Source organism: Coenobita brevimanus, chromosome 46 (genome assembly GCF_032717465.1).
Source record: "Coenobita brevimanus isolate Jiangsu-jjx chromosome 46, ASM3271746v2, whole genome shotgun sequence".
Classification (NCBI taxonomy): domain Eukaryota; kingdom Metazoa; phylum Arthropoda; class Malacostraca; order Decapoda; family Coenobitidae; genus Coenobita; species Coenobita brevimanus.
Window position 1 is genome coordinate 53,420,255 of NC_136999.1, and position 144,179 is coordinate 53,564,433.

Here is a 144,179-nt window from a genome sequence, read left to right on the forward strand (position 1 = left end):
AGGAGGGAGAGAAGCGTGGGGGGAGGAGGGAGATAGGGAGAAAGGGAGATAGGGAGAAGGATTTACGTAACTTCAGCTCAGTATGGTACGACCGAATCACTCCAATTATCTTTTTATTTGTTATTGTTATTATTATTTTTTTGCTCCTTGATGTCAGGGAGAAAAACACAGGCAGGGGAGGGAAAGGGGGGAGGAGGAGGGGGGAGGGATGAAAGGAAGGAATAATGCAGTGAAGGCGGGGCGTATGAATAATGCTTATATGGAGAGAGAGAGAGAGAGAGAGAGGTGCGGGAAAAATAATAAGATATATCGAGAAAAGAGGGAAGGTGGGAGGGAGGGAAGAGAGAGGAAGGAGGAAGGAAGAGAGAGGGAGGGGGAGGGAAAGAGGAAAGAGAGAAGGAAGAGGAGGGAGGTCTAGGAGTGAATGAGAGACTGAGAGGGAGAGAGAGGGAGATCAGGGCGTGAAGACGGAGGGAGAGGGAGGCTTGGGAGATGCGAGAGGAAGACGATGGAGATAGAGAGAGAGGGAATTACGTGGAAAAAAAAAAATCGAAGGAGATAAGGTAGAGAACAGGGGGGGGGGACTACAGAAATGATGAGGTAGAGACGGGGAGAGAGATTTCGGAAAGGGGGACGGACGAAGAGGATAAAGAAAATATAAGCAAGACCCGAATTCTTTGGCACCGTTCTCTCCCGCAGACCGAAGATAAAAATTCTATATCTCATATCTCCTTCATTTCCCCTTCTTGCCTGCGTTGTTTTCCTTGATTCATTCTTGTTTTTTATTATTATTACTTGTTTTTTCCCTTCCCTCTTCTGTTTTCCTTTATCTTTCATTTTCTTGTGTATTTTCTTGTTTTAATTAGTATGTCTTTTTGGCTCACCTGTTTCTTTGCTTCCCTCATTTTTTGTATTTGCTTCCTTTTCTTGTTTCATTCTTCATTTCTCTTTCATTTTCTTTCTTGTCTCCTTAACGATAGTCCTCTCATTGATCTTTCATGTGCAATTTTGATTCTCTCACATTCAAATACCTTCCTTTTCTCCTTTTCTATCAACACTAAACTTTACATTGAAATACCTTCTTTTTCTCATTTTCTTTTCGCTATAAACTCTAAACTTTCAATTTTTTAATAGTAAAGTATATGTTATGCGTCAACTTACCCTTATACCTGCCATCATAACAAAATATAACCAAATTTATGTTTTTTTCAATAGTCCTATGCTATTTTATCCTCATTTTTTCTCGCTTGTTATTACCATTCACAAAAAAATCTCGCCTTTTCCCTAAATCTTTGCGGATGATCAGACTACTGTTTAACTCGGCTTTGTGTCTGTCTCAGTTATTCAGTAATGATTTGCCTTATAATTGGCCTTTTCTTCTATCTGTTAGGCCTATTGCAGTGCCAACCTACTTCTACCTCACTACAGCACTTTAAGGGATTCTAACTGGCTTCTAGATTGGGTCAAGGTCATCGAACGAGAGAGAGAGAGAGAGAGAGAGAGAGAGAGAGAGAGAGAGAGAGATGAGTCACTAGATAAGCATTGGACGGATGAGACACGTGAGGGGAGGCACAGACCATCATACTCCCATATTCCAGGTGACACACAGGCTTTTTATATTTCCTTGAAGGCGTACAGGTATTTCTATATATCGTAAGTAACATCCACGAGAATGAATCCATTATTATATCGAAAGTAAGCAATGTCTATGTATATCCTCGAAAATATATAGTCACTGTCTAGATAGCTATATGGTGTATTATCCAAGCCGCCTCGTCTATATCTATATCCTCAGAGGCCTTCACACTCTCTGCATATATATTTTCCGAACCACACAGTGTATATCTTCGAGGGAATCCGGTATGTATATTTCATCGAAGGCAACTTAAAAATGCACAACTTCTTTCCACTTAACAATGCACAACTTCTTTCCACTTAAAAATGCACATCTTTTTTCCACAGCAGACACACTGAAGACACAGCCACTGAATCTCACACACACGTGCACACACTACACCTGGCCTCGCTGCTGAAGGAAATACCTGCGATATTGTCATGCACTTTCTTCGTCTCAGTTTGTGCTTTTGATCGGTGATACATATTTGTTTTCTTCACTTGTACACTTATCAAGCGCTTTACAACCAAACCTGAGTGAATAATTGAAAAACACGGCTATAAAGATGGATTTCTGATACTAATTCACTTCGTACAGGAAATTCTAATAAGTATTTGTTAAGATCTTTTATGATTACGGCCACTGGAGCTTAGCCTCAGTGGTGGCGGTGGTGTGAGAGGATAAGAGAATGGCGATAGGGGTGACACTTTAAGATAAGGACCAAGGACGGTGCTGTGTGACGTTACGGGGGTGGAAGGTGACGTTGTGTGACGCTGTACAGGTGAAGGATGCAGGTGTGACGCCGCAAAGGTGAACTACCAGGGAGGCAAGGGTGAAAAACGGCGCTGTGTGGCACTCCAGGGGTGTGTGGCGATGGCTGCCTTGGGAGATGAATCAAGGCTGAAGTGATGTACCTGTAAGAAGGAATAAATTTAGCTATCAGTTAATGACAAAATTATGTACATCCTATAAGGGAGAAAAAAAAACCTGTCAGTTAATATAGAAATGCGTGAAGTGGAGAGGTTGTATCAGTTTGTAGTCAATATGTCAGTCGTTTATATGGGTCAAAGAGTCAGAACCAGCAGACTGACTAGATGATCTGTCTGTAACTCTCACACCAATGCCGGTACCGTAGCAAGTCTATTTAACCTCTCTCAGTGCAAAGACGAATTTTCCGTTTCATTTTAACAACAACCATAGGATTTTAATCAGTTTAGGACAGACATTCTCCACTAAAGAAGTAAATGATGACTTTCTCTAACCCCTCCAAGTCTCAAACTCTCTCCTGAGCTGAATAAACCGTGTAGAGTTGGGAGGAAAGAATGTGTAGAGAAAAATAAGTTTCTTTCCACGGTTTGACGAATACATAGCGGAAAAGTCGAACCATTTGAAACACACACTAGTAGAGACTGGGTTTTCGTTGTATTTCGCCAGTTGTACATTTTCTTCACACGGAACTGGGAAGATAGTTATTACTCTCTCTGTACGTCAGGGTATTGAAGATCTTATTTCATGCATCGTCACAGTTCAACTTACGCCAATTTTTTTACGGTGTACGATAGGAGAAAAAAGTTCGATTAATATTTCACTTCTTCCGCTTCCCACGTCCCTCTGCTGGCTAATATTCCTAAGCTGAGAGAAGCTAGGCATGTTTCACTGGCCAAGTTGATTCTCTCTGCCACGATGCGTCAGGGAGGAAAGTGACAGCCGCGTTCTAAGCAAATGTAGTGGAATTGTAGGCCAACTTTTGTCCTTGATTGTACAGCCCACTTCACTTGAGATAATTCCTCCAAGTTTCAGTTTCTCCTTCTAATTCAGGTTCCTACCCTTGCTTCGTTGTGTGGAAGACTGATGCTAGATGATGATGATGATGATGATGGTGAGGAAGAGGAAGATGATGGTGATGACGATGGTAGTGGTGGTGAGGGTAATGATGGTGATGACGATGATAGTGGTGGTGAGGGTAATGATGGTGATGATGATGATGATGATGATGATGAGTACAGAAGGATAAGTTTGACTCCACTGGCTGAAAGTACTCCTTACCTGTGTATCAAAAACGTCAGGTTGATTGCGCTTGACGTGGAGGAAGGGTTATCGACCGCAGAACACACAGAGAAAACATACAGTATGCGTGCAAAAACAAACACCCGTTGCCACACACACACACACACACACACACACACACACAGAGGGTGACCGAAGTTTTCCATAATGTTTCAAGCAACCCCCAGCATAATAAACAGCCAAGGCGCCTTTTTCGCCCGCGTGTCATATTCTTTCGTACATACTCCGCCCATTCTATTTGCATATCGTGTGTTCTCCCCTTTGGGGCTAAGATGCGAATGAATGTGTTTGAATGGATGAGTAAATGGAGAGTGAGTCATCCTGTCTCGGCTACCTCCCTTTCCTTGGGGGAAGCAGCCTAGGTATATAGATAGATAGAGATAGATAGTGTTCACAAATAGATTAACAAGTGAACACAACGGACACTCATAACCACACAACCCTTTCAACCCGATGACGTGTTCTCTTGGTTTATTCCTATATATCCAGATGATTTTATTCATTTTCCTTTTTTTTCCTTAGAGCGAAAGAGTCAGTCAGAGCAACATCTACGCTAACCCCTTATTTTGACCACTACCGTCTATCCTGAGCTGAGTAAAATCGTCTGGTGGATGAAAGACTAAAAGCTGAAAGACGTCCCGGGCCTGATAGAGTTAATAATACACTTACGAAGAAATGAATGGGAGAATAGGAATGCTGAAACTGAAGAAAGAAAATCCAATGAGTTCATCTGACTTAGAATTGTTTAGGTGAACTGACGTGAACTTTTGCTGTATTGGGTGATTTTGTTTTTCTCTTGACGTGGCCAGTGTGTCGTATCTTTTTCACTAATCTTTGTTAGAGTTGTCAGGGTTTGTCGACTGGATGGTTATTGCCTTATTTATTGGTAATTCATGTTGTTTTATTCGCAAAGTAATTTGTTACCTTTTGATATATTTTCCTTCACTGCCTTAAAACAGTAACTAAAGCGGTGATCTTATACCATGCGTCTTATGACGATAAGAAAATTAATCAAGCTGGTAGGTCGGGGTGCCCACCATCCACTCACTTGATGCAGTGCTGCTTTCAGGTGCTTGTACTCCGAGCTAGAAGCCAAACGGGTTCCTGTAACCAAGGAAATATCCAATACGCTGGATGGTAACCATATAACCAACGAGTTTCCTTGCAATTAATCCGGGTTAATGCACTCCAACCGCATGGCAACTGTAAAGATTTAAATTCAAAGTGGGGGCTGGGGCTTACTACTCACTGAAGGCCACTTATGGGGAGACCAGACTGGCCATCCTTGCCTTAAATGCCCAGACTGAGTGGCCCTACGTTCCTGACGATGCAGTAAAAGCCTGGGTTATATATATATATATATATATATATATATATAGAGAGAGAGAGAGAGAGAGAGAGAGAGAGAGAGAGAGAGAGAGAGAGAGAGAGAGAGAGAGAGAGAGAGATAAACAACACCTTATTAAAATGTGTTTCATATTTATTAAATAAATGAAACAAATCGGAACTGATGTATTTCTGTTTTGTCGGAAATGGATTTGAATTGGAAATGGTAAAATGGAAATGGCCTCAAGTCCTCTTCGGACAAACTGTTCGAGCTGAAGAGGTTACATATGGCCTTCAGTAACCCATCCACACGAGAAATCTTTCCCAACGTGAATATAATCTAGAGGTAGGAAGATTAAACCAATAAATGACGTCACCGGAATGAAGCAGTTAAATAAACAATACGTCATGGCAGTGAAGCAATTAATACCGCCTGGCTAATACCAAAAATACCAGCCGTCATCCACACTAAGGGGTCTGGGCGGTCCTTAACTAAATAAATCCCTTGGTTGTGTAGGATTAGCTAAGATTTAAGTGGCGTAGTAGTTGTGATGGCGGTAACAGACTTATTTTCACTTTTTTATTCATATGATGTGTTTTTGGTGTGTGTGTGTGTGTGTGTGTGTGTGTGTGTGTGTGTGTGTGTGTGTGTGTGTGTGTGTGTGTGTGTGTGTGTGCTTAATTCTAGCTCCCTTCACCACGAGATCTTTCCATAACAAAATTGTCTGGATGCAGGTAAAAAGAAAAAAAAAATAGTCATGTTTTCCACCCTAACTAGCCATAAGATTGCTATGCCTCCATCTTTACTCTTCAACTACAACAAATGGCAACCTAAAATATGATACTAGTCACGAAGAAGTGGTATGGAAAATTTGTAGGGGCGTCATACTGTCTTATTTTGCCCTGGATCAACGGTAAATACGCTGGAAAAAATCCTTGCCAAGTTAAGATGATTGGACTATATAAATACCTCATCTGACTCGTATTCTCTTAAGGAGCTCCCTGACACCTCTTCCTTAACGATTTATTTTTGGACATGGTTGGTTATTATCCTTTTGTACAGAACGTTATTAATGCAAATTATGATGATATTAGAAGCATTGGTAAAGCACAGAAGAGGAGAGTAAGATGTAATAAACAAAATAAATCGCTTAGGAAAAGGTGTTAGGATTTCTCAGGACTGTACACAATCGTCTGGTGTATTGAATTCTTAGTAGTGCTGGTGTATTGAATTCTTAGACTGCTGGAAAATATCTCAAGAGAACAAAATCTTGTGGTGTCTCTCTGAATACAATACCCAAACTGCACCAATCACAGCCAGCGCGATAATCCCCTCTCTTAATGCCAGCGTCAGGCCCAGAGATAAGGTGCAAACGGGCCTGCAAACAGGGACGTATTTCGAGTATCGCTTTGGAGATTTCCTAGCACTTCTTCTTCAGCTATTTATCCCGCACACTACACCTTAGTATCCCAAACGTTAATAATATCAGGCATACTAAGTCACTAAATAAAAGACACTACGAAGCCTCCTGTTCCCCCCAGGTCAAGTCCCATACTAATAAAACCAGCCCCACACTTGCCACATGTACGTTGCTAAGACCGTCATAGAGTAACGTTGATATCTCACTACACCCCATAACCCTGACAGTAGCAGTATTTATGCAGCCACCAGGTACCGCCTCACACCGCATTTCCTTACACCCGTCCCACTGCTGCCATTTAGCTCAGCTGGTTAGTGGCGAATTGGAGATGCAGTGAGGTGAGGCGAGACTGCATTGCCCACTTCCACATATGCACAAAATTATATATATATATATATATATATATATATATATATATATATATTTATATATATATATATATATATATCAATCTATCTATAGATATATATATAGATAGATAGATAGATAGATAGACAGATAGATAGATAGATAGATAGATAGATAGACATATAGATAGATATATATATGTGTGTGTGTGTGTGTGTGTGTGTGTGTGTGTGTGTGTGTGTGTGATTGTTCTTCCCATTGCTAGGATTTATATTAAGTGAAATAAAGCAACTTCGCGTACGGTATAAGAACATAGGCACCCAGAATATCGAAAGGCTTAAGGAATTCCACTGACTTTGGCGACGGTCTAAAAGCAGAAAAAAATGTCATTCATGCCCTGCCTCATCCCTCTCACAAAAAATACCTAATTACACTAAATCTGACATTCAGCATTAACAACTCACATTATTTTTTAATGTAAGAAATGCACAATAAGCGTTTACACCGACCACATCACAAACTTTCCTTTCCCTGATGACTTACAGAAATAATTTGTATTCTGGCAGGCACACCAAGTGATTGCACCGTAGCCAGGGAACTCCGCAACTCCACACAGTTTGGCTTACACTACCATACTGTGTTTGTACCATTATATAACTAAATTCTGAGCTGGCGTTGGCTACATAATCGTACCATGGGTTTGTATAGGTCTTCCCAGTATTTACACCCTCGCCGCACAATATGTAAAATACAGAATCTTGGCAGCCATTTCTAACATTATATCTATCTGTGTGAGGTGGACGGTACAAGCGTGTTAATGGTGATTTTGCTTTTCAGAGGTACGGTAGCAACCAGAGCTTCAAAAGTGAGGCTCAAGACACGCCATTCCTAAACATTTCTTATTATTTCTAGACATTTCTCATGATCTTATTATATTATTTATTATTATCGTGGGGAAGGGGGTACATATTTCTGGAACTTGTCTGTTATATTTCTTACCTCTCCCAGGAACAGACAAATCATGACAAATGCCTAGCGCCACCTTATCGACCTGAGTAAAAAGCAACTGATAAAACATGACAAATACTTAAGCACACCCCGTCACCTCAAGTAACAAAGGAACCGGGAAAAACTGCTCTGCTTTCACCCCCACCGATCATTACTTTTGCCAGCGTAGCAGCCAAGAGAAAGGAAGGCATCACTCACCTAGATCACGTCGACTGCTGTGGAAACAATGACAACCAAAAAGGTATTACGCTACTCAGGATGCTGGCCTTACAGCGATAGATGAATTAAATAGCAACACCCATGGACGATGTTCACTATACACAAAACCACCTTCTGTACGGTACCTACTGTCAGCACGTACCCGACGATGACAATAAAAACTGTTTCCTATTTTAATTTATTAATTCATTTATAGTCGGTATGAGACTATTTCCATTATGCTATCTATTTCGCAAATGATACAATATGTCAGTAAGAGAAACCAGCCTATACTAAGTTTCCTCAAGGATAATTGAATATCCATTTGAGACGAACACTTGTTTACGTTATGATATCCCACCACTGCCTCACCAGCGATACACCTCCCCATCATGACCTTTGCAAGCGAGCGGGCGGTCACTGAAGCCATCATGAAAATTACATCAGAAGGCTAACGGCCAGTTCACACGCGACCATGATGGCTGCTAGGGTAGAGGGAATGCAACCCTGACAAAAGCTTCTGTACACTCTGTAACCCTGCGTTATAAAGTCCTCCATCTACTGCATATAATTTATGAGCGAACGGAAAGACGACAGGAGCTAAATTGCTAAAACGCTAACCACATATAGGCAACTGTTGCTGTCAGCGAGACTAACACACACACACACACACACACACACACACACACACACACACACACACACACACAGCGCATGGGTGGAATAAAAATTACCCCCTCATAATGAAGGCATTGAATTAGCACGGTGGGCGATATTATTTTCACTGACGGGGTTGGAGGAGATCTTTGTAACTCCAGGATGGAGTTCTTATATATATATTCCCTACCCTAACTTCATTTCTATTTTTTTTAGTAAGAACAAAGGACATGCTAAGATTCTGCTCTCTCCCTTCCTCGTCGTTCCTTAAAAAAAGAAAAAAAATTATATAACGTGGTGGCTTTCCCCGCGTACCTAAGATTATTTTATGCAGGCAGAACAAGACGTGGGGAGACTCTGAATGCTCCTTGACCTTCCTCCAAATATAAACAACAGTAATGGCAAGGAACTCAGCCAAAATGTGTGTATCCGTGCCCAGATGTAAGGTACGCAATCGAAAATGTATAAACGAAACATATCACATTTTGTAAACATTATGGATCTCTATAGCCTCAAGGTACGGTGCCAACTTAACAAGGGAAGTGTTTATTACCTATTTAAGTTTATGAGGAAAAACACTAACTAAACATCTCAAGTTATCATTAGGCCTGTGGAATCTCTCGTTTTGGTTTGTATGTTTATGCTGACTTATATAACGGGTGTATATTCTTGAGTGCAGCCCTGGCATGTGTATTTCTTTACAAAGCTCACCTGTTCAGTTGAATTTATTACTATACTACCTCAGCCCCGAAAAGCATGCTTCAATCCACCTCAGCCCCTAAAAGCATGCATCAATCCAGTATCAACTCAGTATTGCCCCATCAGAAGTCTAAGGTTTTTATTGAGACATTTGCAAATTATATCAAGCAAGGTTTTATTTCCCAGTTCATAGTTGCTAATAAGGAGATGGGAGAGGAAAAAACACTCATATCAAAACTAATTTTATAAGGCCATGGAATTCTAAACACTTTCTCTCTGGTTAATCAAGCTTTCATTCTTGCCGCCCTCCTATTTTCAGCATGTAAGAGGGTAATAAGCTATAAACATTGACAAAAAGTATGGACTTCATGTTCAAAGGATCTGCGTGGTTCTTTATTATATCTATTAGTCTTTATTAATTCCTTTCATATGCTTAAACATCTAGCTGTTTTTAAAATATCTAGTAAATTATTATCATTATTTCAACGCACGGATCTCTTTCAAAATACGAACCAGGGGATAAATATGTTCACGTTTCAATTCTAATCCCTCTTCCTTATTTTCCCATGACGTAGAGGCAATTTTACGCCATGCACTCCTTTCAGAGGGACTAAGTCATGGCCTTTATTCTGGAAACTTTTGTTGGAGTTCAGACCACAAGTAACAAGCTGTAAAGGTCGCCACACCCCTGCTCCTATCACTTCCAGTCGCCTTTGCTATTTTATTCAGTACCAGTAGATTTCCACACTACTGGGGACATTGTGAGGCAGTGTGAAGGGGAAACTTAGAGGCAGACGAGGTAATTTTGAAGCACAGTTTTGAAAAGTAGTGTTCACGTTCAAAACCATGGCTATCTATCTATCTATCCATCTATCTATTGCCAGACGCCTTAATCCCAAAGCGGGTGGCCACAAACAAATCGCCTCCATGTCGTCCTGACAAAACCGAATATTTAAACATCCTCTCAGCAACGTAACACCTGCCTGTCTAGTTACCTGCATACTAATTACTATCATCCAACTCCTTTACTGCCATATCAGGAGCTTTGGGGCTCGGAGTAGGCTGCTTAGTACTGGTATTCATGGCCAGTGACTAGTCGCACATCCCTGAGCGGTATTATGTTAGCAATAAATCATAACCAACCCTACCATGTAAACCTTTATCGGCTACATCCGGTTGAGGCGCCCAAATCCACACATCACATGGCGTCCATATGACTGTACAGTATATTCATCACCAATGAAGTAAATAGTTTCCTGGACTATAAGAAACTACTTGGCTTGTTACTCAGCTTAGAGTCAATGATAGCATTAAATAAGATGAATGGATGATAAGCACCTCGACTATCCACCTGCCACATACTACTACTACTTCTACTACTACTACTACTTCTACTACTACTACTACTACTATACTACTACTACTACTACTACTACTACTACTACTAATAATAATAATAATAATACTGAGATAAACACTACTCAGACAACCGATTGTTTTAAAGCTATCAGAATCCGAATTAATGCTCTCCGATCCTTCCAGACGCTGCCGTAAGCTACACACAAGACAAGCCGAGGTGCTGTGGGGTAGTGCTGGATGGAACTGGCTAAGGCGGGATATTGCGCAATGTTCTAACTTCATACGCTTTTAGTCGCTATGGGCTGCCGTCTTTGGGAAGCCCGGAGATGGGGCGAGAGGAAGGGGCAGGCCGAGGATGAGATGGCGAGATGAAATTCGGAGACTCCCTGGCACTGGACCGAACTGGTTAACCTTCAATTAGTTAACATGAAAAATGATGAGAGAGGCCCCTGTCTTGCACTGGACTAACGTAGGCTAATGATGCTGATGATAAGATGATGATGATGATGTTGCTTGTTGCTTTCATATGTACCGTAGATATATTTATGTGTATCTTACGTACTTACTCACGTTTATGTTACGTTTTTACCTTACATAATCGTATTTTTATTGCAAGACTGAGTAAGGTTCGTACAGTCCCGAATTCTGTACATAAAATTTTTAGATTGATTTTGGCACATACAGTTTCGTGTGTGTGTGTGTGTGTGTGTGTGAGAGAGAGAGAGAGAGAGAGAGAGAGAGAGAGAGAGAGAGAGACCGCGTGCACCATGGCGGGAGTAATGATGTACGACAAGATACATCGTTGTTTTGTGTCTGGCAAGGTATAAATAGCAAGAGGGGATTTCCAGGCCTTTCTCCTGCCCACACAGCCTTATCACGTACTCTCAGCCGTATCATCATCACCACACGCTAAGTTTCTCCTCGTAAAACCATTGCTCCTCCTTTACATACCTCTAACTTTAATCTAACCAAACCCTAACAGAATCCTAACCTAACCAATCCCTAACACACTAGGCTAACTAGCACCTGATACACTGACCCAGCCTACCCTAACCCTCACACTAACGTAACCTAATCTAACTAATACTTAACACACCGACGTAATAGACTTAACGAAACCCCGACAGACTAAGGTAACGAAAGTAAATTGACCTAATGGAATTGAAACCTTCCTAGAGAGAGAGAGAGAGAGAGAGAGAGAGAGAAGTTTGACAGTTCCCAGGCAGTGATGTATAACTGCAACTCTAAACTCTATTAATAAGACAAAAATGAATAAAAGCTGGGAGCAGGGCAATGAAATGGCGGGGGACGGGACGACATAGAGGCGATTTGTTTGCGGCCAACCCTTGCGAGATTGAGGCGTCTGGTAATAAATAGATAGATATAGACCTACGAACGCACCAAGGACAACAGGCTGCCCTAGCTAAGCTGGTCAGAACTAGAAGTAATCGGTTAGACCTGACGTTACGAGGCTGACGGTAGGTCTATCTATCTATCCATTGCCAGACGCCATAATCCCGTAAGGGGTGGCCATTTGACTGAGTTATTTGTTTTACAGGGAGGGGCACTAACCCTCCACCAACCCACTTGTTGACACGAAGGGAGCACGTATGGTTTGGTTATATGGTTACAACCCAGCGTTGTAAATGGTTTCTTGGCTTACAGGAAACCATTTGGCTTGTCACTCAATGTAAAGCCACCTGTAAAGGAAAGAAAAGCAATAAGAAGTTACAGGAAAGATGGGAGATACAGGAAGAGAGGAGGACAGGCACAGAAAAAGAATGATAAAGGCTAAGGAAGAAGTAGGCAGCACTGCATCAAGTGAGTGGAAGATGGTCGCCACCAATTTTATGTCTATCTATTGTCAGACGCTTTAATCCCGTATAGGGTGACCACAGACAACTCGCCTCCACGTCACCCATCCCGTCATTTGGTTACCCTCCCTCCAACTCACATACCCCTCTCTCATGTCTCCACTCCATCCCTCCATCTCATCCTTGGTCTCCCCCTCCGCCTTACTTCCACACATTCGTCTAGTCAGTCTCCCATTTTTCATCCATTCCACATGACCAAACCATCTCTATGTCTTTCTCTTAACACTTTCAATCTCATCCATAACAGTACCACAACCCTCCTTCAGTTACTCATTTGTCTGTCTGTCTCTCTACCTCCACACGCTCCTCTAAAATAGCTCATTTCCACTGCTCTTCATATAATTTACTTATATACTGATAATAACTTGAAGCACAGATTTATATATTAAAGCATCCACTTTCTATCTGTCGACCCCTTCAATATGAAAAACGGATGGGAAGATAAAAATGGTTGTCCGCCACATTTCAGTGGTTTTATATAATGTTCTTGTTACCACCTGACTAGTATACGAAATGACAGTAATGCCTAAAAGAATGGGCCTAAAGTAAAAAAAGAAGAAAAAAAAAAAAAGCCTCCTCGCGATCGCATCTGTCAAACCCTTCGAAATACACAAATAAGTAAATAGGCTTGGCAACTCAGGCTAATACGAAGACCTTGATACGAAGCGGCGACGTTTGACTACCAGGCTTGTGGAAGAAAGTTGAGTTCCGTGAAATTTTAGTAAACACACGTATCTCAAAAACCGCTCAAGAACAAAAGTGAGGGACGTCAACTCCCTTGCCCCTTCCAGAATTAGCCAATCAGACCCTCCTTTTCACACTCCCAGGTTTAAACACAAAAATCGTAATATTCCAAACCTCATCTAACCTCATGGCAGAATGAGTCTCGTGATATGACAACGTGGGTTGGTGTGTGGTGACAAAAACACTAGACTGGCTATAAGTATAATTTAATGGTTCCTCAGTAACAACGCAACTCAGCCACTCAGTGACACGGGAGTTTCTAGGCAAAGCTGTTGGGGGGGGGGGTCTAGCAGCAATGCATCGTCTTAGTGAAAGGAAAATTTTGTGAGGTGTTAAATATACTGTGATGGTGCAGTGCCGGCCCCTTCAGCTTACTGGTTCTACTAGTTCTATTCACACAAACCGGTGGAAACTAGTCAAGGTACAGTGTGGCATGAAATAGCTGGCTCTACCCGTGTGTGTGTGTGTGTGTGTGTGTGTGTGTGTGTGTGTGTGTGTGTGTGTGTAGAGGGGTGGGTACGAACACCTGCACATAGGGGTTGAGGTGCAGCCACAAAAATACTCAAAGGGGTGAAGGCATTAGATTCACTACGCAACCTAGCCTAACCATTCTGAACTTAACCCCTGCAGTTCAAGGACGTATTATGAAATCGCTATATACATATCTACCTGCAAATAATTATAGTCAATTTAGAGAACATTTTTTTTTAAATTAGAGGGGTTAGACAGAGCCTCATTAGCCCTATCAGTGCAAGAGGACATTCCAAAGTTGGATAATCTCGTCTTAGGTCGCAAAAATAAACTAAAAATTACGTCACTGGACTGAAAGGCTTAACTACTTACATATAAACATACTCATGGGGAAGAATGCATATCTCACCTGTGCAACCTGACCTAATCTTTCTTAATTACATATATGTCAAATCTCTCTCTCTCTCTCTCTCTCTCTCTCTCTCTCTCTCACACACACACACACACACACATACACGGATTTGCCAACATGTAAGGCTGAAAGAGTACATAAGGCTTCAGCTCATGGGTACACACACAGTCAGAGGATCGTAAAAAGTAGCAAAGCCAGCTAGAGACAATATAAGTGTGTAGTAGCTTATAACTCAAGCCAATAGTGACCTTGAATATCCCCTAGCACCTATGACTAAGCGATTTATTTTGCGCATTATATTTCATCATCCACTTTTACGAGTAGAGGTGCAGACAGTGTCGATATTAAAACGGCATAACTTACGACAGGATGTTCAGGTGTAATGGAAAAATAAGTCGCTATGAAAAGCGGGTTGCGAAATCACTGTAAGCCACTTAGAATACGACCCTTAACCCCTACAAAAAGCCACTCTTAAGCTGAATAAAATCGTCTGGTGGCGGAAAGAATAATATGCGAAAATGCATCATCGGGCTGAAGCGACTACCTGGATCTAGCCTACCTGCTAGAATCTCCACTACCACGAACTGCCAACCACTAGAATCAGCACTACCACTAACTACCATCACTGCCAACTACTAGAATCACCACTACTACTATAATCTTCCCTCAGCCGAGCCTATTCAAGCTGGTCTCTCTACTACTGTACAGTCGCGGTCAATAATATCATTTTACTGTTTCTAAATCCGCATCTAAAGAGGCGATCTCGGCATAAGAACACACACACACACACACACACACACACACACACACACACACACACACACACACACCACACAACCTTGTCTTAGAACACGACAAATAGTACACACACACACACACACACACACACACACACACACACACACACACACACCACAACCTTGTCTTAGAACACAACAAAAAGTAAACACACACACACACACACACACACACACACACACACACACACACCACAACCTTGTCTTAGAACACAACAAAAAGTAAACACACACACACACACACACACACACACACACACACACACACACACACACACACCACACAACCTTGTCTTAGAACACGACAAATAGTACACACACACACACACACACACACACACACACACACACACACACACACACACACACACACACCACAACCTTGTCTTAGAACACAACAAAAAGTAAACACACACACACACACACACACACACACACACACACACACACACCTCTTGCATCAGACCTCAACAAAAAATAAATATATAAAAAATAACACCAATTGTAGTCAAGGATCAGGGACAAGCTTCTTAAATCACCTCTCCACTCCCACCCCTGACCCCTACCTCACTCCCCCTCCCAGTCAAGGTATTCACTTCAGTGCCTTTCGTGGCTCAGCATAAGGTGTACCTCATCTCACAAGCCAGGTGGGCAAAGAAGAACAGTTAACGGGTCAGAGGAAGTGTTACAATCAAGGACGTAAGTTAGGCAACAAATTAACAGCGTCTACTTTACCTTTAATAACATAACTTTCCTTCTTCTTGCGTCGTATCAGAGAGAGTCAGCTATGGGCAAAGGAGCATACCAAGCCTCTCTCAGCGTTGGATTAATAGTCAGGAAAGGAAGATGGGAAGTACAAGACAGGTAATAATAGGTGAACTTGAAGACTATCACCTAAGGGCAGGCAAACACACCAAGCCTCTCTCAGCTTTGGATGAATGGTCAGTAAAGGAAAATTGAGAAGTACAAGACGTGGAATAATAGGTGAACTTTTTTCCCCGACTGTACAAGGTTAACCCTTTGATTGCCAATACTGATTTTTTTTTTTTTTTTTTTTTTGAAGCTACATTTTTTTTTCTTTTAGCTGGAGGTGACTTTGGCAGGTAGAGAATTACAAAACATACTGACTAACCTTTTCAGTGAGACTCATGTTGGTATTTCATCCAGGCTAACACCAGATTATTTCAATTAGTGGAGGGTAGACGTCACAGTTAGAGGATCAACGCAATGAACACTACTAGCGACAGGAGAACTGACGGAACTTACGCAGTGAATGTAATGCAATGTATAATGCAGACTACAAGGAAAACAGGCACGAAGGCAAAAGAAACGTTGAATGTGTGTGTGTGTAATTCACCGAGTCGGTCACCGGGTCGGTCAGGATCAACTGATGGTCGTGATGGTCAGCTTTTACCCTCCCGGAAGGGAGCTGAGAGCTCATATAGTCCGATCTAAGGGCAAGGCTGTGACCTTCACACACGCACACACCCGTCCCCTTGCTCAAGGGGGACAGTAACCACCCACTTCGTCAGTGAAACTTTTCGCAACCTGAGCGAGGCGCGAACTCCCGTCCACCAGTTGGCAAGCGGGAACGTTACCACTGCACCAGCGAGCGGTGTGCGTGTGTGTGTGTGTGTGTGTGTGTGTGTGAGAGAGAGGAGGTTGTATGACGCAGTTAGGATAGCGTAGGTACTGCCACGCCCGATAAATTGTGTGTTTCGTGCGTTGCCTGCATAATGACTCGTTGGCAAGAAAGCAAAAAGGGAGAATTATGCGTAGAATACATCCACGTGGTGTTTGGCCAGACGAGAGCTTTATAATACTTTTCTTTCCTATAAAATATTCTAACCAGTTCACAGGATAAAGTCTCCATAACATCAGCGATACATCACAGATTACTTTTTCTCATTTTTTTTTTTGCATTCTTCTTCTCTTTAATTTAATTGCGAAATACTTGGTAGCTGTACGAGAGTAGCAGTAGTAGTAGCAGTAGTAGTAGTAGTAGTAGTAGCAGTAGTAGCCCCAGAGTCATCTGAAATGCGAACCTAGTGTACTGCAGTCTGAAGCAATACACCATCCACCTTTCGGGGGATGGGGAGGAAGATGAGAGACGTTTGTATAACCGGGAAGAGGAGCAGCTCGGTTATGTAGGTGCCACCACGTGAAGGCGTCTCTTTCCAGCACCAGTATGAGTGAGGGCCAACGTATATACAAACAATCTTAAACACAACTTAACCTCAGGAGAGTTTGTAAATACGACTTATCTGTGTTCAGTCCTGTGTTAGATTCAATAAACCTGGATCATTCAATAGGCGATAAACATGGTATTAAGCTAGTACACCAAGTTCGGACCGTCTGACAAAGCACTCCACTTACAAAGAATGAGAGAAGGAGGCTGAGGATTCGTGATTCTTATCGACTGCCATTAACCTCTTGAATCCAGGTGAAGTCCTCATTAGTTTAGTTTTACGTCTAATAATACCGATCAACTTGAGAAAGGCCTGGTATACTAACCCCACCAGGCAGGAAAGTCTAACCAAAGCTGAATAAAATCGTCCAGATGTGGTAAGAATAATAACAGAAAGAAACCCCCCGGGACCAAGAAAGACATCAGCGCGGCCAGTGAGTTAAGAGATACAGTTAATATCCCCGTCACACTTTCCTCCTAAAACACGATCTGCATCTGTGTTACATCCAGGTTCACGTGTATTACTGGGTGAACAGGGACAGAGGAAAAACAAACTTCGTCCAACAGTCTGACCAACCCGGGGAATCAAAGTAGCGTTCTTCCAGCTGCAGGTAGGATGTAGCCTGCTAATCTATGCATCACCGCCTCGTGGGGAAGGGGTCTGGGGGGGTTGTCTTATCTCCCGGGCCTTCAGGATGCCGGGCTTACGCAGATTGGCTAATGGCTTGACACTAAATGGTAACTTGAGATAACGTTATCAGTTAGAGTGTGGAGTTAACTGATTACTAAGTTTTGTGCTAATTTTACCTCATAAAACTATGCAGCTAAATCAATTCTGACAAAATTATACCCAAGTCTAACATGAATCATAAGTTATAGGTAGTTAAGTTGTAACACTTGAAGACTTGTTGATTAACGTATTTAACTACGGCATAATTATACCATGCACCTTAATTATACTGGGAATATGCACTTCTAACATATATCTAAATTTCTGCGGATGCCTGTAAATCTTGAAACTCTAATAGGCAGATGATATATGGCAGCACGTGCGAGTGACTCAAAATCAACAGGGGTGAATTTTGATGACAGTTGATCTAGTATATTGCCATTGGAATCGCAGACAAGAAGACTACAGCCGCAATCTAGGTGACGTGTTTTCATTCTTACACCTTACTTTTTATGGTGCGTTTGTAGAGTTGCTTAACATCATTATTATTTACATCAGTGATATTCAAGAGGATTATTAAGGTGTGATGTGCGCCATACGAGTCTAGATCCACCTTTTTGGAAGAGGAAATGAGGGGGCAGTTCTGCCAAAAATAATGGGGGCATACCCTCCCCCCATCTGTCTCCCACAAATCGCTGATGACGAGGCATTACGGAATCTCCAAAGCCAACTTGAAATACGACCCTCAGTGCAGTGAAGTCTGCTTTCTGTTGCCACTACAACTGACGACCTAGTGCTTTCTCTCATCGCAGAGAAGCGGGGGCCAGTGTTCAGATGTTTTACCCACCGAGGCCGGGAACGTCTTTTTCACTTTATTCTTGCCATCTCCTCACAGTTTTACTCAGCTTAGGATTGACTTTCCGACCTAGTGGGGTTAGATACAGCCTTAATCAACCCTTCAGTACGGGAGACACCGATACAGTATAACCAAATGCCCCTCAACTCCTTCCTTTTCACCCGAATGAAGTGCAACTCAGGATTTGGTCCACCAGGTTCGCGTTTAGAGAAGCCTTCCAACCCAGCATCTAAATATCGTCTTGTAGGCTACTGATAAGCACAACAAACCTATGCAGCCCACCACACAGTAGCATACTCTAGGCAACATGAGTGGACAATGTGAATAACACCAGTGTTAGCCTTAAAACATCTGTAACTCTCCTCGTTGCGAAGACAACACATTCTCTTAGAACCTACTCCTCCACCTGGAGCAATGGTGCCTCCTGTCCACCCCCAGTGAGTTGTGAAATGGGAAAAATATAAAAAACACAGAGAAGAATATGGAGGAATACGATGCACAAGAAATCGGTAGGAAAGAGCCACTAAGAAGTCTTCCTTGCCACTGAGAACACAACCCTAAAACCTCTGCGAACGTAGGACAGTAGCTGCTTCACAGGGATTAAAGAGAAGGTTAAGTCCTCCTCCTTTGTGGCCTATTGTACAGTAAACAAGAGGGTAATGACAACCTTTTTAATTCTCAACAGCCAACATACAAATGGGAATCAAAACCATAACATGTAAAAGTTGATATATACTATAGCGCTTTTTTCTCTAAACTGACAATGATCCCTAACTCCTGATGGCCATATGTAGTCAGATTGGAGCATTGATGTGACTAGTAACCAAGGAGACTCGTTTCTCCCTCAGAGGTGAATAAGGCTCATTGAACGTCATCCAACCACTACTTGGTATTTAAGTTGTGCAAGTAAACCAGGTAAGAGCAAACAGACTAGTAAAACTCCTGCGTCTGATACTGTATCCTGCCAAATCTTGCCGGGATGTGATTTTTTTTCCAGCCATCTTGTGCAAATTTATCCAACAATGACCCATTCGACGAGATTCTGAAACTGAGGCATAAAATAATGATAAGGTTGTCTTGTCACCAGAGTAATTTGTCAAGTAATTTTCTTCTCTCACTCTCTCTCTCTCTCTCTCTCTCTCTCTCTCTCTCTCTCTCTCTCTCTCTCTCTCTCTCTCTCTCTCTCTTACAGTTAGAATTCTGGAAATATTAATAATCTCTTTCCCAACGCTCATTAGTATGAGACCCAATTCGAACTCTTTTGTGGTTGAAAGAGGACGTTAAATGAATTTGTACTATTGCATGTGTGTGTGTGTGTGTGTGTGTGTGTGTGTGTGTGTGTGTGTGAGAGAGAGAGAGAGAGAGAGAGAGAGAGAGAGAGAGAAAAGGAAGACAAATGACGGTAGAGGAAGAATGGGTGTGGGAGGATAGTGCGAAAAAAATGGAAAGAAGAAAATATTGAGAAAGAAGGAATGGAAGAAAAAAACAGGAAAGAGGAGGAGGAGGAGGAGGAATTAAAGAGGTGAAAGATGGAGAGACAGCACTGAGGGAGGAAAATTGGCAGAAGAATGGAAGGATGAAATGAGTAAGAGGAAATGGAAGAGGAACTGGAATTGCATAAGAGAGTAAGGGAATGAATATACTAAAAGAGCCAAGCTGTTTGTTGCCAGACCCTATAGGAAGAGTCTAACCTAAATTTATATTAACCAGAAAGACAGAACATCCGAGTAAAAGGGAAAGCGATGAAACTGCAGGAAAATCTACCCGCGTTTCACAAGGCTCTTGAACCAAAAAGGGCAAAAAAGGACCTACCAGACTGCAAGTGGCCCTAAGCAAGGCAGAAAGGTCCCTGTAACTGTCCTAGAGGCTCTGGGGGGCTGGAAAGGGCTTAGTTCGAATCAGTCCCTCTGTAAGTCTGTGAAATCTGTGTTCCTAGGCCGGCCCGTGGGACAATCTGGCAACGAAGGGAGTATCTCTGTCAGTCTACATTTTGATTCTTCCACAGTAGAACCGACCCTTGTCTCGGAGGGAGAGTGATGGTCAGAATTATCCATGCTCATTCTGGTGAAGGACGGGTCTGTAGTGAGAGCAGTGAGTCACGGAAGTGGGAAAAGCGAGGAAGGGAGAAGGGAAGGATGAGTATGAAATATGAAGGTTAGGAAGGGAGAAGATGATAAGGATGAGTATAAAAAATGTCCGGTTGGTAATGGCAGCTGGGAGGAAAGGAATCGACGAGCACTCCTGACTGTCTGTATTTCCTACTTCCTATGATCTCCAGTCTTTCAAACGCAGTGTGTCCAGGCATCTCGAAATGAACGGATCTTGAATTTGGCTCTCTTTTGTATTGTTTTTGTTTTTTTCTTGGAAGGAACAATTTGCGGGCTCCTGGCCTTTGGTTCCTTCTTCCTTGCATTTAAAAAATGCATGGAATTTTGCAAAGTTTGCTTCTTATATGTAATTACTTGTATTCATTTATTTTTGAAACTCATATAAAATTAGCCACAGAACAAAGAAGGTAAGGGGCGCGTCCGAATCAAGCTCTCTCCATACCGTAACGATGTTCAGGGTTGAATTGAACACGTACATTTACTGGGATGGTTGTTTGGGCATCTGATGGTTCTGTTTCGGTTTTATGGAGGTTCCGCGCCATTCTTTTTACACTTTTTGGGCTGTGAAATCATCTTGGCCTAAGCCTAAATAAAACCTGTGGAATACGTGTCTCGAAATGGCACAGAAAATCTTAGGTCAAGTTGCCTAGAAATGTAGTCTTAGGGCCTTGGTAACGAGCACTGGTAAAAATATCAAGAAGAAAACGAGAAGACTAGGACATTTTCCCCTGAGAAATGTTAAAAAAGAAACTAAAAAGCTCGTGAAAACCAACCTATATGGATCGAAGAGTGACAAAAGCACACAGAGAATCCAATCACACCACACCGAACAAACCGTGCGTTACGTCCACCGCCAGACACAATAAAACACTCTAGTTATTGGGCCACATAATCTCTCCTGGTACATTCCGCTCACGAGACAGAGCATTCCGATTTAGAAAACTTACGAAGGGAATGAAAGGTGCGTGTCTTAGGCTCTGGAATCGTAATATTTCTGGTGGCTTGGTGTTCTAGTGGTAAGAGTGACCCATGTAGAGTGACGATCTTCCGCGGGTTCGATCCCTAAGAGGTTAAAGGACGTTTCATGATCCTTAAAATATCATCAAGGGAAGTAAGGTGGTTGTCTACCCTAATATATACAGGACTACAGTAGGCTATCCTGGAACAACTACATCTGGAGGGAAGGGTTTTTTTTTCTTTACCTAATTTCACGCTGGTATAAGTATGGTATTGGATCGTATGAAGGTAGTGTTGAGTTGACGAAGTGTGTACTTAACGGAGAAGCATGCATGAGGGTCTGCCATTCTCTCTCTCTCTCTCTCTCTCCTCGATAGTGAGAATAATCAATTTTTGGCCAATGACTCTCTTTCTTTTAGGCGACTTCATATAGCCTCGCTTCCTCAAATTTTATTCCGTTTAATACAAATTAATATCTTCCTACATGTGGTGAAAAATATCGATAAAATTCTCGTTGGTTTATATCTATATAACTGGGATATAATCATAGTATCTATCTATCTACCTATATTCGTCTATCTATCTATCAGCCCTTAGGTATCTGTCTATCTATCTGCCCTTAAGTATATGTCTATCTATCTGTCTATCTGTACGTTATTATTATTATTATTATTATTATTATTATTATTATTATTATTATTTCTTGCCTCTGAGGAGAGAGAGAGAGAGAGAGAGAGAGAGAGACTCAACACCGTCGCCACAAACCCTCTCTCGCCGGGGACAACTCTAGCTTTCTGTTCCAGGTTATATCAGAGGATTTTATTCAGCTGAGAGTTTGGCCCGTACCGGTATTCTAGTAAGTTCGAGATGCTCCCTAACACCTCTACCTTAGCTATTTATTTTTGGATACGGCCGATTTATTTAATTTGTGTGTTGTTTATGAAGAGTGTGGTGTTATTAGAATGACTGAAATAACACAGAAGAGGACAGTAAGGTGTAATTAGCAAAATAAACCGCTTAGGAAAAGGTGTTAGGGAGCTTCCATTACCGACTAGAATACCAGTCTCAGTGATAATTCTCGTCGATTAAAGAAGCTCCCTAACACCTCTTCCTTAGCGATTTATTTTTGGATATTCCTGGTTAATACCTTTTTGCAAGTTATTTATGCAGTGGATGGCACCATTGGAAGGATTTATGCTACACAGAAGAGGATAGTTAGGAGTAATATGCAAAATAAATCTCTTAAGAAGAGGTATTACGGACTAAAGGGAAGAAGGAAAGCTATAAAGGGGAAATTAGAAGACAAACTTATAGTTTCCTGGATTTATGGAATGCAGAAGAGGATAATAAGTAGTATTAAGCAAAATAAATCGCTTAGGAAGAGGTGTTACGGGCCAAAGGGAAGGAGGAAAGCTATAAAAGGGAAACTTAAAAGACAGACTTAAAATATCCTTTAAAGATAACTCAGGATGACGATGGCGTGTCCTATCCTGTAAGGGGTGGCCACAAACAAATCGCCTCCATGTCACCCTGTCCCCCGCCATTTCACTGCCCTGCTCCCAGCTCACACACCCCTCTCTCAAATACCTCTCCACTCCATCCCTCCATCTCATCCTTGGCCTCCCCCTCCCTCTCCCCCCAAAGTTTCGCCAGATGAAATAAAAGCTCTTACCTCTAAATGATGTGTTAATTGACCATGAAAAATGTTGTTGTTGCTGTGGCCCTAGATTAATCTGGACGTGAACTCGGTGGACTGCAGGCTGAAGCGAATGAGAATTTGGATAGTGACAAGTGTAGTGAAGTCATTCTGAAGAGGTCACCCCTCACAAGATGCAGCGTCAGAAAAATGATGGACAGATTTTTACCATGCGCTTCTAGGAATAATCTATACTCTTACCACTTTAACTTGGCCTAAAATTGCCTCCTCTCTTAAATGCTCAGTTGGAACAATAGATTTAGACTGGAATATGATGCTAGTCACGAAGAGGTGCTCTGAAAAGGAGGTAGTACCGTAGCACTGCCTTTTTTTTTTTTTGCCACTGAGATAAGCTGCACGACGACGAAAATCTTGGCCAAGTTAAAGTGAAAGTAGTGGATGTTACCCTGTATCAGCGTGACCTGGAACAGAAACCTATATATTCGTGCGTCATATATAACACCGGGTCAGTTTGGGCAGCCTGTTCGTTTGTCTCACTCACCAACACACTTTGTAAACATTGCCTGGCACACGTCACCACTGTAGTATTTTTACGTGTGTCCGTACATTCTGTTCCCTTCCACTTAGCCTAATCCAGGGTCATAATATTTCAACTGGGAGTAACTACGATGGTCATGACGTTAACGATGATGATGATGAAGATTATGAACTAGAACCCTCGAAAATTTGACACATATACAGTATATAAATTCATCCGTGCATTATCAACCCTGTTTTGTCCCATTAGGGACGTAGGTGCCCAGGGCTAGGCTATTTAATCCAAACATATATGGCAGGGGCGACCACTCCCTCTGCCTCGAGTGGTGCTATGTGAGAAGTAAACCCCAACTATTCCTTGGGTGTGAATACTTTATACATCACATCCGTCTGGAGTGCCGTGACTCACTAAATCAACAGGCGTCATTATATATATTTTTTAAAGCAAGACGAAAGAAAGGTTAAAACCCCGTGAGGTTGTTCATTCCAAGAAAAAAGTAAAGCAAACCAAATGCAAGATGCCTTCAAGATGTCTGAACACAATACGTTTAAAGGACTGGGAGTCATAGGCAGAGGGATATATCGACAGAGAAAGACAGTTCGAGAGCTGACCTGAGAGTACTGATTACCTCTTGCATTAGGGAACTGGACAGAAAAGGGGAGGGAAGGAATAGGAGAAAAATGTTTGAATGGTTTTTGGCAACATGTCAGGAGTGGGAAGAATCTGGGTTGGAGGCTTCAGAACATCTGGAAGGACAAAAATAGATTTTGTTAACAAGAAGAACCGACTTAGCACGGTTCAGGGAAGAAGCGTAAAGAGACAGAGATTTAGCGGAAAGTTGGCACTTGTACCTCTTGTGAGCCAAGAGCTTGTTCTGGTCAGTATTAGAACAAGAGAGATTATACCATTTTTTTTTTTTTTTTTTTTGAAGTTCGAAGGTAAGACAAAGGTATGTATGCCTTCATACCCAAGAGGATAACTTCCGTAATGTGCAACTCACACCCAGCTGAATCTCGTCCATGGAAGTAGTAGTTATTCCAGGGAAAATAAAGTTCCGGTAAGTAGGCTACTGCCTGAGGGTCTCACAAACTGCTGCACCGAAATTCGACAGACGTCTTACTGGAGCGATAAGACAGGCATGTGAGATAGGACTGTGATTGGAGGAGTCAAATGGAGACAAAAGACAGAGTGAGCAGAAAAATTAGTTGTAAGATGTAGGTCAAATACAGTGTGTTGGCACTCTTCCCACGGCGGTCAGGGATACGGGTAGAGCGCTGCACATGTTGCTCTAGGACATTAATGAGAGGAAGGATGCAGACTTGATCACCACTTGTGTTAAACAATGGAGAGGAGAGCTAAAGGTCATGGTGAACATTGAAATAACCTAAAATGAAGGTTTCAGAAAAGGGAGAAGTGAAAAGAATGTGTTCCATCTTAGAAGTAAAATAGTCGAAGAATTTAGTACAATCAGATGAGTTAGGTGATAAGTAAACAGCACAGATATAGTTAGCCAGAGAATGACAGCTCAGCCGAAGCCAGAGCGAAGAGGATTCTGAAGATTCAGGACTGAAAAACAAAACAAATTAACGAATTGCTTAGAACAACCACATTTGTCTTTACAATGAATATAGAGAAAGTAAGAGGATACGCAGGAAACACTGCCATCAGCTGCCTCACAACTGAGTTTAAGTGTGGAAAAAAGGGTGAGGTTACGAGGAGAAGTGATATTTAACAGAAAGGAATGTAGAGGAAAGACCGCGAATGATACGGAAATGGACAGAGGGAATGTCAGACAAAACCTAAGCACATATAATTTGGTCGTATCCAGGAGAAGGACGGATGGTGGAGGCATTTATGGTTCCCCCCCCTTCCCCCATGGGGGGACTCTGAGCATGGCTGTTGTAACGCCATTATTTTCTTCTAAATTGTCTACATTTGAAACAGGACGAGTGGTGTATAATGTGCATTTAGTTTGGTGTAGACAGTTAGAGGAAAATATTTAGGAGTATGTGCTGGCCCATTTCACATGTTACTGAAACTGAAAAAAATGATAAGAAAAGGAGGATTGTCAGAAGCTAATCCTGTTCGACTGGTACTTAAATCTACCTCCTACATGTATTGGATGTATACTTGAATGTTTCAGGACACCATCTGGCTTGTAACTCAGTGTGTGTACAGTCTAACGAAGATAGCACTACCTCTAATGAACGCCCTATGGAAGCACTCACGCTCATAAATGCATGATTGTGTTACACGGGATAAACAGAGTAATAGTATTATGATGCTTTAATATTACAGGTCACTTACACAGGATTTCTCTCTCTCTCTCTCTCTCTCTCTCTCTCTCTCTCTGCCATGTGAAGCTTGCATCTCATGTAATTCCTCCCTCCCATTCACTCCACTCACCTCCACCGTTCCTTCCCATTTTTCCTTTTCCCCTAACGCTTTCCCTCACCTGTCTTCCTCCTTCTTCCCCTCTTCTCTCTTCCTCTCCCCTTGCCTCCCTTTCTTCCATCCGTCCCCCCTCTTCACCTCTCTCTCACCCCTCTCCCTCCCTTCTTTCTCTCCCTCCTCCTCAGCAGTGCAGAGATCACTGGGTCAGCGGAGGTGAGGCGAAGGGACTGATAACTAATTTCCTGAGAAAGAGAGAGAGAGAGAGAGAGAGAGAGAGAGAGAGAGAGAGAGAGAGAGAGAGAGAGAGAGAGAGAGAGAGAGAGAGAGAGAGAAGATGGGTCTTTATGCATTTTCATGAAACTATCATCTCATTCACTAGATTCGTAAAAAAAAAAAAAAAAGTAGCATTTTTCGTGTAATACCAGTGTATTTCACGTAACCGGAAGAAGAAGGACAGATTTAAACTGATAAGTATGATTTGGAATACAAAAAATTCATAGTACAGGAAGTTAAAGCACCAGAACATCTATATTATTAAAATTCAATTGCAAACCGTATCAGGAAGGAGCACTCAGCAGGTGCAACAACTGTGCCCCAGTCTGAGATCAAACCTTTTGCCCTACTTTGTGACCTTGAAATTCGACCTTGAAATTCGAACAATGTTTCTCAAACTCGAACTGCTTCATCTTTCCCTGACCCTCAGCTCATCCCCCAGGTTTGGTCAAAAGTTAATATAAATGTTAATGTTGACTTTGGCCTTTGAAGTATTCTTTTCAAAAGAGAAGCACATTATTCTTGGCTGACTTTAAACACTACCGCCAAGCTCGATCCAAATAAAATAAAAGCTACTTGTGATAAAGTGCCAAGTGTTTGACCTTGCTCTGTGACCTTTACCTCACAACAATTGTCCTCAGACTGACTCAGTCCATCTTTCCCTGATCTACAGCCATTCCACCAAGTTTGGTCAAAATCGGATCAAAACGACCTTCCCCTTGTTCTGTTAACTATGACCTATATCAGCCGAAATTTAATCACTTGTTCTTCTGAAACTTTTTACTCATTATTCCTAATATGACGCAGTTTCATTCCATAGGTTATTCCAAATTCTTGCCAACAGACAGACAAACTAAGCCAAACACACAGTCCCCCCTGAGCTACGCGAGCTGATGTAATTAAACCATATTTTAGCCCACAGAAATAAAATAACATAATCAAACAAGACTTATAACACACAGTATCAAGGTACAGTAGGTTCCATAATGTAAGTTGCTACAAACTCACAAGCATATTTACATGAGATTAATTTGGGTGTTCCTTCTTACCTGATGATATTTGCGCTATCCGAGTGATTTTTAACACTTAACACTCAAATGAAGATAACATTTTTACAAACGGCACACAAACTGAACCAATTCGACACCAGGTACCAGTATTTACGTGTGGTCAGGTGGGTGTTGGGGGTGGTACTGACAGTCGCTGGGTAAACAATTTGTGTGGTGGTGAAACAACCTGTATGGTGACTGGACAAGCTGTGTACTAGAGCTGTGAATCATGTTGTATTGTAGCTAGTTAATAGCTGATGGTTTAAATATCAGTTCTTCCCCTGCCAAGTACATGAAATTAGCACAGAGAATTTACTGATTCCATGAAAAATGCATTAATGTACGTCACTTTTTTCATTAAATCAGTGAATGAAATTATTGCTTCATGAAAAAGGTAGAATGCTGTGCATTTCATAAGATGAACACTTGCTCAGATCAAGCGTCACACACACACACACACACACACACACATATATATATATATATATATATATATATATATATATACAAACAAACTATCCACCTATCTGTCTGTGTACAGGTATCTACCTATTCTCCATAGAACATTTATTGCTGCTCAATGCCCACTTTCAATTTTATTTTTTGTCCACTTTTCTGAACTTATGAGATAGATAGATATATATATATATATATATATATATATATATATATATAGAGAGAGAGAGAGAGAGAGAGAGAGAGAGAGAGAGAGAGAGAGAGAGAGAGAGAGACAGACAGACAGACAGACAGACAGACAGACAGACACACAGACAGACAGACAGACAGAGACAGACAGACAGACAGACAGACAGACAGAGACAGAGACAGAGAAAAACTACTTGTGAAATCCGACGAGTCAGTAATAAATAATCCAGTTGGTGCTGTAGGCCTAATCCAAAAGTTAATCCAGGACGGTGGCGAGAAAATGATTCCAAGACTCTCTCTCTCTCTCTCTCTCTCTCTCTCTCTCACACACACACACACACACACACACACACAAACACCCACTGCTCCGGGGGCCAGACTGTCCTATTTCTCTCCGTGGCACGATCGCTTATTTTTTCCTGATCACGTCCACCTTATCACCCAAGCTTCGGGTCACTAGCTCTCAGTCACTACACTCATTTCACTTTAACCTGGCCCAAGGCTGCCACCTCTTCATAATTGAACGCTGGTAGGTCATGCTAGTCACGAAGAAGTGCGCTATACAAGGAATGTAGGGCTATAGCATTAACTTATCCTACCACTGAACTGCGCAATCTGCAAAGAGACGAAAAATCTCAGCCAAGTTAAGATGAAAGGAGTATAGTTCTCAGTTACCAAGGCCGTATTTTAAATGATTTGGGATATTCCGTAACACCTCTCCCTTAGTGATTTATTCTATGAGGGTTTGGGGATTTTGTAACACCTCTTTCTCAGCGATTTTGTCTGTACATTATACCTCAGTCTCTTGTATATTACTGATGCAAATTATGTAGATGCTAAAAATAAAAACAAATAATATAGGATAGGATGCTGATGTGTGATATGCAGACTAAATAGCTAAGGAAGAGGTTGTACGAAGCCCTCTACTCCACCAAAAAATACGAGTCACGCTAACAAAGCCACACAGCTCTGTACTTCATTTCTGCTTACGTCAGAAGGTCTTATTCTGATAAAAATAGAAACCAGACAGCACTCCGAGAGCGCATACCTCCACCAACGCCTATACGTGTACCAGACAAGTCACAGCACCACTAAAATTGATTCATCTCTTCCTTCTCCCATGACCCACATATCCACAAAATTTCATTGCAGTCTACCACTAACTCTTTCAGATATCTTGAGGACAGACAGACAACTAGGTGTGAATGCATGATCTCTTCCAACTTTCGTTGGCGGAGGTCAAAAAAAGAAAGAAAGAAAGAAAGAAAGGTTGAAGATTATTGCTATGAACGTGTTCGCGGAGAATTTACCCCTTCAGTGAGATGACATCATAAGTAAGGAGTGGTCCATGATATATCTATCCATCTATCTATCTATGTCTGTCTATAAATAAATAAATATATACTGTATATACATCCATCCATCATCCAATCCTACACACACACACACACACACACACACACACATATATATATATATATATATATATATATATATATATATTTTTTTTTTTTTTTTCGCGTGTTGCGGGTACGGCTCAGTGTGCTGCTGTGAAGATCGCGGAAGTGTTGTGCTTTGTGAAGTTACTGACCAATCTTGCAATCACTGGACGTAAAAAGCTGTAACTAAAATGAAGGGGGGAGGGATATGGTAAGTAGGGTAAACATTAGTAACGCTGACAGAGCCGTCCCTGGGCAACACAAGAGGATTGGGTTGCTTATCATATAGACCGCCCTCTACTTTACCTTCGCTGTTTTTTTCAGGTATTGTTCAGCACATCTCAGTACTGGATAACAGCGGGCCACTCCAGTGCCCTGATATACAAGCGTCCCATTGTTCCCTCCCTATTACCTGAAAGGAAGATGGTACACTTCAGGATAGGGGCACCTTCCAGCACTCCACTTACGACATTTAGGTGAACCGCGGGCTACCACCACCACCACAACAACAACAACAACTACCACCATCATTACCACCACCACCACCACCACAACAACAACAACAACAGCAACAACTACCACCACCATCACCACCATAATCACCACCATCATCACCACAACTACTATTACTACTACTACTACTGCTACTGCTACTACTACTACTACCATCACCAAGTATCTGCCCTAATCTGTGTAAAATTATCCAGATAAGCAATAATAAAATGAAAACAACTTTCTAGTAATAAAAGAATTAATATGCATTCCAACACTGCATTTAAAGATCATATAACATATTTAACAACACTAATTAACAAGCACTTTATCAGGCAATTCAACAAGTACTTTAATAATCCAATACTGCATTTAATAATCGAATAACTCATTTAACAGCAGTAATAAATAAGTATTTTTAACATTTAGATACCTAATTTAACATGTACGCTGACAGCTACAGTATTCAACAAACACTGTGGCAATTTAGCTCAGCATCCAAGGTGGTCGGGAGGAGGAGAGGGACACCAAGAACGAGATGGGGATGCGGCACTACGAGTATGTAAGGGATGGTCGTGGGAGGAGTTGTCGTTAATGAGTAGGGACGAGGAGCATGGAGGTCCTAGCTTTGTCCAATCACCTCACAGGATGCGGCGTCAGACAGAGACACAGACAGATAGATAAACAGACAGATTCAAGCATATCAAATCACCCGCATCGCAAAACCACTCCATTTATGCTTCCAACTCACGTGGCTCTTATCGTATCGTTTTCTTGCAGGCGGCTTCCCGGAGCTCTATGGCAGATTAAGACACTAACTTCGGCTGTACATCATTCCATAGCACTTCTTCGTGACTAGTGCGTTGTTCTCGTGTTGGTCTTTAGCTACAGCCAGCATTTCAGATGGAGGAATGTCAAGTTTAGGCCAAGGTAAAGTTAGAAGTGTAGTTACCCTTCAGTACAAAACTAGGCAAGAGCGCTGCCACACACACCCTTTCCCTACGGCGGCACGAGCCAGACTGAGCAATTACAAGAAGCGAGACAACGAGGGTTCTGAGAGAGTATAATATGAGCTCTCTCTCCCTTTATCCCTCTCTGGCATAGGACAGGGTGACAGGAAGGCGATTTGTTGTGGCCACCCCTTACGGGAATAACGCGTCTGGCTATAGATAGGTAGATGGTTTGCTATCACCGAGCGGCAATGATAGTCACGCTATCATTACCATACGGATAAGAGAAGCCATTATCTTTGCTTTATCATAGTAATAATTATTTTCATTGCTTACTAATAAGAGTTCTCATAAAGTGGTCACTGTGTGGTCTCTCTCTCTCTCTCTCTCTCTCTCTCTCTCTTGCGGGGTGCCACTTGTTGCCATAAAATACCTGTTACCGACACCACTACCACCATAGCTACATACTCTAAATGGGGTTGGAGGCTTCGTTGCACCTCCCCATTAGTGGTTTATTTTACACATTACACCTTAACATTCTAGTGCATGCCATTTACATCACATTAATATCTATGATGTTTGCATTAAGAACATACAAGAGGATAGTGAATTTTCAATCATTTCCTGTGGCACCCTCGGGGATGCATAGGGCCTCGATGAACTCACACCACCACATCCTATCTTGTGCTAACTCCTCAAGATCTCCCCAACACTCATCTCCAGCTTCCCGTCTCATTGTCCTCACCCACGTCTCTTTAGGCCTTCCTCTACCTCTCCTACCAAGTGCCACCCACCCTGGTGTACCTCGTACTATTCCCTGTCTCCTATACACATGTCCTAGCCACTTCCATCGTGAGAACCTAACATATTCATCGACCGGCTGCACTCCCGTTATTTCTCTAATTCTACTATTTGATATCCTTTCCCACCACTTAACTCCTAATATTCTTCTAAGTGCTTTGTTTTCAAACACCAAGAATTTATTTTCCATAGTCACTGTGCTGTACCAAGACTCGTGTCCATAAATTAAGATACTCCTAACCATTAATTTATAAAGTTTGATTTTTGTATGCACAGAAAAATTGTTATTATTCCAAAAATTTTTAAGCATTTCCATTACCTGATTAGCCTTCTTTAACCTTTCCTCGATTTCAAAGTTCAAAGAACCATCCTTGGCTAAATAAGTACCTAAATATTTAAACCTATCAACTTGCTTTACAACCATACCTCCAATTACACATTCCTGCGCATTTTCCATATTCATATTGATTATTTCAGTTTTTCCACAATTAATAACCAAACCCACCTTGTGACCTTCACTCACCAAACAGTCCAACACTCTCTGCATCTCTTCTGGCCCATCACAAATCAAAACTATATCATCTGCATAATCTAAATCCAAAAGTTTCCTGTTCTCTCCCCAAAGTATACCTGCACCGGTTTCTGTTCCAACGCTTTTCATAATGTAATCAATGACCAATATAAATAGTAAAGGCGATAGAACACCACCTTGAATTACTCCGGACTTGACTTCAAACGAATCACTCAGACAACCATCAACCATCACTTTACAAAATGTGTCCTCATGCATGTTCATAATAACCCTCACAAACTCCTCTGGTATTCCATAATGTCTCATGATCTTCCTCATAGTCTCTCTCGAAACACTATCAAAAGCCTTTTCAAAATCAACAAAACAAAGACTTAACGGTACTCTCATTTCATTAACTTGCTGCATCAAATGCCTAACTATAAAGATCTGATCATTGCAACCACGTCCCTTTCTAAAACCAGCCTGTTCATCCCTCAGAATACCCTCAACCACCGGCTCCAACCTATTTAACAACACTCTACTGAAAATTTTCAAAGCTGTCGGTGACAAAGAGATTCCCCTCCAATTACCACATTCACTCAGGTCTCCCTTCTTCGGAACTTTAACAATTACACCATTCTTCCAAACTGATGGTAGTAACCCCGTCACCCATATCTTATTGAATAGCTTGGTCAAGATCATTATTAATCTATCCCCCTCCACTTTAAACATTTCCGGAAATAAACCATCCTCCCCTGGTGCTTTATTATTCTTTAACTGTTTTACTGCTTTCTCCACTTCTGCAAGCCTCAACTCTCCTGTTTCTATATTTAAATCTTCCTGAGCAGACGGTATATCCTCTTCTGGTGGTATTGGTCTATTTAGAACTGTCTCAAAATGCTCTTTCCATCTATTTTTAATATCTCCATCTTTGGTCAATAAATTTCCTTCCCTGTCTCTAACTGGTATTTCCTTGCGTTTACCTGCATTACCACTCAGTTCTCTAATCGATTCATATGCTATTCTTTGACTCTGTCCATCATTTTTGTTTATTAAGATTTCAGTCTCTGCAACCTTTTCATCCACAAGTAAAAGGTGTTAGGAAATCTTCAAAACCAGATAAATACACCCCAAGACATACTTCATTCGCAAGTAAAACTAGAAAACACTTAATAGTATGGAGAGGAGGGTATAGGACGTGATTCCCCACCCACGCCTCTGTGATGGAGTAGCCACCTGTTGCTCTAAACTCTAAAGGACTCTGCCAACACCACTGCCGCTGCTGACTCATCACACACATCATCGCTATCACTGTTACTCTTTCACCTTTACTTCCCCTTTAATTGCCATCTCTCCATCCTGAAAGTCGAGTTGTAATAATAGATAACACTAGAGGTTGGTGCTAGTCACGAAGACGTACTATGGAATGGATGTAGAGCCTTAGTACTGTCTTCTGCCATTGAGCTTTATGAAATAGTTGCAAAAGAACGAAAATCAAGTTAAAATGAAAGAACCATAGGTTGAATTGTGTTGCACCATCAAAGCCAACTGAGATTCAACTTCACATTTTACAGAGTAATGATTATCACTGTGTGTTGAAAACAACGTTACTGCTGTTAGCACCGTTCGGTGGTGATCCGGTTGTCTTTATGATCATCACATGGTGACCATACTGTTTTCTTCATTATCAATCGATGGTACCAAACTTCCCTAACAAAAAAAAAAATAAATAAATAAATAAATAAATAAAAAAAATGAGTAGACTCTGTCGCCTCTCGCCTCAGGTAGACGCTTTCTTAAAAGCTATTGGTAGGCCTTGGTATAGTTCATCTGTATTGAGGAAGCCAGTCACCGTGTGGTGGCAACCTTGTTTGACAGGCAGTTCGTGTCCGAAGATAATGAAGGAGGATCATTGTTTTTTCTGTCAGCACACCCGGCCAGGCCAACACAGCGTCAGACATGGACACTAATGCACGTACTTGCACTAACCTCAGGTAAGGCAACATGGACGTTTAAGTAGACACTTTCAAATTTTCACCGACTGAGTTCGGGCAGTACAGCATGTAGCCAGACTCTTTAACCTGTACAGATACAGTACAGCATGTATTTCAGGGAAGTTTCATCAAAGGCAAGTTCGACTCAACTGAAGAACTTGTTGCCTTACTGAAGAAAAAAAATGTATAAAAACGACGTGTGTTTAAAGTTTTTCAGCTCTGTTACATGAGAAAGCAAGCGTCACCAGCAGCAGATCTCCGAGATGAAGTATGGCTCTCTTTTGTGTGAATGTTTCTTACTGTATACAGATAGGCAGATTAACAAGCATGGAGGAGGAAGTATAGGACGCTGTGAACTGAACCCTGACAATAAGCAACTAAAAAGCTTTCTGTAGGGAAAATACCACAAGGCAGTCACCATGTAAGACGAACTCAACTTGAAGACATAAGTAAAAACTGGAGATGGGCTGTCAGGCACGGAGGATTTAAAGGAGAAAGTGGAAGAAATAATGGCTACTGCAAGAGGTAAAGTACATATAACAGTTTAATAATGAAATGTGCTCTTATTACACCACAACAAATAACAAAAAGTCGTTGCATTACATTATCATTTAGCTGACAAAATCTGTTTATCAGTTAGGCAGACAGATTAGCCGACTTAATAGCTAACAGTGACCAGCCCATGAGCGCTATTAGTACTGAGCAGTGAAAATGATTATTACCACGATATGGTAAATATCATGGTTACTCTTCTCACCGTACGGTAATAATAGCGAGACTACTATTATTTATACTAGGTGTTGATAAGTGTTGACGTAGCATAGAAGTATACAGAGCAACCAAATGACATATCTTGATTCATTTAGCACATTGGAGTGTTGGCTAATGAATTGGGACGGTGGGGTATTGTACGGAGTTGCCCTAGTAAAGTAATATCTCAATACATCCTCAATTAGCACTTCACTCCCATTTTATTATTACTATTATTATTATTATTATTATTATTATTATTTTGGATAGAGGAGCGACTCAGTGTAGGGATTAATGAAGGCTAAATCTGACCTTACCAGGTTGAAAGCGATCCTTCTGGACTGAATAAAATCGTCTGGGGATGCCAAGAATTCATTAAACACCGTGGTAATCAAGGAGTTAATTGGGCTGCTTGACTTGCAGGTGTGGCTGAATGTACAATCACGGGAAAAAGATCGCATCTTGTTCTACTGCGTCACACTTGGGGCACGTCTGTCAGTTTGCTTCTTGCCACATCATACCCAAGAGCACCAACTTTGGCCAGAGAAACACACCAAACCTCTAGGAATATCAGCCAGCAAGGAAAGTGACGAGTAGAAGAGGTAAAGTTGTAGGTGAACTTCATGGGCAGGGAAGAATAAGAAGTCTCTCTCAGCTAGGGAAGCCAGCAAGGAAAGTGACGAGTAGAAGAGGCGAAATAGTAGGTGAACTTTTGTGATTAAAGGCGGGAAAACTTACCAAGCCTCTCTCATCTTAGGAATATCAGCCATGGAAGAAAAGTAACAGAGAGAAAAGGTGAAATATTGAGCGAATCCTCCCACCCCGACGGCAGTATTTTTTTAAGAGATATGGTTGGGTGAGGAAAGTGTTATTACCATAGATATTTTAAGTATGTTAGGACACCCCCTCATAGTCAAAGGGTTACTGAAGGCTATTTCTAACCCTTCCACTTTTAAAAGTCTCCCCTAAACTGGATAAAATCAAACAAAAATATCAAAAACTCAGAAAAACGTCCTTCAGTTGCAGGCGTCAACCACTTCAGTTCAATGATGTGCGTTTCATTTTGCTCTTGCCGCCTCCAGACGATTTTATTCAGCTAACGAGGGACTTTTCTACCTGGAGGGGTTAGCTATGCCCTTCATCGACTTCTTCTTCTATACTACAAATGAGGAAAATCGCTTGACAAAATCGCCTGAGTGTGAGTAAAATGAAAAGAGGTCACAGTATCAAATGGCTTAATAATTGACAGTTTTTCATCCTGCCTCTATAGGACTACATAATAGATAGATAGATAAATAGATAGATAGAGAGACAGATAGAAGCAGGAAGTCAAATGATGAGAAGGTGTTGTGTTTGCGAGAAGCGAGCAGCGCTAAACGCTTACACGGGGGAAAGCTGACGACAGCGGCCAGTAAGGAGATGATTCAGTTAGCTGTCAGCAGTCCTCTCGTGAGAAAGTTCTGTTGCCATGAGGAAGATACGTGACACACACACCCTACTACACGAGATTTTAGGAAAGAGAGTTTAGAAGGAGACAAGCGACCCTAGAGAGAGGTCGAGACGGAGATTAGCCTTAGAACAGAGAGAGAGAGAGAGATAGCGAGACAGGGAGGTAGCTACCCAGGACTTATACTATTATACCTGTTTAATATTTCCAAGACAAATAAAAATAGTCCCATACTATTCTTTACCTCTCCCGTCACTACATGACATCTGGTGGGGAAACTACTACAAGATATAAAAGCCGCTCGACCACAAGTCTAAAATATCCTGCCTCTACAAGCAAATACAAAGTCGCTGCTTTATGATACAAAGTCTTTATGACACCTCCCCCACTCCCCATTTTAATAACTTGATAATCGCCGGACTGACTCTAACAGGTAATGGCGGCTGATATACAAGATGATCTAAGTCTTCATCTAATGGAGAAAATAAAAAACAAGTAATTTTTTAACAAGTTGTATCTTGTTCATAAAACACACTCTACATGGGTGCCATTACGTTGAAAAAATCTACGGATGTTTCTCTACTATTATGGCGAACGCGAGTTAACACATCTGACATTCTATAAGGGTAACTGAAAAAAGATCATTATTCCTATGCATACTGTTGAGCCACCCTGTACATTGATGCCTACCGACTGCACGTAGGCCATCAAGACAGGTAACCACAATGGATTTAAGATTTGGGAAGGGAAAAACGCAGCAACCTCGACCTCCCTTCTAATGGTCAGGTAGGGGTGTAATTTTTCTCCCTCCTGGGGCACAATCAGCAAGGTCTGGTGGTGACGATATTGGACCAGTATTTATAAACTCTCCCAAGCCTTCGTTTTGCTTAAGGCTGCTTGTACATACACTTCAGTCACACAGCCACCAAACACTTTACAAGCAAATCAGAGTAAGTATCTAAGTAACATTACGGAAAATAAAAATAAGCTGTGATAATACTGTAGCTGTTATGTAAAAATATGGTTAGGATCTTTTTATAACTAAGACCCTTGGGACTTGGTGGGCAAAAGTGTGGCCGCCCCTCACACTTCCTATTAATCTCTACAGTGTGCTCACCGTCCCACTTATTGGCTTTTATAACTCCCTATCATGAGCATTTGCAGGGGTCATGTAGCCCTATGATGGTGGTGTAGCGTGTCAGCTGAGTGATGTGTTGTGTGCATCAGTTCAAATACCCAAGAGAATAGTATATATTTTTTACTATCCAATATCACCATGGAAAAGACAAGCTATTAATTCTCGAAATGTTGTGGAGCTCAGTAGTATAGCTTCGAGTCCGTACATTCCAAAGGGGGTGATTTGGGACTGGCTGTTACCCTCATTTTATGTCATTTAGGTAAGTTTTCCTGAGACACAGTTGCAACCCAAACTGCTTGCTTTTGTCCACGTCCCCTTGCCTTTCCTATGAACGAAACCACTGGGAGACAAAATAAGGCCCATTTCAGTTTATTCCCCTCCTGCATAATACATCACTCCTCTAACAGTTGTAATAACATGAGATTCCTCGCTGCTTACTCAAGTGCTCATCACAGCCACGAACATGTACTGCTATACCGCGAACCTCTCCTTTCTTTTAATATAATGATACGCATCTTTTAGTGCAATGCCACCACCACTTCGCCCCGTCATCACCCAAAGCCAAAATTTTTTAATGTTTAGTCACCACAACTTCCTCTCCGAAACGTTTACTAGTAAAGCATAGATTCTACTCATTGTCTATCCCTGTCCTTAAGTTACAGGTCACAGCCACAGTATCACACAAAACCTACTTGTGCTAGATGAAAACTTTTATAGACAGCACAAGTAGCCACTGAGAACTCTTCTCATGAACTCTGGTAAAAACTCAAACTACTACCTTCGCTCAGTGTGAAACCGTGGCTACACCTCCAGCTAGAGACAGGACTGGAGAGTGAGCATAAACTATGACTCTCGAGTGAACACCCCTGCTATACGAGTAATGTGGTTGGTCTTGCATACATACAGTGATGCCACCACAGTTGTTTCACACCAACTGCTCGTCTTCTCACACCTACACCACACATCCCACATCACGTTATTTTATTCATTTGTGATTGTTCGGATGCTGAAGAGGAGAGCCAGCACACGGGGACATCAATATAACCAAGTAGCAGTTATACAAAAATACATAAGTGTCCCTCAACTCTCATCCTATCCCTCGAAAGGAGGATGGTGGACGGCAAGAAAAGAGAAACTTCAACCTGAAATCGTACTGGTTTACTTCCAGATGAAACTCTGGTGGCAGCAGCAACAACAGCTGCAACAACAACAGCAACGTGCTTGTCCTACACGTACACTGTCTCCATCCTTTCTTCTTGCACTCTGCTGAACAACCTCACACTCATCTCCAAGGATCACCTGCCCCTGACATGAGCCGTCCATCTGCTATCAAAACAGTTAACCTGAGAGACAGGGATGGAGTGGAGCTTCTTCAGGGCTCAACAAGCAAGTCGAAGGATCCCCTACCTCCTCAGTGGTCTCCCTGAGATATCGCTCATTGTACCTTCTCAATAAAGCTCCAGCCCGGCGAAACAAAAGTCTATGCTGATCCCAGTACCTGGACTACTAAAGTCTAGTGTCGATCCCCTGTACTCTGAAGGGGGTGATATGGTTCTAATAAACGATGTCTTTATACAGTAGTGGAACGTTTAATGAAGATAATTTGTAGCCTATTCACTACTTGAGGACTTCCATACAGAATTAAGCAGACCAGATGTATGGTAGGCAGAATAAACTGTGAGGGATGAAGATGGGTCGTATTTATACTTTTTACTTTGAAGACATCAGATTACCATGATGCAGCTTCCGTCTACGAAAATAGGTAGTGTACCCTGTAACTTCCTTCTCTGTAAGTGCGTTCACAAAGAAAATGTAAAATAACGGGTGGGCTGAGTTGTGTTCACTCTTTTTATCGCAGCTTCGTTAGCAGGGAAGGGAGGGGGTGGGGGGAGAGAACTTTCCTATCGTGGGATGCTAGCGACACGATGGCTACAAGGGTTAGCACTGACGTCAACTTGAATCCTCCATCATTACTCAGGGAGAGCAGCATAAACTCTGAACTGAAAGTATATAGAATCTCGCAAACAAATTCAGTTTCTACAATGTCTGGAATCCCCAACACATGGAAAAGTCGATCCAGAGCCCCTGCTGTGGACAAGGATTACTCTAAACAAAAAGAGAAGGATCGCTACGCTGATTAAAAATAGGCTACTAACTAGTAAAGATCCGTACGCAATGGCCAAAATTTCCAGTGAGTAGGACGTGCTGCCTGGAATAACTTACCACCATAGTGTTAATAATTTGATATTCTCACCGAAGCCATACACAGCCGACGATCTCAAAAGTTATGCAAGTCCTGAAGCTTACAAGAGATGGTTTGTATCCTGGGGAGGTGGTGGTACTAGACTTGCTGTTTAAGAGCGATGTGTGGACTTGATCCAAAACTTCACATGGGGGAGGAGGGGGCAGTTGGAAGGCCAAGGGTCTGAAGGGGGGGGGGCTCGGACTCCCTAAGACCCCTCCATAGCCAAGTTAGGTCGCAGTTGGCCCTACCATGGACTCCCATTTTTGTAGACCAGGCTATTGTACAGTAAGGCCCCTCCATCTCAAGTGTGCCACCATGCAGTCCTTCAGATAAATGTCCGTGGAACACTCCAGGAAACGAGAAAAAATAACACGTTTACTTACCCGGGACAAAATGAACTGCATGGATCCAGATTAACAGCAAAATTCAGGCGAGCAAACCATTGGCGTCTCCTCTCACTTCATTCGGTTTTTAAGAGTTTTCTCCCTGATTTCGGAATATCCTCGGTTACCTGTAGTACTACAAGTGTTTCTCTTAGCCCTTACTATCATGACAGCCATGGACGCTGCCAGAACACACCATTTTGCATGCAGAGAGTGAAAGACGGAGAGCTTCATTTGCTGTTTACTCCCTGTGAAATGGCGGATATCTTGTTTGACGACCTCGAGTGAACGTTCTGTACAGGTGGGTAGCATATTAGCGAAATGTCTCTGAGTATGGAACTTGTTTCTTATACAATAACTCCAGAATTGCTATCCTGGAAATTGCAGTATCGAAGGAGTCCTCGTGTCACTTTTAGAACTTCAGAAATTCACGTTTACCTCATTGATTGCTTGATTGGTTGATTGAGTGAGTGAGTGAGTGATTGAGTGTAATGTTTATTGTTGTAAATGTAGTCAGTCATCAACCGCAAGCAAGGGTTGGATAGTGAAGGCAGAGAGGGGTGGAGTAGGGTGTCAAATTCTCTCTCTAGCGCACATGATAAGCTTAAATGCTACCGCATGGCAACTAAACTGCATGGTGTGTCCTGAAAATAGACTGGATTGCTTCGACTTACACAATGCCATTATAAAACCTATGTGTTGCTCATTTTGTGATTGATTGAAAGGTTTGGAAAGGTTGCAAGGTTTATTTGAGCTCAGGCGACTGTAAGAGGGCTTTTGGAGTACATAGTATTTTGCAGTGTAGTTCAGTTGCAGTACTTTTGAGTTATATAAATAAGTATTTAAAAGTACATCCTATTTATTTACCAGCGGAACTATTATTAAGCTGTAATACATCCTAGTAGCTATCAAATTAACTCTGATCGCCGACATGAAACAGGAAAGTTCCTTCCTGAACCCATGGCTAAAACGGTTCTTCTTTGAGATATCCAGAATTTATTTCCTTATAACCCTTTTTGCCAAGAATCAATATCTAGACGATTTAATCCCCCAGGAGAATCAGCTATGTATTGCTAATCATATTGAGATCGTAACTCGAAGAATCCGGGTTCGATTCCTGAGCCGGTCAAGCTGTTGGACAAAGTTTGTTTTGCCTGTTTAGTCAGCTGTGTAACTGGAGGCCTAGATGATAAAGTCGATACGAGTCCTATTCTAATGAAGCTTAACAAGGTCTTTATTAGTCTTTATTAGTCTGTGTTATTACTGACTCTCGTGCACTCGACAGGCTTCAACTTCAGGCTTTTTATCCTTCCCCAAATCATAACACAATCAGGAAAACACCCAATTTCAGGCTTTGTGTTGCTGGAATCGTAAGAACACAAAATACGGGCGAAAGCGTGTGCGTCTGCTGATGGTGATGGTAGTGTAGGTTTGTGATGTGAGAGAGAGAGAGAGAGAGAGAGAGAGAGAGAGAGAGAGAGAGAGAGAGAGAGAGAGAGAGAGAGGTGAAGGAGCTGAGAACCAATGTCTTAAACAGCTATTAATATGACTAAATTACTGATCAGCGCTGCCACCAATGCTCGGTGAATCATCTCATAAATCTAACCAGCTGTAGATCTTCTCCAAAAGTTCATTAGGATGGCTTTGGTTTCTCTTAAAGACGATTTTTTAGCAACTCGACGAAAAGACTCCCAGCCGTGTTATGACTTATGAGGCTACGACACTTACCATGGATTTCGTAGCAACTGTACCAATAATGTTCGTGTTAATTGTTCGTGCATTCACCAACATCACTGCCAGAAGTTAATGCGGAAAAGGAAATTGAAGAGTGAAAGTAAATTGAAGAGTGAAAGTTTGGTTGCCTAGTGTCTTTGTGAAATATAGTAACTGTGGAAGCGGTGTTCTATCTTCCACACACACACACACACACACACACACACACACACACACACACACACACACACGCACACACACACTAAATTATACAGAGATCCTTGCGTAGTCTGTTTAGTATGCCTCGCTGAGTTCATTATAGTCTCTCCTGTCGTGCATGATTAGCTACATGTTTATTTTACAGTTCCTTCACCTTTACTTTGGGGAGAGTTTTGTCCTTCTGCAGCTTATTTCCTTCTTTCCTTAGCTCAGAAATGGAATAGCATGTTGTAGCTCCGCCTCCTCTCCATTACACTTTTGCAGATTTTTTCCTATACTTCATCGATAGAATAGGGCATAAATACGGCTCTACATCCTTTCCATAGCACTTTTAGAGCTTATTTCCCGTAGTTCAATAGCAGACTAAGGCAATAGCTCTACCTTCTCTTCATAGCACTTTTTCTAAACTAACACCACATTCTAACGTCAAGTTCTTGCTTTAGATCAAAAACAGCATAAAACAACACTGCGGCACTGTTCCCTAAGCACTTCTTCTTGACTAGTATCATATTCCAGAGTTTATCACTTTGCCACACCTCAGCTTTCAAGGTGGAGAGATGGCAACTTTAGGCCAGGTAAAAGTGAACAGAGCAGTTGCCTTGTTACCTATGAGATCGTTCTGTATCACATTCTGTTGATATTTTTGGTATTAATTCAAGTTAAAACTAAGTGACATTTTTCACCTAAGATTATTAATGCCGTAAAAGGGGAGAGGATGTGGGGGAGATACAGGGCGAGATGAAGGAATGGTGGGGAGATATATGAGAGAAGAGGGTGTGAGGTGGAGGAAGGGGAAGCAAAGGATGAGGTGGAGGGATGAAGTGGAGAGAGATATATAAGGAAAAGGGGTATGAGTTGGAGGCAGGGGTGGCAAAGGATGAGATGGAGGGATGGATTGGAGAGAGATATATGAGAGAAGGGGGTAAAAGTTGTAGGAGAGGGAGAGAGAGGATAAGATGGAGGATTGGAGTAGAGAGATAGATGAGAGAAAGGGGTGTGGGTTGAAGCGAGGGCAGCCAGATAGCAGAGGACAAGGAGCTGTGGAGGCGATTTATTTGTGGTCGCCTCTTACATGATTAAGGAGTTTGATGATGGATAGATTGTGATAGATAGAAAGACTTGGAAACATTCTTGAGTAACCCTTTCTCAGTTCCAGATGACAGGGGGTTAATAGGTCCGGTGGTGGCAGGGGTTTTGTGCTTGTGTAGAGATCCTGGGTTCGATTCTCGCTGCTGCAGGGCATCACACTGTTCCTTCCCCAAACTTCTTCCTGCCTCTTCCGACTGCCTCCAGACACACTGTCCTTGTTGCTGTCAAAAGAAAAAAGATTAGCTATACCACCATCCTCCTCCTCCTCCTCCTCATCATCATCATCATCATCATCATCATCCTCATCCTCATCGTTACCCACAACAGTCGATTTCCCATAACATGAAGGAAAAGTGGTGTTCTGACAGACAGTGTTAAATCCTGGTTACATTAAATTCGATGACCCTTCGATAAGAATTACAAGTGAGTCTCCTTGATTATTAGTCATATCTCCTCTTCAGTCTGGCTACACTTGACCATTAACTGAGCTGAATGAGGGTAGGAATATTTCTCAAGTGTGCCCTCCCCCCGCAAAAAAAATAAATAAGTGAAAAATAAAATAAAATAAAATAAAATAAAAAAATAAAAAAACGCATTATAATATATGTAAGGGGTAGGTAGGATCCAGAAGCAGAACTAGGAAAAATAAAGCAGAAGTAGCAGCAGGAGCAGGAGTACCCAGTCAAATGGGCCACACATCCACTCACTCATCATTCAAGCCCATGGAATTCTTGGCGGAGGAGTTTTGTATGACACAGAGATATGACACAGGGATATGACACAGCGATATGACACAGCGATATGACACAGGGATATGATACTGCGATATGACACAGGGATATGACACAGGGGTAAGCCACAGCGATATGACACAAGGATATGACACAGGGATATGACACAGGGATATGACACAGCGATATGACACAGGGATATGACACAGGGATATGACACAGGGATATGACACAGGGATATGACACAAAGATAAAATACAAGATGTCTCGCGAGATATTTTGAAAGCTTTAGGAAGTTATTCTAGCATTAATTTTGGGTGATTTTTTTTTTTTTTTTTTAATACCATCATGGGTCCAGGGTTCGTTCGTATTTTCGTCTGTAAATAATAAGACTCCGTAGCACCTCTTCCTCAGCGATTTATTTTTCGATTCTGCTGGTTAATATAATTTTGTACAGTATTTATGCATGTATGGCGATATTATATTAGTTCAAGCAACACAAAAGACGATAACAACGTATAATAAGCAAAATCAATCGCTATGGAAGAGGTGTTAGGGAGCTTCCTTAACTGGTGAGAATGCGGACTCCGTCTCAACTACTCAATCAATCAATCAATCAATCATTTCCTGTGGCACTCCACGGGATGCATAGGGCCTCAATGAACTCTCTCCACCAATATTTGTCTCTTGCCACCTCCTTCAGGTCCCACCAACACTCCTCTCCTGCTTCTTTTTTCATTGTCCTCAACCAGGTTTCCCCTCGGCCTACCTCTACCTCTTCTTCCTCTAGCAATCCACTCTGGCACATCCTGCATTAAACAACCTTCATTTCTGTATATGTGCCCCAGCCACTTCCAGCGAGACAGTCTCACATATTCATTAACTGGTTCCTCAACTACTACGGAGGTCTAATTACCCAAGACCTTAAGGAAGTAAATGGTCTATCTATCTATCTATCTATTGCCAGACGCCTTAATCCCGTAAGGGATGGCCACAAACAAATCGCCTCCATGTCACCTTGTCCCCCGCCATTTCACTGCCCTGTTCCCAGCTCACACCTCTCTCTTTCATTTACCTCTCCACTCCATCCCTCCATCTCATCCTTGGCCTCCCCCTCCATCACCCCCCCTCCACCTCACCCACATACACTCTCCTCAACAGTCTCTCACTCTCCATAATTAACTCACCTTTTATTCATAATCGGCCCTTCAATAACCGCCTGAAGCGTCTTTAAAAAATTTTGGAGGAAACCAGTGTATGGAATGTGACAATGCATAGAAGTATTGTGGAAAAAAGAAATGCTGAAACGGAGGGAGGTGAGAAAGGAAATGTAGGAAGCTGGAGGAGATGTGGAAGAGAAGAAGGAAGAGATAATTCGTGAAAATAAAGAAGAATTATTAAAAGAAAGGAAGGCAATAGTGAGAGAAGACTGGGACAAGACGGGAGACTAAAGGAATGGACATAAAGGAAATCTGAGAGAGGGAAATACAGTATATATGCGGAGGAGGAGGGATGGAAAGCAAGAAAAAGAGAGGAGTAGAGGAGAAAGAACACCGCGAGAGAGAGAGAACAGGAAGGAAGTAAGGCAAAGAAAATAAGGAAGAGGAAAACGATGAAATGGGAGAAGGGGAAATGGAAAAATTAGAGTTGGAGAATTGGCAGAAAGGAAATAGAAAGTAGATGAAGAAGAGGAAATATCAAAAGGAAAGGAAAATATAGAAAAGGGGGGAAGAATGTGTGTGAAAAATCAGTCACATGGAGTTACTATGACAAGTAGTACATCAAAAGGACCTACGACCCCTAGCGAGGAGGTAGTGTACGCTGGTTCTCTAACAGTGAGAGTAAAATATAGAACAAGATGAAGGCTCTCCCCACTCAAAGACGGAGAAGACTGTGAGAAAGAGGGCAGTAAAGGAAAGAGGAGAGGGTTAAGGGAAAATATGTGGAAGGAAGAAGCACAGAAGGAGAGAGATGCAAAACAGAGGAGGGATGAATGGGTAAAAAGCAAGGGGACGATGACAGGAGTAAGAGTTAATGGCAGTGGAGCGGTATTTGTGAGAGGTGTGAAGAGAGGAGAGAGAGAGAGAGAAGCGAGAGAAGGGGAATTAAAAACAGAGAGAGAGAGAGAGAGAGAAAGCGAGAGAGAGAGAGAGAGAGAGAGAGAGAGAGAGAGAGAGTACGATAGTAGGGAAGATAAGCTCCTAGGATGAGGGCGCTCAGGCGGAATGAGCCACGGATGCTGTTGACGATGGCGGTGGTGGTGGTGATGGTGGTGATGATGGTAGTGGTAGTGGTGGTGGTGGTGGTGGTGGTGGTAGTGGTTGTGGTGGTGGTGGTAGTGCTAGTGGTGGCGGTGGTGGTAGTGCTAGTGGTGGTGGTGATAATGGTAAAAGTAAGCCTGGTCGTGGAGGTGGTAGTGGTGGTGGTGGTGGTGGAGGTGGTGAATGATAGTGCTAGTGGTGGTGGTGATAATGGTGAAAGTAAGCCTGGTCGTGATGGTGATATGTCGGTAGTGATGGTAGTGGTAGTGATGGTTTCGCTGGTAGTGGTGCTGTGATAGTAGTAGCAGAGAAGGAGAGAGGGAGGGGAGAGTTGAGATGTTGGGAATTATGATAGTGATGATCTAGTAGTACAGTGCTATAGCCACCTTGTTATCATCTGACGGAACTAGGCTACTCCTACAACATAAGGACTAACTTGTGATTGCCTGAAAGTTGATAATCATTAACTTTGAATTAGGAATGAGTCTCCTTGGTTACTAGTCAAATTTGCCCTCCACTTTGACTACAGCTACTTGTCCATCAACTGAGCTGTAGTGGCAAGGATTACAGAAGTAGTTAGATATAAGTAATTGTAGTAATAATAGTACTAGGAGCTCAAAGTTCATCTGAATGCTAAAACCCCGTGGACTTCAGGCTGAAATTCCCCTATTCATGAACTTCAGCATTCTTCTTCTGTGGGATAGAGAGGGAACTGAGGGACGTTTGCATAACCAGGCAGCTCCATCGCCCGGTTATATCAGTGCCACCACATGAAGGCTTCCCTCTCCGGCCTCTATCACCCAACTGGCTACGAGACGACACTTGAATGGAAACCGTAAACTAAGCGACGTGTGTGTGTGTGTGTGTGTGGGTGGGTGGGTGGGTGTGTGTGTGTGTGTGTGGTGAGGACAGAGTGTATTGTGGCGGCATATCAGGAATTAAGGTGCTCTAAATCCGAAGACTAACAGCGAGGAAGGCCAGAGATTAACCAACATGAATTTACCCATTAACCCGTTGCTACAGGGGGACGCCTTCACGTGGTGGCACCGATTTGACTGGCCGGCTGAACTTCCTGGCCATACAAGCGTCTCAGCCACTTCCCTATCCCCTGAAAGGAAGTTGGTGGACTGGTGGTCTAGTGGGGTAAGGTGCTGCAACCGGCTGTGGCTCTTAAGGAATTACATCCAAGGGATCAAGGGAGGGTTGAGGTGTAATAAGCAAAATAAATCGCTAAAGAAGAGATGCAACGAAGCCTCCAATGACTGGCTGTAAGGTCTGTGTTCTAGGAGGCAGAGGAAGTGCCGTGTCATCTCTTCTTTAGTGACTTATTTTGCACATTGCACCTTCATTTTCACATAGTATGCTGTCTATATCCTCTTATCATCGACAATCTCTCTCTCTCTTCGCCGCACTGTAGCATCGTTATTTCTGTACTGCCGATCTTTAAATGGCCCCTGCACTTCTTAACTACCTGTATCCACTCCTCTTTATTTTACGGCAGGAACGTAGCACCCGTCTAACAGTGCCGTCTCGCCCCCTTTTTCTGTCAATCTCTCCAGTGCAAGAATTAACAGATGCTTTCAGCCCCTCATCTTTGCAGCAGGTCAACTCTGGAACTGTCCTTTCAATCTGTTTTTCCCCCTGTCTATGTGTCCAGGTATCTCGATATAAAGAAATGTTGAATTCGGCTTTTTGCTCATTTTTTCATTTTCTTTACATTCTTAATTATGATTTTTTGCAGAATTCTGGCGTTTAATTATTTTCCTTCTGAATAAGAAAATGTACAAATTAATCGCTATGAAAGAGGTGATACGAAGACCCTTATGCCACGTAGAATTCGTCTATTAACACGCTACTCACCTGAGAAGAAGGTCACCTGTGGCTGTTATGTAGGTGAAGGCTCCTGGGAAAATTAGGGAGCAGGAAAGAAGGAAGCAAAAGAGAAAGAACTAGCAGACAGTGATGCGAGGGAGGGTGATGGGAGAGAGGGTAAAGGGAGAGGGAGTGAAGAGAGAGAGGGTGAATGGAAAGGAAGTGGAGAGAGAGGGAGTGAAGAGAAAGGGGGTGGAGCAGGAGAAGGAGGGGAGAAAACAAATGAGAATCCAGTAGGAAGGAGTGAAGTGAGATGGAATAAAATGAGGGGGAGTAAAGTGAGACGGAGTGAAGTGAGAGGGAGTGAAATGGGAAGGAGTGAAGTAAGAGGGAGTGAAGCGAGAGGAAGTGAAAAAGAAAGGGTTGAAGTAGGATCAGGAGAGGAGGCAGCAGAAGAGGGTGAAGTGAGGTGGGATGAAGAGAGAAGGAGTGGAGTAAGAAGGGGTGAAGGAGGAGGGGGTGAAGTAAGAGCAGGAGAAGATAGGAGGTTAGGGATGGAAGTGGAGCAGTGCTGGATTCGGCTGTGTGTACTGCTGCTGACTCCTCTCCTGGGGAAGAAAGGGGAAGGTTAGAAGTGGTACATTACATTTCTTCCACCACCATCATCATCATCATCATCATCATCATCGTCAATATCATCATCATCCTGAGCTCCTTCTCTCACTCAGAAAATGGAGAGAGGTAGAGTCAAGAAAGAGAAATTCATGATAGAGGGAGAACTAATCAATTCAATGATCAGTGTAATGGGTCACGCACTCATTCATTCACCAATCAAGCTCCGGAATCCTGAGTATTTCCTAAACTCTGAATAAGTTAAGTATTATAGCACAGTTTCTCTCAGATGTTTTTTCTAGACTAGGAGTAAATTATATACTCAAATCGTATTTTTTTTCTTCTAAACAATGACTAAATTATATGCTATAGTCGCAAAACTGTTCTCTTTTCTGAACTATGATTAAATTACTGATTGACCTGTAACAAGCGCTTCACTAGAAATTCACTTGACAGTATTCTATGTGTTGTGGGGGCGGCTGAGTCTGCTGGTGTGGGAGTGGCGGTGGGAGTAGAAAATAAATAAATGATGCAGGATGGACACTGATAACGCTGACTGAGCAATTCCCGCTACACACAATAAATCACCCAGCGGAGTGCAAGATGGGTGTTATATTTGGACCACCCCGTACTGTATATGCCTCTTAACTAAATGTTCAGGTGCAACAGTTCATCTAGCCACAGGATTACATAAAAAGGTCAATATTCATAAAATTCTTCCGATAGTCAACGTAACTCCTCCACCAAATCACATCACTCGTATTGACATCTTTCACACAACACACTACTATCTCGTCTTCTGCAGGTGTGTAAAACCGGGCGCTGGAACCAAGTCAAGGAACCTCCCTCCACCCCCAGGTCGCCGTATTGAAGAAGCTAAACAATCCACTCCCTCAATATTAACGTTTTCATTACCATAACTTTACACTACACTACCAAATTCTGTAATCCATAAATTGGTGTTCATTCATTTTCATTAACCCATTAGCCTTCTCAGTATTCTCACTCTGACACACACACACACACACACACACACACACACACACACACACACACACACACACACACACACACACACACACACACACACACACACACACACACACCTTCCCTGCCCTTACCTCCACCATTCACCACACTCTCATCACTTACCACAGCATCACCACTCGCGACTCACCACACCAGTACCACAACACCACAACCTCTCTATCCTTATCTTGAAGCTCTTAGACATCACAGCAATTTTTTTTCTGTAACAAGAAGACGCGAAATATCAATGGGTCTGCTGGTGTCCGCCTTTGTATTCTTTTGTATTCCTTTGTACTCACCACACCTTCACCACTCACCTCGCACCACATGAACCAAAACAGAGGCTGGGTCTGCTTGGTGTGGAGTACATGTGTAGTTCCCCACATCTCTCGTAGCTGCTCGAGTGATGAAGAGTTTGGAGGTAGTGAGCGTGGGAGTCTTCTCTACCTCGACGCTCACCCCACCCCTGTAGAGAGAGTGAGCCTGTTGTTATTGTTGCTGTTGCTGTTGCTGTCTCTTAAAGCTTATCTGGCTCTGAACTCGGTGTAATTCAGGCTGCAATTGCCCTTCTCCTGCAGCCCACCTTCTATCTTGCGCGGGTATAGGGAAGGGAATGTAAGGACGTTTGTATAACCGGACAGCGAAGCCGATTGGTTATTTCGGTGTCACCACGTGAAGGCGAATGGTGAGGATGTAAGTGGTGAGTGAGGAGGCTGAGGAGCAGTGTGTGATGAGGATTTGGTAAGGATGAGGCTCTGACTGAGGAAGAGTTTGGAGGTAAGGCAGGAGTAAGTAAGGCAGGAGTAAGTAAGTAAGGCAGGAGTAAGTAAGTAAGGCAGGAGTAAGTAAGGCAGGAGTAAGTAAGTAAGGCAGGAGTAAGTAAGTAAGGCAGGAATAAGTAAGGCAGGAGTAAGTAAGTAAGGCAGGAGTAAGTAAGTAAGGCTCACTCCAGCCTAGTATCTCACTTTTCTCACTTTAACTTGCTTTAAAATTGTCACCTCTCCATCTCGCGAAGAGAGAGAGAGAGAGAGAGAGAGAGAGAAGAAACAGAGAAGAAAGAGAATGAAGAATGTATAGAGGCAAAAGAGACAGTGTGAATGGAAAAGGTGAAAGAGTTAGCAGAGGAGACAGACGTAAAAGAGGAGAAAGAGAGAAAAAAGAGAGAAAGAGGCTTAAAGACTGGAGAATAAAGAGTTAGAAGAGAGAGAGAGAGAGAGAGAGAGAGAGAGAGAGAGAGGTGAAAATGAAGAAGCCAAATGTGAAAAAGTGGGAAGAGAGACAGAATGACAGAGGAATGAGAAGTGGCCTGAAGTTAAAAAAAAAAAAAAAAAAATAAGCTGAGAGTGGCAGGAGTTTAATTAAATAAAACCTTTGGAGCAGAAAAAAACTCCAGCATTCTTAAAACTAAGGGAAAAGGAACAGGGTTCACTTATATTACACTACAGCTACTATTGCCTCTACCACTAATATCACTACCATTCTGCTACTACCACCACCACCACAACTAACTTTACCACTGCCACCACACATACCACCACTTCTGCTCACTTCCACTAACACCACCACCACCACCACCACCACAACCACAACTGCCTTTACCACTGCCACCAAACATACCTCCATTTCTACCCATTCCACTAACACCACCACCACAACCATTACCACTACCACCACCACTACCACTGCTACCATAAATATCACCACCACTACCACAACCAACCTTGGGGAGTCGTAATCAAGGGGTTGGTTGCCGTGGTACCAGGTGAGGGAGGCGGTGTTGTAATTGTGTGTGTTGACGCGGCAGGTGAGTCTGATAGTGGACCCCTGCTGGATGAACACCTCGCCGGGACCCTCTATTCTCGCACGCTGCACTGCCCAGGGAGAGAGGAGGTCAGGCCAGGGAGATTATGAACACTGTTTTACCCAGGGAGAGAGAGGTCAGGCCAGGGAGATTATAGACACTCTTTTGCCCAGGGAGAGGGGTAAGGCCAGGGTGATTATAGTCACTCTTTTGCCCATTGAGAGAGGAGGTCAGGCGAGGGAGATTATAGACACTCTTTTGCCCAGGGAGAGGGGTAAGGCCAGGGAGATTATGGACACTGTTTGGCCCAAGGAGAGGAGGGAGAGAGGAGGTCAATCCAGGGAGATTATAGACACTCTTTTGTCCAGGGAGAGGGGTAAGGCCAGGGTGATTATAGACACTGTTTTGCCCAGGGAGAGAGGCCAGACCAGGGAGATTATGGACACTTTTGCGCAGGGAGAGAGGGGATAGAGGAGGTCAGGCCAGGGAGATTATAGTCAATGTTTTCACCTAATGGAACCGAACCAATCCCAAAACCTAACTACCGAGTCGTGAATGCATGGAATTCGAGAAGTCTTCGTTATGAGGAAGAAATGAGTCTCCTTGGTTACTAGTCAAATCAGCCCTCCAGTCTCACTACACTTGGCCATCAACAGAACGGCGAGAAACTGGAGATCTTCGTCAGGTTGCACAGAACTCTATAATAAAAAATAAAGTTGAACATTCCGACCAAAGTTTGTTTTTCTCTTGTCGCCGTTCACCCAGTGGTTCATTTGGGACCTGGATGTAAGTTCGATTGTTGCATGCCGTATTCTGGTGGAACCCTAGAATACGAAACTCTTCCCCCCCTCCCTTCCTACCCCTTCATCCCCACCCACACTCTTCCCCATCCCCTTCCTTCCTCACCCCAGTCCTCCCCTATTCTTACTCTCTCCCCCCTCCCTCTTTTCCCTCGTCTTCCTATCTGTCATCACCCTCCCTACCCTTCCACTCTATCCCCAACCCCTCTTCCCCCTATCTTCGTCTTCTCTCTCTCTCTCTCTCTCTCTCTCTCTCTCTCTCTCTCTCTCTCTCTCTCTCTCTCTCTCTCATTTTCCCTTCTCTTTCTGTCTCCCATCATCCTCCCTACCTATCCACTCTCTCCCCAATCCCTTCTTCCCCCTATCGTCGTCCCCCCTCCCCTCCTTCTCTCTCTCTCTCTCTCTCTCTCTCTCTCTCTCTCTCTCTCTCTCTCTCACCTACCATCGACGTGGAGAGAGACTGGCAGAGAGATCTTAGGACTGGCGGACACCTGACACTCATACACCCCCTCGTCCCTGAAGGTGACTGGGTTGATCTCAAGAAGCCACTCGTCCTTGGCCTTGACGTGTAGGGCCTGGAGGAGAGACGGAGACAGGGATAGAGATAGGCGGAGATAGATAGACAGAAGACAGACAGCGAAAGGCGACTGGGTTGATTTCCTGAAGTCACTTGTCCATATCGTTTACATGGGTGGCCTGGGGAAGAGACGGAGATACATACAGTAGATAGATAGAGAGATTGATAGATGGATAGATAGACAGGCAGGTAGAGACATAAATAGATTGAACAGATAGACAGATAAACAGAAAAAGTGAAAAATGTTTTGGTGAATTTTAAACAATTTTTTTTATTACCCAATCCAGGCCAGATCTATGTTATGATCTTGTAGTCTGCACTTCACTACATTCCCAGTTGTCCATCGCTTAGTGTGCAGTTAGATGCGTAGGCAGGAAGGCACAAGCAGATATATTAAGAAAAATAGCTAGACAGGTAGACAGACAGGAAAACTGATATGCACCCACACTCACACACACACCCACACACACACACACATACAAACCTTGAATCTTGCGTCAGCGGTGTAGGTGAAGATGCCCACAGTCAGGATGTGAAGGTCTCTCTGTCTCATCCACGACACCTGTAGGGGCGGAGAGAGGGGCATAGTCCAGGTGGGGAGAGGGAGGGCCTTCCTATACTCGTGGCGCGCGACTCTGAGGTTGTCATTATCGTTCCCTGGCAACCTGCCCCTCAACAGTGCGTCCGATTTCGTGTATAATATGATACGCGTGTGATTCGTGTATAATATGTTAGTGTATAATGATATTCGTGTATAATAACATGATTCGTGTATAATATGTTACGAAATCGGACGCACTGTTGAAAGGGAGGTTGCCAGAGTACGATAATGACAACCTCAGAGTCGTGCGCCGAGACTATAGCACCTTGGTAATATATTTTCCTCACTACATCTTACCCTTTTCTCACCGATGTCACAGTTTTCATCATAGTTAACCACCAGACGATCATTATTTCATGCCAGGGAGATCTCCGGTTATAAAAAGAGTAAAGGAAGGACGCACATAACCTCTCCCCCTTCCTTTCTATTTAGCTTTGAGTGGCAGAAAGAATGAAACACCAACTGAATGACTTGAAAGGCACTACATCTTCTTGAATCATTTTTTATTATAATTTTCCCATCGACGCAGTCAGCCGCAAATTAAATACAGGAAGATACTGAGGTGAAATAAATAGAATAAATCAATAAGGATGGGGCGTTACGAAATCTCCAGCGTCACCCAGAATGAGACGCAAAGACACACGGTGATTAACTCTCTAATGAAGGCAAGAACAGGTCAATTAATCATTTCTGTCGTAGCGAAAGAGTGAATGGAAGCTTCTGAATTACTTCTACTGCAAGAGGCAACTTTTTAGGCGAATAAAATCTACTGGGGACAACGTGAATAATATTGTTTTGTTCTTATCATTGCTACAGGGTTAGCGGAGACAGGCAGACGATTGCACGCACACACACATACAGACACACACACACACACACACACACACACACACACACACACACACACACACACACACACACACACACACATAACACACACAAACACAGCACTGATAACACAACCCCTCCCCCACGCAAACACAGCACAGCATAAGCAGCACACAATTTCCTCTCGTAATTCCAGACAGTCGACCTACTTAGATAATTTATGACGAAGTTCCGTGGTTCTGCGCCTTATAGACTTGCCATGTTTATCTGTCCATCCCTCTGTCATTAGATTTGCTGTGACTGCTGTGATGGGCAAGGGACAGACACTGCATGACTGTTAGGGCACGTCATGTGAGGGGCAGTCATGCATCAGGTACCTCTCAGTCATGCATCATCTCCCCTCACAGTCATTCACCTTGTCCTCCCCTTCAGTCATGCACCAGTTACTCTCCCTGTTATGCACCTGATCCTGCCCAGTTTAATCTCAGTTCCTCTCCCTTCCCTGCTTCCTTTTCCTCCTCTTCCCCTTGCTCTTTCCCCCTCTTCTTCCTTCCGTTATTATATTTCTTTTCGCTTACTTAATTCCACGCATTCCTTCTCCTCCTTCCCTCTTGCTCAGCCCCTCCCATTTCCTAATCCCTTTTCCTCATGTATTTTCCTCTCCTTCTTCCATTTACCTTTTCCACGTCCCCATTCCCTCTTCGCCTTTCCTCCTTTCTTCCTCTCCCCATCTCTTTTCCTCTCCCTATACCCTTCTCAAAATTCCCAACTTACCTCTTATATTCGTTCTATTCCCCTCTTCTTTCATTCGTTGTCGCCCCTCATATTAAATTTTCCGTTTACCTTCGCTCTCCCTCCATTGCTCTTTCTTTCCCAATTTCTCTCATTTTCCCCCTCTCTTTTCTGTTTTTCACCTCTCTCCTCCTCTCTGTCTTTCCTCCCACTACTTCACCTCTTCTATTTTCAGTTCTCCCCTTCTCAGATTCCACCCCCTTTCCCTTCCCTCTTCTGTTTTTCCCTTCTTCCCTGTTTCTCAGACTCTATTCTCCCTTTCCCTTCCCTTTACTGCTTTTCATTTTCCTTTTTTCCCAGACTCCTTTCACCTTTTCACTTCCCTTTCACTCATCTCCATTTTTTCATCTTTCCATCCTCCACTTCCTGTTTGGAGGGAAGGAAGGAAGGAAGGAAGGAAGGAAGGAAAGGAAAAGATGCAACTAAGAAAGAAAGAGGAGAGAGAGAGAGAGAGAGAGAGAGAGAGGAAGAAGAAGAAAAGAAAGAATGGATTATCACAAGATCGTAAGGATGGATTGAAGGAAGTAAGGAACAAAGGAAGGGAGGGAGGTGTGTGTGTGTGTGTGTGTGTGTGTGTGTGTGTGTGTGTGTGTGTGTGTGTGTGTGTGTGTGTGTGTGTGTGTGTGTGCGGAAGAGAGAGAGAGAGAGGTACTGAAAATTGAGTTTATTCGAAATTGGGTGATAGTGGAAGAGAGAGAATATGAGACTGGAAAGTGAATTCTATAGAGAGAGAGAAAGTGTGTGTGTGTGTGTGTGTGTGTGTGTGTGTGTGTGTGTGTGTGTGTGTGTGTGTGTGTGTGTGTGTGTGTGTGTGTGTGTGTGTGTGCCTTTCACCTCCTTCTTGATACACTAATTCCATGCCCCCTATTTAAGATTTATATTGTACGTGTAAATTACGATCAACACCTGTCCTGACGTCAACTAATGGGCCTCAGGTGAGAATAAACGCTCGAACCTCAGTCTCTAGGTTGTATATTATGTGAGTAGCACCTCTTACATAGCGACTTATCTTTCATGTTACACCTTGACATTCTCTTCCATGTTACTGATATCGCTTCAGTATTGACATCCATTGCATCGCTTGGATTGCAGTCTAATAGGGTGCAATCAAACCCAACAAATCAGACAGGAACAAAGAAATAATCGCACTCTATTCTCACAAGCACCATACATAATTGAAGCCCCTATTGAGTACTCGACAGGGGAAAGAAGTGCTTGTTTCCCTATACCAATTCTCACATCTTGCACTCACATCCTTGTTTGCTCTACTGATGACTCGACAGGGGAGCGTTGCCTTGTGTCCCACGATGGCCGTCACGTTGGTAGGGGAGGTCAGGTCGAAGTAGGTCGTTCTGGTGTTGGCGCGACCCCAGGTGATGGCAGGGGGAGGAGACTGGGGGCCTTCCTCAGGGGGGGCCGCGCTCCCTCCTGCGGGTTGGGGATGGAGAATTATTTAAGTAGTTTATTACAGGTGAGAATTACACTAGGGTATGACTTACACTCTTGCACTTCATGACTATGTTTGTACAGACAGTGGCCGATGACCTGAGAGAGAGAGAGAGAGAGAGAGAGAGAGTCAGTGCGGGACACAGGTAGTCTTTAAGAGTATTAAATTCATAACTGTTGCACTAATGAATCGGACGATGTCACCATCCGGAATTGCATCATTATCTGTATTCACATATATTTTTTTATCTTGTCTGAAAAGCTCCAAAACCTAATGAAGTCTTTCTAAAAAAAATAATGGATTGGAATTTCCCTTCTTCAGCTCAGTATCCCCAAAGTGCAAATGAAATAATGACCGGGAAGGTGATGTACTCTCAAATACAAAAATCTCTTCGCCTCTCCTGTCTCTGTATCATGGTTGGATTTCTAGATGCTTGAATTTTGCGTGATTAATTAAGGTGCGTGTTATCATTTTACCTGTGTGGTATAATTAACACCTTTCTTACGTCTCCTTCAAACCTCTATGAATCTACCAATGAGAAAGAGGCAGGAGAGGCGAAAGGATTTTTATGTTTAACTGTCCACCAATATTTAATACTTCAGCCCTGCATCTTGTCATGTTTAATCTGCTTAGGAATGAGTTTTTGAGGTGGAAGCATCAGACATAGTTACAGTTCACTAACCCTTTCCGTATCTGCGCTCTTTCCCAGGCTGGGCAGTCTGGCTATCATCCATTCCTTTTTTGTTTCATACTGAGCGCGGGGACCAGGGGCTAGACTACTTTAAAGCTACATCTAAGGCCCGCGTGACCAGTCGCTCGACCCTGAGTGGCATTCTGTAGAGAATAAGCTCCAACATTCCCTCTGCTTGAAACCTTTACGGGACACATCCGGCTGGGGCACCTTAATTTACTGCTGATCTTGTTTTAAGGTTAACACCGAGCGTACTAAATAATCTAATCTCTTTCAACAGAGCACCACACTAACCCCAACCCTGGTGCTGGGGGGAGCGACGCCTTCACGTGGTGGCAAAGATATAATGAGGATAATTCACTGTCTAGACCCGTCCCTAAACCCCCCCTCCCTGTCCCCACAAAGGAGGAGGATGAACTGCATGAGGACTGCAAGCTCTCTCTCTCTCTCTCTCTCTCTCTCTGAGCGTATCTCGACTCTGAATATACCAGACGTGAAATATTTGCCCGTAAACATGCCAACGAGATATACAGATTCGCATTACCATTAAAAATACCGCTGGCTCAGTAGTACAAAGCTGGGTATATTGAAAGAGAGAGAGAGAGAGAGAGAGAGAGAGAGAGAGAGAGAGAGAGAGAGAGAGAGAGAGATGGGAAATGAGTGCAGGAGGAGGACAGAAAAGACAGACGCGGACAGAAACGAAAAAAATGGAGATAATTCACGACAGAGAAAGATAATATTAAAGAGAGGGAAAATAAAGTTACATAAGGCGAGAAAGAGTAAGATAAAGCATGGAGGAGCAGGATAATGATAAAGGAAGTACGACAGTATGAGGAAGAGCGAGACACGGAACACTCACAAGCTGGTCTAAAGGCCGAATATTTTACTTTGCATTGTTTCATTCTTGCCTGACCCTTAACCCTTCCACAAACTTTGGTTCAAATCAGGGTAGATCTGTTTGACCTTACCTAGCACAGTGACCTTTTCCTTTGACCTTTCCCTGTGATCTTGACCTTTGATTGGCTGTTCTCAAAATCGAATCACTTTATCCTTGTCTTATTCTGAACACTACCACAAGGTTTAGTCTACATATGATAAAAACTGCATAAATTCGCCTTGTCATGTGACCTTGATGACCTATTGTGCTAAACGCAATGAATCAACCTCTTGGGTGACCCTCAACTCATCCACCAAGTCTGATCCAGAGCGTTTCAAACCTGTTTTAGTTATTTTCGTCACACACAGACACATGGGTCGCACCTTGACCTTGCTTTATAACCTTTCAGAAGCAATGGATTCCTTCATTGGCTGACCATGCACCTTTCTACAGTTTGGCACACACACACACACACACACACACACACACACACACACACACACACACACATCAAAACAAATGTCCCCTCTCACTTCCCGAATCGCAGGTGCAGAAATACTAGAAAGTGTGGGGGAAAAAAAAAATGAGAGGACAGGAGACTCTGGAGGGACAGAAAAGGACCGATACAGACAGAGACAGAGACAGAAAGTGTGAGATAATGTGAGAGAGAAAGAGAAAGTGTGAGATAATGTGAGAGAGAATGAGAAAAAGTGAGAAAAGCTGAACAGGAGAAAAAAAAGCAGAGAGGAGGACAAGAGGATCAAGGTTCGTCCAAGGGTACACTGTTGATTCTTTTTCTCTTCCACTTACCCTGCCTCTCCCTCCCTGCCTCTCCCACCCTGCCACTCTCACCCTGGCTCTCCCGCCCTGCCTCTCCCAACCACCTACCCCCACCTTGCCTCTCCCACCCTGCCTCTCCCATCCTGTATAATTCTCATTCCCACTCTTTTTCACACCTAGCACCCAATTCCCTCCTCTCTCTCTCTCTCTCTCTCTCTCTCTCTCTCTCTCTCTCTCTCTCTCTCTCTCTCTCTCTCTCTCTCTCTCTCTCATTAAATTACGATCCTCTGTATTAATTGGTGTCTCATTTGAACGCGGTAAAATCATGTTAATTGGAATATTGCTTGCTTGTCGAGTGCGAACCTTATTGAAAAATGAAACAAGAGGTGGAAAACACATATAATACATCTTAATCAACGTTCACTTATGGATTCGTATCGTTCATCTCTCCTTCACGCATCTCTCGTGGTGTACTGTATATCTCTTTCGCGCATCTCTCTCGGTGTATCTCTTCTTCGCGCATCTCTTTTATCTCTGTCAGCCCAATTACGTGCTTGTAATTTTAATCCTGCTATCTCCAGACCATTTTATTCAGATTTTGGGAGACTTTTCCAAACTGGAGAGACTAAACACAGCCTTCCTCTATCCCTTCACCACAATTGGTCTACCCACGACTGAATTAAATCGTCTGGAAAGGGCAAGAATATACCAGTACTTAAAAACACATCATTAAGTTGAACGAGGTTAATGCAGAGTTGCATAAGTCGTTTTCTTCTCACATCAAAAAAATGTGTATCGTTTTCTCTGTGATTACTGAGACGAATGAAACGAGTCGAGGCAGTTAGTGAACCGAGACGAATGGAACGAGGCGAAGCAGTGAGTGAAGTGAGACTAAAGAAGCGAGGCGAATCAATGAGTGAAGCGAGGCGAATGAAACGAGTCGAAGCAATGAGTGAACCGAGGCGAATGGAACGAGGCGAAGCAGTGAGTGAAGCGAGGCGAATGAAACGAGGCGAAGCAATGAGTGAAGCGAGGCGAATGAAACGAGGCGAAGCAATGAGTGAAGCGAGGCGAATGGAACGAGGCGAAGCAGTGGGTGAACCGAGACGAATGAAACGAGACGAAGCAGTTAGTGATGCGAGGCGAATCAGATTCCTCTTAAGCCTTTTCTTCTGTCAAATTAAACAGAACTTTTATTATCGTTCACTTCACACCCCACTAAGCGTGTTACCTTTTTCACTATCAATAATGAAACGAGATGAAACAGATGAAATTGGAGCTCAGACGTCTCCTCCTTCCCTCCCCCTCCCCATTCCCTCTCTCTTCCTCTTCCTTCCCCCCTCCTCTTTCCCTCCATGGTCTCCCTCATTGGCAAAGAATTCACTGGAAAAAAAAGACGATACTGCGGCTTTACATACTTTTTGTAGCACTTCTTCGTGATTGGCGTCATATTCCAGTTTTAATCTATTTTTCACTCGGCATTCAGAACACAAGGATGGCGATTCTAGGCCATAGTCAAGTGAACAGAGTATAGTCACAGGGTATTTCTTTTTATAATACTTCCTTTCAGTTCCATGTTTGATTTTTATTCCTGCACTTTTGACATTCTTTTTATTATTAATTATTATTTTTTGACATTCTTTTTTTTAATCAATATTCCTTTTTTTTTGGGGGGGGGGTTACCTGAGACTTTTTTGGACTGGAGGGGAGAGTTAGCCTTCATTAACCCATTGCGAAAATTATAGTTCTTTAATCTTGACTAGGCCCATTTTTTCATCCATTCATAGCTCATATCACTCAGTTCTGGCAAGACAATACTATGATTTAACAACCATACCTTAGCACTTTTTCATGACTAGCACCATACTCTAGTGGCATATGTTGTCACAGCTCAACATTCGAAGGGGGGAGATGGCAATGTTAGACCAGGTTATAGTGAAAGTAGTATAGGTATATTTAAGACTGAGCAGGGCAGGAGTTATTATAGTTATACAGTTACTGAGAACTTCATTTATGCCAATTAATTCTTACCTACGAACCTACCTGCCTGTATCAAGCGTCCCCCTCCCTATCTTCCCTCTTACTCATCCACCCACCCTATTTTCTCCCTCCTCCTTATCCTCTTCCTCTCCCCCTCATCTCCTCTTCTCTTCTTCCCTCTCTCGTAGTTCTCCCTGCATTGTTCTGTCTCCCATCTCCCTTTCTCCTCGCCCTATCTTTCCTTCTACTATCTCGCCATCTCTCCCTTCCCTCTGTATCTCCTCTTGTTTTTCTATTTCCCTTCTCCCCTTCTCTTCTTTCTCTCCCACTCCCTTCTATCTCGCTCCACTTCGCCCTCTCCCTCTCTCTCTCCGCATTCCTCTCTTCCCCCCATTCTTCTCCGTCCCTCACTTTCACCCATCCTCCCATGTCTCTTCGTCCCTCCCTCCCTCTTCCCTTCCTCTCCTTCCCTTTCTTCCCCACTCCTCTCCCTCCTTCTCTCTCCCCTTCTCTCTCTCCCTGTCCCTGTCTCTCCCTTTCAAGCAATTTATTTTCCATTTACTTTTTCTCTCTGTCTTTTCCACTCCCTTAACCCATGTTCGGAAGTCATTTATTTTTCCTCTCGATTTTTTTCTGTCCTCAGTCTTTTTTTTTTTTTTTTTTTTTTTTTTTTTTTAGGATAGGGTCTTTCATTTATCCAATATAGTTTCGAATTTCATCATCATCATCATCATCATCATCATCATCGTCATCATCAACTCTATCACCATTTTCGTCATTGTCATCGTCATCATCATCATCGTCGTCATCATCATCATCACCATCATTATCGTCACTGTCATCGTCATCATCATCATCGTAGTCGTCATTGTCATCATCACCATCATCATCATCATTATCACCATCATCATCATCATCAACACTATCATTTTCGTCATTGTCATCGTCATCATCACCATCATCATCATCATCATCATCATCATTTCCACACAGAGAGGGAGTGAGGTAGGATCCAGAAACTATAAGAGAGAAAGAGAGAAAAAAAAAATGTTCAGTGAAATGATCCACAGAGTCCTAATGTAAGAGGCTTTAGATATTTCGTCACACCTTTTCCTGAGCGATTTAGTCAGTCCACTGCAACTAAATATCCTTGCATAGTACTGTTGCAAACTTTGTCGGTGTTAAAACGATATAAATAACCCGCGAGAGGATGGCAAAGTGTAACAGTCAAAATAAATCGCAGAGGAGCGGGTGTTGCGGAGCCTCCAACGCCATTTTGAATACGACTCAATGTTCTATCTATCTATTTCCAGACGCCTTAATCCCGTAAGGAGTGGCCACAAACAAATCGCCTCCATGTCAACCTGTCCCCCGCCATTTCACTGCCCTGCTCCCAGCTCACCCTCCCCCCTCTCTCATATACCCTTCCACTCCATCCCTCCATCTCATCCTTGGTCTCCCCCTCCCTCTCAACGTTACTCACACATAATTACAGCTTTTGATGTCCTACTTTCACCTCATCATTAACAATCATCACTTTCATTCTTTCCTTTTTGGTCAACGATTCGCCTTACATACACCTATCAGCTATTCCGTAGATCCTCAAACGAAACGAAGATGGCCCATACCCTAGTCCCATACAATCAGTGACAGAAATTCGTCTACTGTACCACTTCGTCTACGTTCTACTTATTCATGTCCGTCACCTTCCTCCTCGACGCACCGTAAGGGGAACCACTTAAGGGCGACAAACATAACAAGCCTCTCTGAGTGTAGGTATATGAGCCAGCAGACGAAAAGGAAAAGTGGAGAAGGTGAAATATTTGATGATTTTTTGCCCCCGATCCTTCATGCTTTATGTTCCAACTATTTTGATCACTTGTTCGTTCCATAAGGTGTAGATTCGTTTTACACACACACACACACACACACACACACACACACACACACACACACACACACACACACACACACACACACACACACACTTTTCCCTTAACTTAACACAGATATTCGTCCTCTTCTAATGATATCACCTTGGTCAGTGACAGAAAAAGGCAGTGCTACGGTCCATCTCTTTCCATGGCGCTTCTTCGTGACTAGCATCATAAACAAGGGCTAATCTATTGCTACAACTCATCATTCAACATTGGCAGGTGGCAGAGTTAGCCCAAGTTTGCGTCAGAGCTTTATGTAGATAAGAACACCTTTGTCTTGTTCTTTCACCTCAGTAATGCCACTCTTGTTTTATTTTTGGTCCTTCCATTCGTTTATAATAAATTTAATGAAGACCTGTTTGACTAGGAGGGTTTAGGGAGACTGGTTGGCACTGTAGGTAGCATAGGAGCCTTCGTAACACATCCCCCTTAGCGATTTATTTTGCATATTACACATCAACACCTCTTATGGTATTTATATCGTGTTAATCTTGACCTGATTTGCCTCAGTTAAGAAATTATAAGGTGCAAGAGTTAACAAAATAAATCGCTTAGGAAATCACGTTACGAAATCTCAAAAGCCTCTTAGAATACGACCCTTCTCAGACCCCTTCAGGCCGAGGGTTCTTACGTGAGCGAAATCCGTTTTCTGGTGGCGGCAAGAAATAAGCAGAAAAACCTCTTTTGTAATAGTGTTAATTTTCTGTCTGTCAGTCTGTCTCTCCTACACACACACACACACACACACACACACACACACACACACACACACACACACACACACACACGTACACACGCACACGCATACACACGAACAAATATATGCTCGCGCTCTTACTATACTGACAATCTTGTGTGTGCTCAGACATACACATGCCTACTTATGTACGGACTCACACTCACACTGGGATACTGGTACACACACACACACACACACACACACACACAATGAAAGCGTTTAATCCGGCTAGTCACCAAGGAGACTCACTTTTGTTTCGTATTTTTTTTTTTTTTCACGGTCATTAATCTATATTGGAGTCTTGGGTGTGAATCAAATTCATGTAAAAATAAATAACAATAGTAACCAAGGAGATTCATTCCTACCTCATCAACTCAAGCTGTCCTAATGGAACCATGGAGTAGAATGCAACAGGTCAACTCTGGAACTGTCTCCATTTGTATTTCCTTCTTCCTGTGATCTCCATGCTTTCAAACGCCGTGTGTCCAGGCATCTCGAAATGAACGGATCTTGAATTTGGCTCTCTTTTGTATTGTTTTTGTTTTTTTCTTGGAGGGAGCTGTTTTGCGGGCTCCTGACCTTTGGTTCCTTCTTCCTCGCATAAAAAAAAAAGAACTGTGAATGGCCCAGTTCCGTCAGGTGATCCAACCAGGTACGCAGGTCATAAGCAGGTAAACCGATTCTAAATTAACACAGGTAAATATTATCCTTTTGTCTGTATTCCCTGTGTATTCCTGCGTATTATACTCTTTTCGCTATTCTGGCCTAAAATTGCTATCTTTCCATCTTGAATGCTGAGTTGTAGCAATAGATTAACTCTAGAATATGGTACTAGTCAGGAAGAAGTGCTGTGGAAAGGATGTAGAGCCGTACCATTGTCATTTTCAGCTAATGTGCTGCGCGAAATAAGTGGCAAAACGACGAAAATCTGGGCCAAGTTAACATAGAAGGATAGTACCACCAGTCTTCCCTCTCTCTCTCTCTCTCTCTCTCTGTTCTCCATTTCTTTTGTCTGCCGAATTCTTTCCTCTATCCCCTCTCTTACTTCACCTCCCTCCTTCTCCCTCCTTTACACTGTCTTCCCTCTTCCCTTTCCCTTCCCTACTCACCCACTTTCCCCAACTCTTTCCCCTCTTTATTCACCCTGTCTACCTATCTCCTTACCGCCCCCCACTCACCCTGCCTTCCCTCCTTTCCCACCCCCTCCTTACTCACCCTATCTTTCCCCTTCCGTATTGACCCTGTCTTTCTCACCCTGAGCCACCGACGTCCCTCGCACTCCCTTTCCTCCTCCCTTACATTTTATCGCATCGTCAGCCTCTGCCTCCAGCTGCTGTCACTGTTCTATTTGCCACTCTTGGGTTCTCTTTCTCCTTTCTTTTTCCTCTCTCCTTTCTCCTCGCCCTCTTTCTCTTCCCTCCTTCCCCTCTCTCCATCCTCCTTTCCCTGTCTCTTCTCTTGTTCCTCTCCCTTCCCTTCTCCTCCTCCTCTCTCCTTACTCTTCTTCCTCTCTCTCTTAACTTTCTTTTCTTTCTTCTCATTCGAATCTCTGCTCTCCTTCCATTTTCTTACTGCCCTCTCCTCTCTTCTTCCCTCACACCCCTCTCCCTCCTCTCCCATTCCCTTCTCTCTTCTCATTCCTTATCTTCTCCCTCAATTCTTTATCAGTATTGGAAAACCGAGTCGTATTAATCTTAGCGGCATTTTCTCCAAACCTTAAGATGATGATATTCATTTTCGGGAAGAGCTTTCGCAGTGAAGATTAAAAAACAAAAAAACTATTGGAATTAACCTTTATATCTGCGAGGTCTGTGCAAGAGAGGGACGCCTTCACGAGGTGGCCCCTTTATAACCGGTTGGCTCCCCTACCTGGTTATATAAAGTCTCTCAGATCTCTCAATGTAATTTTGAAAGGAGGATTGTGGACTGCAGAGGAATGGGAACTTCAGCCTGCACACCATCAAGTTCGCATCTAAATAAGCGTAGAGATCTATCCATCTATCTATCTATCTATTGCCAGACGCCTTAAGCCCGCAAGGGGTGGCCACTAACAAATCGCCTCCATGTCGCCCTGTCCCCCTAGAGATGCAACAGAAAATTTGGGTAATCGGCTGACCTTAGCAAGAACAAAATTATACATACAAAATTATACATATTTTTGATTGTGTTCATGAAGCTAGTTTCACTCTCTCTCTCTCTCTCTCTTTCTCCAATATCCCATGTCTCCCATCCTCCCGCCGCACCCTCCTTTCCCTCCCCTCCTCACTCCCTCTCCCTCCACTCCCCTTTCCCCTCCCTCTCCCCTCTCCCCACACGTATTGAATTACCGTCTCCCAAAAATAATACTTTGGCAATATTTTTCCGGCATCTGAGGGTACACCATTAATAGATTTCAGGCCGGTTTGGATTCTTGAGAGAGAGAGAGAGAGAGAGAGAGAGAGAGAGAGAGAGAGAGAGAGAGAGAGAGAGAGAGAGAGAGAGAGAGAAAGAGCTGTGTTTTTGTTCTTTGTGTGTGTGTGTGTGTGTGTGTGTGTGTGTGTGTGTGTGTGTGTGTGTGTCCGCTTCCGTGTACGTTTGGTCCAGTATGTGAGTGGTCTTCTAGTGGACATGGAATAATTCTTAGCACCTCTTCCTTGGCGATTTATGATGCACATTTAATAGTTTTAATACTCATGTGCCGCAGAGGGTCGCCTTCACGTGGTGGCACCGTTATGACCAGCTGGCTCCTCTGCTTGGTCATACAAACGTCCCTCAGTTCCCTCCCTATCCCCCGAAAGGAGGAAAGTGACATGGCGTTTCGAAAATACTTTTATATATATCCTTGACTCCATCACTTTTAAACATGCATCTTAAGCTGAATACAGTACATTTTGAGACAGAAAAAGATATATAACAAAAGTCGGCATTGCAGTGAAGGGCTTAGTGAAGGACAATAGAAGATTAACATTTTTTTACTTCTTCGTCCAGTGTTACAAAAGAATAATTTACAGTTGGAATACGAATTTTCCCTTGACCCGTCCTGAGTCTTTATGAGTTTAGGCTTGTCAGGGTGAGTTAGGCGAAGTGTGTGCATGCCTGAGTGTGAGTGCTTTCATGTGTGCGTCTAAGTCTGCTTGTACGAGCTTATGCAAGTTAGAAAGCGAGAGTTTGGAACACGTAAATGAGTTACCAGTTCACTTACGAGGCACTGATTCTGCCCACCCTCACTCCTTGCTATACTCTGTTCACTATAAATTGACCAAAACTTACCACCTTTCTATCTTGCATACCAAGCTGTAACACGAGAATAACACTAGAATACAATGGTGATCATGAAAAAATGCTTCAAGTAAATGTATAGCCCCATCACTGTCTTTCTCTGCCACTGAGCTACGTGAAGTAAGTTGCAAAAAGACGAAATTCTGATCTAAGTAAAGGTCTATCTGTCTATCTATTGCCAGACGCCGTAATCCCGTAAGGGGTGGCCACAAACAAATGGCCTCCATGTCGCCCTGTCCCCCGCCATTTCACTGCCCTGCTCTCAGCTCTCACACCCCCTCTCTAATATACCTCCACACTCCATCCCTCCATCTCATCCTTGGCCTCCCCCTCCCTCCCTCTCCTCCACCTCACTCACATACACTACACAGGATGGAGGGAAGCCGTAGCCAGAAAGCAAGATGCAAAGTGAGAAACAAGTTGCAAAAAGGGAAATAAGTTGCAAAAGGAGGTATGGGTTGCAGAAGCGCGAAACTCTTGGCCAACTGAAGGTGAAAGAATTATACTGACTGGAGAGAAGTTTTAGCAAGGGTTTCACACCGAACGAAGGCCTGCTTTCCAGTGTTAAGGTATTCTGATCTCTACTAGACTGTGTGAAATAAAAATCGCAGTGATACTACTACTCGCGCAGTTTAGAGAAACTTCGAATTACCACTTGATATCTGTACAGTGAGGCCTCCCTTCAGTGCGAGACCCTGGCTATGAAATTCCCCAAGCAACTATACGTTCTTCACCCTAATTGTACCCAGATTTTCACCCTTCGACAGTTAATTTCACGTAGCTCAGTGGCAGAAAGACAAAGCTACGTTCTACAGCCTTTCCATAGCACTTCTTCTGACTGGCACCATATTAGCGTGTTTATCTATTGTGGTAACTCAATATTTAAGATGGAGAGATGTTAGTTTTAGACCAAGTTGATGTGAGAAGTGTACAGTGCTAATGAATAGAACTTTGAGCACATTATATAACTGTCTCAGGCTTGTGCGAATTGGTGCAACTTGGAATGCGAAGGATTGCACTACGTAACTCTATTCATCTGGCCTCGTGCGAACTGATGCAACTTGGACTGTGAGAAATTGACCTACCAAACTACTTCGCCGTTGCGTCTTTGTGCGAATCAGGGCAAGTTCGAACGAGTGAGATTGCAGCGGGTAGGCAACTCCCTCATGATCGAGACAGCTCAAGTATTCTAATGCAACTAATGTCAGGCGATTTTATTTACCTGAGAGTTAGTCATGGAGGGTGAGAGTGTTAATACTTAAAATCTAATCCCGTTATGATGGGGAGAACTGGGGCTGTTCTTCTCCCCTCAAATTGTTGGGAAAGCTCTAGTATTTTATTGCACCCATTTTTATTTATTTATTTATTTATTTTTTATTTCGGATAGTCGTAGAAGCTTGAGTGTTAATATTGGTATCCTTAACCCTCTCATGGTCGGGATAATTCTAGTATTCTCCACCAAGTAACGCCAGATGATGATGATGATGATGATGATGATTGTTGTTATTATTATTATTATTATTGTTATTATTATTATTATTATTATTATCATTATTATTATTATGGATGAGTAAAGCGGAAGAGACGCAATGTTAATTCTGCTCCAATAACTCTCTTCAACTGCGACAGCTCAAGTATTTTCTTCCACCCAAGGCCACACAATTTCATTTAGCTCCAGTATTAACCCTTTCTCCTCGTAAAGACGTCTTATATCACCTCAACCAACACCACAGGAGTTTGTTCAGCTGGGGAGGAATTCTAGTGGTCAAAGGGTTGAAAGATGAAAAATTTACCTTTGGAGTTTTAGAGGCGCAATGAAATGGCCTGAATAAAATAAGCCTGTTGGGTTGAGGCGCCTTAGATGGCTGTGGCCAAGAAGGGTTTATATTAAAGGAATAGATGGGGGTCTCAACTAATACAATGCCACTCAGGGAAGAACAACTGGTCATTTTCACCTTCATTGACTAGACTACCTCTCCTGGCCAGGAGTTCCTACGCTCGTAACAGGGAAAAGAAAGACTTGGATAATAGGTAGAATCGAGACATAGGAGCGTGAGAGTATAAAGTTGTGAGGAAATAATGAATTAGATGTTAGATACAATAATCGCAGGCTCGTGAGTGTTAAGTTCCCTAAGAAGTAAAGGATAATACATAAAGTTACAGGAGCTAGAACGTCTTCACATGCATCTCAGTATCTTGGGCCATGAGAATCACAAAGTCTTAAAGAATGGCTGCAAAACAGAAGCAATATGAGAATCCGCTACAGGGCATAACTCATACAAGACTTGGTGCTCTAAACCCTAGCAATGTAACACAGCTAATATTCACCTGTGCTTGCCTTGTTACCTTAGACACTTAATTCAGGATTTAGAATTCAGGGACAGTAATTTTAAACGATCCTAACCAAACTTTACAATTAGCATGTCTCCAAAAATGTTAATTATTAGCAGACATCGTATTGTTCTGTCATCTTTTGCACATTAATATGCACTATGCTGGTTGTGTAAGTACTCGGTAGCTGTATGAGCCAAGACAAGAGTAGATACACTGATAGATAGACAGTTAGATGGATAGATAGATGGCTGGCTGGATGGATGGATGGAATCTTGAACACAAACCTCTTCATTCCGGTGGCTTATTTTTCATTTTCTTTGGATCACCTCAAGAATTTTTTATGCAAACTGGGAAGGACATCTGAAGGTGAAGGAGTTAATGAAGCCTTTATGTAACCCCTCCAATCGAAAATAGGTTCCTTAAACTGAATAAAATTGTCTGAAGATAACAATGTGGAGAAATCGTCATACTGAAAAGGTAAACACAACAGAACCCTACGAGTTTATCAATATTACTCCAGGACCAAGATATCAAGTTGGCGAGGGCTGATGGAACTCTGGCTTTGAGATAATTATAACTTCTCTAGCACACTGGCATGCTAAAGTCACCTGTACCCGTGAATGTGTGTGTGTGTGTGTGTGTGTGTGTGTGTGTGTGTGTGTGTGTGTGTGTGTGTGTGTGTGTGTGTGTGTGTGTGTGTGTGTGTGTGTTTATGATCTTGACTTACTCCCATCGCTGATATATATTCACATCACTCTCGTTACCTTCCTGTCGTTCTCCTCTCATTCACTTCTCTCTTTCCCCTCTCTTTCATTCACTTCTCTCTGTCACCTTTCATTCACTTCTCTTTGTCATTTCTCTATCATTCACTTCTCTCTGTCACTTCTCTTTCATTCACTTCTCTCTGTTACCTCATTCATTCACCTGTCATTCATTCGCATTTCCCTCTCGCTCCCTTTCAAACCTGCCATCTCACCTCAGTCGACCCACTCAACCGGGAACACCAAGAAAGGTCTCGACTCAGCTCAAAGGATGTGAAGTTTCGAACAATAATAACGCCCTCATTTTTTTAGTTTAATGTAGATGAAACTTTTAAGCAATATTTTGAACATCCTTGGTCTCTAAAGTTATCGTCCTTTGGTTTCAGAAGTCATTAATCACTTTGTTGTAATTTAGTGTGAGGAATTGGCTCTCGGGACTTATATCCGAAGCTGCTTCATGTTCGGTCAGTATTTCTAACAAGAGAGACGAGGTTCCACTTTTGCTCGATTGTTACTGGTTTCTTTAGTTAGATTATATAGATTTTGACACAGTTTGGAGAAGATAAACAGCAGCTACCAACAGCAACTGTACATAGTTTATTCTGGCAGACTTTAGGCGATTTTTTGGAGCTTTTGAGACTGCTCGTGTTGAAGGTATCAGAGGTAAAATCTAATAATCTTGTGCTCTTCTTTACCTGTTCAAGCCTCTCACCTTACTTCCAGCTATAAAACTAAGTCCGCACAGGTGTAGGAAAGTCCCTAAATTTTGACAGTCACTTGTAAAACCCTGCAGCGTGAGCAATTGCTAGATGTGGTCAGCTTGAATGCCGCATTGCAGAAGGTAGTCAGTAAAAGTAAGGGAAGTTAGGCATGTTCAATCAGCACCACATGCTTTGGGGATTATTGCATAACATTAAGGATTTGTCTGTACCTTCACCTGTTTGTTTTTACCTTGGCTTCCTTACCTGATTACGCTCTCTCACTCCTCTCATTCCATCCACCACTCTCATCCCACTCATCCCCTCACGCTGCTTACCCCACTCACCATTCTAACCCCACTCTTTCTACTCTACTCACCAATTTAACCCCCACACATTCTGCTCACCCCTCACCCCCACTCACTCCTCTCAGCCCTCTCATGCCACTTACCCCATACATTCCTCTTAGTCATCTCGTTCCAGTCATCCCGCCTACCTGTTACCTCACTCACCCCTCTCACGACACTCGCCCACTCACCCCTCTCACCCCATTCGCCCACTCGCCCCACTCATTCCTGACACTGGGCTGACGAGAGCCATCACTGCCTGTTCATCTTGACGGAGGGAGTGTCAAGCTGAACATCCACATGTCTGTCTGTCTGTCTCTGTCTGTCTGTCTGTCTGTCTGTCTCTCTGTCTGTCTCTGTCTGTCTGTCTGTCTCTCTCTCTCTACGTCACTCCCTCCCCTCACGGCGATATGTTAAGCCAAGCACAGAAATCACCGGGAGAGTGAATGGAGAAACGGTGTCGGTGAGAGAGAGAGAGAGAGAGAGAGAGAGAGAGAGAGAGAGGAAAAAGACAGGAACAGAAGCGAAACAAAAGAGAAACGGGAAGAATGAGAGAAATAAAAGAGGGAGAGAAAGAAAGAGGCAGGAAAAGGAAGAGAAAAAGACGGAGCAAAAACAGACGAAGAAGGTGAATGAAAGGAGGGAAAGAAAGGATGGAAATAATAGGAAAGAAAATAAAAGAAAAGGGAATAAGGCAGAGACTGAAAGGGAGTGAGAAAGGAGAGGGAGAGAAGAGACGAACTGAGAGAATCACCGAAAGGGGGCAAAACGAATGAAGGGAATGAGAGGAAGAAGAGAATGGGAGGGAGAAGGAGAAGAGAGCTAATGAAGAGAGGGGAAAGGAGGGAAGAACTGGAAGAGATTGACGGAAAGACATAAAAAGAATGAAAGTCGAAGGGCGAGAGTTAGAGAGGCACATTGATATGGAAGAGGGGAAGGGAGAGAGGGAGAGAGAGAGAGAGAGAGAGAGAGAGGCGATTTAGGTGTAATTTTCTTTTATAACCCTATCTTCGATGACGCCAAATGGTTTCCCGCACCCATATCCTAGGAAACCATTTAGTACGCTGGGTGGTAACCATTGAGCCAAATGACGCCTGACGGTTTAGCTGGTTCAGAGCTCCAAACAGATGACGCTCGTAAGGTTTTGCATTCAAAGGATGGTTTGGGAATATTGCTCCTCAGTGCCGCTCAGGGATGGACGAGGTTGGCCACCCTTGTATTTTAAGTCGGGAATTATGACTGGATGGATAGAGATAGACAGGTAGACAGAAAGACAGAGATAGACAGAGATAGACAGATAGATAAACAGATAAGAGAGATAGACAGCCCGTATCAACCGCTTAAAAATTGGGGACACACTAAATAGCATAAATTCGCTTAGTTGTAGCAAGAATCAGGAATATACAAGTCCTCTGTCTGAAGGGGTTAATACTGCTCTCTCTCTCTCTCTCTCTCTCTCTCTCTCTTATAACCTCATTTCGTGCCATAAATACGCTCAGAGTTTCTTCATTAGGGCCAACTTTGAATACAATGGACATCACCGCAGCCACACACACACGCACACACACACACACACACACACACACACACACACACACACACACACACACACACAACATGGATGAATAAAAATGCGTCTTGGTTCTTAACAAAATTTTTTTTTTTTTTTTTTTGGGGGGGGAAGGTGACGTGTTTATAAATGACCTAAACCATTTTTTATGATGAACATGTTTCTATCTATTATTATTATTATTATTATTATTATTATTATTATCTCTTTGTAATATTCAGTCTACTGGGGTTGTGAAAGATAAGGTAGCTCTATGGGTGAAGACAAAAATGTAAACAATCGCTTCTATTCACATCTTGAGCTTAGAGAGAGAGAGAGAGAGAGAGAGAGAGAGAGAGAGAGAGAGAGAGAGAGAGAGAGAGAGAGAGAGTATCCTCCTCAACTAAATGGAATCAATTAGTGACAGCGACAGCAAATACCTGAGTAACATTCTTCCCACTGAGACTGGAAAGTTTGTATTCATGCCTTTTGTCTGTATTAGCGTTATCAAAGCAGCAACTGAACTCTTTGCTAGGTCACCCTTGTCCCCTAGAATATGACACAACCGTCGATGTTACAGTGAGATCCCTAATTGTGCTGGTAGTCGAAGAGGAATATGGGAAGAAACAGACCCTGCACAGTTAAGGACTAAAGTCTGCGTACTGTTTTACTGCGTCTGCTTCACACTAAAGGCATGTCTGTCGCTTTTCTCCCTTACGCAAATGATATGAGCGTCATCGATGGACAGAGATACATAGGAAGCCTCTCTCAGCTTAGGAATATTAGCCAGTAGGGGGAAAAATAAGTCAGCATTAGGCGAGGTTTTGTATCTGCGGGTAGAGAAACATATGAGGCCTCTTTCAGCTTACGAATATTAGTCAGGAAAGGAAAGTGAGAAGAAGAGGTGAAATATTAGACGAATTTTCGCATCTACAGGCAGGGAATCATGCCAAGTCTCTCTCAGCTTAGAAATATCAGCCAGTAAAGGAAAGTGAGAATCAGATGTGGAATAGTAGGCGAATTTTTGTATCTATGGGTAAAGAAACATGGCAAGCGTCTGTTAGCTTAGGAATATTAACCAGCAAAGAAAAATGACAAAATGATGTGAAATATTAGGGGATATTTTTTTTATCAATAGGCAAAGAAACATCAGGACTCACCTTTGGAATATTAATTAGGAAAGGAAGGTGAAAAAACGGGAGAAATATTAGCAAACTTTTTAAAATCAGTTCCAGGCCTGTCAGAGCTTAGGGATATTAATCAAGAAAGGAAAGTGAGAAGAATAGGTGAAATATTAGGCAAACTTTTGTATCTATAGGCAGGGAAACATACCAAGCCTCTCCCAGTGTAGGAATAATAGCCAGCGATGGAAATAAGTAGAGGTGAAATAATAGGCGAGCTTTTAGTCTCCCAGGGTGCATACCTTCACCTGGAACCCTCGTCGTACAGGTGACCAAGATGATCAGCAGGTGCAGACAGGTGTGAAGAGAAGGCATTTTCTTAGCGCACTTGCTTCCTCTTGCTTCCGTTTCGTCCTGGGTTGTTTAATTTACTTTCGTTCGAGTCCAGTTTGCCTCACTTGTTTACGTTTCTCTCTTGTTTCATATGATAAAGTTGATTTTTTTTTCCACTTGCTTACGTCCAGGTCTTTCTTATTTTAGTTGCTTACCTCCAGCCCTTGTTTATTTCAATTGCTTACTTTCAGGTCATATTCATTTCAATTGCTTTCATTTTGGTCCTGCTTGTTTATTTATCTTTCTTATTCCACTTGTTTACGTTCAGGTCGTATTTATTTCATTAGTTTACGTTCTGGTCAGATTCATCTTGGTTGCTTACGTTCAGACCCTTTCAATTGCTTACGTTCAGACCTTTACTCCAGACCCTTCCATTTGCTTACGTTCAGACCCTTTCAATTGCTTACGTTCAGACCTTTACTCCAGACCCTTCCATTTGCTTACGTTCAGACCCTTTCTTCAGATTCTCATTTGCTTACGTTCACACCCTTTCTTCAGACCCTTTCATTTGCTTACGTTCAGACCCTTTCGTCAGACCCTTTCTTTTGCTTACGTTCAGACTTTCATTTCCTTACGTTCAGACTCATTTGCTTACGTTCAGACCCTTTCTTCAGACTCTCATTTCCTTACGTTCAGACCCATTCTTCAGACTCTTTCAGTTCCTTACGTTCTTTCCCTATTCCTGAACGTAAGGCAAAGCTAAGTTATTCTCAGTACACGGCTAATCCACGAGAACGGCACACGAATAGCATAACTTTCCTTTTTGCTGTGAGGATTGAGGGTGCATTGTAGCTGATGTTACTGCCTTTCCTCACTCTATTGCATGTGAGGAAGGTACGTATTCTCCCTTACACCTTTTCCTAAGCGATTTAGTTTGCTTATTACATCTTCCCGTCCTCTTCTGAGTTACTTAAATCCATTCTGATATCACCATACTCTTCATAAGTGACGTACGAAAGGATATTAGCCAACCGCATCCACGGATAAATCAGTAAGGAAGAGGCGTTAGGGAGCTTCCATAACAGCCGAGAATGCAAGCCAAAGAGCTGTAGTCGGTCTTTGGAGCTTACGTAACACCTATTCTTTGGCGATTTATTCTGCCTATTACACCTCAGTACTCTTGTATTTTTTTTTTAAGCTATGTCAATATCAAAACAACATAGCCAGCATATGAATGTCCACTTGTAATAGGAAAAACAAATCGCAGAGGAAAATATGTAACGAAAACTCCTAAGCCACCTGGCCTTTGGTTCCTTCTTCCTTGCATTAAAAAAAAAAAAAATAGCACACTGTCTTGAGCAACGAACATGCAACACGACGTCATTATTTTTTTTTTCCCTCCGAGACACAAAACGTATAATTCCATGGATGTTATTGTCTTTTCTCACTCTATTGCATGTGTCTTAAGTCCTCACTCTAGATGGGGTCTCGCAACAAATTCTCCTTAAAGATTTACTTTATAACACCTGAACTTACCTTGTGTTTAAGTATATTGCTTTCACACGGATTTAAGTTTGCACCTGGATTGTACAAGGCAAGGCCATGAAATGGCGGGGGACAGGGTGACATGGAGGCGATTTGTTTGTGGCCACCCCTTACGAGATTAAGGCGTCTGGCAAAAGACAGATAGACAGATCATACAAGAGGATATAGAGGTGTAATGGGCAGAAAAAATCGCTATGGAGAAGGTTTTAAGACATCTCCAAACTCACTCAGAGCAAGATTGCAGAAAATTCTCATCTTCGTCTTCCTTCACCTTGATAAAATCGTCTTTTGAGGAGGCAGGCATAATATTTGTTAAAACTGTGAGTACTGAGTTAATTCTTAGTATAAAAACTCCTCTTTTGTTTATTTATCTATTTCTTTAGCTATCAGTTTTATTATTTATCTATTTATTTATTTATCTATTTTATTATCTATTTAGCTATCTATTGACTTTATTACTGATTTTCCTTTAGATGTATTTATTCAAAGGAAGACGCCTCGTAGTGAAAGGGTTATACGCAACCTCGAATGACCTCAGTTTTATTATTATTATTATTATTATTATTATTCGATTTATTTATTTTTTTATTAAGGTGAAGGGAGATTTTCGGAACTGGAGAGGTTAAATTCAACTCTCATAACTCTCGTACTTCCATACGCCTTTCACCTTAACTTGGCCCATATTTTCGTCCTTTTGTAGCTTATTCCACGTACCTCATTGGCAGAAAAAGACGGTACTACGCCACTGCATCTTATACCACTTCTTCGTGACTAGCACCACTGTTCATCTATGCAACTCAACATTCAAGATGGAGAGATGGCAATTTTAGGCCAAGTTAGAGTAAAAATGGCATAGGTTATTCTTCTATAAATAAAATTGTTAGGAAGCAGCAGGAAATAAGAGTGAAAGGGATCATCGGACTGAAGCGGCGACCGAGTACGTGCATAGTCCGCTCACCTTAACTTGGCCTAGATTTTTCATAATATTTGCAGCTTATTTCACGTAACTCCACAGCAGAATCTGACAATACTATGGCTCTACATCCTTTCCATTGCACCTTTTCGTGACTAACATAATCTAGTGTTTGTTCCAACTCTGCGTTAATGGTGGAGAGATGGCAGTCTGGAGTCAAGTTGAAGTGAAAAGACTATAGTAGAAATCAGGTACTTCCCCCCCCCCCATATTTATTTCTTCCCTTCATCCCTGTACCTCGTTCTCGGTCTGCCCCTCCTCATCCTCGCGTCAGTCTTTACTTTCACGCACTCCCCATCAGCTTTCTCATTCTTTTTCGCTTCACACACACGTTTAGATAAAACCTTCGTGTCACGTCAGCTAGAACGAACTTGGAACAACACACCCTCACCTTGTCCTTTCTCCCCGGAGGTCCGAGGGATACTGAATCGTTGAAGGCGAGGGGGTGGATCAGTATACATGCGCCGTTCGACCCTGAGATAATCCAGAGACGTAATGATACCGCCACCAGGTAAACATTAACTCTCCGCTAACTTCCAAAACTTCCAAACCTCGCTCCTTCAGTTTATCTCCTTCATTGCTGGATCTTGATTTTTTTATTTTATGCATTTGTTTTTGTTAGAGGAGGAGCACCAAGCAGAGATATATTAGATTTTGGTATATGCCATGATGCTTTGGTGGTCATGAAATATGTAAGAATTGCTGCTTTCAGGTACATGTCTTTGTGTGTGTGTGTGTGTGTGTGTGTGTGTGTGTGTGTGTGTGTGTGTTTTAATGTTACTGCTACTATTACCACCACCACCACCACTACAAGTACTATTGATGATGATGATTATTATTATGGTGATGATGATGATGATGATGATGATGATGATACTACTACTACTACTACTACTATTATTATTATTATTATTATTATTATTATTATTATTATTATTATCATCGTCATTATCACCGACTTTACGGGACTGAATAGAAGTGTACGTGAGTGAGGTGGAGGGGGGCCTAGGATGAGGTGGAAAGGGTTATAAGTGAGAAAAAAGATGCGAGCTGGGGAGAGGGCACCCTGATGACTGGGGAAAGATGTGGAAGTGATTAATTTGTGGCCGCCTCATCTGGCATTAAGGCGTACGACTATAGTTCAGTGGTTCTCAATCTGTGGGGCACGTCTTCCTGTGGGGCGTGGGCAATTTCCAAAGGGGACGCGAGGACTTGGAGCCAAAATTGAGCGTGACATGAACTCGTGTGTGTGTGTGTGTGTGTGTGTGTGTAAAAACGAGGTGATATAGTTTGTGTGTGTGTGTGTGTGTGTGTGTGTGTGTGTGTGTGTGTGTGTGTGTGTGTGTGTGTGTGTCCATCCATTCTATATATGCACATCTTTGGACAACTACACATCTGTTGATAGAATGATAATCTGTACCACAATGTAAGTAAGCTATTAAGGGAAGAAGTTGGTGTCTGTTTCTTGATTTGCCCAACGCCTTAATCTTGCTGACGTGCGAGGAAGCGAGGAAGACGAAGGAGTACAGAGGAGTACAAAGGAAAGCAGGCAGCAACAGATCTACTGGTCCTTTCGTGGCTGTTTGGTATAAGGAAGGTTATAACTATCAAGACTCTCCTATCAGATAAAGACAAAGATAGAGAACAGGATGGCTCCCCCCCACCCACCAAACCCTCCAGCCGAAGCAGGCAGGAAATAGTGAGAAGGACCACCATGCAACATATAAAAGCCGTCAAGGAATTTCATAGGAAAGGGGATAAAGAAAGCTGATTCTACTATACAGTATCTACTCTGAAAATGAAAGTAGCATTCAGTCAACATTACGAGTATTTATCGATGTTGAACTGCGGCTGTATCATCCAAGCCCTGAAAAAAGAAAAAAAAAGTTATATACACCACAGAAATGTATTATGCAGGAGTGAACATATGTATTTATCCGGGGGTTAGACGACAGATACTTATCCAAGCTATTTTTAAAGGTTAATATTGTATCACAGCTTACTACACTGGAGGGCATTTTGTTCCATATATTTTCAACTCTATTTAAGGAGAAATGCTTAGCTGCGTGTGACTGAAACTGTTTGCCGATGATTTTCTCTCCTTTACCTCTAGTATAATTTGAAAGATCAACTGTGAAATACTTATCGATACCCATTTTATCGTGTCTTTTGAATACAGTAGCTGGAATACCCGAATTACATCTGCTCGTAACCTGTGTTTAGTTAGGGTAAAGATATTGAGGCTTCTAAACGCGCCTCGTATAGTTTATTTCCAAGGCTAGGTATCATCCTTGTCAGCCTTCGTTATGCTCGCTCAGGTTTCTCCGTATCTTTTTTTTTTATATATAATACGGTGACCAGAACTGAACACAATACTCCAAGTGCGGGCGTACTAAGGAATTATACAAAGTTAGGACGATTTTCCTGGATTTATACTTGAATGCTTTACCTATGAATCCACTTTATTTTTTTTATAGCCTCCGTGCACTGTTTGCTTGGTTTCAGATCATTTGCTAGTATGATCCTAAGTCTTTTTCATGGCTTAAACCATCAAGTTGGACATTATTCACGTTAAAACTGGCCATTACTTTTTTACTGTCAATGTTTAGCACTTTACATTTCTAAATAATGAAGTCCATATGCCATATTTGGGGCCAATTAAATAGTTGATTAAGATCTTGCTGAATTCCCTGCCAACGCAACGCTTTGTCTGCTCTGTTACCCATTTAAGTATCATCGGCAAATTTAAAACTCTTATAAATTAATCCTTCATCAACATCATTAATGTAGAAAAAACAGAAAAAGACCAAACACTGAATCCTATGGCACTCCACTTGTTACGTCAACCCAGTCTGATTCTTTTCCACTTGTTACGACTCTGCTTTCATCCGGTGAGCCAACCCTCGACCCACCCGAGCACACTGCCACTGAACCATGTGCCTTTAGTTTCTGAAGGAGTCATTTGTGTGGAGCATTGTCGAAGGCCTTTTGAAAATCTAGATGGACATCGTCGACGGATTTACTCTCGTCATTAGTTTATGGTAGTCCTCCCCACCACCTCAGGGGCAGTCGGTGAAATTAAATCCGTATCATGAATGCCCCCAGATCACGAGGCCAATACCAAACCTCGCTCTACTAAAAATAATTTCATCCATACTAAATGCTCTCAACTCTCCAACTCGAATTCTTCCCGCTCCTTCTGGCACCTTGCCAAAAATCTTTCTAACAACTTTACCTCATCATCCTTCCCTCCTCTTTTCTACTCTGATGGTTCTGTAGCTATTTCTTCTACTGATAAAGCAGATCTCTTCGCACAGACTTTCTCCTCCAATTCCACCTTAGACGATTCCGGTGCTGTTCCTCCATCACTTCCCCCCTCTGACTTCCTCATGGCTGACATTAAAATTTCTTCAGTTGATGTATTTTCTGCCATCACTGGCCTCAGTACTAACAAGGCATATGGGCCTGATGGGGTCCCTCCTGTTGTTCTCAAGAACTGTGCTTCTGTGCTTACACCCTGCCTAGGCAAACTCTTTCGCCTTTGTCTGTCAACTTGTACCTTTCCTTCTTGCTGGAAGTTTGCTCTCATTCAGCCAGTCCCAAAGAAGGGTGACCACTCCCAACCCTCCAACTATCGTCCAATTGCTTTAACGTCCTGTATTTCAAAAGTTTTCGAGTCAATTCTCAATAGAAAAATTTTAAGGCATCTTTCCTATCACAACCTTCTTTCCGATCGTCAGTATGGGTTCCGTCAGGGACGCTCCACTGGCGATCTTCTCTCCTACCTTTCAGACTCCTGGACATCCTCCTTTCGGGACTTTGGCGAAAGCTTTGCCATTGCACTTGACATCTCAAAGGCTTTCGATCGAGTCTGGCATAAATCTTTAATTTCCAAACTGCCCTCCTACGATTTCTATCCTTCTATCTGTGCCTTCATCGCTAGCTTCCTTTCTGGTCGTTCTATAGCCGCTTTTGTAGACGGCCATCGTTCTTCTCCTAGATCTATCAACAGTGGTGTTCCTCAGGGCTCTGTCCTATCGCCAACTCTCTTCCTTTTATTCATCAATGATCTTCTAAGCTGTACATCTAACCCTATCCACTCATACGCTGATGACTCCACCCTTCACCTTTCCATTCGATTCCCGCAACGCCCATCTCAACAGTTACTTCAACAAACAAGGGATGAGGTTATGGCACACCTAATGTCTGACTTGGCTCGTATCTCTGACTGGGGTAAAAATAATATGGTTATTTTTAATGCATCTAAGACTCAGTTCTTACACCTATCAACCCGACAAAATCTTCCACAGGTATACCCACTAATGTTTAATAATATTCAGCTTAATCCTGCATCATCCTTGAACATGCTTGGGGTTTCATTTACTCGGGACTTATCTTGGAAAGATCATATTACATCTCTTGTAAAATCTGCTTCCAAGAGATTGGGTGTGCTAAGCCGACTCCGCTCTTTCTTTACCCCTGCACAATTGTTGACTCTATACAAGGTTTTATCCTCCCCTGTGTGGAGTACAACTCGCATGTGTGGGGAGGCTCCCCACATACAGCTCTTCTCAATAGGGTGGAGTCAAAGGCTTTTCGTCTCATTAACTCTCCTCCTCTTACTAACTCCCTTCAACCTCTGTCTCTTCGCCGCACTGTTGCATCTTTATCTCTTTTCTATCGCTACTTTAATGGTCACTGTTCCTCTGAACTGTCTGCTTGCATTCCTCCACCTCTACGACGGGCGCGTAGCACCCGTCTGGCAGCAAACTCTCATCCCTTTTCTGTCCAACTTTCTAATGCAAGAGTTAACCGTTACTCCCAGTCTTTCATTTATGCAACAGGTCAGCTCTGGAACTGTCTCCCTCTGTCTGTATTTCCTGCTGCCTATGATCTCCAGTCTTTCAAACGCAGTGTGTCCAGGCATCTCGAAATGTTCGGATCTTGAATTTGGCTCTCTATTGTATTTTGTTTTTCTCTTGGAGGGAACTGTTACTGCGGGCTCATGGCCTTTGGTTCCTTCTTCCTCGCATAAAAAAAAAAAAAAAAAAACGACCTAACCACTGAGACGACGACTCTTTGAGAATAAGGGCCCCACCCCACCTAGCCCGGCCCACCTACACAGTCTGTTAGTATAGTATCGCATAGAAAGCTACCTCACTTCTCCCCATTTCCCCTTCCCCATATACCCCGCCTTGCACATACTCCGCCGCATTCTCCCTCTTCCTCTTCCCCTCCCCAACATACTCCCTCTACCTTTTCCCCTCCCCAACATACCGTCTTTCTCTCCATGTTCCCCTCCCTCACATACTCCCTTTCCCACTTTCCCCTACCTATTTTTCTAAACCTGCACTCCCTTCCCCCATTATGTTCTCCCCCCCCCCACCAACCTCCCTCTTCCTGTCCCCAATCCCCCTCACCCATCTTCTCTCACATACATGTACTCTGTCGCCCTTTTCACTCAACCTGCTTCTTTTCCCTCCTCCCTCCACCCTCTTTTCTCTACTCTCATTCCATTCCCAACCCTATCTCGCCTAGTCCCTCCCATTTTCATCCATTCTCCCCTCCCCCTTCCCTCGCACTCGCCTCTCCCTCCCTCTTTCTTATCTTTCCTTCTTTCTCCAGTCTCATCACTCCGCCCCTTTCCAATCCTCCAAGTCCCGCCCCCTGAACCCACTCTCTCTCAGCGTGGCACTCCGATGACCACACACACACACACCCGCAGTCACACTCACCGTCACTCTCGATTCACACACACACGCTGCATGCTCCTAGAGAGAGGTGAGGTGTACATTTTTTTCCCAATCAGTCTCACTTCTGTATCTTAACCTTTGGACACCATTATTTTCCTCGGCACTGGGGTCTTTTCAGGTTCTGTCTGTTTCCTGTAGAGAGGTGAAAAATCGTAGGGACTCAATACTCATTTTTTTTTTTTTTTTTAATTGAGGCGAAGATGCACTTGACAAGTTGGTGATGACTGGCTGATTGCAACATTACTTCATTATCTCTTTATTCGTTAGCATTATTAATTAACAACATATATCTGAGGGGGAAATATGGGTTAGTAAGTGTTATTCGGACATGTTGCATTCAGCCATGCATCACCAACCTGTCAAGTGCATCTTCGCCTCAATAAAAAAAAAACTGAGTATAGTTCTTCGGCGGATTACGCCCGGATTTCTTATTTTTCAGCGGATTATGCCCGGATTTCTTATTTTTCAGTGGATTATGCCCGGATTTCTTAACCCCGACAGGTCTTATGATTCTTAGAACGTCGTAGCAATTTTCACTCTCGCCGCCACCTGACACATCTCTCTTTGGCTAGCGAGGAAACACACTCTATCTCTTCCCGGATGGAGTTGAAGAATGGTGGTGATTTTCTGCCTTTATCTGTGTGTGTGTGTGTGTGTGTGTGTGTGTGTGTGTGTGTGTGTGTGTGTGTGTGTGTGTGTGTGTGTGTGTGTGTGTCAATAAATATAAAGCACAGTTTTAGTTCGGTCAGAGCCATACTTGGTGGAAGAGTTGAGGACCTTCTCAGGGACTGACCAAATGTGTCTGAGAACAACAGGTGACAGGTTAAGGTCTCGTGGCAAATTCAACTTAAACAATTTTACTCTGATATAAATCGAACTTAGTGGAAAGGCTGAAGGCATGGATGAAGTGCATTGACTTTGAAAACAGTAGTCAAACGTCAAGGTCATGAGCACGTTCAAAGACATCCCAGTAACTTTTATTCAATCTGGGCCAAACTTGGTGGATGGGTTGAAGATCAGAAAAAAATAGGAAGATTCTGTTCTGAAAAAAATAGGTGATGGATTCAGGGCCACATGGAAAGGTAAATTCAATGAACCAGACTTAGTACATAGGCTGAGGGTCAAACAAGGGCGAAGTAATTAATTCTAAGGACAATTATTGAAAGGTCAAGGTCAAGGTCACAGAGCAAACTCATATGTTCGGCCGTCAGTTGCTCTCTCTGGGTGCTCCTGTTTTTCTTCTTTTTTCTTTTTTCTTTTTTTTTGGTCGATTCTTCTTATTGAAACGTTAGGACGGTTTTTCGCTAACACAAAATGGTTTTACTCACCATCGCACTGCACACACACACACACACACACACACACACACACACACACACACCTTTGCTCTGCCTGTCTGTACAATGTCGCCTTTTCCCCTTATTCTTTCTATCTCCATGGGATTTCCTTCAGGGAGAGACATGTCAATCTGCAGACGTTATATACAGCCTTCAGTAACTTCAGTACCATCAACCCCTCTCCTAATCAGACAAAATAATCGTCCGGTGGCTGCATTACCTAACCCTTTCAGTACTGTGACGATTTTTTCTGTTTTTCCTTCCTGTTTAGAGTTGTAAATTTATAGAGGAGATTCACGTGGTATGGAAAGTATAAATTGATCAGTGAAGGCTGTGTCTGTCTCACCCATCCAGTTCAAAAATTCTGTCTTGAATATAATAATTGTGTGGAGATTTAGAAAAAGTGGGGGGGAAAGAAGGGATAACTAGAGAGAGAGAGAGAGAGAGAGAGAGAGAGAGAGAGAGATTGTATTTTAAAAAGTTAATGGGAGAATCATGACGATATTCTGGAGGGAAATAGTGATAAGATTTTAGGCGAAGCAAACAGGTGATAATGTAATTCCTTCAGTCCATTAGCGCTTTCCCTTATCGTGAGGCCATAGACGATTTATTCAGCTTAAAGGGAAGATCTCTCGTCAAAGGGTAGAAGATTCCTATGTAAAACCCATCTTCTTCTAACTCTCTCTCCCAAGATGTATCAATTCGTCTTGAAGTTTACGTAAGAAAGGATCATTGTATTGGAGAGGCTGTTACAACGATTACTCTTAACACCTTAGCTTCTGTGACTCAGCTTAAAATATTCTGGCGGTGTCTAGAATAAACTGATAGAGCTGTCCCGAGCATGAGAAGGTCGTTGGTGTCAGTTGTAACACTCTCAGGCATCTGTGCTCGATTTCAGTTGAGTAAAATCGTCTGGCACGAGATGAATTAAAATGCTAGAGTTGTACCGACCATGAAAGAGTTAACGGTGCCTGTATTAACACTCCTAGGCTCCTACGACTCACTCAGCTTCGTCAGATCACCAGGTGTTGGCTAGAATAAGATACAAGAGGGAATGAAGGAGTGCCATACCCGCGTTCTCCAGTTACTCTGCCTGAATATTTAGCCGTGCCCTGTAAACTTAACCTTCAACCGATTGCTCTCAAAATCGGACTGTTTCATATTTGTCTGACCCTTAACCCTTCCACCAAGTCTGGGGCCAAATAGGATCAGAACTGCGAGCTGACCTTGCCCCGTGACCTTGACATCTGACATCTCCCAATGAGGTCGATGTGTCTGGTTGTAAAATCGAATCCCTTTATCCTTGGTTTATCCTCAACCTTTCCACAAGTTTTACCTAATTCGGACAAGCACATATACATACATACATACATTCATACATACACACATACATACATAATACATTCATTCATACATACAGGTAGGCAGACAGACAGAATCACAGCCATACACAGGAAGAAATATCATCCCTCTTCTGAAGGCTAAGGAATGTCAGGGAATGAGCTTTCGTCAGGAGTGTAATGCTACCCACCATCCTTCCCCCCCCCCCCCCGTCTGGCCTGGAGTCGTATGTACAAAGAATCCCAACCACTTCACATGACAAAGTTCCCTGACAGCAAATTCTTATCCAATATAATTTTGTTTTGCGTATTTTCCCAGTGCAAAACTCACTCTCATGTGATTCTGAAGTCTTTGGTAGGTGTGTGTGGAAAGGCGAGCGTATATATAAACCATCTTAAGCTTAGGAGAATTTATAAACACCGTAACCTCGCCCCAGAAGCCCTACATATAGTACTCTACCCTGATCAGTTTCTCGGGGTGGAGTGAGTGGAATTATGCACTGTTAGGGACAAAAATGTGAATACTACTCGTTTATTTCTTACTCCCATTTCCATCACTCTCCTCTCTGCCGCATCCTATTAATTAGAATCATAAATAGCACTAGCAAACAACCCTCTCACAGCTTGGTGATAATTAGCCAGTGAATTAAATGCCTTAAGGTCGCCTGTTGCTATCTTGGCCCGCTATTTCTCACGTCATGTCAACCTCATTCCTCCTTATGGTTCACATTAGACAGCATCATCATGGCACATAAACATACTATCATTTCTCACCCTGGGGATAATTAGCCAGCCAGTGTCACGAGTCTGTTGTTCTCTTGCGCCTCTTTTCTCGCGTCACTTCCATTACCTCCCTTACGCTTCATGTTAAAGAGAATAATCCATGAAACAAACATACCTTTTTTTTATATGTTCGACTCTGGGCAAAGGCTTCAGGGTCTATCCCAAGGCCCAGTAGTCCTACATACCTCCATATATCACCACTTCGGCGCTAACACCCACCGTCCATATGGAATACATGCTAGGGCTGTCTCATACAAAAACCCATAACCTTTTCAGTTCAGCTGACGGCCAGGTGTAGTCAGACTGGAGGGTTGATTTGCCTAGTAACCAAGGAGATCAAGGCTCATCAAGTTAGGCCACCACGAAGTTATAGTCAAGTTGTGAGAGTGGTCCAGTGCCATCAAATGAAAGTGACACCGCTACGTCCACTCTCACCTTAGGAATATTAGCCAGCAGAGGAAAATTTAACCAGTCTTTTGTCCCTAGTTGTACACACGCGATTTATAATATTTCACCTACCGTAGTCAGAGGGGTGTTGGATTCAGGGGAAGAGTTCAATTCAGGGGAAGAGTTGAGCTGAATACAGAGGAGTTGAATTCAGAAGAAGGGCTTTCATAAGGGGGTAGAGTTGAATTCAGAGAGGGGGTTGAATTCTGGAGGAGAACTGGATGCTGGGAAAGGGTTGAATTCAGAGGCAGAAGTTGAATTCGGAAGAGGAGTTCAGTTCGGAGGCAAGAGCTGAATTCAGAAAGAGACAAATTCAGAAGAGATGAATGAGAGAGGGAGTTGAATTGAGGAGTGTTGAATTCACTGCAGAACTCTGTGTGTGTGTGTGTGTGTGTGTGTGTGTGTGTGTGTGTGTGTGTGCGTGTGTGTTTTCCACATTCTTACTTGTGGCAACGCACACACGAACGCACAAACTAGCAGATATTGAACAGGTCTTGAATTTGGTTCCGTGTTATTACGTGAGCCAAGGATTTTTTTTTTTTTTTTTATGTGTCCGACTCTGGGTAGAGGCTCCAGGGCCTCTCCCCAGGGCATATCCCCAAGACCCAGTAGTCCTCCTACACCTCCACATGTCACCACATCGGCGCTGACACCCACCGTCCATACTGAATACATGCTAGGGCTGTCTCATACGGGACTGGTGTATTGGTATTAGCGGGGGTGTTTTTAAGATATGCCGGAGGGTCTTCTGGTAGATCAGTAAAGCCTGATTTTTATGAAATTCAAATCCACAAACTGTTCCCTGCCCCAGCCGGGATTCGAACCTGGGTCCATTAGGACTGCAAGCCACCTCTCTACCGATTCAGCCACCGTCTACCCATAACAGATCGACAGATAGATGGAGAAAGAGAGAATTACATATACAAGTATTCGGTTCATATTCCATAACAGCTTTATGATTATTAACTTTATTCTGCAGGTGTATTATCTCTCTCTCTATCTCTCTCTCTATCTATCTATCTATAAAACTTATACCCGTGTGTTCTAGTTTACACAATAAATTCTAAATCATGCCCACTGTTTTATCAATGGTAAAACTGCTTCCATGTCTGGGTCTGAACATGATCAGTTGTTGTGACTGAGCATATCGGATATATATCAGTTGCGCAACACACACACACACACACACACACACACACACACACACACACACACACACACACACACACACACACACACACACACACACACACACACACACACACACATAATATACAGGCAGACACACGAAATGCATGAGCAACCAAAAATTTACAAAAAATCTGGCTCATGAACATACGCAGACTATATATATGTCGTGGTAGTGAATTTAAAATATATAACGTCGACTGATCAATGAATTACCCACAAAAGAGAAAAGAAATGTACAGATAATTAATGTTTCAAGAGGGAGTGCTGGAAGAACGAAGGCTGATGTGTTTATGTGAAAGATCGGAGTTTACCTTCAGGGGCAGTGCGATTTCCTTATTTGTTTATGTAGTGCTTATCGATAATTTTTTGTTTTTACGTTTGTCAGAAAAATTAAGTTTACATTTTCCCGACATTCTTGGAGGTGGCAGATGCCCCGAAATTTGTTACCATATATATTTTTCCCCGGTTACCTGGCGACTTTATTCAGTTTAAAAATGCTCTGAGATACAGGTAGTTTGGCCATATGGAGAGGATGTAATATGAGAGGCTGACCAGGAGGGGAAGAGGGAGAGGGAAGGCCAAGGATGAGATGCAGTGATAGAGTGGAGAGATTAGAGAGGAGGGTGTGAGTCGGTGGGAGGGCAGCCAAATGACACAGGGTGACGTGGAGGCGATTTATTTGTGGCCACCTCTTACGAAATTAAGACGTCTGGCAGTGGACAGATAGATAGATAGATAGATAGATAGATAGAGATAGAGAGAGAGAGAGAGAGAGAGAGAGAGAGAGAGAGAGATGAGGAAGGCCTCTCGTACTTTTAAGAGATTTATCAAGGCTGTCCCTAACCTCAGTAATCTGAAAAGTCTACAGTAAGCTGAATAAAATCGTCTGGAGATTAAGAAGTGATAAAGACGTTCCTGAGCTCAGAGGGTTGGATATCTGGCCGTAGAGCTTGTATCGGGTCCTTTCTCTCTCTCTCTCTCTCTCTCTCTGGTAATGCACAAGAACAACGCTGATGAATATTCAGCCACAGATCATTGTCATCAGCGTCGTTTCCTATATGCACTCGAAGCTAATTTTCTCAGTCCATGGCGAGAGAAGCAGCAGAGGCGACAGATGTGTTTGCAGGTCAATTTAACGCACTGTAAAGCAACTCATTCGTGTTTGCGGAAGTCATGCCCCGAGCGAAAAGTTCCAGAATAATGCAACTCATTCGTGTTTTTCGTATTCGACGCCCGAGCAAAGAGTTACGGGAAGAGGCAACTCATTCTTGGTAGCAGAGTTCATAGCAGGGTGAAAAGTTCGATTTAAAACACAAGGTGGTCCAAATATAACACAATCTTTTTCTCGTGTGCTTAACCAGTCCTATCCTGCCTCATTTACTTCCTCCCAGAATCCATTTTTTGCCTTCCACGAGTATTATCTACTTCTTAACGCCCATTACTTGATCTGATTAGTAAGTTCTTGGGAGTCAAATTATCTTCGTTTATTGTAAGGGCATTCTGAGCCGTCCTCACAACACACAAGGCTTCAAAGCGTAATGTAAGAATCTCCCTGTCACATAGACGCAATAGCAACAACTTAGCACTGCATAGTAATAACTACACTGGCATGGCTTAGCTTAAACTGGGTAATGCACAAGCCAATACAAACAAACAATTTACACACACACACACACACACACACACACACACACGCACATTGTTCAAATCACTCTTATTCCTCTGAGTCCTGGCGCTCCCATTAGACATTCCTCACGCCCCTCTGGACGGACGCTCCCCTAAGTTCAAAACCACTTATATACTATTAACCCCCTGGCTCCTATGACCCACTAAGATAAGTAAAATCGTCTGGTGTCATCTGGAAGGAGTACTATGGTCCGATTTACCCTCTTGGGAGCGTCTTTCATCCTTTTTCAGCTTAATCCCCTTAGCTCATTGGCAGAACATAACACTACGGCTGTACATCTGTTCTATAGCACATGTTCGTGACTAACACCTTACTCTACTGTTAATTTCTGGCCGCATCTAATTAATCAAGATGGAGAGATAATAAATATTGGCCAAGTTGAGTGAAAATAATGATGTTGCGATCATGGAGAGGCGTAGCACTGCGTAATGAGAGCAAAAAGCAGAGAAAGAAAGAAAAAATCCGCTCCAGTCCAGGATAATTTTTCGTAGTGTGACGTTGCATCTGTTGTAAGAGATTATTACAGAGGAATTAGGGTGTTCAAGGCCATGTCACCTGCAATGGAACAATTAAGAAGAAAAGAATGAGTGGAGTTACAGAAATGAACGTGGTGGGGACGTGGTGAGCCAAGGAATGGGTGGGATGGGCTGAAAGTATGAAGGGCGGTGGAGGCAGAGAGCAGGGAGGAGTACACTGTTAGAAGGGGTGTTGTAGGATTGGTGGTTTGGGTGTACTGCAGGTATATTTCAAAATCCTGTATTCTCCAAGATTTTGTCTAAGGGGTTGGGTAAAGAATTGGAAGTGGGGAACAAGGAAGTGGATGGAATGAGTTGGGGTTGTGGTGGAAAGTGGGAAAGGGCCATGGTAGTACACCCTGTGAATATGAACGAAATAAGACAAATTGTTTGAGTGCAGTGAAGGTTTATATTAAAATTTTCTCTCGACAACATATGCTCTTTCCTTTCATTAGCTCAGATACAATTGAGGGATATTAACTCACAGGCTCTTATGATAAAGCGGAAGGAAATTGTCTGGCATTAGCTGAAGCAGAATACCGTAGAATAGGGCAAATCCGAACGCTGGAGGGCAACTACGACCGGTTAAAAAAAAATGAGAAAATATAAAAAAAGAAAAGAATGGAGACTAGACTTTTTTGTTTCTGTTTATTATTGTCATTATACATTTCTTTTACCGTCGGAGTTGCCCCCAGCGGTCAGATCTGCCCCATTTCACGGTACTTGAGTTGTCCCGGCCATGAGAGGGTAAATGTTGACAATATGAACACCTCGGCTCCTATGACTCACTCTCAGCCGCCTCAAATCGTCTGGCATCAGCTGAAGTAAAGCACATAAGACGCAAGCGGTAGAGGGAACATGAATCAGGTCACGAATAAAATAAAATATTGAAGAAAATAAAATGAACGTTATTGTACATGGCGGTTCGCTAGTATGATATTTTATTATTATTATTATTATTATTATTATTATTATTATTATAATAATAATAATAATAATAATTATTATTATTATTATTATTATTATTATCATTATTGTTACGGACGAATTAATGCAGCTCTGACCAGACATCTCATTTGTTGTTGTTGTTGTTGTTGTTGCTGCCCCAGGCTCATCTGAACGTGATCCCAGTGAACTTTAGAGTGAAATTTCCCTTCTCCCTCCATCGTCCTTTCGGACGATGGAGAGAGAGAGAGAGAGAGAGAGAGAGAGAGAGAGAGAGGGAGGGAGAGAGATTACGTCTTTTATTTTTCTCTCATAAGCACTTTCAACAAATGCAGTGACAAATTAACTATCGGTGTCTCTATATCACTCCATATCACATCCACTGCAGGATAGGTTCTTCTCTTAGGAGGGAGAGTGATAGCCGGACTTAACTCTTCCCCATGCTGGCGATGCTCAGGGGTGTTTGTAAGTGTGATGCATGTGAAAAAGGTTGTGTTACTCTGCATATGCTATGAGTGGAACAGAGGCAAACATATGAGAGGACATACTACCAGCTCTCACGTTGGGATCCTAGACTTGGGGCATAAGCATCGCTAGACGAGTACGCTACCGACTGAGGCACATCCTTCTTTGGAGTGAAGTTATGTATAGTATATATTTGTTATTACCAGATTATTATTATTATTATTATTATTATTATTATTATTATTATTATTATTACTTTTATCATCATCTTTATCATCATCATCGTTATTGTCGTCGTCGTCGTTGTCGTGGTCATCATTATTATTATTATTGTTATTATTATTATTATTATTATTATTATTATTATTATTATCATTATTATTATTCCTTCAGATTAGGGAGAGCCATCAATTTGCCATCCGATGTCTCCAAACAACGATGACCACACCGCCATGGACGAAGTGGCAGTCAGAGAGGAAGAGAAAAGACCTGCTCCCTCTGCCCAGCCACCATCATCATCCACAGCGCCATCGAGACTTCTTTACGGCCTCGAGGACAATCCGCCGTGGTTCCTGTCACTCCTCTACGGATTTCAGGTCAGGTTAACCCGTTCACGCTTGTCTGTCTCTCTGTCTGTCTCTCTGTCAGTCTATAGACGTAGTTCCAAGGCGAATTTCAATGAGGCGTGAGGACTCAGGAGAAAAGAGTGTCCTGGGGAATGTGTGTGTGTGTGTGTGTGTGTGTGTGTGTGTGTGTGTGTGTGTGTGTGTGTGTGTGTGTGTGTGTGTGTGTGTGTGTGTGTGTCACGATGAACCATTTATATTCAGAATTAATACAGTAATGTCTCTTCTCTAGTCTTCAACACACATTATTGTTTGGCCTGGTTTCATTCCTTCTCTGTTTCTGGGTCACCTTCCTGCTCTCTCTCTCTCTCTCTCTCTCTCTCTCTCTCTCTCTCTCTCTCTCTCTCTTTCTTAAATTGAATCTCACCCCAGTTATTAAGTTATAACATCAGAAAGTTAGTTTCGTAGCAAGTCTGTGCCATTTTCACTATTTATTTATAATTTCATAAGCTTTAAGTGACAGACTCTTGTTAGATCCACAGGCGATAGTTTGTCTCGCACTCATGTGTTTATTTCTTACGCTGGTTGGTGTTTGATTATGTGAACCAAACACTAATGCTGAACCGTACGTTTGTAAACTGGAAAAAGGATGTTTGGTTGGTTTGTGAGGTGCTGTTTTATTACCATGTTTTATTGTTTATGATGACGGTGGAGTCTGTGTTGATTTGATGTTCATGTGGCTCTGCTTTTTGACGGTGTAGAGGTGTTTATGATCAAGTGGCAATGCTTATGATAGTATTTACGACGTGGATTGTGTTGTGATTTTTTTTTTTTTTGACTATATGGTGACGTTAATGACTATGTGGCAGTGTTAATTACCATAAGGTGAGTTTATAACTATGTGGTGGTGTAGTAGTAGTAGTTGTTCCCTAGGCAGTCTGGCCGAACAGCCACGAGTCCCTTAGGAAGGCCATGACCGAGACCGGGCTTTCCCACAGAGCTCTCAAAGAGTGTATGTTGTGTTGTTGGCGTAGGTGATTGTGTGTAATGCAGTCTACCATAATGTGCTTAATAGTATGGGGTGCTGTGTTGCATCCTGGACAGGCATCAGCGACGGAGTCATCCACCCTCTACTGGTAGCTTAAGAGGGCTGGATGGTGCCCACATCTGGATGGTGGTGCTGGAACGTGTGGTGGTGCTTGTAAAACAGTGGCGTCTGACCGTGTGGTGGTGTTGTGACCATGGGATGTTTAAGATCATGTGGTGGTGTTGTGACCATGGGATGTTTAAGATCATGTGATGGTATTGTGAACTTGTGATGGTGCCTGTGACCATGAGCTGGGTTTATGACAATGTGGTAGTGTGTATGGTGATGCGCTACTGTTTACCACTATGTGATGCTGTTTATGACCAGGACTATTCTGTGGTGTTTATAATTTGGAAATGTTTCTGGCTATAAGGTTCGTTAGTGACCATAATGGGATGATTACGACTATGACCAAGTGGGGTTGTTTATAACTATGTGCTAATGTTATGATCATGACCTTGTGGCTTGGGGCTTTTGGCACTGATGTTTATGACCGTGTGACGCTAATTATAAACGTGGTGGTTTTTATGACGCTAATCATAAACATGTGGTGGTTTTTATGATCTCTTGTGGCGGTGTTATGGTTTATTTTATCCACTGATGTCCATGGAGGAGTAATATCCCTATGAAGACGCATCGTTGCTCACTCTGAAGACAAAATAAAAACAGAGTGACTATTGTGATGATCTGCATTGTCCTTTCTGACTCACGGCCTCGCATTCAGAATCAGTTGCAAAGCTTCGGTATCACAACTTAAAGCTGTTTATTACTGAGCTGCTTCCGTGCACTCGTTTTAGTTAAGCACTGAATTAAAAGCAAAGCAGGTTTCTTATTTCTCCGTTCTGAGTGGGGTAGGTGAAAAGAGGGACTGCCTCACGTGGGGGCACCACGCCTAGTGTCTCCCCTCATCCCACGAAAAAGGGAAATGGATTGCAGATGAGCTAATTTAGGCTGTATTCAACTGGGTTAACGTCTCTTAACTCTGCAGTAATAATAATGGCAATAATGATTCAAGAAGTTTTTGGAGTCGGATGATTGCGGTTGGGCGCCACCCGACCGCTGAGATACAGTACAGTATATTTCCACATTTCCATTCTCTCTCTCTCTCTCTCTCTCTCTCTCTCTCTCTCTCTCTCTCTCTTTGAATTACTGTACGTAAGTTTGTTTAAATCTGTGTACCTCTGCCTGTCTGTCTGTCTATCTGTCTGTCTGTCTGAAGATGTTTGTATGTATTTCTGTATGTATGAATGTGTCTATAAATCTATGCACCTATGCTTGTGTGTATGTATATATAAATCTATGTACCTACTTTTGACTGTCTGTCTGTCTATGACCAAACGCTTGTATACCGGAGAGGGAGGGGGGAGGGGTAACCACAAACAAACTGCATCCCTGTCACTCTGTCCTGAGCTATAAGGCTGTCCTGACTCCAGCCCACACCACCCTCATTCACTGACATCCCACCACATCCCTCTATCTCATTCTCAGTCTCTCCCTTCCCCTCCCACCCTCCACGTCATTCACACATATCCTCCTGGTCAGCCCATCATTTTCCATTTTCTCCCCATAACTTTTTTTTTTGCTACTGCCTGACGGTCATAGGTACGTCATTCTTATTCATTTATTTACTTATTTATTTATTCTTATTAATTTATTGACATTTATTTTAGGAGACATCAGGTATTCCGGAGGTTGATTGAGACAGTTCCAATCTTACCAGAAATGAGAAAAATTGCTTGGAAATATCTAGAAAATACCAAAAGACATTCTCAGGCTGAAATAGTTAACACCTTCAAAACAATGGTGACTGTTTACTCTTGATTTCATTGCTTCCTGACGATCCAAAGCTCTCTCTCTCTCTCTCTCTCTCTCTCTCTCTCTCTCTCTCTCTCTCTCTCTTCTTTAGTACAACTCATGGTAGTTCTGCACACCCATGGGTAAACAAAATTTCACTGATCGCACCTAAATCCAAGTTAACCTTTAACGTCTTTTTGTTATGTTCTCTGTCACGTATCACTCATCTTGAAATGGAGGCGATTTGTTTGTGGCCACCCCCACGGGATGAAGGCGTCTGGCAGTAGATAGATATAAGTGAAAGAGTCAGAATCTTTGACATAATCTATTCCTTCCTTGACCACGACGATATTTCACTAAGTTGAATTAGATCATACGAAACTGCCCTAGAGTTAAATTTAAAAGGTGAAATCTTACCGAACGCCTCAATTTTCTTGCGTATGTATTTATATCTTTTTGAATTTAGGTTACACACATCGCCGTGAACACTTCCAAAGATACAAATATCAAGGCCACATCTTAAAAATTTATTTATTGTGCAGTTACAGTGATTTTAGCTGAACTTTGACGCGCTTCCTTGTGTCTATATAGTTCCTGCCTTAATCTCTCATAATCAGTGGCCGATATTGGTGTTTTGTAATGCAAGGAAGAAGGAAAAGAGATAAAGAGAGGGAGGTACACCTTCATGTAGGCCCACGGATATAAAAGGATGGATCTATCTATCTTTCTGCCTATCTATCTATCTATTGCCAGACGCCTTAATCCCGTAAGGGGTGGCCACAAACAAATCGCCTCCATGTCGCCCTGTCCCCCGGCCATTTCATTGCCCTGCTCCCAGCTCACACCCCCCTCTCTCGTATACCTGTCCACTCCATCCCTCCATCTCATCCTTGGCCTCCCCCCTCCCTCTCCCCCCCTCCACCTCACTCACATACACTCTCCTCGTCAGTCTCTCGCGGATCACCTGTCTAATTATGCAGACGTCACCTGGCTACCTTTCTATTCCCACTAAAGAGGATTGTGGTGATGGGCAACTTAAGCCTGCAGTCCACTGGGTTCACGATCAGATGAACCTTGAGCTGCTGCTGTTATTACTTTTGCCTTTACTATTACTACTACCGCTACTACTACTGCTACTACTACTGCTACTACTGCTACTACTACTGCTACTACTGCTACTACTACTACTGCTGCTACTACTATTACTATTACTTCTACCGTTGCTGCCATTTCTGTTTTTATTACTGTGACTTACCATTACTCTGCTACTACTACTGTTACTACTACTACTGTTGCTGCTATTCCTGTTTTTATTACTAGGATTATTGCTACTACTACTGCTACTACTACTATTACTATGCTATTACTACTACTACTACTACTACTACTGCTACTACTACTACTACTACTAAGATTTCGCATTAAATTGGCGGAATCACATTACCTGCGTTTGGATTTGGTCTGTTTTGTTTTTGTATGTCCAGTGCGAGTTTGGTCTTAGGCTGGACAGGAAATGGTCTGAGTATTTGAAATTCACTAAAACAAACTGTAATGACTTTCCACAAGACCCACCGACAAGTAAAAAAAAAAAAAAGCAAAATATCATTACATAATGTCGAATATGGCAGCCCTGGAGTGTATTTTATGTGGGCGGTGAGCACTAGAGCCAAAGTGGTGACATGTGTAGGTGTGTGGCACGTTCAAGAGAGGAATGCAATGCCTCAGGGATCGGATTATCAAACTTATGTCACACACACACACACACACACACACACACACACACACACACACACACACACACACACACACACACACACACACACACACACACGTCACCTGTTCTAATCAAACGTAACAAATTCCTTACAAATGTGACCAGCCCTACTCTACCCTCCTCAGTCTATCCCAGTACAGTTCTAACCTAACCTAACCTAGCACAGATCAACCTAACCTTTCTAGATTTAGCCTCACCCAGCTCATCCTATCTAACTTTGGCCAAACACAACCCAAACTAGCCTACTCTGACTAAAGTAATGCAAGCAGCCCAACATAACAAGACAATTAACCCAATCTAACCCAACCCAAACTATGCCCATTTAACCAATTTCCCAACAAAGTCCTAACTAATGTAGTTCAGCATACACTCTCCTCGGCCAGCCAAACTTATTCTCACTAATTAACCCCGAGCAAACCTAACTTCAGGTAACTTAAACAACCTAACCTAAAAAGATAATAAGCCTAACTCAACCCAAAGCTAACTCAGGTCAAGCAATTGTTATGTTTACCTTACCTTGGCTCCGACTTGCTTCATTTTGTACTTAGCTCAGTGGTCGAAAAGTGCTTTACTGCTAAATCTTTCCCATAACATTTTTCTAGTGTTACTCTTTTGACACAACTCGGCATTCTGACCTGAGACACGGCAATGTTAGGCCAAGTTAAAGTAAAAGGAATATAGCCTACCCCACCCAGCATAACCTAATCAAATCTAACCTTGCTAACCTGTCTACTTAACCGAACCTCATCCCCCAAAGTAACTTAACCTAATCTTAACCTAACCCAACAGAACTACTAGTGATGGCTGGCAACACCACTTTCACGCCTAAGTTAAGCTAACTTAACGTAGCAGCATAATCAACCTGACCTCATTGAACCCAACCCAACCCAACCTAACTTAACCCAGCTCTAAGTAATCTTTCACAGCTTCACCTAACACCATTACTTTGTAATGGTTTTCGGTACCATTCCCATATCCACGAGAAAAACCATCCTAAACTAACATAAGGTAGCATAACATACCATAATCAGTCTAAACAGCCCTAACGACCTAACCAACAGCACTACCTCGCATGACAGCACCATCTCCACACACCCATCTTGCTGTCGTTTATCTCAACCTAGCGCAACCAAACACAACCCCTTCCGTCCGATGACATATTTCTGTTTTTAATCTCTCCAACACTGGACGATCTTGCTAAACTTTGAAGGGATTTTTTGAACTCTAAACGTTACAGTCATTAATCCCTTCGCCACAAGAGGCCGCGCAGATGTTTATTACTGGGAGATCCAGAATCAAAACGCGTCATCGGGTTGAAGGGCCTAATCTAACTTCCAGTCTCCAACAGCACTACCTCGTGATGGTCGGCAGCACTATCTCCATGCCCATCCTGCTGACGTCGATCATGTGCATGGCGGAGGACGACCCTGCCCGGGGCGTCATGGTCTCCTCCATCATCTTCATCTCCGGCATCTCCACCCTCCTGCAAACCACGTTCGGAGTCAGGTATGAGGTTTGCCGCTCTATATTTCCTGAATGTACAATCTGTAGCAAAAGTCCTGTCCCCTCTCCTTCTTCCCTCTCCGTCGACTTTGAAAACGTCTCGTGATTCTGCAGTAACTGACACTGATTACATCATTTGACCATAGATCAGTGTTGGCTGTTTCATTTGCCTCGGATTCAAGATACTAATTTTCAAAGACCGTTGACAGAAAAGCAGGAGAGATGACAGGACTTTTGCTGGCGATAGTACAGAGTAAAAATGATCTTCCCAAGGTTGGACCAGGTTCCGGTGGATGGAGGAGCCAAGGTGGGACCAGGCCCTTTTTTTTGTGGGGGGGTACAGTGTTACACATTGTCCACACATTAAATAATCCGAATTTTTAATAGAAGGGCCATTGGATGTGGTGCAGCAATAATTAGATGTAATAAAGTCTGTATGACATGCATTGTCTTATCAAGCAAATCATCGTGTGTGCATTGTGGGTGACTCGGAGCAGCGACAACAGATGTGACAAAGTACGAGTATATTATGGTCAAGAATCAAATATACAAACGGCTCCTTTACATATATGCATTTACATACATACTGTACATATAAATAGATGGACGGATAGATAGATAGATATAGATATAGATATAGATATAGATATAGATATATATACATATAGATAGATAGATAGACAGATGTATAGATAGATAGATAGATAGATAGATAGATAGATAGGTATAAAACCATGCCATTGACTTAAAAAAAACGTATAACACAGACTGAGTGAATTACTCACATAAAACATTTTTGTACAGAAGACCTGTGGGTCGAGATGTGGGTGTTGGAAGGTTCATCAGTAATGGATTGTGTTTATGTGAAGGTTTCGAGTTTATCTTCTGGTGATATGCAGTTCTTTCTTTCTTTCCCATTTTTTAAAAGACCAGTCGGTATAAGTGCCTTAAAGTTGTCCGTAAAACATAAATAAAAAAAAAATACATATATATATATATATATATATATATATATATATATATATATATATATATATATATATATATATATATATATATATATATGTATATGTATATATATATATATATATATATATATATATATATATATATATATATATATATATATATACATATATATATATATATATATATATAGCTTGGAGGTAGTGTACGCTGGTATCTTATGGTAATTTATAGCGATAGTCTTTAGAAATCTGCCTCCCAGACGCTCTCGGCTGCTAAGCAATGGTTTCGCCAAGAACTACCTCCATCTGCTCCGCCTCCTTCTCGTCCAGTCTGTGGAGTGAGAAAAACATCCCCACAAATACCATCTCAGCAGTTTTGAATAAGACAGCCCTAGCGTGTTTTTAGTATGGACAGTGGGCATGGTTACCAAATTAACGGCATGTGACAGTGTGTAGAACGTAGGAGGAATGATGGGTCACCGAGATCAAAAGTATCATATCAATGGCCAGAGTTTGAAGCAGAGAAAAAAATGCAACTTCGGCGTATATCAGCAAGTTGGTTAGGAAGTTAGTTAGGATTTTATTATTAATCTCCTTAGCCTGGTAACTTTTTACTTGTTAATCTTATTGCTGCTGCTGTGTTGTTGTGGCCCCAGGCTCACCTGTGTGTAAACCTGGTGGACTGCAGGCTGAAGTTGCCTTTCTCTTGCAGTTCACCATTATCTTTCGAGGGAGGAGGAGGGAGGTGAGGGACGTTTGTATAACCAGGGAGTGGAGCCAGCATCCCCTTCTGGCATCATTTTATTCTTGCCTTATCCAGACGCCTTTATTCAGCTTAGGATCGACTTTTGGAACTAGAGGCGTTAGAGACAACCCTCATTAATACCTACACTAACACAGGTCATTCCTAAGTTAAATCACATTACTTAGAAGTGACAGGAATAAACTAAATCGATTCGTCGTGGGCATGAAGGAATTAAGACTGACGATGCAAAGATACGAGTATAAACAAGTTCCTTATTAATACTGTATTGACTAATCTGAAAATACCTGTAAGGAAATTCAATGCGTAGGTTCCATTTCACTTTGTTTTTGTGGCCCCAGGTTCATCTTGACGTGAGCCCGGTGAACTGCAGGCTGAAGCTGTCCTCTGCAGTTCACCATCCTCCTTATCCTCCATAAAGTGGATAGGAAGCCAGTTGATGACGTTTGTATAACCTGTCACTGGAGCTGTTCGGTTATGTCAGTGCCACCACGTGAAGACCTCCCTCATTAGCACCAGCATTCACTTAATATCAAGCCAAGTTATATCACTGAGGGCGAAAGGTCAAAGGTCATTTATTTTCCTTCACGTTTTTCAGTCATGCCAAAAAACGGAGCCCTGCATCACCTCTCCCAGTCCCAGGTTTAATTTGTATCGAAGCCTCTCTGTTTCTCTCTCCATCTGTCTGTCTGTCTGTCTGAATACTATGGACTTACAGGTTCCAATGTCTCACTCAATAAAATAAAACTGTATGGCGTTAACTTGAACTAGAGAACTGGAGTTTCCCCAATCATGAGAGGGTTAAGGGTACTATACTCACTTGTAACTAACGCCCACCTGAATCAAGTTACCTGCCGTTACCTGGAATATAATAGGAAAGACGACACGATTATGGCAGGAATAAAATCTCCATTGCGTGAGTGGTGAGTCGTAACCCACATAACAATAATAATAATAATAACAATAATAATAATAATAATAATAATAATAATGATAATAAACGTACATTTTGAAGAGAAGTGAACTTGCAAATTGATGGCCAATGGAGACTTAAATTTCCTCATTGTAAGAGTATTATTATGGTGGCTAAAGTATTACTAATGTATCGCCACGTTAGATACTGCAGGTGAGACAACTGGAGCCCATCTACTTTCACATGAAGGAACTGGGCCACTCCCACACCTTGAATACTAATTGGTGGTTTCACGAGGTGCGATGAGTCTTGCTTGTGAGGTAGGAATGCGTCTCTGTTGGTTACCGTAGCTTCTCTAACCTTGCCTAGATATTCGTCCTGTAGCAGCTTATTTCACGTAGCTCTGTGGCGGAAGAGACAATATTACAGCCCTACATCCCTTTCATGGCACCTCTTCTTGATTAGCATCGTATTCTAGTGTTAATCCCTTGTTACAACTCCCCTTTCAAGATGGAGGGATGGCAATTTTAGGCCAACTTAAAATAAAAACGGTATAGTTAAGTCGACCCTCTAGTCAGGCTACGTGAAAGGAAAGAGGTTAGAGTCTTAGCCAGGCTAGAATAAACGTGATAAATCTTCCCAGCAGTGTCTGAAGTCTTGCACAAATTCACCTGTCTCTTCTTAGCACTCTTCAAGGATTCCCCTACCATCGCCCCCATTCGTCTGCGATACTGTGAAAAGGTTTAAAAGGCCTGAGTCATCTGCGTTACTACAAGGCATTATGAAATCTGGCAGTCCTAATCCCCCTCACGGATGGAAGGACATGGTTTCCCAGAGCATCCGCTGTGTGGCTTTGAGCTTTGTGGCACAATCGTACTATGTCGAAACCTAATCCCCTTTGCATTCATTTTTGTTTTCCTCCTGGTACGCTCCGACCTATTGCGACACACACACACACACACCCACACACACGAGAATATAAATGAAGTACTCTGGCTGAAAAGGTTGACAAAAGAGATGATGACAGCTTAGCACAAAACACGAGCAATATTCATCAGATCGACAATAAAAACATATTCAAATGCACAAAGGCAGCTACAATGCACGGGTACTTTGCCATTTAATAATTAGTGGGTTTACCTACCTCAGTAAAAATAATCTGAGGTGGACCAGAACAGAATTAGCCCACCAATATGAAAGAATTATGCAAGAACGTGTTTGGAAAAGCTAACATGGGCATTACTGAGGCATGGGGGACGTCTGATGCATTGTGAGAGGAGTAAATGACAATGTATAACTTAAGTTTGGTGGAGCAGAACAGAATAATCCCACCAATTGAAGATTTACAAGAGAACGTGTTTGGAAAAGCACACATGAGTATTACTGAGGCACGGGGCACGTTTGACCTACTGTGACAGGAATAAAAAAACAATGTATAAGCATCAAGATTCACGCAACATCACGCACATTATCACACAAAAAAATGTTGAAATCTAAGCCCTATTCAAGGTGACACAGGAACCGTCGACGCACCTGTTCCTTAGCGATTTATTCTTTCATACTGAACCTCAATTTTATCCTGTGTGCAATTCATTTGAATTTTAATATCGACAGTTTTTTAGTAACATACAAGAGGATAGAGAGATTTAATTTGTAGACTAAATCTCAAAGGAGGAGATGTTAAGAAATCTCCAAAACTCTAAGGTGTCTTCTCAGTGCCCTGGTTAACTCTGTCGTCTGTCTATCTGTCTATCTATCTGTCTATTTATCTATCTATCAATCTATTTCTATGTCTGTCTGTCTGTGTCTGTCCTGACCTCCTTCCCCTTCACAAGCTTCTATTTATCGTTCATAATTAAAAGGTTGGGAGATTGTAAGGTTGGGAGATTGAATGGGTGGGAGATTGTAAGGGTGGGAGATTGTAAGGTTGGGAGATTGTAAGTGTGGGAGATTGTAAGGTCGAGAGATTGTAAGGGTGGGAGATTGTAAGGGTGGGAGATTGTAAGGGCGGGAGGTGGGTTCCAGACTGTGGACAGAATCGATATGGCGACCTGGAAAAAAAAAAAAAAAACATTATTCCATTCTAATAAGCCAGTCACCACCAACTTCCATTCTATTAACTCAGTCACCACCAACTTCCATTCTTCTATTAACTCAATCACCACCAACTTCCATTCTCTAACACCTCAATCACCACCACCTTCCATTCTTCTATTAACTCAATCACCACCTCCTTCCATTCTTCTATTAACTCAATCACCACCTCTTTCCATTCTTTTATTAACTCAATCACCACCACCTTCCATTCTCTAACAAGTCAATCACCACCTCCTTCCATCTCTAACAAGTCAATCACCACCTCCTTCCATTCTTCTATTAACTCAATCACCACCTCCTTCCATTCTTTAACAAGTCAATCACCACCTCCTTCCATTCTTCTATTAACTCAATCACCACCTGCTTCCAGACTGCCAATCATCCAGGGAGGAAACTTTGCCTACCTCGTGCCCAGTATCGTGTTGCTCAAGTCAAGCTTCGAACCCTGTACCGAATCACCACTCATGAACAACGCGACGGAGGAGGCGCGGACGGAGGCGTGGCAGGTCAAGTTCAGACTCCTTCAAGGCGCCATTGCTACGTCTTCGTTGGTGCAGATATTGGTTGGGTTCACAGGTTGGTACTGGTGGAAATGTTGGTAGGAATCAGGTGTTTGCAGATGAAAACAAAGATAGGAATCAGGTGGTGTTGGCAGAGGATAAGAAATATATGGTTTGGCAGGTGCTGTTGGAGGTCACTGTAGCAGATATTCGTTGGCTTCACGGACCGGTGTTGTTAGGAATCGTACGGTGTTGGTAGGAGTGTTGGTAGAACTAGGGGGAGGGGATGGTAAAAACGTGGAAAGTTCAGACTCGTTCACAGGGTCGTAACTATTTCATCCCTAATGCCCATCAGCTTCACAGGTCGGTGTTGGTAGGAATGAGGTGTGTTGGTAGGAATGAGCGGTGTTGGTAGGAATAAGGTGTGAGAATAGAAACGATACAAGAATGGTTCGTGGTCGCTCAGTACACCATAGCTCTATTATCGTTGGTACTCCTTGGCTTGACATAATGGTGGTTGTAGGAAAGTTGGTAGGAACAGGGTAGGAATATGCGCGGACGGGGATGTGGAAGGCCAGATTTAAACTCGTTTTTTTTTTTTCCTTGAAGGGAACAATTAACAGGCTCCTGGCCTTTGGTTCCTTCTTCCTTTAAAAAAGAAAAATACCCCTACACACATCTTGATCAGAACACTATTTCAAGCCCTCCTCCCGACGTTTACCCATCACAGGTCTCCTTAAACAGCGGTGATTGAGTTCACCCACACAGGCTTAGATCAGGACGTCTCCCAGCCCTCCTTATACCAGCTTAGAATCGGGTTAGGTGCAGTTAATGATGTCATGTATCCCGCTTGTAGAATAATCCCACACAACGTAGCACACACCATAAGCACACATCATTGCACACAGCATAGCACACATCATAGCACACATTATAAGCACAGCACAGCACATGCCACACAAAGACACAAATTCAGCATCAGTGGTGTAAGGAATCTATGAGACGATCCCATAGAGGTAGTGGCTTACCTGTGGTAGACGGATCTGCTCGAACAGGTATGATAAGGATTAAGCAACAGGAGCAAAATCATCTACAAAAAGATATGTATGGTATAGGTATGGTGGGCTTGCTATTTCGTTACCATAATCTTTTCACTTACCCTATATTGCCACTTGTCCAACTTCAGTGCTGAGATTTGAACGCAGATTAGCACTAGCATATGGTGTTAGTCATGAAGAACTGCTATGGAGAGGATGTCCACCTATGCATACCCTAGATTTTAATCTCTTTGCATCTTATTTCAGGTGGCTCAGTGAGAGAATAAGGCAATAATAATGACACTGCTCTCACCATAGCACTTTTTCACTGTCCTTTTCCACTGTTAATATATCATACATCGGAATACAGGATGGAAAGATGCGTTTTAGACAAGGTTAGCGGTTAAAATAGTACAGCTGAGTCTGTTAGTAGGAAGAATGAACAAAAAGATATGTGTTGTACAGGTGTGGTGGGACTACTGCTTCGCTACATCACTCCCCTGACTGTGGTACCAACTATCACGCTGGTGGGTCTCTCTTTGTTCGACGTGGCATCCAAGAAGGCCTCTGAGGACTGGCTACTCTGCAGTATGTGAGTAAAAAAAAAGAAAAAAGAAAGAAGAAAGAAAAAAAAACTACCTGTCCGTCTATCTATCTGTCAGAGTATAGCCAGACGCTTTAATCCCGGAAGAAGGTGGCCACAAACAAGCCTCCATGTCATCTTGTCCTTCGCCATCAAGCTGCCTCTCCCCTCCAGTTCATACCATCTTCATTCGTATACCCCTCCACCGTATGAGTACTACAGCAGGCCTTCCACAGCGATGACAGTTTCCATCTTAGCGCTTAAACACCAGATCTAGAACACCTTTGCTAGCTCTAAATTTTTACGATGTCCTCCAAAAGTTCATTTCTCTGCAGCGTGAGTAAATAAACAAGGTCCTCATTCTGTCAGCGTGTTTTAAAATATCACAGTTTTTTTCAGTGAATGTTGCAAACTTAGAGGAACCACCGTACCAGCTTATAGGTGCCAATGGATGTTTGGTATAACAATTTCTTTGAAGCTACTGCGGACTTAATTGCTAAAACAAGACAAGGGACACCTATGATAGCCACACCCACCTCACTCGTATCCACAACCCTAACCTAAATTCAATGATGAACTTTGTCTTTGGAAACACTCCTCAAATATACCTCAGACCCCCAAGCACACGCCACATACACACCATACGCACCTCTGACACACCCCAGAGACGCTCCTGTAAGTGTGGCAAAAACAGAAAAAACAAAACAAAACAAAACATAAAACACTACGGCTTCAACTTGCCATATTTCATCTTTCAAAAAACTTAAAGTGACTCGTTCAGTTAGTGACACAGCTACGGTCGCACACTGGATTTGACCGTCCGTGGGAGTGTTAGAAAAAAGTACATATAACAAGGACTTCTCTCAATTTCTTACCCCTTCACTACGACTACAGATTCAATTAAAGCGCTTCGTCACTAGATCTGGAGAAATTAATATACCTAGCTCTGAATTTCTAAGAACTCCTCTAAGAATTGGTTCCTCTAAATGAATATCTGTTTATCCCTCTCACTAATATTACCTTTTTAATTTTGTGACATCAGATCAGAGGGATTAATAGCTTACATGACTCTAAATATTGATGAATTCTGGGCTATATTGATGAATTCTGGGTTATATTTAAGAACACTGTCCATATTTTATCTTTATAGTTGAGGTATTAAATTCTGGGGGCTGTTCTTGGAGTCCTGTGTTCCTTATAATTTGGCAACTCTAACAGCATTGAGTTATTTTGTGTGCGTGTGTGTGTGTGTGTGTGTGTGTGTGTGTGTGTGTGTGTGTGTGTGTGTGTGTGTGTGTGTGTGTGTGTGTGTGTGTGCTTCTATATACGTATTCCCCAGCATCCTTGTTCATCCTCCACCCTTCTTCCACAGGACCTTCATCCTTGGCATAATAATTTCCCAGCACCTGTGTGAAGTGAGGGTGCCTTGCCCGCTTTATTCAAGAAGTCGAGGCTTCTACACCGTCTCATGCCAGCCTTTCAAAACACTCTCGGTAGGTATTATGATCCACTTGACTCCACTGATATATATTTTTTTTCTGTTATTCCTGCCACCAGACAATTTTATTTCGATTTGGAGAGACATTTTTGACCAGGAGAAATAGTAGACTTCATTCACCCTTTCACTGCTGGAGATCTGTCCCAAATTGAACAGCAAGAATATGATCGAAATAAGTCACCGAAGTTCATCCTGGTTCTATACACTTTCAATATGCATTCTTCGTCCTTCAAAAGACTGTCAGAGTGCATTATTAACCATTCAGAACACTTTAGGTATTTATTGTTAACTCCGCCTGCAGCAAGTGACATACGTATACACTGGCCAAGGCAACAGAGGGTGACGTACAGATACAATACATCGAGGTTATTTCGAGAATTTCTGTGAGCCAGGTTGGACTGAAGCACCATCAAATGAACCCCTTCCCGTGCCTGTATACCTTCCAACCGTAATTAATTTGAGAATCATTGAGGATCAGCTAAGGAGTGACCTATTGTTTCACTTAGAACAATAGATCTAAGGTCAAGGTCACTTGGTATGGTCAACGTAATCAGTGTTTATCCAGTTTAGACCATTTCGGATATGAGATGTCTGGGGAACCACAGCTATAGCTGCATTTCCTTTCCCGCCACTGTTTGAAGGGCCCGCCAATTTCTTTTGTCACCACAAGCTCAGGCAAGCATAGGGGGGCATGAGAGACGGGACTGTGAGTAAGCCGTGTGACATGGAATAGTTACTGATGCTGGCGGATGCATAATGTGCAAGGCTGATTAGTATTGTTTGTCAAGCGTAGTGCTCTAACGTCAAGTTGCGAGGGAGCAGGGGGGAACTGAGGTGTGACTTTTTTACGAGTTAGACTTTATCATGATTGGATGATGTGCTTAGTAGTGTTATGGGTATATTGGGTCCTTGTGATTAATTACTGTGTGCAAATTATAATGATATATGTTGGTGTGTAATGATGACATACTGTATATGGTGATTTGCTGTATATTGATGATGTGTTCTGTGGTGGTAAGTAGTTATAGATTTTAGCGTGTGTATTTTACAGTAATATGCACTGGTGTGGAGGGATGTGTAATGGTGATGTGTGCTGTGGTGTGTAGTAGTGAGATATACCGTAGTGATGCATACTGTAATGATATATATATAGTGTGCCGTATACTGCAGTGTATAGTGCTGTGTTTGATGTCTCCCACAGGTGCTCATCATGATCCTAATCTCGTGGTGCGTGTGTGCCATACTGACAGCCACTAATGTCCTCCCACCGGGGTCTCCAGGCCGCACTGACACCACTGGGGACCTCATCCATAACACACCCTGGTTTCGCGTTCCCTACCCAGGTAAACAAGAAGCCAGGTGTTTATTTTCTGAGATCGAACACCTGAGCCGTTGTTTATTATTATTATTATTATTATTATTATTATTATTATTATTATCATTGGTATTGTTATTTTCATTATTATTATTCTTGCTATTTTTATTGTTGTTGTTGTTGTAATAGACCCAGGCACATCTTGACATGATCCCGGTGGACTGTGGACTAAAGCTGCCTTCTCCTGCAGTCCACCCATCCCTGTTTCCTGAGACGGGAAGAGATGAGGGACATTTGTACAGCCGGGCAGCAGAGCCATCCAGTTATATCTGCGTCACCACGTGAAGGCATCCCCCTCTGGCACTCTTAAATGTTTACATGAGCTGTTTTTTGCCCACTTGGTGTAAAATTGCCCCCCTCCTCTCTCTCTCTCTCTCTCTCTCTCTCTCTCTCTCTCTCTCTCTCTCTCTCTCTCTCTCTCTCTCTCATGCTTTGTAACAAGAGACTGTCATTAATGATGAAATACACTTTAACCACTTTAACACGACATAAAATTGCCCCTTTCTTCAGCTTCAGTAGTCAGCTGTTACGAGAGATTTACATTAGAAAATTATGAGAGCCACGAAGAATTGCTATGGAGAGGACACAGATCTTAATACTGTGTTATTCTGCCATTGAGCTACAGGGAATCAGCTGCCAAAAGACGAGAATATCCATCAGATTATGGATGGCAATGTTTAGTCACTTTTTGTCCCGTGTCGTCCTCCTGAAACAAAGAATCAACCCCCTCATTTGCCACCTGTGAGAGCCCAGTAGGTTTTGACAAAGGTTCGACATTATCACTACGATTTATTAGGGTTTTACATTGTTTACAGACCAACCCTATGAGGTCTCATTAGGTTTTTACAAAGCTTCAAGGCTGATCTTTTACGATCTCGCCAGGTATTAAATGTTTCGAGACTAACCTCGTATGATCTCATTAAATTTTGACATTTTCGAGACAAATCCTTTAATATCTCTTTAAGGCAAGAGTATCCAAAGTTACCCTATCTCATTAAAACGGCAGTTCCTAGATTAATCTTGCAATATCTCATTAAGACGACTTCGTAACTTTCTTGAGCATAATAATAATAATAATAATATTCACTAAAAGAAGAAAAGTTCCTACAGGGTCGTGGGAAGTTTTAATAATGATGATAAAAGAACACCGTGAAATTATCCAAGGATAATTTTAATAAAGAAGAATTTCCCACAACCGTTGCCTACTAGAAGCCGAGCTATAAAGGGACCTTGAGATCAAGGTCACAGATCTGTGCATGTCATCTTAGGACTAGGTCATAATAGTAGGATATGTAAGTCCACAAAGTTTGGTGGCTCTGGCTTTTATCCTTCATGGAAAGTTAGGTGACATCCAGAAAATCCAGAAATCTCAACTTGTACCCCAGGCGATCTCAGAGAATAATCAATCAATTAGAACCATACTCCTTTCCATACTGCGTCCGCCTTAAGGCTGCCTTGTGGTAAAGTTTCAGGTTCCTTGCTTAAGCGGTTCTTGAGATAGCACTGATGACTCACTTTTCTCTGTTCCAGATTATATCCGGAGATTCGGTTGACGGATTGCCACCATATTTGGTCAGACGAAGCGGACAGCTGACCGACTAATTTGACCAAGTTTCAAGACTAGGCTAAACAGACTTTTATAGCAATTTTAAAATAAATAAGACTAACAATAATATTGACAGCAATAATAAACCTTTCCACAGGGATGTGGGAAGTTTTAATTATAGGCAGTTCATATTAATTTTTGGTCTGTTCACTTTGCAGGACAGTTTGGAGTGCCGATAGTGAGTGTAGCTGGCTCTGTGGGGATGCTGGCTTGTGTGTTCTCCTCCATCATTGAGAGTGTGGGCGACTACTATGCCTGTGCCAGAGTTGTAGGTGAGCACTATAAAGGGTCTGGTCTAACCTGACAAAGATCCCAAACCCCTTTCTTTCAGTTCAGTTGATGGCCAAGTGGCGTTATACTGAATACCTGATCTGACTGACTCATTCTTACTTTGAAACTGTGTTCATCAGATATCATGCAACTGTGATTTGGTGATCGTGGAAGCGCCTAATTCCATCATATGCAACAAATCAATTACTTGTAGCAGTCAAACGCACTCTCTTGGATTTAAAAGGCTTCCTAAAACCTTTTCCTTGGCGATTTCCCCTGCGAGAAAAATCGATAAAGAATAATTTACCCTGCTGCTGTTGCTGGTGTACTTGTTATAGGTATTGTACTTCTATTCAGGCTGACCCAAGATGTTTGAGTAAGAGAAATCCTAGCGATCAAAGGCTTCAAAAACTGTCTCAGGTAACCCATTCTCTCTCTTTGATACACCTAATAATTTTATATACGATAATACCAAATAATTTTCGTCATTCGTGGAAAGTTCAAGTAGTTACTGGGTTTAAGATATCTATGATCAACTGGAATACAGGGCCAGGCCTTACGACCAAACTTATAGTCAATTCCTTATGGTTATTTTGATTTATGTTGTACAGAAAAAATGACTATAGAGAGTGTAAATCTTATACTGACTTTCTCTCTCTCTCTCTCTCTCTCTCTCTCTCTCTCTCTCTCTCTCTCTCTCTCTCTCTCTCTCTCTCTCTCTCTCTCTCTCTCTCTCTCTCTCTCTCTCTCTCAGCAATAGTGTTAGTTATGGAGATCGTAAGCTGGTCAAGAGTACTTTTTTCCACTTCAGCTAACTCTAGTCGAAATAATACAGCTGAGAGTGAGCTATGGGAGCCTTATTAGAGCTTCGATCGTTCTGTTTACCCTAAGTGCGCAGAAATGTGGGCAGGTTCTTGATAAACACCTGCCATCTATGAAACACCTGTAATTGTTAATGTGATCAGCCTGTTGCATACCACATTACAGAGTGGTCAGCAACGATGCACAAACATCAGGTATGTTCCCTTATCATCGTATGCATTAGAAATTGTCGTCAAAAGTTAGGGGTTTCGCTCTATCTCATACTTCTTTCATAGTGATTTTGTTTTGTGCACATTACATTTAAATAGCCTCTTGTGTGTCACGAATGTAGCCTAAGCTTCTTTTCATGATCAGAACGTACAAAAATAAGTCATGGTGTTATCTCCACAGGTATATCACATAGATTAGTGTTATGAAGCCTCCCAGACCACCATGAATAACAAATTTATGATCAAGTCCCTAAAACTATATTATTTGTCATTCCAGGAGGGACAAAGAGTGCTTCAGAGCGGAACTAATAGCCAGACCGTTGATTTACCAGCAAAATTACAACCGATTCCTTGTGGGTAAGATGTGCTTTGGAAGGGCAGAGAGAGAGGACGAGAGAGGAGAGAGCAGATTCCCTCCATGTCTCTTGTACATTCCTCATACAGAGATTTGAGCTGTGGAAGGGAAAATGATCCTCAGTTAGAATCACCCCGTCTGAGATTTGACAATACGGGCCAGTGTGTGTATATCCTTAAGTATGCCAAAAACTGGAGCATCGGCGCTGAGGGTATCGGGTGCCTGTTGTTAGAGAATGTGTTGTATTTCTTGTAACACTAATTAATTCACCTAATAACGAGCCCTGGAAGCTCAAGAGAGTTAGGTTCGCATTAACTTCGCTTGAGAAATGCCGGGGCGAAGTGTTTATGCGACAATGATTCCTGAAGCAAACGACAATGGTAGAACAATGCATGACGTATCTGTATCGTTGTTGACTACCGCTTGCATCTTGAAATCACAGGTGCATTTTAACGAGCAGCCAAACACCCAGGTCTGGTCTACACCTTTGCACACACAGGTTAGATAATTATGGGTATACTTACTTGTCCATACAGGTGAGAAGATGCCCCCCAAGCACGCCATGAACCGAGGCATTGGTGTTGAGGGTATTGGATGTCTGCTTTCGGGACTGGTGGGCACAGGCAGCGGCACCACCTCACACTCGGGCAATATTGGTGTCATCTCACTCACAAAGGTAATGTGTGTGTGTGTGTGTGTGTGTGTGTGTGTGTGTGTGTGTGTGTGTGTGTGTGTGTGTGTGTGTGTGTGTGTGTGTGTGTGTGTGTGTGTGTGTGTGTGTGTGTGTGTGTCGTTGTTCAAGTTTTCCATACAAGCTTGCTTACAAATGGCCCTTAAAATCATTTGGCAGTCATCGGATGGTCTAGTACAGTGGTTCAATAAAGTTGATGTCTGTGGTGGTTATTCTGGTGCTCTACTGAATAAAATCATCATCTATCGGCAAGATTTTAACGTATCCATCAATCCTCCTGGTTCCAGAATCACAAACTTACTATCAACTCCCTCTCACAGCTTATATCTGTTAATGTAGGGGAAAAGAGACTGTTGAATCTTTCCTTATTTCTTTTTCCTTTCTGCAAAACAAACCTTAGTTGCGAGAGGGAAATTATCATGAGCTATTAAATCATTTCCCAGGAAAAGCAATTAAAAGAGTGCAAAAATTTCCCATGTATCTTGTTTTTCTTGTAAAATAAATGCACTGTTACGACGGGGAATAGATAGTAATACGTTTGGTGCAGGCATATTGAGAGGATGGAGAGTGACATCAGAGTGCAGAAGGTGAGAAGTGTGAACGTTAGGGTATTGGGTTGCGAGAGGCAGACTGACAAAGACCTGCGACGAGATCATAGAGGGTGGCCTCGGGGATAAAGGACTGAATAGAGTAGCTGCCAAAGATCGAGCAGCTTGGAGAGCCGTGAATAGGTGACCAAGGCCGACGCATGGAAACATAATGCAGCCTTTATAAACGATATGAAATGATACTGTATGCCTGTGAATCCCTCCTCAAGGTGATAGCTGACACAGAGGCCCTACTGAATTGATGAGCGGGGTGGTGGGCAAGATGGAGTCGTGTTCTTAACGATGTAATGACTTTAGTGTAGTCAATAGGCACTGGACTACGCCGCTTTCTTCTTCTTCCAGGTTGGTAGTCGACGAATGGGCCAGTACAGCGGTGCCATTATGATTCTGTGTGGGTTGTTTGGCAAAATGGGAGCCGCTTTTGTGACCATACCGGGGCCAGTGATTGCAGGCGTCTTCATGATCAAGTTTGCCATCATCACCGCCGTTGGCCTCTCCACCCTGCAGTACGTCAACCTCAACTCCTCCAGGAACATCTTCGTCGTTGGCTTCTCCATTTTCTTTGGCCTCTCTTTCCCCAAGGTCAGTGATCCGTGCTAGCTAAGGTTAGACTAGGTTGAATTAGTTTAAGTTAGTTTAGGTTAAGTTAGACATTTCAACCCTTCAATACGTTAACCTTGTCCTATCCACGAATATCTCTGTCATTAGCTTCTATTTCTCTGACCTGTCTTTCCTCAGGGTGAAAATGAGAGATTAACGAGGAGAGTATGTTAATGAGGTAGAGGTGGAGATCTAGGACGAGGTGGGGGGGTTGCAGAGGTGAATGAGTGTGATGTGACTTAGAGGGAGGACAGTGTGTCAGGGAAGCACTTTGTCAGTCTCCGTCCCTTTCGGAATTAAGACGTTTGGAGTTTTAGGTAGATGGATAGATAGATGTTATTTTGGGTTAGGCCAGGTTAGGTTAGAATGGAGCGAGCTGGGTCACCTTTGCCTTAAATATCTGGACAATATAATCTAGCCTCGGGCCTCTGAGGTCCTTGTGGAAGGCGAAAGGAATGGATAATGAATACCGTACATTATTATTATTATTATTATTATTATTATTATTATTATTATTATTAGTTGTAGTAGTAGTAGTAACAGTAGTAGTGGTAGCAGTATTGTAGTAGTTATAATAGTAGTAGTAGTAGTAGTAGTTATAATAGTACTAGTAGTAGTAGTAGTAGTATCATTATTATTATTATTATTATTATTATCATTGTTGTTGTTGTTATTTAATTCCTGACACCACTTCGGTACTGTTAATGGTTTGATGATGATGATGATGATGATGATGATGATTTTTATTGTAATACTATTTGTGCTAAATCAATGAAGAAACTAATAATCTAACTCTTCCTCCTGACCTCCCCTGACCTCCCCTGACCCCCCCTGACCCAGCCAGTGCCCCCATACACTAAGGACCTTACCATGCACTAAGGGACGTAACATAAAGTCCTTGTCATAACTTAGACTTGTTTTTGCATTGTGGCAGAGAAAGAAGAATATATATACTTTACATGTGTCTTCTTCCTCGTGTAAAATAAACCATAGTGTGTGTGTGTGTGTGTGTGTGTGTGTGTGTGTGTGTGTGTGTGTGTGTGTGTTTTCCCAACCTGACAAAGATCCCCAACCGTTCACGACTGATGTAATTAGACTGAAGGGCCGATTTCGCTAGTAACTAAGGAGATTCCTTCCTTCCTCTGCACTAAGACTCACCGAAAACGAGCAACCAGGATTTAATATTAAAGTTGTACAAGTGATTATTTCCCTCAGGTCATCATCATCATCATCATTCGGACCTCCTTTCCCGCTCTAGGGCAGGGTGAGGAGTAGCAATGTCCAGACAGCCTAAATTTGCCCAATCCTTCCATTCACTCATCACTCAAGCCCCCGGAATCCTGGCTGTATCTGATACGTCAAAAACATTCACCACGTCCTGTAGCTTCACATAAACGTACCCAGTAAAGTCAGTAATAACTAATAATAATAAATCGACAATAATTACTACAGGGAATGAATTGTGTTTGTGAATCTGTGTACGGATTCACAGACACATTTACAACTGATTCCCTGTCGTAACGGAAGGACAAGAAAAGAATAGATCAGAGTCTTCCCAAATTCAAATTCAAATTCAAAATCCTCCTACAAGTGTCTGTTTCCTCCTACAAACACAAACCCTAATTATTAGAGGAAAATTATCGTAGGTTTTATATATCTGTTTTAGGTGGAAGGACAAGGGTGTGCTCAGAATGCTCCCATGCCTCGAATTCTTCAAAAGCGGATTTAAGTTATCGATCGTAAATCCTGTTGTGTTTTTTAATCCCACCCCCGGCTCCTGCAGTGGCTCGAGGCGCACCCCACGGCCATCCAGACTGGGGCAGCGCTGGCGGACCAAACGCTGTCGGTGTTACTGCAGACCTCCATGTTCGTTGGCGGTTTTATTGGCCTCATCCTCGACAACACCATACCAGGTTAGGTGAAGCTGGGTTGGGTTGGGTCATGTGCAGACGATAACAGCCTAAATCCAGCCTAAATCCAGCCTAAATCCAGTGAAGGAACTTGGGTTGGGTTAAGTTATGTCAGGTCCAGAGTGTTGTATGAAACCTTGAATTATGTGTAAAAAAACAACTTTCTTGGGTTTGGTTGGGCTGGGTCATGTTCAGGCGATAGCAAACTTGAGATGGGTCGAGTTAGGTTAGGTATAGACTACCGCATAAGAGCCTAAGTTCATTGAGGAAAACACGACTTTCCTAGGTTGAGTTAGGTCAGATTCAGACTATAACTGCCACCGAAGCATAGTAAATGAAATTGGCCCTTAATTAGGAGACCATGCTTGGGCCGTATCCTAGATGACATTTGGAGGCTTCATAGCATGTTTTTCTTAGTGGTTAGGCATAATATTTTTTCCTTTTACGTTACTTATTTATTTCTAGTGTGAACAGCTTCCTTCCTAATTGCACAAGAGGATATAAAGATGCAATGAATAAAATACATCACTGGAGAAGAGCTAGAAATCTTCAAAGTGACTAAAAATACGATCCTACGTTCACTGGATAGATGATTTTTATTAGACATAGGACGAGCCTCTCTCCTCTGAGCTTGTATGGTCAGACGAGGGGCCCCAGTACCCGCCCTGGTGTGGCGGTATGAGAGAAGTAAAGATGCTGAGATCCACTCTTTCTCCTGCAGCCAACGGAAAGCAAGAATAGTGTGAACCAAAGGGGATACCGAAAGAAAAACATGGTCCAGTTATCCCTAAAGCCCTTTCAGAATATTACATAGGTTTCATGATTATTATACTAGAAGTGGAACGATATCATTGGTCACAAGTGTACTTCTGTATTATTGCTGAACAAACTTTTCAGTATAATGTGTAAGCTTCGTTACTGTTGGATTAAAATGTAAAGTAGTAGTAGTATCTACAACTTTGCTTCTGTATTACTGCCTTCTCTCGCTATATCAGGCACAGATGAGGAGCGAGGGGTGGTGGAGTGGCGCGCCCTGGTGGACGAACCTGAGGGAGGCAACAAAGGGGGCGATCTCTCCAGCTCTGAGGAATCGTCTGGCTCACATTCTCCTTACGATCTTCCCTTTGGCATGAGCCGGATAAGGAAGTGAGTAGCATCTCCTTATTTCATCACTGCTGTTTCGTGGATCCCTATACTATTTTCACTTTAAACTGGCCTGAAATTGTCATCTCTCCAGCTTGATTCCAACAATATATCAACACAAGAACACGGAATGTTTGTCACGAAATATGCCACGTAAAAGATGTAGCGCCATAGCACCCTCCTTTTCCGTTACTGACGTGAAGTTAACTGTAGAAGCCGAAAGTCTGGTTCAGGTTAAGATGAAAGAACTCCAGCAGTTTATTAATTAGGCACTCAAACCGAAATGAAGGCAATACTTTTTTTTCCCATGGGGACTGGGGTTTTTCTCCCATGTAAAGTGCTGCTCGGCTTCAGGGACTGCTGGACTTCAGGGCTGGGCTTCAGGGAACAAACTATCAAGCCATTGCCTAGAGTCCAAAGAAAAAAAGTTCCAAGACTGTGACCACAATTCTTGTGCCTCTACATTAGCTGTTACTACTATTCAGTATTTTTCTATTAGCCCAACTTTTTTCTATCATCAAAACTGATGTGATTCCTCTTCTTGCTATCGTTGGTCTTTGGTGAGTACGGGAAATGTAGGATTATGGGCCTCGGGATGAGGGACTGAATAAAAAGCCTGCTAGAGATCGGGCAGCGTGGAGAGTTGCCATTAGGTGTCCAAAATATTACTTAAAAGTTGGAGCATTTATAAACGAGACGATTTTTTTGTTCTGTTTCAAAATAATTTATCATTTGGTATTTCCACTTCACCAAAAATTTTGCTCTTTCCTTATCAACACCACCCTTTCCCTCTGTCCATTTTGTTTCAAAAACAATTATTTCCTCTTCCCTTCGTTCAACCACCTAATCTTAATCTTTTCCTTTCGTTTTAGAGACCATTTTTTCCCCCTTTCATTTTAGTACATAACTTTTCCAATTTGATTCGTATTTCAGTTTTTATTTTGATTTTTGTGCTTTTTCAGTTTGTTTCAGCATCCAATTTTTTCCTTGGTATCCATTCATTTCAGATTTCTACTTTTTGTTTTGATTTTAGTGCTTTGTCTTTTTGTTACGGCACCCAGTTTTTTTTTCCTTTATTTCCATTCATTTCAGCACCAAGTGGCTCGCGTACGTGCCCTTCTGCCCCACCTTCCGAGGATTCTTCCGGCGAGACAAGCCCTCCATCAAGCAGAATGGCCTCATCGCGTTTTGCTAAGAGATGCACCATCATCCACAGCCTAACCCCAACACTAACCAGATGCTTTTTTATATTTCTTTCTGACAGCTTCTAAACTATATGGTTCACAGCTCAAGAGGACCTGCTTGATAAGTGTGATAAAGTTTTGACAACGAATGGCAAGCTTAGTTTTACTGAACATTAGACACAAGCTTCACTTATCACCATGAAACTACTTACTTCCATATCCACACACCTAGGCCTTTTCCATTATTCCTGCCAGTGATGAAGGCATTGCTGATTCTTTTTTTTTTTTTTCTTTTTTTTTTCTTTTAATGTGTTCTTCAAGGAGTTCGTTGTCAGACTGTATACCATCAGCCGTGTCAAAAATTGGTGTTTTCTTCCTCTGCTGACATCACATTTGTCCCACACTCTGGATGATTTTGACTTTTTCTTTCTTCAAACTAAAACAAATGCTCAGAGGTAAGTTAAAGGTGATTATATCATTCATTTACTTAACACGGGATTCCTTGAGCATTTGTTAGACACATTGACTAAGGGTAAGCAGGATGTATGGATCTTTATGGTGACTAGGCCAGAACGTTGAAGTCGTCCTGGAAACTAGAGCTGCCCTTCCAGATTTGTGGTTTTCTTGGAACCCATATGCGGTCGCTTAAAATTATTTCCTGAATTGTTTGTCTCTGATGTTTCGTTTTCTACAGGATCATTCATATAATATATCACATTTCACCGAGACTGTACAGCTGTGGACAATAATACTGGTCCACTCCATAACGATCAGTAATGAGACGGTGAGCAGTGACATTCGGAACCCAGTAATGTGATCTTCTGAGCCAAGTAGACCCGTCAGAATATCAACTCTAGAACTGTCTCAATCTGCCTGTATTTCCTACTGCCTATGATATCCAGTCTTTCAAACGCAGTGTGTCCAGGCATCTCGAAATGAACGGATCTTGAATTTGGCTCTCTGTTGTATTGTTTTTGTTTTTTCTTGGAGGGAACGGTTTGCGGGCTCCTGGCCTTTGGTTCCTTCTTCCTTGCATTAACAAAAAATCTTGTAAGAGTCTCATAATTGTTCAGCTAAAAGAGGGAACAGTATTATCACCTTTGCAGATGGGGATTTATGGAACTTCCAAAAGCCGAATTTGTCTGGCGGTGTGGTTAGCTAAAACAAGACTGTGAGGCTAAAATACATGTAAATTACAATAAATTTTAAGATAAACTGATCCACCAGTAATAGAGGTACTGCAGGAACGCACATGCTGTACTTGTGTATCTATGTGTAAGTTCCTTCCTCCGCAACTTGATTATCACGTCACATTAGCATCTATGTCTCTTAATGTGATATGTTTGCAGCTGTACATACCTCAGTAGCCCCCTTCCTTATGCTGTAACTTGGCTGTGAACTGACTATCCTTCTTTATACTGGCTTAGTTTTTTGTTTAATACCCTTTATTATTATTTTTTAGGTGGACATCTTTGTGTACGTGCTTTCTATTAACTATCTGTCTGTATATTCAAACTTATATAATGTTATTTCTAATTTGATAATAGTCACGAGATCAAGGAAGGGTTTTAATTCTCCTGGAAATCACTATATTCTATAAACAGTGAGAACAATGTATGAGCTTGAAGAAGATCAGTAATTCTTGTCAAACATGGGTTTCAACGCAGACTTATAACGTTCAAATCACACTGTACATGGGCAGGTCCAGGAGTGTTATCTGGGCAACACTGCTGGTTTATCACACAGCTTAGTACCGAACAGGTTGCATTATTTACTGGTTAGTACATTTATTTTTCACAAGCAGATATAACATAGAGAATCCTTCGTTGAGAGAAAAGGAGTACCGAACCAACGTCTATCTATCTATCTATCTATAGCCCGACGCCCTAATCCCGCAAAGGGTGGCCGCAGACAAAACGCCTCCAAGTCACTCTGTCACCCACCATTTGACTCCCCTCCCCCCAACTCACCCCTCCCTCCCTCATATACCTCTCAACTCCATCCCTCCACCTCATCCTCGGTCTACCCCTCCCTCTCCCTCCCTCCACCTCACCTACATACACCCTCTTAGTCAGTCTTTCATTCTCCATTCTCTCCACATGTCCAAACCACCTCAGTGTATTTCTCCTAATCTTTTCAACCACATCCACATCTACCCCACAACGTTCCTTCACTTCTTCATTCGTCAACCTGTCCCTCCCTCCACGTCACTCCACATGCTCCTCTCAAGTAACTCATTTCCACTGCTCTCACTCTTGACTTGTTCCCCTCTTGCAATGTCCACGCCTCGCTTCCATACGTCAGGGTAGGGATCGCAATACCATCATGCAGTGACTTCTTAACTTCCATACTCACCTCCCTATTTCTCATCACTGCTTTCAGTGTACCAACGTTATTTGGAAAAATGATGTGGGCAACACACACTTGATACATTACCGTGTCCACCCATGTGGTAAACATCACTGTTTTCACATCATGATGCTCTTGCAATTGCATCGTAATCAATAAAACTATGGAGATTTTTTTTTTTTTATTTGCACCTTACTTGTACTGATCTAACTTGGTGCTACTTCCAATACAAAGTTTTTTCTTTTTCCTTTATCTTTTACCCCTCTCTTTTTTTCTTTCTTTTTTTTTTTTTTTACCTATGTCATTTTGCTTGCCACATAACAGAAAACATTTTGCTTTCCTGTGTGTGCGTCCAACTCCGGTCGTAGACTTCAGCAAGTCCCTTCCCATATTTTTCCTTATGTGTCACATTCACATGCCACCACTTCGGCACCAATACCCACCATTCTTATTCAGTACATGCTAATGCTGTCTCATTCAGGACCGGTGTAATGGCATTAGCAGAGGGACTTTTATGACGCTGGAAGGTCTTGTGGAAGATCGAAGTCAAGCAGACAATTAAAAAAAAAAAAAAAAAAATCAAGCTGTTCCCTGCGGTTGAACTCACGCTTTTTCTGGCAACAGACCACTCCTTTGACCAAACATAAAACATAAGGAAGGAGTGTTTAATACTTTCATTACTGTAATATAATTTTTTTAATATTCATGCTACCCCCAATTTATTTTATTTAGCTTCGAAGACATTTTTCCCTGTGACTGGATTAGTTCCGCTTTTTATTTTTATTGGTTTCCCTTCAGAGTGCAGACTGACTTGGTGTCGAAGAATTTTATGGAAACTTAGATTATTATATCCTCAGTGTGATTTGGTGGTTAATTCGCCCTGTATATGACGTTAAGCCGACTGTCTGCTGTTTGCGTTAGTTACCCATGAAATAAAGTTCTCTTTGGTTTGTGGCAACTCAGAAAACTGTACACTTAAATTTTAAATGGATATCTACGAAGAAGAGGAAGGGTGGGACATTTTCACCGTCTTTCCCGATTTCCGTAGCCTTTACCCAGCTCACTCAGACATATGTTTATATAATTATACTCGTCACCAGCCACTCATCTTTATGTACAGTGTCCTTGGATCCACATGTATGTTACAAGCAGTGTTTAAACTTCTAGCAATATGGCAGTGTTGTGTCTTTTAGTTCGATGTAATGGGTATTCTAACAGGAAATATATGTGAACTCTTAACTAAGAAATTTCCTAACATTTTCTGGATTGCCTGCTTGTAAGTTAGACGTGAAACTTCAGGGACTGTACTCCTATGTGATCATGTTTTGTTGCCAGGATAAGGAATTGTGAATCCCTTTGTCCTTGTACCATGCAGTAGTTATTGCAATCATTCTTTATTGTTTTTGTATACCTGCCTTACTCCACTAATTCCTACCAGTGTTGAGGTTTGTACTGAATGTTAAATGGATATTCTAAATAATAAAACTACTCATCCTGAATGACTTTCAGCATCATTCCCTAGATGTGAGGATTGCCTATGTAATCGCTTCTTGGTACATTAAGAATATGCATAAAATAGATCAGTAAGATTAAAAATTTTCACCATAGTTACATCCTGTCAGTGTAAAAATAGGAAGTTCTAGTCATTCTGCTTTATCCAAGGAGGCGAGCCACTCCCACAGCGTGAATACTGTCATGGTTGCAGTAGAAGTCGATGAGCCATAGTTGTGGGACAGGAAAGAATCTTGGTTACTTATAAAATCAGTCCTTCAGTCTGATGGCACTTGGTCATCAACTGAGGTGAAGGTTAGAAATATTCGTCAGTAGTACAACTAGAAGCAAACCACAATACAGCAAACGTAGGCATTACAGGCTGCTACCAGCATACTCGTGTAGCAGAAATTAGGAATATATCAGTCAATGAACGGTTAGGGACAGAATATTACCTGCTATTCCACTTTTTCGTAATAATGACATTTTTCTAGTATTAATCGCTTATTACAACAGGGTCGCGAAATAACACACCTTTCCATAAGGCTTGTTGACAAATATTATTGCTAATCAGGCGCTACATCTCAGCAGAAAAGATAAAGAAATTTGAGGGCAATCTATGAACACTGTTTAAGCGGAGACACAAACATTCCCAGCACAGACACTACCATCACGGCCACACAAACAACACATTCCACCATCACATCCACCACCATACAGGCACCACGAACACTGTTACCGACATCTCCACCACCAGACAGCACAACCACTGCTATCGCCACCACCACACAGACAGCACAACCACCGCTATCACCACCACCACACAGACAGCACAACCACCGCTATCACCACCACCACACAGACACACACATATAACTCCAGTGTGCACAGTGCCACCACACGTAGGCTCCTGGTCAGCACAGTTTTCCATGGATTATACAGTAAGTTGTTGCTGAATGTGTTCCATTATCACATTTGTTTTCGTACATCAAGTAATATAGACTGAATCACATATGTTAAATCTGCTAGATGGAGGAAGGGGAGACCAAGGATGGGAGAAATGGGGTGAAGAAGTGAATGAGCCAGAGGGTGTGAATTGAAGAAAGGGCAGCCTAATGGCAGCGGACAAAGTGACATGGAGGCGATTTGTTTGTGGCCACTCCTTACGGGATTAAGGCCTCTGGCTATATGTATAGAAAGATCGTTTAGTTTCGTTTATATAGGCTCCAACATGCTTACATACGCCGGCCTTGGTCACCTAATGGAGGCTTTCCATGTTCTTCGATCTCTGGCAGCCTCCCTATTCAGTCCCTTATCCCTGAGGTCACACTTTATGACTTCGTCCCAGGTCTTTTTCGGTCTGCCTCGCAACCCTACCCCTGACGGTCACACTTCTCACTCTCTGCACCCAAATGTCATCTCTCATCCTCTCCACATGCCCAGACCATCTCATTCTACCCCTCCTCATCACAACACCAACACACTCCAGTCCCATCCTTCCTATTAACTCTTCCATCGTAAACCTAGCCCCCCACAGGATACATTTATAGTAACAATAGAGCTGTGGTAGGTAGTATTTCTTCTGTTTTTGTGGTGGTGGTGGTAATGGTGGTGGTTGTTGGGTGTGGTGCTACTCGTGTTAGTTGGTGGTGGTGATGGCGGTGGTGAAAATGATGATGATGATATGTGTGCGTGTATGTGTAAGGCCCTAAAATAATATGGAATGATCTAGAGAGAGAGAGAGAGAGAGAGGATGAACGAAACAGGAGGGGGAGTGGAAGGAGGGGGGTGGGTAGGGGATGTAAGGGGGGAGGGAAGGATGGAGGGGATGGGGGATGTAAGGAGGAGGAAGGGGAGAAGGAGGTGGAGGAAGGGGGCTTTTCAGAGAGGTGGACGGGGGGAGGGAAGGAGGAAGAAGAGAGGTGGAGGGACAAGGAAGGGAAAGAGAGAAATGGGAATAGAGAAGGAGAGATGGAGGGGTGGAGGAGAGGAGGGGTGAAGAAAGAAGGGGTGAGAAAGGGGGGGTGGAAAGAAGCAAGTTAGTGGAGGGGGAGGGAACTAGTGGGGAGAAGGAGGGTGGGGGGAATGGGGGGGGGAAACTCTCCGCCTCCGGGTCAGGGTTGCCAGGTGCGCGCGTTTCGCGCCAGATTGGGCGACTTTGAAAGATGATTTGCGCTTAAATTTGAACGGCTGCGCGTTGCGCTTTTTTGGGCGCTTTTTGAAATGACTGAGAGCGTATTGGGCGATTTTGTGTTATGGATACGTTGTTCATCAAAATAAGAAAAAAAGTAAGAAGACACAACGTATGCCTGATGTACTCAATACTCGTATGACTCAGTACTCCTTGCCCTGCCTCTCCCCAGACGCATTGTGAAGCCCCAGCCAATTAGCATCTCTACCTGACCTACCTTTCCATGACCCCGTGTGTGTGTGTGTGTGTGTGTGTGTGTGTGTGTGTTAGCCATTTGTTTTAATCCTGAATCCTCAAGACTCAAGGCTACGCCTTTCTAGTGAGTGTAAATTTAGTCTTCTTAGTCTCTCTTCATATGAAGTTCTGAATATCAATGTATAATTTTTGTCATTCTTCACTGTGTATTTTCGAACGAATGTAAGTCCATCCCTATACGTTGCTACTACAGCGCTAATGTCCATCACTTATGTGTAGTACAATTAGCACCAGAGTCATAATGACCACCCTGTTCCTCCCCTACATCTACCTCTTTGTCTGAACGCCTCACACCCTTTACCAAGCCTGCCCATCCAACCCTGATCCCATAATTACTGACGACGCAAAGCTCTCCCTCTGCCCCATCTGCCACTCCATACCTTCTGTATTATCCTTCTCTCTCTCTCTCTCTCTCTCTCTCTCTCTCTCTCTCTCTCTCTCTCTCTCTCATCCAGATTGAAGTCCACTGTCTCCACTCATCCTGTTATCCCCCTACCCCTCCCTGGAGAGCAATTACCACCTCCTTGTAAATGTTTCACAGGCGCAGCCGTCTGACCCTCTCTCACCTGACCCCACTCCTCTGGTCTGACTTTTCGATCGCCACCTACTACAACTACTACTACTACTACTAATACCACCAACACACACACACACACACACACACACACACACACACACATACTACGGGTTAATAATAGAGAAGAATGACAATAACTGGCTCTCACCACCCCCAAGACTGATGGAGGAGAGGTGTGTGTGTGTGTGTGTGTGTGTGTGTCATTTTGCTGTCTGCGCTTTTTGGGCGCGTTTTCGGGATGGATTGGGCGCCAACAACAACCACCGACCTGGCAACACTGCTCCGGGTTGAGTCAGTCTGGGTGGAACTGTGAGTGAGAGAAGACACGCAACGCATTTGGTAAGCTGTTTTTTCCTTTTCCATCCCTCTAACTGCTTCGAAGATGTTGTTAATGATTTTGTTTGTATTGTAAGCACTTCTGAGTATATTTAAGGCTTACTCTGATGATTGGAAGCGTAACAGCTAAAAATAGAAGGATAACAGAGATGTGTGTGGTCTTCTGTGTGGAGTTTTAAGGTTGTGATTGTGTGTGTGTGAGTGAGTGAGCTGGGGCGTCTGGTTTTTGGACTGATGTGGAGCTCATGTTTCGGGCGTGGAGTTTTGGCGTTTGGTATATGCATACAAGGATTTTTATGGCTGATATTTTTCGAGTTTTTAGTGTGATAATATTTGCTTCATTTCAGGGTGTGAGTCGGGATAGGGCAGCGTGATGGCATAGTAGAGACTGACATGGAGGCGTTTTATTTCTGGTTTCAAAGCATTTAGCTGTTCAGGGATACCACCACCACCACAGCTACCAAAACTACCACCACCACAGCTACCAAAACTACCACCACCACAACTACCACCACCACAGCTACCACAACCACCCCTACGATCTCTAGTCCAAACTCAAGCATCGCTTTGCTTTTCGGTACTGTCGATGGAGGAGGCCTATCATTGGGTACGAATTTGGTGAGTATGCCAAAGCCTTCATTTTTATTATTATTATTAAATTCATTATTATTATCATTACTACTATTACTACTACTACTATTATTATTATTATTATTATTAAACTATTATTATTATTATTATTATTAAACTACTACTACTAGTAGTAGTAGTAGTAGTAGTAATAATAGTAATATTATTATTATTAATAATATTAAACTATTATTATTATTATTATTATTATTACTTTCTTTTACTATACAGTATAACTATGTTTGTATTTTCTGCTTGCTGCTTCCATACAGCCTCTTATAGCTTGAGGGGCATTTCTGGTGGGGTTAGGTATATTAACTTTAACAATTAAATTCTGAAGTCATTTTAAGGTTAAATTTGACTATAGACCTTTCACATTAACTTGGACCAGATTTTCGTTCTTTTGTAGCTTATCACATAGCTCAGTGGCAGAGAAAGTCAGTGGTATGGCTCTTCATTCTTCCCAGGGCACTTCGTGACTAGCCTCATATTCTAGTATTAATCTAGTATTGCAACTTAGCATTCAAGATTGGGTGATGGCAGTTTCAAGCCAAGTTAGAGTAAAAGCAGGATTGTAACCAAGAACTGACTCCTAACTCCTAAGGTTCATCAGAGTCCATGCAACCACAACTTTGTATCTGAGTTGTGAGAATGACATATCAGTAAAACCGGCTGTAATAACAAAAATCTGTTGCTAATATTTTACTGGAATCAACATCATCCACACTGCATTTCTTACCCCAGGGTAGGTTGAAATAGGGTCCAGAGAGCCTGAAAAAAATTGACAGTGAGATACTAACCAAAGTCTGCCCAGTTGAATAAGCCACACTCCCACTCACTCACCATTCAAGCCCCTGGAATCAAGGAGCTAAAATGTTTGCTGAGCCCCTGAGCATGGTGAAGCAGAGTAAATGGCATTATACATATTTTCCTCTACTCTGGCCTAAAACTGCTCTCTCCATCTTTTTTTTTTTTTTGCGGAGGTGTAACAAGATATTAACCCAAACATGATGTCGGCCACGAAGTATAATGAAACGGGTGTATAGTTGTAGCCTTGTCATTTTGCTTTTGAGCTGCGTGAAATAAACTGCAAAAGGTCAAATTTAGGCCTGGTTGAGGTAAAAAGACTTGTGAAAAAAATGTATTCCTTTGAAACCAAACGGCCATACACTTTTCTTGAACCTGGCTTACAATGCTGTCTTGAAAATGGAGTTGTAAGGGCAGATTGACAATAGAAAATAATGCCACACTCCTTTCATTTTAATTTGTTCCTTAAGTGACACATCTCAGTCTTGAATACTTAGCTGTAACAAAAGCTTATTAGAATACAGATATGCTCTTCTTTTCAACTTAGTCTAAACTTTGTCTAACTATCTTAAATTTTGAGTTGTAACAAGAAGAGAACATTAAAATATAATGCTCATCACGAAGAAGTAGATAGATAGATAACTAGCCATAGCATTATATTATTTTACCACACAACTTTAAGATTATCAAGGACAAGTTAAGGTACAAGGTAGGAGTAGTCTTATCTATTGTATATTTCTACTGTATGTCTGCTGTAAATGTAACTTTGTACTATATCTTCACAATATTTACAGTGGTGTTAGAATGATGGCTCTGGGTTCGAGTGGATATGAAAGAAGTATCGAGACAGCCTGGTTCCAAAGAGGAGAGGCTGATGGTCTGGCTTAAGAAAAGTGATGGGAGACTGTCCAGAGAGCTCTAGTAATTTAGGGTCCTTGACTGCTTGGAGGAGAGTGGCAGACTTCTGTTGAGATAGGTACAGTACTGTAGTGCGTTTGTTTTAACCAGATAACTTCCCCAAACATTTTCTATCTATCTATTACCAGACGCCTCAATCCCGTTTGGGGTGGCCACAAACAAATTGCCTCCAAGTCGCCCTGTCCCCCGCCAATTCACTGCCCTGCTCCCAACTTACACCCCCCTCTCTCATATACCTCTCCACCCCATCCCTCCATCTCATCCTCGGCCTCCCCCTCCCTCTTCCCCCCTCCACCTCACTCACATACACTCTCTTCGTCAGTCTTTCACCCTCCATCCTCTCCACATGGCCAAACCACCTCAGTGTGTTCCTCATAACGCTTCCTATCACATCCACATCCACACCACAACGCTCCTTTATATCCTCATTCGTCAGCCTGTCTCTCCACGTGACTCCACAGGCTCCTCTTAAATAACTCATTTCCACTGCTCTCACTCTTGACTTGTGTCCTTCCAACAATGTCCAAGCTTCACTTCAGTACGTTAGAGTTGGTATCACAATACTGTCATGTAGTAACTTTTTCACTTCCATGCTCACTTCCCTGTTTCTTATCACTGCTTTCAAGGAACCAGCAACCTTTCTTCCCTGCTGTACCCTTTCGAGCACTTCACCCTGCAAACCTCCATCCTTACTCATCACACCACCCAAATACTTAAACGTACTCACATTTTCCAATTCCTCACCATCCAACCTCGCTGTACATTCACTAACTTCACCTCTCTCAAAGACCATCACTTTACTCTTCCCTACATTCACCTTTAGGTTCCGTTTCTTACACACTCTCCCAAACTCATCCACCAAGCCTTGCAGCTGTCCTTCGTCTTCACCCAACAACACAGTATCATCTGCAAACAACAGTACAGGGAGTTTCCAAACACTATCCTCTCTCACGAGGGCCACTCCAACATCCACTACCCTACCTTGTACCTCTTTTATTACCCCATCCATGTACAGATTGAACAACCATGGAGACATGACACGTCCCTGTTTCAAACCAACTTTCAAAGAGAAAAATTCACTTAGTTCACCATCCACACGCACTGCAGCCTTCGCACCATCGTACATACTCTTCACAGCATTCAACAACTTCCCATCTACTCCATATATTCTTAACACTTTCCACAATCCTTGTCTATCCACCCTGTCATATGCTTTCTCCAAATCCATGAAAGCCGCATACAACTTCTTTCCCTTCTCTAGAAACTTTTCCACTAAAGATCTAAGAATGAATATCTGATCCACACAACCTCTTCCCTTCCTAAAACCTCCCTGTTCTTCTCCAACTAATTCCTCTGTTCTTTCTCTAACTCTGTCAATAAGTATCCTACCATACATTTTTCCTATTATACTAAGAAGACAAATGCCCCTATGATTACCACACACTTCTTTTTCCCCTTTTCCTTTGTACAAGGGAATAATTATACCTGACTTCCAATCCTCCGGGACTCTACCTTCCTCCCAGGCCAATCTGCATATTTTCCACATCCATTCTACTACTATCTCTCCCCCATGCTTCAGCATTTCACCACACACTCCATAAATTCCTGGGGCTTTCCCCGATTTAACTTTCTTCATTGCTTCCACAACTTCTATCCTACTGATTTCTTCCTGTCTTCTCACCTCCCTCCTTCTCCCAGCCATTCCCCAGCCACTTATACTCGCATTACTTCCATCCTCTACGTTCAACAATTCCTTAAAGTGTTCTCTCCATCTGCTCACTTTTTCTCCCTTCTCCACTAGTAATCTACCATTTTTATCTTTCACTCCCCTGCTAACTTCACTTCCACCCTGTCTTACTCTTTTCACTTCTCTCCAGAACATTTTCTTACAGTCCCCTCCACTTTACACTCAAATTCCTTCCAAATTCCTCATCCACTCTCTTCTTACTCTCTCTTACTAATCTTTTCACCTCTCTCTTCCTTTCCACATATAACTCTCTCTTCCACCTCTCAACTTCTTCCACGCCCCTATTTCTCATCCATTCATTGTATGCTTTCTTCTTTTGTGCCACAGCCTGTTTCACCTCTTCAGTCCACCACGCTGTTCCTTGCACCCCCCTCCGTCTTCTCTTCCTTCCACACACCACATCACATGCTGCACATATATCTTCTGTAAATATCTTACACATACCTTCCACGTCTCCCATCTGCTCCAATTCATATTTGCCCAATCGTTCCTCCACTTCTCTCTTATACTCTGCCTTTTTCTCATCCTCTTGTAACCTTTCCACTCTCCTTGCAATTACTCCTTCCTCTCGTCTTTCCCTTCTTCGATTCCACCATCTTGCTTGCAATTGTTAAAATGTAGTCAGTTAATTATGGAAGGTTGAATTGACTAAGAACCTCATTGCTACATTATAACTAAGGCTAATTATATTTCATCTATCAGTCTATTGCCAGATGCCTTAATTTCATAAGGGGTGGCCACAGACAAACTGCCTCCACATCGCTCTATCCTCTGGCATTTGGCTGCCTTCCCTCCAACTCTCACCCCCCTCTCTCATACAGTATATCTCTCCATTCCATCCCTCCATCTCATCCTTGGTTTCTCCCTCCACTTCATTCACGTACATTCCTAGTCAGTCTCTTACTCATGCAACCACAATTTGTTGATGTAAGAATGTTAGTTCTGTCCAGTGAAAACAAACTGGCCATAATAACCAAGGAGACTCATCCCTACTGCAGGTCAGGAATAGTATGACAGGGATAGCAAGGCAGGGGCAGGATGGGAGGACAGGGCAGGGTTAGCAGGGCAGGGTTGGCAGGACAGGGTAGGGAGGGTAGGAAGGGCAAGACAGGAATGGCAGGGCAGGGTAGTAATAGCAGTGCAGGAATGGCAGGAAAGGGCAGGGGAGGACACGGAAGGGCAGGGGAGGTAGGGCAGAGGATAGCAAGAGTGCAGGGGAGGGAATGGCAGAGCATGGCATAGGTGCGGGGGTGGACATGGACAGTGATGGCAGGGTAGCAGTGCAGGGGGGGCATGGCAAAGCAGAGGGGCATGGCAAAGCAAGGGGGGCAAGGCAAAGCAAAGGGGGCAAGGCAAAGCAAGGGGGTTATGGCAAAAATGGCAGGGTAACAGTGCAGGTGGGGCATGGCAAAGTACGGGTGCACGGTAGGACAAGGATGCAAGGCAGGGCAAAGGAACAGGGCGGGTGTGAAAGGCAGGGAAGGAGTACAGGGAAAGGATGCAAGAAAGGGCAGGGAAAGGGTGGTCAGATCAGGGTAGGGCTGGGTAAGGGTGTGGGGCAGGGTTAGGTAAGGGTAAAGGAACAAGGCAGTTAAAAAGGATAGGGCAGGGCAGGGCAAGGCAGGACAAGGCAGGGCAGAGGACAGGAAAGATAGCAGAGCAGGGTGGATTGCAAGGTGGTGGTGGTGGTGGTAGGGTGGGTTGCAGGGTAATGGTGGTGATGGTGGCATTGTGGAATGCAGGGTCATGGTGGCAGGGTGGGTTGGAGGGTGGTAATGATGATGGCAGGGTGGATTGCAAGATGATGGCAGAGGTGATGGTTGTTGCAGAGTGGGTTGCAGGATGGTGGTGGTGGTGGTAAGGTGGGTTGCAGGATAGTGGTGGTGGTGGTGGTAAGGTGGGTTGCAGGATGGTGGTGGTGGTGGTGGTGGTAAGGTGGGTTGCAGGATAGTGGTGGTGGTGGTGGTAAGGTGGGTTGCAGGATAGTGGTGGTGGTGGTGGTAAGGTGGGTTGCAGGATGGTGGTGGTGGTGGTGGTAAGGTGGGTTGCAGGATGGTGGTGGTGGTGGTGGTAAGGTGGGTTGCAGGATGGTGGTAGTGGTGGTGGTAAGGTGGGTTGCAGGATGGTGGTGGTGGTGGTGGTAAGGTGGGTTGCAGGATGATGGAGGTGGTGGTGGTGGTAGGGTGGGTTGCAGGGTGGTGGATGTGGTGGTGGTGGTAGGGTGGGTTGCAGGGTGGTGGAGGTGGTGGTGGTGGTAGGGTGGGTGGCAGGTTGTTGTTGTTGGTGGTGGGGGTGCTGGCAGGGTGGGTAGCAGGATAGTGGTGGTGGTGGCAGGGGGGTGGGTAGCAGGATAGTGTGTGGTGATAGGGAGGTTGAATGGGTGGTATGGTGAGGAGGAGGAAAGGGAAGAAAGAGAAGAGGAGGTAGTGGATGGAGGGAGGGAGAGTAATACAATACATAACAATACATATGTGAAATATTAATACACATAGAAAACAACACGCATCTGTTTTCATTCGTAGTGTGATGCCTACAAGAGATATACTGTAATTAGGTAATGCTTCTCCAGAAACTGCTTGGTAGATTTTAAAAAAATAAAAATAAACACTAACTGTGAAGTCCATTTCAGTTATTCCTAATTTAAGATTTGTCACTATGCACAGTTTTCTAATAATGTCAGTCAAAATATAGTCACTTTTCACATAATATATTTCTTAATCACAAAAGTATGCTGTGAAAGATCAAGGTTAATTAAACTAACACTGATATCTGTATAAATTTAAAAATATTACCAGTTTAAACTGTCTTTCCATTTAGCGTTAATACATGTCTTGATAATTGCTCTCCTGAATATGATCCTTCTTGCTGGGACATAATAACTTTAAGAAATATTCACCTATCCACAGTTTACAGGAATACAGTACATATAAATGAGGAATTACTTTTGCTGGCATTATACACAAGTGAAAGTAGCAAAATTTTGCATACTCTGTTTGTACTAGTGTGGAAAACATGCCATTAGATCTCAGATGAATGTGTTGAAATATATTTCAGTCTTGTGCATATATATATTGAAGTCCTGCAGTAACTTCGAAATACAGAGTGCATGATGGGTTTGAAGAAGCAGTTCAGTATTATTGTGCTGTGTGAATTGTATCATTTACAAAGGCTCCAACATGCTTGCATGCAATGGCCTCGGTCACCTAATGGCAGCTCATCTCACTGCTTGGTCTCTGGCAGCCTTCCTACTCAGTCCCTTATTCCTGAGGTCACATTCTATAACCTCATCCAAGGTCTTTTTCAGTCTGCCTCTCACAACCCTGCTCCCGATGTTCACACTTCTCACCTTCCTTACCCGATTGTTATAAAAATGTGGTGCTGAGGAGACAGCTTCATGCGGTGGCATTGATATAACCAGGCCATGTCCAGTGAAAAGGTCCAGATGCCCACTTACTGACCATTTAAGCCCTTGGAATCCTGACTCTAACTCACAGGTCTATCTGCATATATTTTTCTCTACATAAGCACATCATAATTATCTGCTTGATGACTTTCCCATTCCAGACCAACACCAGTGCAATAACAGCTGGTGTTCTCAATGCAAAAAAATCCCTCTTAGCTAAACACACAGACACAGGACAACCAAGGGACTCTCAATCAAGAAAACAAGAATACATAAACATCATAAACCACCACACCCCAATAACACCTCCACACAGACTTAGGAGGCTGCCTTCCCCAACCTTCAGCCTCACTGTGTACGGTACCTTTCTTGTCACCCCAGGTTCATCCACCAGGTAAATCTGATAGACTGCAGACATTTTTTTTTTTTGAAGCCTTATTTCATATTTGCTGCTGCCATGTGATCCAACTCTTGTTATCCCCAGATGATATTGTTCTTATTATCAGCCAGATAATTTTTTAAATCAAAGTTTGGAAGGAAAGAACTAATGTGTAATAAATTTTTCAGGTGCATGATATGATTCAGCCATGGAAACTGCCTATGGAGAGGGGGAAGCGGGGAGAAGAAGGCCAAATTAATATCAACCATCAGCCAAATTAATACCAACCAGCTGCCTCATTAATACCAACCAGCTGCCAAATTACGGTAATACTAACCATCTCTGGTAAGTGTCAGAATCTGTCTCTGTTCTGTTCTTGCTGTGGTCCCAACCTCATGTGGACAAGAAGCCAGAAGTTACCTTTCTCCTACAGTCCATCCTCTTTTCAGAATAGAGAATTGAAGGAAAGGGAGACCAAGGATCAGATGGAAGAGTGGAGAGGTAAATGAGAGAGGGCTGTGTGAGGCGAGGGAAGGGCAGCAAAATGGCAGGGGACAGGGCGACATGGAGGCAATTTGTTTGTGGCCACCATTTATTGGATTAAGGCTTCTGGATATAGATAGGCAGATACAGTAGATAGCGTAAATTTATTCAAACCAGGGACCAGTATCTCAGTTTGTGTATATTTGATATTTTGCTGAGTAGATAAAGATGACAGGGATAGATAAAAAATGATTGGATGAGTTTTGTATGGAGGAGTACATGAGGAGGGTTGACAGCACTTATTTAACTTCAGAGGTATAGGATGGATTATCTGATGGGTATTTTGAACTGCATATGTGTGTGGATAGTTATACCTGTGTGGTGGTATCAGGATTCCAGGGGCCTGAATGGTGTGTGGGAGCTTGGTTCATTTGGCATCCCATTGAGACAGTAGGTTTCATTATTATTATTTGTATCTATCTTCATTATTTTTTGTACTTTACCTCATCACACAAGGATGGGGAAAAGGTGCTGGATTTTTATTCTTGTTTTGGATATGACAACTTTTATTTTGCATGAGACCTTCTGATGAGGTCATATACAGTGGTTTATACTTGCTACCACCAGATTGTTTTATTCATATTAGGAGAGCCATAATTGTGGAGGAATTAAATCTATCTACAGCCCTGTTTCCCACTATACTGTAGCTTCCATTCGGTGCTGAGTTGCTGAGATGTAACAAAAAATTAAGACATGACTAATGTTAGTCATTAAGAGTTATGTAAATAATGCAGAGTCGTAGTATGATCTTGCTCTGCAGTCCACCATCTTCCTTTCTGGGAAGAAGGAAGTACTTGAGGGACTATAACCAGGAAGTTGAGCCAGACAAATGATGTAAAATAGATCAGTTCATCTTAGGTCTTGTGTACTAGATGTTGTAGTATTTGCAACCCCAGACTCATCAGAACATTTACCCAGTGGACAGCAGACAGAGCTACCCTGCTGTAGTCCACTATTCTCCTGTTGGGAGATGGGGATAAGATTGAGAAATGTTAATATAATCAGGCAGCCCCCCCATCCTATCAGTGCCACTCCAGCACCAGTACTATAGGGGTTACTTAAAAACAATAGGAGTTAATTAAGATCTGTAGTGAACTCCACAGACAAAGGGTTAAATTATCGACAGACCTGAGAATATCTCCTAAAACTTGCCATATTTTCAGGGTCTATTTTTATTACTCATGCTGCTGTTCCTGCTGCTGCTGTTGCTCTTGTTACTGCTACTGCTGCTAGGAATGGTGGTGGTGGTGCTGATGCTGCTGTTTGGGTTGTTGGTGCTGCTGTTGGTGCTGTTGCTGTTGTTGCTGCTGCTGCTGTTGCTGTTGTTGCTGCTGCTGCTGTTGCTGTTGTTGTTGCTTCTGCTGCTACTATACTGCCACCCTTCTGAAATGTGAGTTAGACATTTTTTGGTTCATCCACCTTAACATGGCAGAGATAAAACCTTTGACAGCCTAATCCCAGTGCTCAGTAAGACAAGGATACCAACACTGTGGCTGTTAATCCTTTCCAAATCACTTCTGAACCAAGTTAAGGTGGACAGTGTGTGTTAACAGTTGCTCCCCTACTTAACAAAATTTTTATTGAGAATTCCTCACCCCATTCTTGGGTGGGAATAGGAGGTAGGGCTGATGATGATAATAATAATGCCTAATGATGATAATTATGCTCAACACCAGTGCTAGGCTCCATAACCAGATCATTCCACCACTAGGGTATACAAGGCCAGTTAAATTAATTTAGGTACTCATTTTACTTGCTAAATGACGATGATGATGACAGTAGGATGATGCGGTGCCAGGAACCAATCCCTGGCACTGACAGGCTGGCAGCTTATTAGAAAAGATGCTGACTGCAAGGCCTAATAATATCTCAAGCTAGTCTCAAGTTAGTCTTTAATCTCGTCAACAACAGTTTGTAGCTCAAATATTTGTAAGTGGGAGAGCAGCTGTCTTTATTGCAGTTAACATCAGATGGTTTTATTCAGCCAGGAGTGATTCTTGGGGGTTTAAGGACAATAATGCACTTCTATCTATCTATCTATAGCCCGACGCCCTAATCCCGCAAAGGGTGGCCGCAAACAAAACGCCTCCAAGTCACTCTGTCACCCACCAATTGACTACCCTCCCCCCAGCTCACCCTCTTGATTTATTTATTTATATTAGTTTATTTTCAATTGTCATAGTCTGTGCACCGTAACTTAGGCCAGTTTTTTTTTTTTTTTTTTTTTTCATGTAACTCAGTGGTATAATAACACACAACATAATTTCTTTGCAAACCTCCTATGCCACCTAAAAGACATCCCAGTGAATTATGCATGTGATTATTGACTGATTATTAGCATCATTATTTTTATCGTTAAAGTATACTCGTATTACTAGATGTGCAGTGGACAGATTTTTATAGCCTGTGATTTGCACAGTTGTTTCAGTTCATACACTTCAGATTAGCATACCGGATTACCTTACTGGATTAGCATACTAGATCAGCATACTGAATTAGCATACTGTACTGGTATACTGTAAGCTCCAAAATATGATAATAAATTTTCCAAAAATTTCCACTTACTGTACCAATATAATTTTTAACTTAAATTTCCCTCAGCATTATCTGCATTTGAGATTATTCCCTGAGCTTTTGGAGGTCACTGCTATGTTTTCCGTTTGTCACCCACACAAATTGACGCTATATGATGTCGGCATTGCTCATTGATTACAAACCTTGGCCCTGTCAATTCCCCCGTGTCTGTAATTAACCTTATCAATCCATCAAAGCGAGTGCGACAGGAAAAGCAGTTACAGTACAGTATTCTTCACATCAAATAGAAATTGGACATATTTTTGAAAATGTGCGAAAGATTTTAGTAACATTAGTACCAAGTGTGGTGCAGAAAAAACTGCCGTATATGACCTAAGGCAGCAGAGTGATATATAAATTATTAAAGCTTTATGCTGGAAGCTAGAACACTAAGTCTACATGTAAAAAATAAGCTCCAAATCAGCTTGAGAAGATTAAAGTTATACACTGGCAGTAAATGAATGAAAAACCTGCATCATAAAAACAAGCTAGAAAAAAATCTTGTTGAATTACTTGCTATTGTGCAGTTTGGCTTCCCCTTCCAATAAACCGTATAGCATAGCCCCAGTTACTTTTGCTACTAGTGGGGACTTCAGGGAGTCATTCTTTCTTAGGGGGTTGCTATCACAGGTCTTTAGTTCCTTTATTTTTTACAACCCAGGCAATGCTTCAGTGATGGGCTATTGCCCTTATCTGGCTATCACAAGCTGGACGCTGCACACTGTGTCCACATCTATGAGATGTTGGACCACATATTCCCAGCCACCCATTCATTGACCAAATTTTTGTTTCCCCTACTGACTGATGTAATACCTTATGGGGCTATATCCAGCAGGAGTGCCCTAACTTCTTACACCACCATGTGTCTGTCTAGTTGTATGTTAGCACCAAGTGTAGTAAATTATATCCTGGGTAGCAAGAAGACACTTTGCTTGTCACTCAGTGTAGTCATGCGATGTCTACTTTGGTTAGTAGTCAGATCAAGCAACCAATTTCATTACATCCTGCTTTTACCTGAACTGAAAGAAGACATCATTGCCAGATTCACGTAATGCAACTAAGGTTAGAATCAACTAGCCAGCAGTATGCTGCCACAGGCTATAAAATATGTTCGATGACTCCTTTCCTGAGAATGAGCAAAAGTATGTAGACACTTCTCTGCCGGCTGTAACAACGGAAGATGTTTGAAATATTTTTTATTGTATGGACTGCAGACCAAAGTTTCTGTTCTTTCATAGTCCACCATTCTCCTTTAGGGGACTTGTAAAGAAACTGAAGGCTGTTAGTATAACTTGACAGCTTCAATATCAGTTCATTACCATATGAAGGTGTCTGTTCCAAGCATCAGTAAAAAGAGAAGGAATGTTACTTACCTATCATTTGGGGAAGAGTGATAAATATGAAATACAAGTTAATGCTGGCAGAGTATTGTTGGTATACTTTTGCACATGCCTGTACATCACAAGCAGATGCAGTAAGTCCTGGTTATATGCCACAGATGCTAAACAATTATATTCCAGTATTTAGTTTCTCTCGCATTGACTGTGATTCTTAGTACTGTAGTTAAAATGAGCCTGGGACCACCACAACATCATGCATTATCAGTCCAAAAGATCATAAATAAATGTGGCATATAAAAGGACTCTCTGGCAAAAGCCATAGTGCTTTTTTACCAAACATTAAAAATATGTGTTTTGCATATATCATCCTACAGGAATTATTGATATTGTTGTATTATATTTTGATACCTGTTTTCCTGTATTGATGTTATTTTTGCATTTTTACTATTATCGTGTCATAGTGATATACTGCACAGTCTGCCACAGGAAAAAAAATGTGCTGAAGAAAAATGCACCTCTAGTCCTTGTTTGGAAGATTTTTAAATGGCAACATGTCAACTATGAAACTGTCTTCCTCAGTGTCTATTTCCTTCTGCCTATGACCTCCAATCTTTTAAATGCAATGTGTGAGGGAATTTCAGAATTAAGAGATCCTGAATTTGGCTCTCTCTTGATTATTTTTTCATGCAGCTTTCAGTTTCTTCTTTCAGAATTAAGAGATCTTGAATTTGGCTCTCTTTTGATTATTTTTTCATGCAGCTTTCAGTTTCTCTTTCTCAGCATTAAAAAAAATAAAAATACTGCCCTGAATGGCCTTGAGAAAATAAAAATTAACGAGCATCTTCAGTTAACATACATTTATGTCAGACTAATGAGCAACTTGCCTTGTTCCCTTCATTTATATCCAAGAATAACTGTCATTCTGAGTTGATTCTCTTCATTAAACATTGCCAGTTGATTCCCTTCATTTATGTAAGAGATTATTGAGTTTCTTTTCTCCTTTCATTTATACCAACATTTGTCATTATTGTGGTTTACGTTTTTTGTTAATATACTGTATATACCAGTATATTTTTTTCCTGTGTCCAACTGTACATTTGTTTATATTGTGATATTGGTATGTTTTTTGGGTGCTTTTTTATTTCTGTTGACATATTCTGTAGTCACTTTGCTTTCAACTGACAGAGAGTCATAACCTCTTAGCTTGAATCATGGCCATGTGCAGTCAGACTGGGGAGTTAATTTGCCTAGTAACCAAGGAGTCTCATCCTTACCTCATCTATCTATCTGTCTCTATCTATCTATTGCCAGACGCCTCAATCCCGTTCGGGGTGGCCACAAACAAATCGCCTCTAAGTCGCTCTGTCCCCCGCCATTTCACTGCCCCTCTCCCAACTCACACACCTCTCTCTCATATACCTCTCCACCCCATCCCTCCATCTCATCCTCGGCCTTCCCCTCCACTTCACTCACATACACTCTCTTCGTCATTCTTTCACCCTCCATCCTCTCCACATGGCCAAACCATCTCAGTGTATTCCTCCTAACGCTTCCTATCACATCCACATCCACACCACAACGCTGCTTTATATCCTCATTTATCAGCCTGGCTCTCCATATGACTCCACAGGCTCCTCTTAAATAACTCATTTCCACTGCTCTCACTCTTGACTTGTCCTTCCAGCAACGTCCAAGCTTCATTTCCATACGTTAGAGTTGGTATCAGAATACTGTCATGTAGTAACTTTTTCACTTCCATGCTCGCTTCCCTGCTTCTTATCACTGCTTTCAAGGAACCAGCAACCTTTCATCCCTGCTGTACCTTTTCAAGCACTTCACCCTCCAAACTTCCATCCTTACTTATCACACTACCCAAGTACTTAAACGTACTCACATTTTCCAATTCCTCACCATCCAACCTCACTGTACATTCACTGACTTCACCTCTCTCAAAGACCATCACTTTACTCTTCCCTACATTCACCTTTAGATTCCTTTTCTTACACACTCTCCCAAACTCATCCACCAAGCCTTGCAGCTGTCCTTCGTCTTCACTCAACAACACAGTATCATCTGCAAACAACAGCACAGGGAGTTTCCAAACACTACCCTCTCTCACCATGGCCACTCCAACATCCACTACCCCACCTTGTACCTCTTTCATTACCCCATCCATGTACAGATTGAACAACCATGGAGGCATGACACACACCCCTGTTTCAACCCAACTTTCAATGAGAAAAATTCACTCAGTTCACCATCCACACGCACTGCAGCCTTAGCACCATCATACATACTCTTCACAGCATTCAACAACTTCCCATGTACTCCATATATTCTTAATACTTTCCACAATCCTTGTCTATCCACCCTGTCATATGCTTTCTCCAAATCCATGAAAGCTGCATACAACTTCTTTCACTTCTCTAGAAACTTTTCCACTAAAGATCTAAGAATGAATAGCTGATCTACTCAACCTCTTCCCTTCCTAAAGCCTCCCTGTTCTTCTCCAACTAATTTCTCTGTTCTTTCTCTAACTCTGTCAATAAGTATCCTACCATACACTTTTCCTATTATACTAAGAAGACAGATGGCCCTATGATTACCACACACTTCTTTTTCCCCTTTTCCTTTGTACAAGGGAATAATTATACTTGACTTCCAGTCCTCTGGGACTCTACCTTCCTCCCAGGCCAATCTGCATATTTTCCACATCCATCCTACTACTATCTCTCCCCCATACTTCAGCATTTCACCACACACTCCATAAATTCCTGGGGCTTTCCCCAATTTAACTTTCTTCATTGCTTCCGCAACTTCTATCCTACTGATTTCTTCCTGTCTTCTCACCTCCCTCCTTCTCCCAGCCATTCCCCAGCCACTTATACTCGCATTACTTCCATCCTCTATGTTCAACAATTCCTTAAAGTGTTCTCTCCATCTGCTCACTTGTTCTCCCTTCTCCACTAGTAATCTACCATTTTTATCTTTCACTCCCCTGCTAACTTCACTTCCACCCTGTCTTACTCTTTTCACCTCTTTCCAGAACATTTTCTTACAGTCCATCCACTTTACACTCAAGTTCCTTCCAAATTCCTCATCCGCTGTCTTCTTACTCTCTCTTACTAATCTTTTCACCCCTCTCTTTCTTTCTACATATAAATCTCTCTTCCGCCTCTCAACTTCTTCCACGCCCCTATTTCTCATCCATTCATTGTATGCTTTCTCCTTTTGTGCCACAGCCTGTCTCACCTCTTCAGTCCACCACGCTGTTCGTTGCACACCCCTCTGTCTTCTCTTCATCCCACACACCACATCACATGCTGCATATATTTCTTCTGTAAATATCCTGCACACACGTTCCACGTCTCCCATCTGCTCCAATTCATATTTGCCCAATCGTTCCTCCACTTCTCTCTTATACTCTGCCATTTTCTCATCCTCTTGTAACCTTTCCACTCCTTACAAATACTCCTTCTTCCCGTCCTTCCCTTCTTCTATTTCTCCATTCTTATCTCATCACTAAGGCTTATTGAATTTTATACACCTACAACTTAATACTGAAGTTATGAAAGTGGCTTGGTTCTGTCAGATGAAAACAGACTGACTATAGTTGTGTTTTTACATGTTTTATTTCTTGTGCCACGTAACTGTATGTCCATTATTTGTACATGTCTATTCTTACTTGTAACTGTATGGGATAATGTGCCCCTGTCTTGTCATTTTCAACTGTGTTAAATTGTGAATCGATCTTGTGCTGCCCCAGTGGCCTGACATATTCTAGCACTGTGTGAGTTTCAAATCACACATGTAGTACAAGTTCCTTTTCCAGGTTTAATATTTGCCATATAGTTATACATTTTTAAGCTTGTGAAAGAACAAATTTGCCTCTCATGTCCCTTCCTAAGATCTGTTGATTCAAGATAGCTCAGAAATCTGCATTAATATGTTAAGCAGAGTGTTCTATGTAGTAAGCAATATTAAGTAGGATATAGTTGATAAAGCTAAGGTTTGTATTAGCACAGGCAATTGTTTATATATTTTAAGAGTTAATGATATATGCTTATAACAAAGAGTAGGATTCCTGCAGCTGTTCACTGCATATGCTGTTGATATGTCTCAGACCTTGTTGCTTTCTTGGTTTGTAGATCTTTTTAGATGTTTATGATGGTGTTGGTGTCTGTAGTGTAGGTTGTGGTGGTCTGTGATTTTGGAGAGAGAGAGAGAGAGAGAGAGAGAGAATAGGTGTACTATGTTTCTCTGGGTAAGGTTGTTTCAGAAGAGTAGGTATCAAGTGCTAATTCTGTAAGGGTCCTGTTTGGCAGGGCATTTTTTGATGGCTGCAGTGGCCTTGTGTGGGTAGATAATGGCTTTGTAGTGTTTGAAATAAAAAGCATGAAAAAATAAGTAAATAAATAAATAAATAAGAGGTTGATGACCACAGTCTTTGGTGGAATGCAGATGATAGGAGCCAATGATCTGTACTGTGAAAAAATACCAAATACTTTTCACAGCACAGTTCCTTTTGAATGTTTTTTTTTTTTTTTTTTTTTTTTTTTTTTGGGGGGGGGGGAATTATAATATATCCTTGTGAAATTTAGTGTTGGGTGGAGGATGAGAACATTTTTTTTAAGAACTGTGTAGTGTAGTTTTCAATATATTTCCCTAGCATGTCTTCATGATAAGCATCATATTTCAGTGCATACAGTATGTACTGTACTGTATTCTTACAACTCAGCATTCATGAAAGAGCATAAGGCATTTTTAGACCAAGTTAAAGTAAAAGAGAGAGAGAGGGAGAGAAAGACAGCATAGGTGTACAGTACATGTGTTTCTCTGTGTAGGGTTGTTTCTGAAGGTGGATGTCTGGTGATGAGTTTTGAAGGCGTCTGTTGGGCAGGAGATTTTGGGGTGGCTGTAGTGGCCATGTATGTCTAGGTGGTGGCTATGTACAGTCTGGAATAGTAGAAAAAAAAATATTTATATATATAAAAAAAAAAAAAGGATCACAAGCACAGTCATTGGCAGAATGTGAATAGTGCAGATGGCTGGAGCCGATGACCTGTACTGTGAAATTTCATGTGCTTTTCACAGCACAACCTTTTGAATGGAGGTCGTTTTAGGGGAGGAGAAAAAAATATGTATCTTTGTGAAATTTAGTGTTAAGTGGAGCATGAGAGCAGATGTATTTAAAGCTTTGTGTATGGTGGGGTGTAGTTGCTGGGTAGTGACTACACAGTAGCTAAAACAAGTATCTGTGCAGGAGGGGGTCAGTGTTTCCAAAATTCTAAATGTATTGAGTGATATCTCAGGGAAGAGTTTATTTGCATGATCTCACCCACTTCTGTTTAGCATTGCCATATAGGATTAATGCAATATGTGATTGCTGTCTCTCAGTACAGGAAGAAGGTTGTTTCCACAGGAAAAATTTGGCTTATATATTAATTGATTTATATACAGTAGCCCTGGGTTTAGTGCATACAAATTGCCTTGACATTGAATGTCAGGTAAAAATTGAATCATAATCCCAAGTTTGTTTTTAAGTATCTCAATTCACAGTATAAACACTTACTTTGGATGCCATATCAGATGCCTACAAAGAGAAATTATATACCTATACTGTTTGGAGAGAGTGGTTACCATTTACTGGAAGATACAAGCCACTACAGAAATGAAAAATCATGCTTTTATGAGTTTATTGCAATGTGAAATATATTAGTGTGAATAATATCATAAAGATGTTTACAGTATTGCAGATTGGATGCCTCAGAAATTTTCACCATAAATCTCCAGTCTTAAACGCAGTGTGTCCAGGCATCTTGAAATGAATGGATCTTGAATTTGGCTTTAATTTTTTTATATTTTCCATGGGAGAAACAGTCTTGCAGGCTTCTCATGTTCCATTTCATGTAGTATGCACAGATACTTGTTTTAGCTACTCTACAGTATGAAGTATGATTATAAATAAAGTTTTATCAATAAAGTTGAATCCATCCATCCATCCATCATCCAATCCTACGTTGCCCCATGAGGAGCGTAGAAGCCCGGGACTAGGGAGTTGGTCCTGACATTTAAAATGTGAGTGACCAGCCTCACTCATCCCTGAGTGGCATTACGTGAGCAATAAACCCCAACCATCCCTTGGATATAAACCTTCACCAGTTCAATCTGATTGGAGTGCACTAATTACCCACTAAACCACCAGGCGCCAAAATTTGGTTATATGGTTACCACCCAGTGTAGTAAATTGTTTCCTGGTGTACAGGAAACCATTTTGCTTGTCACTCACAGGCATTAGGAAGAGGAAAGAATGAAGGAAAGAAAGACAGAAGAGGGAGTGTAAAGCTACCTGTAGGCAGAAGGACGAGGAAAGAATGAAGGAAAGACAGACAAGAGGATGGAAGGAAAGAGGGATGAAGGAGATGAAAGGGCAGACACCTGAGAACAGCACTGCATCGAGTGAGTGGATGGTGAGCACCCCCACCTACCACTGAATAAAGTTGAAAAAAAAAAAAAAGGATGGCAACCACAGTCATATGCCTTTCATAACACAGTCCCTTTTTGATGGAGGTTATTTAGGTAGGTGGGAAAATTGTGTGGTGTGTTACATTAGGCAGAGGAAGAAGAGGGAAGTGTAATGTTGGGTAGAAGAGGAAGAGGGATGTTGTTGTGGCACTGCATGTAGTGTTGTTGTTTTTGAATAGCTGTAGTGGCCAGGTAGTTAGTATGCACAGGATTAAATATTGATAGACAAGGGGGGGGGGGTGCAAAATAAAACACACAAAAAATGGTCACACATTTCATATAGATGGAGGTTGCTTTTAAAGTAATTTGGGTCAGTGGTCAAGTGATAGGTCTATTACAACTTCCTTGGTGATTTGAATGGCCTTAATGCTTTTATTTCCCCCTGACAAAATGGAGGCAGACTGGAGGGTCAGTTTAACTAGTAATCAAGAAGACTTATGCCCGTCTCGTAACTAAGGTTCACTAAGTTTCAAGGGATTGGTCCAGTTCTGTCAGATAAAAATGATCTAACTTACTGTGAAGATACATAGTAAGGCTGGGGGGTAGGCAACCTCATTAGTCTGTGCGAAGGTCCCATTGGGGTGTTGTGGTTGTTTACGATGTTTACATGTTTGTGTTTTTCTGGATTTAGAGTCCCTTGGTTGTCTTATGTCTGTTTGTTTAGCCATGAGGGATCTTTTGAATTGAGAACACCAGTTATTATTGCATTGGTGCTGGCCTGGAATGAGGGAAGTCATGGAATTAATAATTATGAAGCACTTATGTAGAGAAAAATGTGAGGTAGTTAGGATTCCAGAAGCTTAAATGGTCAGTGAGTGAGTGTTTGGCCCTTTTCACCTGACATGGCTTGGTTATATCAGTGCCACCACATGAAGGTGTCTCCCCAGCACATTTTTATAACAGCTGGGTGAGAAGTGTGAATGTCGGGGGTAGGGTATGTGAGTGGCAAACCGAAAAAGACCCGGATGAGATCATACTGTGTGACCTCAGGGATAAGGAGCTGAATAGGGAGGCTGCCAGAGATCGAGCAGCCGTTAGGTGACCAAGGCAAGCATGTTGAAACGTTTACTAATGATAAAATA

The 144,179-nt window shown here is 42.4% G+C and overlaps 2 protein-coding genes across 2 annotated transcripts; one reads left to right on the forward strand and one right to left on the reverse strand.

The window, feature by feature from the left end:
* Positions 1-2,430: 2,430 nt before the first annotated feature.
* LOC145398736 (protein sidekick-like) lies at positions 2,431-85,060 on the reverse strand. The gene is made up of 11 exons (XM_080271534.1): positions 85,033-85,060; positions 56,599-56,774; positions 53,610-53,687; positions 52,991-53,123; positions 51,668-51,818; positions 50,265-50,413; positions 48,874-48,914; positions 44,210-44,322; positions 7,984-8,000; positions 4,731-4,786; positions 2,431-2,529 (listed from the first exon to the last, which is right to left on the reverse strand). Exons 1-11 carry the CDS (start codon positions 85,058-85,060, stop codon positions 2,431-2,433), a joined length of 1,041 nt encoding a protein of 346 aa, XP_080127660.1.
* Positions 85,061-91,601: 6,541 nt separating this feature from the next.
* LOC145398737 (solute carrier family 23 member 1-like) lies at positions 91,602-117,043 on the forward strand. The gene is made up of 12 exons (XM_080271535.1): positions 91,602-91,775; positions 97,746-97,903; positions 103,012-103,217; positions 104,644-104,770; positions 106,134-106,254; positions 107,461-107,602; positions 109,399-109,512; positions 111,433-111,572; positions 112,538-112,777; positions 114,579-114,708; positions 115,701-115,851; positions 116,941-117,043. The coding sequence occupies exons 1-12, from the start codon at positions 91,602-91,604 to the stop codon at positions 117,041-117,043; spliced, it is 1,806 nt and encodes a 601-aa protein (XP_080127661.1).
* Positions 117,044-144,179: the final 27,136 nt, after the last annotated feature.

Excerpts from the sequence above, each read along its gene's own strand:
- LOC145398736 (XM_080271534.1), bottom strand. The coding sequence starts at position 85,060 with ATGTCAGATGTCAAGGTCACGGGGCAAG. Across the intron at positions 56,775-85,032 it reads TGTCAAGGTCACGGGGCAAG|GAGGGAGCGCGGCCCCCCCT; the intron begins GTCAGCTCGCAG and ends CCCAACCCGCAG. Across the intron at positions 44,323-48,873 it reads ACACAGCCGAATCCAGCACT|TATCATATCCCTGTGTCATA; the intron begins GCTCCACTTCCA and ends GTCATATCGCAG.
- LOC145398737 (XM_080271535.1), top strand. The coding sequence starts at position 91,602 with ATGTCTCCAAACAACGATGACCACACCGCCATGGACGAAGTGGCAGTC. Across the intron at positions 103,218-104,643 it reads GATATTGGTTGGGTTCACAG|GTGTGGTGGGACTACTGCTT; the intron begins GTTGGTACTGGT and ends TGTGTTGTACAG. Across the intron at positions 106,255-107,460 it reads AGCCTTTCAAAACACTCTCG|GTGCTCATCATGATCCTAAT; the intron begins GTAGGTATTATG and ends TGTCTCCCACAG.